We start from the raw sequence: 144,179 nt of genomic DNA, 5'->3' as shown, positions 1-144,179 counted from the left end.
ATTGTATTATTTATTTAATTAGTATTAAAAGATAAGCTAATTATAATGAATTCAGTTCCTTAGCATGTGTCTACACTTCAGCCCGCTGCCCAGTGTAAATACGAGCCAGCTTGCCTGCCAAGAACAGCCTGTCTGCTGCAACCAAGAAGTGGGGCAAACAAGCTCTGCTGGTACAGATAGGCACTTTCCAGTCTCCAACCTGGCTTGCTTACAACAACTTCACATTTTACTATATCGCACTGTTGCTGGCACTGTTGACATACCCTCATTTTAATAACTCTAAAGACAGCGAGAAGCCATGAGCAAAACACACTGTGGTTCTCAAAAACAGCTTCAGAGCTGCGAGCTGCTGGTGAATAGCAGTCTCTGTGAGAGCAGCACAATTTATAATCGGCATACAGAGCCCCCATGATTAATATTCATGCTACATTTCCCAGAATAAATAGGAGATGCCAGTCTGATCCAAAGCCCTCTGAAATTGATGGAAATGTTTCCATTGACTGCAATGAGCTCTGGGTCAAGCCCCAAGCATCCAAGTGTGTTTATACCTTTTAAAAAAGAAGGAATTCACTCTCCATATGTTTCAGTCCCTCACATTTATTGTCAGAAAACCTCTGGCAAAAGAATGCCTTTCTCTGCAATGGGACTCTCCCTGAAGCCAGTAGGAGTAATATATACAGAGACTGAGGACATAACCTCAATGGAAAACAAATAACAAACTGGAAAGAAACTTGGTTTTGAAACCACACAAGACAAAATGTAGTAAGAAAGCAAATCTTTCTTTGTAAGAAGTACAAAATAACTCAGGTTTTGTATTCTTGCTGGTTAAGAAGGAAATTTTCAATGAGGCACATTGAACCTTTGTAATGTAGATTAAAAAAACATTCATGTAAATCTAATACCATTACAACGATCTTCCTTAAACACTGTAATTATAGCCTCCAAGGGTAAGTACATAAATGGTAAATTAAATACAGCCATTCAAATTATTTTATGCAAAGCAAAGACTTTTTTACTTATTAAAGGAATTTAATACTACTTATAGGTGTCCTTGTTAAATGCAGATTGACAATGAAGTTAAAGAATAAAATATGTGACTTTAGAAATTTTCTGAAGTCCAAGTCCTCTCACAATAGCATACAGTAATTGGATTAAAACTACCTTCAAATACTTTCCATCACATCTTTTACATTAAACACCTTGCAAAACCCACAATGTCTATATAATCATTTTACAGTGATTATCAAAAAAATATTATGGAATTAAATAAAAGTGGATTGATATGGATTCTCCTCCCCAAACAATAAAATCCCAGCACCATACAAAATATAATTGTTTAAAACTGAGCACTGGCTCTCCTTCTTTCTCTTTCACTTCAATAACCAAACAAATTATTTTCCAAAGCACGACTGTTAATATGCAGATAGGTTTCCAGAGCAGTTTTCAAAAACCATTTTTTCTTGCATTTTGCTTCAAGAAGAAAAATATGAAATTTAAAAAAAAAAAAAGGAAAAAGGTAAAAAGGTACAGGAAATAAAGTCATAAGGTCAATTAACAGTGAGTCCCCACAGAGGCAAAAGTGGACATTTCACGACGGATGGTACTGAAAGGCGAGAGCTCCAGTTCTGTGGTGTACTCATTGTCATTGTCATCACTTGTCACTGTTGAAGACTTCTGGATGCATTCATCACAGCAGCAACAGCAACACTCCATAAAGGCCCGGCTGAAAGGTTTACAGAGACAGAAAAGGAGAACTGGGGTAACACAGGACTTAAAGAACAAAAGGAACTGACTAATGAGATGGAGGAGGTCCATAGTCTGCCGAGAGACCCCTGTGGACATGTAGGCAGTCACAATGTTGCAAATGTTTTCAGGAATGATGCAAAACCCATATAAAATGGTCAAAGCCACCACTGTGCAATTCATCTGACTTTCCAGCTGAATTTGTCGCTTGTTCCCCCTTGTGCAAGCCTTTTCAGCTCTCCTGATTTTCCTCGCTGTCACCAAGGAGCAGGTAATAGTGAAAAGGGTAGGCAAACAAAAATAGCAGCCAAAGTACCACCAGAGTCTTGCCCCGTCGTAGGTGAGAGCTAGCACGTAGATGGTGTCGGGCAGGGAGGTGGATATCTTCACCACGCACCGCTCGCCCGGGGGGCTGCCGCTGTACTGGGGCTCCTCCTGGGCCAGCTGGCGCAGCACCACCTCCGGCAGGGCCAGCAGCAGCGCGCCCACCCAGATGACGGCCAGCTTGGCCGTCGTCGAGGTGCAGTTTTCGATCATCTCGTAGTACATCTGCACATTGGTGGCAGCACGGAATCGGTCGATGCAGAGGGCGCACAGTGTGAATGTGGTGACTCCAAGAGAGGCCACCTGGGAAGGAGAAAGGAGAATGCAAGTTAAGACAGGTGCTGTCTGAGGAAAGGGGAAAAAAAAAAAAAAAAAAAGGCAGCTACAAGGCTAACAAGGGTACAGTCCATTATTCAGTGGAGACTGGGAAAACGTCTCCTTCAAAAGTCCCCTCCTCCCCTGTTGATGGCAGTCTTCTCAGAGAGAGCAGATGAAGGCCTGAACTTACTCAGGCTGAAGAGGGAATTACTTTATTGTACACTGGATGAAAGCTTTTACCATTGAGCTGTTCTCTGGAAGAGGTTTGTACTCTTTCATAGTTAGTGAGAGCTCGATTTGTCCTCTGAAATACTAGTCAAGTCCAGCCCCTCAACTGATAAAGGCAAAGGAACATGTACTTTGCAGGCAAAGGTATAGGGAGACAATTAAGCACCATGGTGCTGAGCACCATCAAAAGAAGCATCACAGTGTTTGCTGAACTACCACCCAGGATGCATCCCAAAAGAGTATGCCATTCTGTTTTTCTGCCTAGAAATATTTATTTCAGCTTGGTGTCATCCTCTCCTGGAGGCCTACGCAAGCATCTATGCAACACTGAGTGGAAAAAAATTGGAGAACTGACCAATATGCACAACTAAACACCTTCCTCCTCCCCATTTTTCTAAGGGGTGCTTTTCAGAAAGATCAGTTCCATCACACAAGTTGGAATTTAATTCAAAAGGGAGAGTTTTACTTGAGGAGAATTATGAACCTATGCCCACATCACATGCTCATCAAGGATGCAGGGATCATAACATCAAAACCTTCCATATTTACAAAATTTAGGAACCTTGCGGATTAGGGATCTACCGAATGCATGTTTTTGTGAACTTAGGCTTTCAAGTGAAATTTCGATGTGATGTAGGCACATAAAGTCATCCTGTACTGTGAGTTCAAAGAGACTGTATCTGAAATCTTCAGATTTCCAGAGCCTGTGCAAAATCAGCCTTGACTGTAAGAGTTAGGCTTTAATAATCTATATCTTCAACTTTTCGTTTAGAAAAAAAATCACAGAAAAATCTAGGCTTAATTTCATAGGAAACATCCTGTGGGAGAGTGTACTGCAGGCCAGGACAAATGGCAGAAGTTTTTTTATTGAAATGATTCAAAGATGGATTGGACAGAGCTCTCAATTATATAATGTAAGGAGCAAGTACAGAGCAATGCTTATGTTCTCTAGCCTTAATAACCATCATTCTATGCATGAATAGAAATCTTGTACTGCATGGAACATAATTTCCTATCATTTTATCCTGTTTATAATTAAATTTCCTAAAAAGAAATTTGCAAGAAGACTATATACATTTTGGCCTAATCCTATTTCCAATAAATTCAGCTTCAGTTCAAATTCAAAGCAGAACTAACATTAACTTCAATTGGAGAAAGATTAGGTACCCTGTTGTGTTCTAATTCATTTTTTTTCTTGGGTTTGCATGCTTGTGTTATGCTGAAAATGTGTTGATACAAAAGAAACCGTTAAATAATGTTCCTGATAAATGCAAAGAATCCTTATTTTTTATCATGAATAAGCCACATATCTGTGCAAAAAACTGCAAAATCTAGGGTAATATTAGGCAGTTCACTATAATTTTGCTCACCTAAATTTGATGTGTGATGACATATTTAAAATTCATATAGGTAGATTTTTAAAAATGCTTTTTGATTTACACAACAATTTTGAAATTTTCCTGTTTATGCACGTCCTGTAAAAAGTTCTGCAAAGATAGTACAATGATGCACAATTATATATATGTATCATTAATTTTGGCCTTCAATATTTAATGGCCGTATCAGATTGCTAAAATTGAATATCACTGGAAAATATTAGGCACTTGGGATTAGAACTGTCAGGCATTGGCTCACTTGGGGAATTCTTTGAAGCAGCTTCCTAAAAGATGGGATGAGTAAGATGCAGTCTCTTACTAATTAACTTGCAGGAATCTTTAATGATGACAAAGCAGTGCCGTAAACATTTTTAATAGGCAAAGTTATTGATTTAGGAAGTTAAACTGTCTGACAAGATTCAAGAAAGCTTGGTAAATATAGCCACAATTAAAGAAAAATTACAGTTACAAGGAAATCTTAATGAACAGTGATAAACATAGCTAATGAAAGATAATTTTCATGTATCACACTTTAAGAGTCAGATTTTTAAATTCAAGACTGGTGACTTTGTTTCCACAACATTTAAATGTGTGTGCAATCTTCAGATGCCTTAGAGTGACGGCAAAACCTTTAGCCAGAACATCCAACACGAATAAGAAAAGGGTCAGGACTCAGATCTCTACAATTGCAGGAGACAGGGAAATAACTGAGACTCAGGAATGAATAGGGATTCAAATAACTATCAGCAGAAGAGAAGAAAATCTGAAAGTTTTGTATATTAACATTTTCCCTCTCAGCTATTACGTGAGCTTCCCCTGCCCCCAACGCACATGCTTTTACATTCCACAGCAAACAGGCGGTTATACAGTGGCTAAGACATTAAAACTCTGCAGCTGTTAAGGTTGGACTAATGGAAGAAGACATGTCTACCACGAACAAACGTAACCTACGGGGTTCCTGTCACATTAATTGACCAACAGCTTGGAGGTTTAAGACAGTGAAACGAAGCAAGAGGAAACAACTAAGAACAGTGGAAGTCGGTTTTGAAAACTCTCCTGTGGATTTACTGACAAAATAAGCCAAACGAAGCACGTGTTTCTCTGGAGCAGGCAATGGTTTCCTATTTTCTGTAGATTAACTGAGTCAGTGATGCCATGGCAAAGCTTGCAAAAAAACAAACACTCTCAAGCAGATGAACAAGAATTCACTCCAGCTGACTTGCTTAAAGGCACTATAGCAATTTAAGGGTCTTACCCCACATTGCAGACTGAGCAACAGCCAGCAAAATCAATGGGTGCTGCTAACAACCTATGTGGGCAAGAACTGGGACGTGCATTCTGCATGTTCACACAATTTCAGTTTAGGGGTGTTTCTTCATACCAGTCATACTAATAATTAAGGTTAAGCTGAAAATATGAAAGAAGCCAGAGAAGTTTCCTTTTTAATCAGTTACATTGCCCTGAAATAACCACAGAATGAAGAAAATTAATTTGTTGGGGAGTAGCTAAAGGACAAACTAACAAATCCTAAAGTGGTGTGAGTGTGGAGTTTAATGGTGCTGCTTTTGTGGTAACAGCTGAGTTTCTGACATGCTGATATGCTGTTGCAGTCTTAATTCCAACAACCTGGCTGGAAATGAGGCAAAGCAAGTGCAAGTCAGGCTCAGTAGTTTTCGATCGTCACTTCTAGTTGTCTGATTTATTTCCATATGGTCCCTATGAAGATTCTCCTTCAGGATGACAGTAGTTTATGTCTTTCTCTTACTAGATGGTATCAGAAAGGTCCCCAAGGTTCTAACTGAATGAGCACTGATCTGCTTTGAGGAGGTGGTGAAGTGACCTCTGCTTTGAGCAGGGCAGAACGCCGCTGTTGAAGAAGTTACCAGCTACAGCTACACACACAAAAGAAGACAATATTGTTACAAGAGAGTCTCCCTTCATACTGTTGCTCCTTTAAAAGCATTGACAGGCAGGGATGTTAGCGGGCACCGTGATGCTCCTTTGAGACACTGCATAAATCTTCGGTCATTAACTCACCAGCTGTTAGTCAACTGTGTCAAAACTCATTTGGGGAACTGAGGCCAGAGAGAACAACAGCACACTAATGAAATGCTCAGCCTAATTGCATCAGGTCTCCTCTTCGTCCCTCCAACATACCCATTCCCTTTCACGAACTTTAACAATTACTGAAATGTTCCCAGGCCTTCCCCTGGCCTGTCCTACTTCTTCTTCTGGCTGTGGTCCCACAGCTCTTGGCCCTGGCCTCTGGAAGCAGAGCCTCTGCCTGACCAGGGAAGCAGTGCAGATGAGGTACAGTGAGCAATGCCAGTAGAAATAACACTCTGAATTCTCTCTCACTAATATCTGCTTGACTAGATAATGGTAATGAAAACAAAACCATAAACGAGATCAGAAAAGGTGATTTGGGTGAAAAGGTCAACGAAGACTAAATTCTATGAATTTATATAAAAGAGATCGGGTCACTCAATCCAGTAAGATGAAGACCAAGAAGCTATATTGCTGGCATATATAAATAAGTCTACCTTGAGATACAAAGGTTACTTAAGCCAAAGGACAGTGAATATAACGGAATGGGAATCAACCAGCCATGAGCAACTCGAGGCTGGAAACAAGAGGGACCATTAATCATCTCAGGCATTATGTTCTCGAGCATGCCTTCTGATGGAGAAGTGAGATGAAACAACGTAGACTGAGTTTATATGGAACAAAATAAAATAAAAGATTTATAAGAAGTGCCTGCTTCTATCAGCTGAAGCTGGATTTTCTAAGACAGATTATATTTTATGTTGATAACACAGTTTTTTATACTATATGGCACTCTTCCTTCCTTTGTGACCAGGCAGAATAAGTATTTAAAACATTTTCCTGTTTTAATAGTAAAGCTGAACTAGAGAAAAGGTTGATGACAACTAGCCAAACCATCTCTGAGCTCTCAGTGACACTCTGTAGACTCTTTATTTCCATTCCTGTTATATCATATACATGACTGATTTTTTCCCCCAAGCCCTTATAGTCTATCGTCTTATTATGGCTATTCTATATCCACATCAAACTTCATAGCTGTAGAGAATGTTAATGCAACATACCATAGTGGCTTTTGCAGACTTGTGAGTTTTGCCTAAGATAAATAAACAAAGGTAGTACAGACCAAAATAATTTTTTGTGCTACTCTATACTTACAGTAGAGAATCTAGTAATATGACCGAACTACTGCAAAATAAAAGATCACCCCGTTGCAAACAATTATATAATTAAGTTTATCTAGATTTCTGGTTTCTGTTCTTTCAATTAAAAAACCAAAACCAAACAAAAACTAAAACCCAGAACAACAGTCATTACTATAAAAGAACAAAAACAACTAAGGAGTATTGGGGCCAAGGTATCCCTCTGATGTTAGCAATTAGCTTAAGCATCCTGGATGAAAATCTATGCCACATTAATTATCTCAAAGACAAGATGGTGATTCTGGAAACTACTGCCATGGAGATGTCTTACACACATGGAACAACAGGTACAATAGGTTTGTTTCCTTTGTAGTACTATCAGCATCCATATCAGGGAGAAATGAGCACATATACTTTGTGTGTTTCTTATCCTTCTGTATACCCTGAGAGTAATAGTATTCAGAATCAGAATCCACTTCGAAGAGCTTCTTTTGAATTCTGTCGGAAGCAAAAGCCAACCAGACCGTCAGGGCACTGGAAATACTTGTTAGTACACCACCTGCTTATCCAGAGGGTTGGAAAAGTTGCAAAACATGAAAGGATTTAATTTGTGTTCATTTTCCTGTTTGCAATCTTCCAGGCTACCATACAAGTTAAGTTTAATTTACCTTTTTTTTTTTTTTTTTTTTTTTTAAAAAGTGTCATTCTCCACTGAGGATCGAATTCTCATCACGCTACGCAAGTGACTCCTATACTAATTCTTAATATTAACAAAATGGAATGGAACTGCTGCTAAAAATCTCCCCCTTCCTCCTTTTCAGGAAAAATGCTGTCATATGGAGAAATGACACCCCAGTGCTCAGACTAGAGTCAATGGTGCTGGCATAGCAGATGTTGCCTTTTTCTCTCTACACATATGTAACTTAAATATTACTGACCCAATTTTAAACCTCTTCTGACACAAATCCATTTCCATGCTGAAATGTCACATGCAAAGTTTAAGCTAAAAGCAAATTTTTATGGACAACTTATAAGCCCCTAAGGACAGGGTTTCCAGAGGAAAGATTGACAGAACAGTCAACATGGCAGCTACTATCATCATGCCATTAATACCTAAAAGGCAGAGATATACTAACACTTCTGTTTTAAATAATTATTTATTGCGTGATAAGTGCTGAAGATATTCTGCTCAATAAAAGACACATGTAGCCATTGCCCTACAAAATTCTCTGTACGAAGCTTTGAGACTGCAAAGCTCTCCATGGATCTTTGTTGTCAACCCAGAGGACCTACAGGAGATTCAGGAGCCGAGCTCTGACTACAGTCAGAGAAGAGACACAAAGAAGATGCCACAAAACAAAAGACACAGAAAAGACAAATAATTCACAGCTTTTATAAACTCCCATAAAAAATGTATGTGCTTCCCTAAAGGGAAACTTAAAATAAGGATTTCTTCTGACAGCTTTGGAATAGGCAGAGAATAGTCACTTTCTTTGTGCCTCTCGCTTGCCTCTACCAGGTAAAAGAGAGAAAGGGGAAAAAGCCTCACCTCAAATTGCCCTGGAAGGTCATCTCCAGGGAAAGGGACTAATTCGTATTCCAGTCCAAAACAATCCTCCTGCTTTCCACTAAAAATACTAATCGTGATAGCTTTCCTGAGCTGGAAGTTACCTACCAGAAACTGGAGTGATGCCACAAATTGATTGCCAAAAGCACACACAGAGACTGGACATCAGATTTCAGAGGCTTTCACTGTCAGCCTGCTCCAGAGTCAAGCCAGTCTCGTATGCATGATATGGTCCAGATGAGGACACCACAAACTTTTGTCCTTCTCTTATTTGTGGGGCATATGAGAAAGACTCATGTTTATTAGCACTGAGTGCAGGGCTGAGTAATTATCACTGGTACCAACCTCTTGTGCTGTGCTGGACTGCACAGGATGGTAAATCAGCCTCTGCAAATCCCCATTCTAGACCGTTCCCCAATTCTAAATCCTTACTCCACTATAAGTAGCTTGTCTCAATCTGCTGGCATAGAAAGTGATCCCTATTTCCACAACCCCCCTCAAATTCATCCAGGTTCTAGCCTAACCTCAAAGAACAAAATGCACACAACGCAAGCAAGGTTTTAAAGCCCGAAAGATAGTTTCTAGTTGTAGTTGACACAATCCATTTGTCATCTTGAGCAAGCTGCTCAGGGCTTTAAACAACTTAACCGCTTCACTATCGGCTTCCAGTATTAAAATAAAAAATAAAAATGTTACTTCACAAGGGTGTTATATTTAACAGCTGTGAAATATTTAGAGGCACAGTATAAATACTGATTTTGTCTACATCCACACTTCTTTGTATTAAGGTCTGGCACAAATCTGTAAGTAGGGGAACTTGAACTATATTGTTCTGCACTTCTTTCCCAGCCCCCCTCCCCTGCCACAGTCCTTTTGTTGAAAAGACTGGGTGTGCTAAAACAAAAAGAAAAGGGTTCCACATTGGCAGGGCTTGTGGAACAGGAATTAGCCAAAGCTGTGGTCTTTGTTTTGTTATTCACCCTATATGTCCTGATTCTGGGCAATACTGAGAAAAGTATCTGGAAGAAAACATAAAGACAGTGTGCAGGTAAACCCTTCAGATATGCTTGCCAAAAGCTAGACTTCTGAACTATCTGCAGAAAAGTGGTAAAATTTTAAGAACTGTTGAGCAGAGGATTAAAACTGCAAAAGAGAAGCACATCTCTATACATTCTTATAGGCAGAGTAGCTGCTATGGTTTTTCTAATTACCTTCTCAATTCTCTCTCAGTGCATTCAAAACTGCTCCTCCAGGACAGTGCCATCATCGGGGTCAAGTGAAGATCTTGGTGGAGATAATTTCATCCACTTCTACTAACCATCTGTCTTTCTAGCTTTGTTCTCTAGTAGTTTTACTCTCATTACCCAAAGACCTCGTGAGAAGCACAGGATAGCTAATTTACTCAGTCTTTTCCTCAGTCATGTGCACAGCATTCCTTATGCAAGCATAGCCATGAGACAGTTTTAAATAAAAGTGACCAAACTGTGATACAATATATGGCTGAAAAGACCGCTCAATGTACTTGATCACAGCAGATCTTTATTAGGTATGGGAAAACTGCCTTTTAAATTAAATTAAACACTGTGGAGACCTTCCACTGCTGGGAACTCAACATTTGCCTATACAATTGTGCTTGAAGATTCATAAAACATCTTCCCCAGACTGTGTGCATATGTATTATCACTGGCAACAGATACTTTGTTGAAATTCTGGGCAATAGCCATTAAACAGCACAAATAAAAAAACATTTGCCACAAGAGGCTAAACTAAGAAAACTCAAGGTTCCTCACTGGGATAATGTGAAACCTTCAAACACAATACAAAGCATGCTTGAGTTATGTTAAAATGTTGTGATCACCATATCATTTGCTTTGGATAATTAGACATCCCCTGTTCCCTAGTTCTGAAAGTACAAGCTGGTATGACAGAGGGCTCAGTCCAGTAAGGGTCTTCGATGCTTGAAAGAGAGATACTTCTGAATCTACAACTCTAGGTGAGACATGTAGCTCCCTAAGCAGCATATGAGGAGAACTGGCATGCAAAAAAAGAGATGCAAAACATGGAACGAAGAGACACTTAAAAGAACAAAACTATGGGCTAACTTATGGAAAACACAGACAACAGCTCTAAATTTGTCTGTCTTCAGGATAATGCTTCTATTTGTATTCCGTGAAGGTCTGGAAAGCTCTCCTGAAGACAGCTGTCTACAACTTTCCTCTCAAGGAGTTGGGAAGACTTCATCCTTCTCCCATTGTACAAGAAGGGGATGAGCCTACCCAGGCAAGTTACAACGAGGGAGAAGACAGTGTTGTTCAGCTGTCAGATGAGAGCGCTGCAGTGATCAATCCCTGACAGAGCACAGAGCAGCAGGTTTCATTGCATACTCCACATCTGCATTGCTCCTGGTGGTGTCAGAGCCACTGAACAACACCTGTGAGGTTTGAACAACACTTGGAAAGTGGCAAAACTACTCTAATTCTCTTAAACTCAGCAGAGTCAAATCCTGATTTCCAGAACAGTGTCCCCCTCACCAAGCTTGAGACAAGCAGTGGAGAGGCACAATCCACTCGTGGTGTTCAGTATCCACCACTCACGGCTACAAAGGAGGGGGAAACCAGCCTTTCCTTTACTGCTCCCAGGGTGATGAATACACTTTGCATACATAAGTATTATATTTAATGGCTGCTGAATGAAAAATGTACAATTCTGGGAGGAATACAGGATCCCAAGGCTATATCTTTTTAGATTTGTACCTTAGATGTAAATCAATTAAATTTCCTCAGGGACAAGGAGAATGTTTCACTTGTAGACCCCAGTAACAATTAAGCCTAAGACAGGCACCGTGCTACTGATCCATCACAACTGGATTTGTGCCAGTTCTCAACTTTAGAGATCTACAGAACTTTAAAGTGGAAGAATAAGGTGTCACTAAAGCATAAGGGGTGGATAGCAGTAGCTGAATGTTTTTCAGGATTACAGGTTTTAATTCTGGCAACTACATTTCAGATAAACTACTTTCTGTTTGACAGACTCTTTAGTGCCCAAAGTGGCACAGCACAAGCAACTAATTTTGAAGAACAGTGTGGCCATGCACGTAATTTCAATTACTGATCTTTGATTAGAATCAGCATTACAAAGAAACATTTCTATTTTGTATGTGGATGCACCAAAAAAAAGTTAGGAAGCCTAAAATGTCACTATAGGAAAGTCCTGAAAACTCTTGAACTACAGTACTTCAAGCGAAATGGGTACACTTTAACTGAAGCAGTACCACTTAATTTTTTATTAACACAGTAGCCCCAGAACTTAAATTCAGAAATTTTAAAAGCTCCTAGTACTATCAGTTTCTCAACAAATACATATTTACCCCTTCATGTCTTCTTAATGCAAATCAGTTACATGTACTTGGAGTTTTTCAAATGCAGTGGTATACTACCGGCCTTTAATTCATCTAAGTGTAGCACAGCTCCACCCTTTGTCCAATACCACCAGTAATAAAGTGTATCACATACAATGGATACAATGGCAATTTAGTGGCTACACACACCATACATGTTTATAAACACTTTCTTAAAAATATTCTCGCAGGTTAATTATGTGTTACTGTGTACCAATGTGCTGTAGAAACTGATACTCTGTGCATTAATAACAAGATTTTTGCCTTTTTTTTCTTTCCTTAATATCTCATTCTTAGGACAAGAGAATCAACAGTTATTTCCTCAGCTTTCAGTTACAGAAAAATGTTGAACATAAGGTTTTGGGAATACAGTAAAGCCAGCCAGAACTAGGGGCTACCACCTTACCAACAAGCCTCAGCGTTCAGTTCCAGTAAATAAATACAGTGGACAACCTGAATGTTGCTGGCAGGACTCTGGCCAGATGGCTGACAGCTTCTTTGACAGCCTCTGAACATCTGCCAAGAAGCTGCAATTTAAATGGAGCTGGGGTCATTTTTTTATATAAAGATAAGACAAATAAAAAAGTGTGAGATTTGAACGCTGAAGTATAAATTAAGAGCATATACATCGCATTGATAGTCCTTTTTACAATCACCTTCTTGCAGCTTATCCCCAGCCACCCCCTCCTTTAATTTTCCTGAATTACTTCACTTCAGGAAAACAAACAAACAAACAAACAAAACCAACAACAACAAAAAAGGCAACTTGAAGTCTAATTCTGAAAGGATTCTTCGCCTTGCAGGACGACAAAGAGCCAGGAAAGTTTGGCAGAACTCATGTGAGTGGAAGAGCTCGACGCGCTCCGTCCGAGGCTACAAGAAATCCCGATGCTGCTGGACCGCATGCAGCCAGAGCCTCCTCCTGTCACTGCAGGGCCGGGCCAGGGCCCCGCTCTGCCTCAGGAGTGCCCGGGACACCCAGACCACCCCGCACCCGGACGTCCCCGGGCCGGCAGAATGAACGCGGGCAGCGCCGGCCCCGCACGTAGTAGCGGGCGGCAGAGGAGCGACCGGAGGGGTGCCCGGGAGCGCGGCAGGGCTGCCCGGGGCTGCGCGGAGGCGCACGGACCCGGGTATCCCTACCCACCGCCATTACCTCAATGTACGGGACAATTTTGCAGGAGAAGTCTTCTAGAAGCCACTTCTTGGTGAGCTCCTGGAAGATGACCAGAGGCAGACAGAAGAAGACGATGAGGAAGTCCCAGAAGGCCAGGTTGGCCAGCAGTGAGTTAGAGATGCTCCGCATGTAGTAGTTGTGGCAGACGATGCACATCACTGCCATGTTGCCCATGATGCCGATGCCGAAGATCACCACGGAGAGGCACATGACGGCGTAGGCGCCGTACGACTCCTCGGTCAGCGGATAGAAGGGGTTGCGGAGGCGGGCACGGCGCCCCGTGGCGTTGCCGCGGCCCCCGGCGCTGCCCTCACCACCGGCCGAGCCGTTCAGGGGCAGCCAGCGGGGTCCGCCCGCCGCGCCCCTCCCCGCCGCCGCGCCGGCTCCGCGCTCGCTGCTCCGCGCCCGCCGCCGCCCGGCCCCCGCCGCCCCGCGGGGCGCGCAGCTGCTGCCCAGTCCCTCCGCTCCACCGGACGCAACGTCGGCCCCGCGAAGGAGGGCTCCGCGGCCGGGGAGAGCCGCGGCCGCCCGCCGGCCAGGACTAAGGGGCGTCGGGGCTGCCGGCGAGCAGGCGCGCTGCGGGGGCGCTGGCAGCCCGGCGGCCGCGGCGGGGGCCAGGGCACAGGCAACCCAGGCGCCCAGCACCTGGCAGAGCACGGCGAGGGGAGCGCGTAGGGGCTGCATGGCCAGGAGGCAGCGGGGCTCACCCGCTCCCCTTCAGAGGCGGCGGCCGCCCCGTTCGGCGGGGCTGGGAGCGGGAGACATGCTCGGCCGGCTCCCGGGGACAGCCTGCCTCGCCGGGGAGGGGTTGACGGTGCTGCCGCTGGAGAGCGGCTCCTGCTGCCGCCGGGGTCCGCCGCGGTAAGCGGCCGGTGCTGGGGGCGCGGCAAGCGGAAAGTGGGGAGGCTCTTCTTGCCGCCTCCCGGGACAGACCCGGAAAGTTGTGTCGCCGTCTCCGACGCGCCGAGTTAATGTAGCAAGTGCAGCGCCGGTAGCACCCCCCCTTCGGCGCTCCGCCCTTTCCCGGGACCGCTGCCTCTTCGCCAGCAGCAGGACCGGCGTCGTGCTGCCTATTTACATCCTCCCGCCGCCGCGGGCAGTTGGTGGCTTTTTTGGTGAGGAAAGGTTCCTTGCGGAAAACACCACCCCTCTCCGGATAATCGCAAGCACTAATTCCTCCTCTTCAGCAGCCTCGGAGAAAACAGGTTGCTGCGCGCGGCTTAAGGTGTTTAAGAGCTTTGCAAAACTCTTCCCGGCATTAATCACCGCGCCGCCTAAGCGCTCGCACCGCGGCGGAGCGCGGCGCGCACAGCCAGGGCGGCAAAGTTGCTGGCGGCGCCGGGCGGGCGGAGCCGCGGGACCGACCCCTCGGGGCTGCTGCTGCCTCCCCGAGTCGTGCGGGCAGCGGCAGCCGTCCAGGCAGGCAGAGGCTGGGCCAGGCGGGGAGCAGGGAGGCGGTCTGCGGCAGGCTCCGCTCCTGCTCCCGGCTCCCCGCGGCTCCGGCCCCGCTCGCCCCGCTCCGGCTCCGCCGCGGCTGCCGGGGACGCGCCGGGGAGGGGGGCGAGCATCGCGGCGGCCCCGCAGTGCGCAAGCGCCGCCCGGCGGCGCCGCGGGGCCGATCCGCCTGCCGGCCGAGGCGCCGCCCGTCCGCCGGGGGAGCCGAGCGGCGGGGCCCGGGGCGGGTGCGGGGCCGGGCGAGCCCAGCCCTCCCCAGCTCCCTCCCCACCGCCCTCCGCAGCCTCTGCGTGCGGGGAGGTGCGGCAGAAGCCGTTTGCCCGCTGCCGGCACCTTCGCAGCCCGGGGCCCGCGCCCTCCCCGCGCTGCTGCCGGCGCCCCGTTCCCTGGGGCTGCCTCGGCCCGCAGGTGTCAGCGCGGCCCTAGGAGCGAAGCCAAGCGCCTCGCTCCTGTACGGAGAATCTCGCACCCCGGCACGAATCCCGGGCGACGGGAATAGAGGGTGACAGGTGATGGGGGAGCTGTCGGCTCTGGGTGGAAGAAGAACTTTTACCAGCCCCTGAGAGCACCTTGCTTTAGGGGGAGAAGGGCTGGGGTTAGAAAGGAGTTGCTCCTAATATGAGAGCGCAAAATGAAGCACAAAGGTGCCGTTGATGGAGATGGTGTTCAAAACATCACCCCCGCAGCTCAACAGCGTCAGAAGTGTCTCCAGATATTTTTGATTTTCAGTGCTTGGAGGGAGGTCTACATTTCATTCCTGGTTTGAACATTTACCTGTGTGGTTTGTTTTGTTTTGTTTTTTTCTTGCCTTTGCAGGGACAGATAAAGTTCACAGCTCTTTCTCCTTCCCTTTTTTTTTTTTGGTTTGGTTTTGGGTTTGGTTTGGTTTGGTTTTCTTTTAATTCGGGTGACTTCTTAGCTTACCGAAGTTGCATACAATAAACATTTCACTGTAAGTAGCCTTAAGGATCCTCTATCACCCTTGTTTCCATTTTTAAGAGTTTTAGGGTAGCTTATTCCCAACAGTTTTTAAAGTTTTAAAGCTTTTCCATAAAGCAGTTTGAGAAGCATTCTTCCTCCCACTCTCCTCAACCCATTTGAAGTAAAGATCAGAAATCTAGACAAAGCTACCAGAGCTCCCCATTTTAGAGACCGAAATCAGGACTATGGAGCTAATAGTTCTGTAAACTCTTTTCTTGTGGGTCAGTTTTTAAAGTCTTGAGATACCAAGTATGTGGCATATGATTGCAGGTTGGGACTCCTTTTTTTTTTTTTTTTTTGTATTAATGATCAACAAATAAAACCATGTAAATCTACAGCAACAGAAAATACATGTTGCATGCACACAAAACCAAAAACCAATGAACCAACCCAAAAAAACCCCCGCAACCAAACCCCCTAATCTATCAGATGTGATAAGAGAGACAAGATTACTACCACTTTTTCTCAAAGGGGGTTGAATCAAGCTGTAGTGTTGAAAGGATTCTTTCATATGAATTGTTAGCTATTGTTTATTTGTAAAAACACGGTTGCATGAGTTCAGTAGCTGGCACAAAGGTAGACCTTACCTGAAGGTACTCACTAGGCTGACCTTGCTGTCAACAGAGAGAGAAAAGAGCCTTCCTGAGGTCATTTATCTGGTATTAATGTCCAAAGCGTGTTGTCTAAATTGCTGTCTGGAGGTGTCACTTGCACACCATCTACCCTGGAAGGAGCTTAGAAAATTACTTTTGGATGAAAAATGTGACCTTTCAATGGCTAAAATTAGTGAGTCCCGTCCCATTCAAATCTTGATGTAGTGCCATTCCCCTGGCCATGATGATTACCCAGAAAACACACAAACAGGACAAACAAAAAGCTTTTCCTTTTCCTGAAACCGTTCTCTCCCACATGTAGGTGAGGTGTGATTGTGGGAACCTTGAGGCGTTTCTAAGCTTATGAGAACAAGTGTAATCAGCTGGGCACTGCTGGGTGCAATGTCCCTTATTATAGATAGAGCCATTTAATTCCTCTTCTTCCTTAGCAGTGTGTCATCTCATGGAGTTAAACGATCAAGCTAATTTTAAGACTTCCTAATAAATAAGATGTTTTACCTAATAAAGGTATCTATTAATAAAACAAACAAAAAACCTACCAGGAAGAGAATAGAAGGGAATGGTAAATATATTTTACTTTTTTTTCCCTTATATTTTTATCCCATTTGTTTCTACTTGTTTCTTCTGAGCTCAGCTGGTTTCTAAAAGGAGTTAATGATGATAATGAGCTTACATTTACTGTGCCTTTCTTCCTGAAGAGTCCCAAAGGGCATTACAAACAGATATGATAAATTCACTACTTGTTCTTAAAGGATACTGAGGAATATTGCTTCTGGCTTTTATATGGAAGGAGCAGAGAGAAGTTAGCAGACATATTGCCCTTCTGCATACTTCTACAAGAAATATGGATCATGAAGGAAAAGGTTAAGCTGTATTTGGTTTACGTCACTGATCCTTTAAGGGTGAGATAAGAACCGAGTCGTGCATAGGTTTTCCAGTGTCAGCATTCCACTTGCTTTATAATAGAGAAAATTAATTTCTAACCACAAGAAGTCTTGTAAATTATTATTCTCTGCTTACATTTTGTCAAATTTATCTTACTTCATTAATTATTTGGCTTGTTACAAAGAACAGCACATGCAAAAAAATTGGATTTTGTAGCTTGTAGCCACATAACCACCCTGCCTGGAATGGAGAAGCTTGTTGTATTTATATAGGCATGATGGAAGTGTTCTTCTGGGATTTTGTCTTGTTGAAACATTTACATCAAAGGGAATCAGAGGAATTATATTTCCTAGAGGTTTCTTCTCCAAGTGAGATGTAGTTTTTTGCAGTGTTAGGTGTGTCTGCACCTCACTATAATTACCTAATTCTGCCAGTCCAAGAAGGTCTTTTGCTGGCTTTAAAAGCAGTTAATTTGTTGCTACAATAGTCCCTATTTACTATTGCTGCCCTGTTCTGTACTGAAAGTCAATGTCTGAAGGTTGCGTTTTCCCACTTTCTTTGGTCTCAAATATTTAATTGAAATTTTGCTGCAGTCCATAAAATTTATGAGTGGATTTTTTTGGGAGAAAAGGGGGTTGTTTGGGTTTTTTTGGTGGAGAAGAGGGTGGTGGTGCGTATGTCCTGCGTCTTTCAAATAATATTGGTACTTCTTATGATAAGATCTTCCTTTAGGATAAAGGTTCTACTCTCTCATATTCTGATACAGCCTCCAGTTCAGTCAGACTTTCACAACTCATTGTGTGCTTCTCTTCTAAAGGAGTCATACATGTTTTGACAGTCTTCCTACTTCATGCATCAGCCTAGAAATAATCTCACAAACCACAAACATTTATATTTATAATACATTGAAAAAAAAGGCACAGTTTTCTCTGTTAGATGAGGGAATTAAAATTTAGAGATGTTTTTTGCAGCCAAAATTTAGAAAAGGAAAACCAATAAACGTGTTCCTACATGAAAATAAAAATGGAATTTGAAAGGTTTCCAAATACATTTGTTCTTTTTTGTTGGTGTTCTATGACATTTTGACTATGATAAAGAAATCAATAGGCTTTCAATGCCTGCAATGTTTTTTTCTGACATCTCCAATATTCATTAGCTGAATAAGTGATACCCTTAGTCTGAACATGTTGCTGTGTTGCAGCAAGAAAGGATTACTGCTGTCTTTTTTACCTCTGCTTAGGGTTCATGTTCAGCAGTTTTTCAATGGAGAAGAAAAAGAATATATTTCCCAAAATAACTTCTGTTATTTTTTGGTTTTAAACTATGGTGCGCTCAGCTACCTTACACTCCACTCTCCTTCCTCATATAGGCAAATGTAATAGGACAACTTTTTTCCTATAGAAAAAAGACTTATTTCTTTACTCTGTTTTCTTACATCTCCCTGGGTTTTGATGTGTATTACCTTGTCATAAAAATCTGAGTTCAGAGAGAACGCAGTTTCTGTGATATGGTATCATTGGCGTTTTTATTCCAGATGGACCAAAAATCCCTAATCAATGGAAGTACACAGGCTCTGTAATAACAAATAAATGTTGAAAAGTTTGAAATTGAAATTTGAAAAGGAATTAAAAGTTTAATGGTAACATTGGGAAATTCTTGTAATTACTATTCTGATTCTGCATTTATTGACACCCGTTAGGAAAGCAGATGATGATTCCTGAGTATAGATCGCTATTCCTGTCTAGTTTCACATTTTAAATTATAATACTTTTCCTTTTAACCTTTCTCTTTTGCTGAAGTTTGAGTTCTATTTTAAAGGGTAAGCATCAATTCTCTTATCACATAGTCCAAATAGATTTGTTGTTTAAGTTATCTTTGTTATCAAAGATAAGTACCAGCAACCCTTCTATTACTGTTAGTAATAAAAAGACAAACGATCTACATTACATGAAACACTAAAATGTGCTTGATACTTGCATTGCTGCTTTTCTGTCCTATTTTATCCAAAAGGCAGAACAATATATAGACTATGTAACAGCATCGATTGATGGAGAGAGAAGTCATCAGTACATTTTTAAGGTGAATTTATTGGGGAATAAGTTATATTTATATAATGTGGAGCTGTAGGAAAGAGTTTTGTTAGTGAGTACCCTTGATAGACCGTAGATTAAGACAATGAGGGTGAAGCCACATGAGCCATGTCCATCCACATCAAATCATTCTATTTCAGTCTCATGTTAGCATCTTCCCTTTTACTTGTGATCATCTTCACAAGTTTCTATGCAGAAAACACTTAGATAAAAGGTCTCAGTAGTCTACAATACTAGAGGTGACATACAAAGACTTTTATTTTTCTTTGCCTGTCTATGAAATTCAGATCAGGAAAAACAATAATAAAAGCTTTCATTTTTAAAAGTTTATCCAAGATTTTCACTCTGTAATCAGTAAGAAATGTAGAAGGGCAATAAGAGTCTTATGGTCACAGGTTAAACTTTTACAGACTTTTAAAATGGTAGCTGGTGTTGACTTTCAATCTAGCAGTGATTTTTCAAAAGTGTCCACCATGCTGAAATTCTTTTGATCATTGTATTTCAGATAATTCTTAGACTTTTTTTTTTTGGTCGGTTGGTTTTTTGGTTGGTTTTGTTTTGATGTCTGGTTTATACAAAATATTTGTTCCTATATTTACCAGCGTCCTTTTACTTTGCCCATGCAGAAATATGGCCATGGCCCTTCTCACTTTCTTGATGTCCAAGTTTGACTATTTCAACTAATTTGGCTTGGAGCTATAAACCCTAAAAAGCACAAACTAGTCTCAGAGTTTCAAGTCCATCTCCCTTGCAATACAGATAATCACCAGGAATATTGCTCCTGTTAGTCACTACTTGCCCTAGTTTGTTATTTAACGAAAAACTGAAGTTCAAGGGAAATTAAGACCTGTACTCAGGTGAATTCTAAGTTGTGGTCCATGAACAAAGGAAGATCTGTGAGGCCATAGCAAAGATGTCACAGCTGGTGTGGAGAACCTGATGAAAGAATGAAAGCTCCCACTATTTCCAGTTGTAACTGTGGTGAGAAATTCCAAAGAACTGGTAGTAGTTCATAGATTCAAAAGGTTTTGGAAGCACTGCTGTCCTTGGGAAGGCCCAGATTGCTCAGCATAGCAGCACCTCCTCCAACCCCGTCTGCAGTCCAGCCCAGACTGGGCAATGATGTATGTCTCAGAGCGGCAGGGGCAGCCGAATGACGTCTCAGTTGTTGGTTTTAAGCAGCCGGTGCAGCTACAAAGACAAATGAAGAAAATGAGGGAGAGGGGAGCTGAGAAAGACTCTGTGAAGGACAAAGAGGGAGAGAAGTCAAGAAGACTGACAGAAAAAAGAAAAAAAAAGTCACGAGTGAAGGAGAAGGGATTCTCTCGAGAGAATATGAGGAAAAGAAGAACAACTTAAGGAATAAAATGGAGAGGGAGAGCCTACGCTGTAGAGGTTGCCTCATCCCTTGAAAGTATGGACCAGAAAACTTGAGATTATTTGTCGCTAGTCCCTGTTGTTATCTCCCAGTGTTGTGGTCTCCATCTCTCCCTCTTGTGTGCACATCAAATTTTTCTCTACTTTGGAATGCTAAAATGTATTTAATTGTAAACACTTTACGTTTCCTCCATGCACAGAGGATTTTCTCCCTTCCTGTGCCACATTAAACTACTAAATATGCAGCCCAAACATACATTAGCTTTTCTGTCCAATGAAGTTCACACCAAACCCCCATATGTATTCTGCCCTTCGTTCCTAAGGGTAAGTGTTGGCCATTACTTTGCCTATACAAGATGTTTTTTCTGCTGTGGGTTGTCTCTTCAATGCAGTAGCTTGCTGCGGTCTTTTTACTTTTTTTTTTTTTTAAGTTAGACCTTTGTTTTTTTCTGCCACTTTAACATTACTCCAACTGTAGTTTCTTTTGCAGAGCTCATTTACATGCTGTTTACCTTTCCTTCTAGCTTATTAATGAAGTTATTAAAACAAGAAACAACTTTATACCTTGCAGTAGACCCACTGCATACTTCCCCACGACTTAGTGCTATCTGCTGCCATTACTCATCAGCCAGTGTTTGTGATCCTCCAACCTGTTTTCAATTTACATGACAGTGCTTAAGTCCAAAGCAATTTGAATTCATTTTGGGAGATTTAGTGAGACACTTGTATTAAATCCTTTATTAAAATCATGCTGTGTATCTTTCATCCAGGATTTCTGCAGTTCTATCAAAAAAGCAATCACGTTTCCTTGGCATGACATGTTCTTTATGAGCCCATGCTGCTTATTGCTTATCATTCCATTATCCTTTGAATGTTTAGATGAGTGTTTTGGGGTTGGTTTTTCTTTTTTTTTTTTTTTCCTGTTTATTTTAATTTTCCCCTCAGCAATTGTTCTGTTCCTTCACATTACAGAATATGCTTGAAATTAGACTCCTTGTTTAATAAACCACTCTTCTTCCCTTTATTGATGTTTGAGGCTATACTTGCTATGCTATATGACTTTTCAGAAATAATTTTTGAGGGCTTAGTATTTTCAGTGTGTACTCAGGGATGCCTTTAACCTGGACTAATTGTCTGGAAACATCTGTTGTTCTTACTTGTGTGCTATCAATAGCAATTTTTAATTCTTGTTTTCTGTCAAATGTTCTGCTTTCAATAAGAATGAATAATAAATACATGTATCTGGGAATCATGAGTTTTGCCTACCTCTGTCCTACCAAAGTAGCCGTACTTTTAGACTATGTTTGCATTTATCTTATATCTTTTAACAATTCCCTTTGGTATCATTAACTTGTTCTTGGCTTTCTCCTGAAAGCCATTGAGCACTGCAACTGTGTTCTAATGAAACTGTACGAATATATTTACTTTTTGTCGCTGAAGTCATGATAGTGCTTTTTTTTGGAATATTCATGCATTCAGGTTAAGCACAAGATTTTATGCTTTGCTTTTGCTTATACAAGTCACCTTCTATTGTTCATCTTTTCCCTGAATACTAGCCTACTCTGTATATTTTGTTTGCTTTCTTCTTCATAAGTAAATACATCACCCTGGGGAGAAGAGTTATTTAAAACTACATGATGTATTTCATACAGATTCCTCTTTTCATATAATCTTTGTTCTCAGTTAAGCACAGAGTGTGTTCAAGTTGATGAGAATATTCCAATTCACTGCAATGAATTTGGATCACACTCTTAGTTGTCAAATCTCATATTTTGTTTTACTTTGGGCTCTTCTTTTCTATTTTTTGTTTTGCTTTTTTCTTTTATTATTTTTCCTCTCTCCCGTTTCTATATCCCATGATAAATTGATAGCTTCTCAAGGTTAGCAATGAATAGGGAGATCTATTAACTGCATCTCAGCAGCTGAAGCATTATTTTTTGTGCATTTTCATGTTATGCCCTCGTAAGGGACATATCTGTTACCTCTTTTAGATGTAGCTTGATTTTTCCATATAGGCATAATTTTCCATATTTGTTTAAAGATTGAAATTCTTGCCTTCTATAGCATTGTTCAAATTTGCCAGCATCTCTTAATGAGGACACAGTGTAAAGTCACTTGACATGTCAGCAGGTCATTGAGGAGAGGAGGCAGTGAGGGATGCCAGCTCTTCTGTCACTGGTCTTCTGAATTACTGATGTCCTGGACCACATGAGGCTTCTGAAGGCATTGATAAAAGCTGCTTGTGGTCATGTTGTATTAGGCTGTGCTTTTTCTACCTAAATAGCATCAGTACTCATGTCTGTTTAGGTGGAAACCTCAGCTTGCTGCATGAGCTAGTACATTTTTCCCTTAAAACCATCGGTGAATGCCCTAATTAAGCAAGCACTGTTGTTACCAGAATGTCTCTGTCACATGAAATATCATCAGGAGGCACTTGTTAGCTGTGGCCATTAATAAATTCCAGGATGCTTTTTACAAGACTGAGGATATCTTGACATTGAAAGTGTGGTCATTTCCCATACCAGAAGTGTCTTCACTTGAGTGGTGCGTGAATGACTTAAACAGTGCGAAAAATTTTTGGCTGTGTCTGTTTTTTGCTAATCAGGCCAGCAAAGATACAGGGGCAGATTTACAAGTAAATTGCCTTTTAGCTACTTGGATTCTGAAGCTTCTAAAAACCGCTTTGGGGTTCAGGGATGCTCACAGAAATAGTGCTCTGGACAGTTATCTGCAGCCTTCTTTCCTCCTGAAGAGTGTCACGGAGCCAGCCTAGATGGCGTTTGACAACCAGCAATTTTCTTAAATCAGGAAAGTCTCACTTGCTTTGTTTTAGCTGCTTTTTATTATGCATACTTCATAACATAAAGAGACAAGAAAAAAAAAAGGCCAAGGATCCAGTTTGGTCTCTGTAAAAGAACTTTAGGAATGCATTATTGACCTCTGAAAGAACTGAATTCTATAGGAACCTGAAAAACAGAGAAAGCTACATATTTTCCAGAGGGAAAATATATTCCTGGCTGGAAGAGATGTTTAATATTATTTTTAAAAATAATAATTCAAAATCCACTAAATAATCTATGATCTCTTTTTAAATAACTACTATTTGAAAGAAAGCTAATGACATTTATTTTTCTGTTTCTGTTTATACTTGCGGGCTGTAAGTTAAGAATTATTATAGTCTAATTCCTGAAATTAATGTTATCCGTTTATCTGTTTTGATATGCTTTTTTTTTTTTTTCTCTTTTTTCTTAGCAGCCACTGTCAAACTGTATTTCATTTGGATGCTGGAAAAATGTTAGCTTACTGTAGAGTGACACATATGCATTTTATGTGAAACACACATGCATCATGAGCCCGGCTGAATTGTACCTCACTGTGAGCTACCGTTTCTGTCACATCCCTTCCAACATTACAAAGGTAAGGGACAGCAGGAGTGATTTATGTGAAGAAGTTTAAAAATATATTTAATTACTATTTTAATAGGAAAAGGCTGTGATTTTATGTGTGTGAAGATGCTTTGTTCTGCTTTTGAGACTGAGCCTCTCTGAAAAGCACTCATAGTTTTGCCCGGATCACCCACTTGAGCATTGCTTAAAACGAGGGGCTGCTCTGTCTAACCACTTGCAGGAAAGGTGCTGGCTGGAGCTGGGAAGCAGAGCACAAGCCAAGCTGCCAGCTTGTTAGTGCGAGAATCCCGTCTTCATTGAAGCCTTTGGATTAATGACTTCAGACAGACAGATGTAAGACTCGGAGGCCATGTGTGGGGGAAGGGGTTTCTCGTTGGAGGGCCCTGGAGTGTTCTCGGTGGTGAGAGTATCTTTATTCCCTAAAAAATACAGGGTGGTGACCGAGCAACTGTGAGGGAAGGCTGGCAAAATGGAAGGAAAAATATAAATATAGTAGGTATTTTTGTGCTGGGAAGTAATGCACAGCAGCTGCTCTGAATCCATCCAAGAAAACCCTGTGCTTTCTTTATGTTCACTGTATAAATCTTAAACTGAGTTCCCAACATCTGAATGCAGTAATAATACCAATGCATCGTTGCTAATGGAAGTGATCTGAGTTTCCCATGAGCCATCACTGCAGCAGAACTGAATTCTTTGGGGTAGAAGATTTTATAAAACACTAGATCTGTCATAGCAAATCCATCAAGGTTATCCCCTGCACACTAGCTTTTCTGCTATGCTATCAAAAATAAATAATATTAAATAAAATCTCAACATCTTCGTCAAACACTTGTAAATTAGGGAATACTCTCTGAGGCACAAGTCACCGTATGTGCATTTTACAATAAAATATTTACATATTCTGTGATGTCTGTATAGTACAAGAGAGTATAATCTTGAACTGCATTTAGAATGCAATTGTGCACATAGAAGAGCAAATAGAAATGTTACACACGATTTCATAGAGTGCTTCTAAAATTATTATGGGAATATAAAAATGTATAACTAATATCCTGAAATCCGTGTAATAGATTTTTTGTACAGATCACATAGTCCAATTTAATATTAATTACATTTTTATGATGCCGTATGTTGCAAATGCATATGTACAGTTCCACACAAACACAAGCACTGTCATACACTTGCTAAAGTGTATGTGTCACACTTTCTATTTTGTGTTGTATGTTAATGTTAAAACCAAGAAGGTAGAGGCATATTTTCAGTCAAAATTCATAACACTGGGAATGGATAAATGGGAACAGATGTGATGTAGAAGAAATTTTATTCTGGAGGGCTGTCAGAATTGAACTATCCAGCTGACTTCATATTTAATGGTAGAAACTTTCAACAGTGGGTGGTGTATGAGCACAGAGGCACACCATTTTAGAGCTCAGTAAGTATTCTTAAATACAGCCAAAGTAAAGCCTGGTGAAAGATTTAGAAATAATAGGCAGCAGCTGATGCAAAAAAAATTCCTGGGTGGACATAATGTGTCACAATAACCCACCACATTGAGATAATGTACAGCTGGAATGATGTCAACTGCCCTATCAAGAGTCCTGTGATGGGCTCTTGGAATAATGCAACTGAAGAAAAATAATAAAACAGGCTCTGTTAGCACATGCAGTGTGGTGATAGGCCGGGGACTTTTGAGTACCCTCTTGAGGTGTGTGACCCCTGCCATGAACACAGATCTTCTCAGATTTGGGAATGAATAACTCCTGATGCATTCAGTTAACAGTATCTTTCAAAATTTCCCATGGCACGGGCCCTGCAGCTACAGGGCCAGAAAAATGTATCTTGCATCATCAGCATAACGGTAATATTCTGTCCTCTGTTTAGTAGTGATCTCACCAAGAGGCTTCATATTTACAGCACGGGAAATGGGAAAGGAAGAGAGCCTTGAAGGGTGCCACATTTCAAATTCCTTTACTCTGACACATAATTACTCAGCAGAGCCAGTTATCTCCCATTTTTTAGACAGCTGGAAAAGGAAGGATGCTGTTATGGGTAAGACCTTGGGAGATACAAGCTCAGTACCAGGCTCTGAAGAGCTCTTTTAGTGAAATGCTTCAACTGGCCACTATTTGGTACCACTTATTTACAAGAGGATCACTATTTCTGATCTTCTAATTGTCTTGATATTTCTAGGCCCGTGGGGACGTGACTAGGTTCCAGCAAAATACCTATAAAGTGTCAAACACACAACATTCCAATGCTATTTGGACCTGTGTGCACTGCCAAGCTGCAACTGATGAACAGTGAAAAAGACTACTGGGGAACAGCTTCAGAAACACCAGACATTTCCCCTGGTTCCTAGAATGAAACATTGTGGATTAGAAATATTATTTATTTAAAAATTCCAGGAAACTCTAAACAATACTAAACTTTTGAATGGACAGAAGAGGTAATGACACCTATAATTAATGCTGCCCTTTGATTTAATTCCAGAGTTTTTCCATTTGCCTAGAAACTGGCAAGACAGAGTAGGGTTATTTGCTTCGGGCTGAATTTTTATGCTATTTTCTTGGAAAGTGTCTGTGTAGAGTAATAAAGAAACAACCTATTGTTTTGATGACTATGAAATGCTGACACCTGTTTCCTTTGGAAGCTTCAAGCAGAAGCTTGAAATGCCTTGCAGAAGAGCAAAGAAAGAGGACGTTCCCTTTCCTTATTTCCCCGAAATGTTATTCTGCTTCAGCTGTTTTTTCTCTCTGCAAGATGCCTGGTGCACATCCTGTTTTCACTGCAGATGCTCCAGCTCTCTGACCGAGCCTACACATGCCAGCACCAGTGTCTGTGCACTGAACATTCACCATCCCAAGGGAATAGTACCAAATCTGACTTGGTAATTGCTCATCCCAATTGCTGGTGCTATGGAGATGTATCTGGCTGCAGACGCACTGAGTGAAAGGAAGGAAATTCCTTCTTCTAGCATTCAATGTTCTTACTAATCTCCCTGCTCTAACCAGAGATCAGAAAAGGATCTCAGCATCAGAAAAGGATCTCAACATCAGAAAAGAAAGGAAGACAGGAGTTTGCAGGGGAGGCACCTGGTGGGGGGAATCAAATGGAAGGGGATGAGATCGAGCGAATGACAACTCAGAGTATGGAAAACGGGGAAATGGGGCAGGAAACTGGGAGCTGATAGATGAAAGAGGAGCTGGAGAAGGCCTGGATGCAGTGGGAAGTAGCTAGGCAAAGAACTCTAGAATCTGCAGCTGAGTTCAGGAATCCCAAATTTCAGCAGCCCTTTGCTGTCCAAAGTATCGCTTTTAATGGAAAGCTTTATGGAGGATAAGGGCCTTCTCTTACGGCCACCCACCCATCAAAGGCCAGAGAGCTGTGCTGGGAACATGGGAACATAGTTATCTCCCATCAAAGGTCTGTCAGGGGAACCTCCCTCTCTACTCCAAGCATTTTTCTGTCTTAAAAACAGTGCGGCCAGTATTCAGGGAATTTGTAAGTTGCATGCTCAGAAAATATTTGAATGAAAGCTACTTCCCCATTCTTAACCACCAACTGCCTGTGCATTATTGGGCTGCTTAATGTATTTACAGAATGGGGAGAAAAACTAACCTGGATTATTTTGTCAGGAGCCTTCCACATTTCTCAAACTCTTTGACCTAGAGATTTGTAAAGACTCTTTCTAAATTGAATGTATGGTTAAATGTGCACTTCCAGAAACTGCAAACTACCCAAACGATGACTGCCCATCCACGGGTCTACCTAGTGGTAGGTTGCTTCTGAAGCTCAGAAGAACCTTTCTAGAGGAGACACATTTTGGATATGAAGCTAGTTTATAGTACTCACATAGTCTTGCTCAAACTTACAAACATTTGCCTGGCGGCAGCCACACATATTCATGTATTTCAGACTTTTGAAGCAACATTGTCTTTTAAGGATGAGCAAGATGGAGCTGAGTTTAGCCTACCTAGCTTCAGCCACATTTCAGTCAGGCAAGGGCAAAATTTCTGATCAGGAAATGATGGGACTGTAATTTTTCAGGCTTGCTTGAATCAAAATCTGTTCAATAGATTTTGCTTCAGTTTTCCAGGCTTTCTCATGGAGGCAGACCATGCAGTTCTGAAATGCCAAGGGAGCTTGAGATAAAACTCTGAGCAATGCAAGAAACAAGCTTGAACGAAAGCCAGATGTCATTGTTAACAACAAGAATTGTTACAACACACACAGTGTGGTGTAGCACAAATGCAAAGTGTAGTGGAGAAGCAAACACACCCATGCCGAACGGGAATAGGTTCAAAAGAAACGTATGGAGGTGTCATTCATCATTTGCCACTCACAGACAAGCAAACCATGAGAAGATGGCAAAGAAGTGGGGCTAAGGCACCACTTTCAGTCACCAACATAGGAAAAGGGAGCTGGGACAACAAGTGTAGAGGAGAAGTACAAACATAAAAGACAAATCTGCTGCCATCTCATGCAAAACTTATACCAAACCACAGGGGACAAATAGGAGCTCCTAAGTCTAAACCCATCGTGTGCCTCTGCGACAACTCTGCACCCTCACTCTCTATTCAGGCCTCTGAATTGCTCAAGAATGGCACAACTATTTATGTTAAAAAGGTTCACAGAGAAAATGCTCCACTTAGAAATTATTCCAGCCAAAAATATCAGTTGCAGCCCTCCACAGATGCAGAAGTATTCCAGAGGCAAATCTCCTCTTGTTTCAGATTATTTACTGTCAGTGTGTCAGTGGCAAGAGCCTGGTCTGGGCTTCTACTGCACAAGACAGAAGAGAGGAGCAGGAGGAGTTCTTGTCCCATGAGCTCGTGGGCCATGAATACCTGCTGCATGCAGACAGTGACAGGCCCCCAGAAGTGACTGGCAGCTGTCTCAGGGGATCTCGGCAGTGCTGGGGTGTGTGCACACCCTGCAGAGGCAGCCTGGGCTCTTCTCTCTTGCTGGTTTAAGGGTGGGACCTTCAGGCACTGTAGACTCAAGGCAGGGCTGCATTTGCAGTCCTTCCTTCTCTCACACACACACAGGGACACATGCTGCCTTGGGTATCCTGCCCCTGACATACCCTGTCAGGAAATTGCTCTGCGTGTCTGCTGGTAACAATCGCAAAAAGTATCAGTCACCAAAGACAGGGGAGGAGGGGATGCAGGGAGCACTGCAGCAGTGGTAGCGGGGGGCTGTTCTGTGTACCCAGCTGAAACCGTGAAGGTTCAATTAGCAGCTTCCCCCAGAGGACTGGCAGCTCTTCTAACCCCATACCTGCTGCATACGGTGAATGCACACTGAAATGGCTTGCAGGATGTGTGAAACACAAGATATTGCCCCTTCTGAGCAAAATGCCTCTCCATCTTAGCCATATATGCTACTAAAGATATTTTTCTTGAGTCTCTGTGATTCATATTCACAAAATGAAAGAGAGGGGAATGGTCTTGACTGCCAGCATGAAGGAGAAGCAGCAGGACCCTGGCTGTGGCAAGAGATATTTAGAAATCTGAATGCTAACACCTCCTATGGCACTTCCCTGAAACAATACACTTGATAAAATAATGGGATCCCTGCTGGTATTTTACAGACCAGCCTGTTAAATGAGTGACCAGCCTATCAATCTAATATATTATTTGTGTTTGAGTACCACTTTTTGATATATTTCTATCCACTTGTTCTAAAGTACCTTTTATATCAGACTGACAGGGACTAATAGCTTGGTAGACTAGCAGAGCAAGCAGACAACAATTGAGAAAATTATTCATGTTTATTAATATGAGAATACTAACTATTATGCTAATTGTGTATTCACAAAGGAGCCGAGGGCAAATATTCAGTACTTTCACATAACTGTTTCAGCTGATGTTCTAACTGATTAAATTTGAATTAATACTTTTCAGAACACTTGTGCTTTTTTACTTTTGTGCTTGACAGCAAATTTCTAAAAATATATTTGTGATGCATCCTGATACCAACTGTGCAGGGTCTGCAGTAATTTGTTATCCTAGAAAGTCATTGTCAAGTTGGACAACCCAGCTCAGTGTGGCAGGACTTTTAGGAATGGTAACGTCATTTCATTAACACGTGCCCTAGTGCTTTGTTTTTTAAAGACACTGCTGACCACAAACAAATACATGCACACACTTACAAATGCTGCATTACCCCTATAGAAATGTATCTATCATATTTCTTCTGTGACATTTTGTGCCACTCATGCCTGGTACATGCCTCTGTATAACTGAGACATCAAATTCCTAGTTTTTCTTGCTGGTTTCCCCTGTCACATATAATCACAAGAAGTGGAGGAGCAGCCATTTTTCTCTCCTGTTACTAGAATATTACTATTTCTGACATCTTAGCATCTAGATATTGTAAGGAAGGACTAGACAATCAGCTGCCATGGTGGGATACCAGTACAGCATCTTCTTCTCTAGAGTCTGAATCAGCTGTGTCGTAACTGAACTCCCAACCAGTATCTGAATTTGTGTTTTATAAAGTTGTTGGATTGCTGAATGATTTTGGATAAATCCTGTTTCTAGTTGATTCTCCACTAAACAATTCTGGTTAGAATATAGTCTGTTTTGAGCTTCTCACCTGCCCGAATTGATTTTTGGGGTTCTTCCATGACACACATTCTTCTTTTTCACTGGGATCACAGTAATTAATTCACAAGAGCTTTTTAAATCCTACAGCAGCTTAGTCAGAATGAGAGTGAAAGTTTTTAGCCATTTCTGCTGCGATGTGCTCTATAAAAATAAATTATGTTTCATGGGATACTTTGACAGTTCTAAAAAAATACACTCACCTCGTTGTAAGACTGATGAAGTTTGAGTACCATTAGCAACAAGCATCTCTGAATATCTTCTAAGGATGCTACTGTTGTTACCATTGAAAACTCAGCAATCTTGCTGTAACAGCATAAAAAATTAAACTGATTAAACTGATGAGCTGCAACTTAAGTATTTAACAATAAGATATCAAGCAAACTATTAAAATATGCTGCAACTTAGCAATTCATAGCTGTAACTAACGGAGAATGCAAGAACTATTAGAGACATTAGTGAGAAGCATGCAGTGTGAATGCTGGGGAGGACATAATGAATGGCAGAAGAAATGAAGCAGCAAAGATAGATAATTACTGAAGGGACAAGAGATTTTAGTCACTCTGAAGTTGACAGGTAGTAAAGCATTAAATGTCTGATCCAAACTGATTGAAGTTGATGACACTGTAGTAGTAGCAGCCAATTTTTCTGTTATATTCTAATGGTTAAGGTGCTTGGCCAGGAAGATAACTGTTTTCAGACCAGTACGCCTTTTCTCTTCCTTTATGTAGTCAGGAATGTAGGAATTACAGGAACAAAAAGGAAGGAAGAAAGAGTGGCCCCAGAAATGAGGGCTTAGACACTCATCTTTTGCATAACAGGTTAGTGACTAATACCATCCATAGGGAAATAGCAGCCTATGTTCAGTTCCCTCCTTTGAGTCTCTCAGACATGAATCTCCTGCCCACCTTATGTCCTAGGGCTAGGACTTTCCTGGGAAGCAGACAAACACATCCCCCACCTCTGCTCCTCAGGGCATTTCCGCACGTTACATTACCCACTCCCTGAGAAGCAATCCTGAGCAGCCAGGTGAAAACCTGTGTGTAGAAGTCTACCGGTGACTGAGCAGTATCACAGCAGCTTGCTGACCATCCATCCACCAGCAAGAGGAAGTGTTTCTTGAGCTCTGCTGGCAACAGAAATCTTAACGTGGACAGAAAATGAATATTATTTGGGATGGAGTGTGTGAGATACTTTGTCAGCTGCACTCCCAAATGGGGAGCTGCAAGTCTGGCAGGCCAGAAACACTAAGCGTGATGGAGCTCTGCTGAGCTCCTGGTGTTCTCCTGAGGACCTGAAGGCTCCATTCAAAGATTCAGGTACTTGTTTCTGGCTTGAGCTCAGGGCAGTACCGCTTCACTGTAAATGGGCATTTCTCAGAGCCAGGAGAACACACAAAAACAAGAAAAGGATTTGACTGATTAGACTCTTGATCTGACACTTCTTTGTTGTTGGAATGATTTTCCATTGCCTCCAGGCTATTTTTCCTGTTTTCACTCAGGCAAATAACCATGAGTGAAATCAGAGTCAAGCTGTTCAAATTTAGCCAAAAGGATGGGTTTTTGCAATCATATTTAATTATTTATCCAGCTTGTGGAACACCAAAACTGATGTATGCATATGATTATCATATTGCTGTAATTGCTTTGACTGACAGGAGGGAATAAATAGAACTTCATACTAAAATCAAATAAAAAGTGTCGAGACATATGCATCAGATGGCTTTGAAGCTCCTTTTTTTGAGCCAGTAAAAATTACAATACAAAAGTAAAATGCAGAGGAGTTTTGTTACAGTATATTTGTCATAAAACTGACTGAATTACAGCAATACTTGCACAAAAATACTGTACCAAGAATGGCACATAAATATCACTTTTAAAATGCAAATATTTATCATGAATCTGTCTTATAAAGCTATAACACTTTTAAAAAAATCACTCAGTAAAGGCCTTAAAATGTGAGGATACTTAAAAATTATTTGTGTATAGGTAATAAATAGAATTAAGTGGTGAACAACGTTAGGTTCCAAGACAGAAGCAAGGGATGGCTATTTCTGTAGCCTGAAGAACCTCTCTGTGTAATAATGAGCAAAATTTTCATGTTTTTCTTCAACATCAATCTGTTCAATATAGACTCAAACTGATTTTTGCAGGCAATTTTTACTAGTGTTAGTAGCTGTTTTTGCAGGAGAAGAATTTGCACAGAAATAAAAACTCTATTAACATCTACAAGTACAGTTGCCCAAGAGAGAAAATGATAGAGGAGGACGCCATTCAAAATTATGACAATCACTGTAAAAATTGTTTTTTCTTTATGTTCCATAACAACCATCAGTCAATATTAAAGTGATTCTGTTCTTTATGACAATACTTTTCCTCCAATTTGTGTCTAGCTGACTTGCTGAGACTGACTCTGGCACTTATGTTTCCCCTTTGGAAGCTAAAAAAAAAAATCATTAAAAAAAAGAATTTTAAATTCATGTTAACATTACAGAGCAAAAATGAAAACAGAGGAATTTACATTTCAGCCGCACCAGTTTCATCATTATCTCCCTAATTTAAAATTGCAGTAGTTTATGAACTTGAGCCACGCTTGGTTTTTTGCTTGACCTTTTGTACAGAGAGGCAGATGTGAGGGAATATTCAGTCCCTTGTGAACATGTTTTACTAATGAATACAATCTTAGGAAGGGAAGCCTGGGTGCAGGGGATGCTATAAACCCTAGGAAGTTATTTTCCATTCCCTTGCCTCCTATCCAGAGGGTGTTCAGCGCTTTTCAGAAAGTGTTTAGCCAATACAATTTATCCTATTGAGATTTTCAATTTACGGTGCAAGTGAATGACTGATTTTGCTAGTTAATATAGTGAATATGTTTCTGTATATTTTTCATCTGTGTGGTTTAGGCTCTGTGGAAATCACATCAATTTACAGTGTTAACTGTTATGCAGCATAAACAGGGCCTGCATGAAAATTTGAATTGGGAACTAAATGAAAGGAGGCAGAGATAATTCCAGCTGTCACTATCAATATTTCTAAATGTTGGTGTGTGGGCTGGTTTTTTTTTTTAATTTTAATGCATACTTCTCCCATTTTAAATACTAGTTTGTGGCTACATATGGATAAGACAATTAACCATTTTTGACTCAGATTTTGCCCCCCCAGGTACCACACAGGTGGATGAACTGATGTACACACACACACACACAGAGCACAGCGAGCATTGCCCACATTCTGACTTGCACAGGATCCACTTGCTGTCTGCCCTGCAAGAACCACCCGCAATGTGCCCAAAGAGTTGTGTGCTACTGATACTACAGATAAAGACATTTTTGTGACTTTCCAACTCACAGTTTAAGGGCCCTTAGTGCAGCCTCCCTGTTGGGACTGACCAGCTTGAGAGGGCACAAAGCTGGGATGGAAGTTTTTCACCAGATGCCAACAAATAGCCAGGATTTGGTAGAAGAATTATATTTATTTTAACATTATATTTAATTTGTATTGAAAAAATAAAAGATTGTCGTCTTAACGATATTGAATGTGTGTAAACACATTTACCTATGAACAGACCAGAAGATTCAGCTAAATATTCCTTCCTCCCTAGATGAGGTGTGGACATAGAGGCAAAGCAAGTGGCGGGAACATGCTGCTAGGCTGAAGATCTGTAAGAAAGAGTATTTCTTCTGTTCTTAAAATCTCTATTTCTCTTTTTTAATCTTGGAGACAGAATAAAACAATGTATCTTTCACAGACATTCCTAGCCTATCCTGCATAGCTGCACTTGCTGTGTGTTTCTCTTTAGCACACTGAATGATTTGATACATCCACATCCTAAAATATGTAGGGAATAGCTCCCTCCCCTGCAAAACAGCAGGCATTGCTGCAAGCCATGGAGGGCCAATCTTGTTCCTGTTCCTGAAGTGTTAAAGGGAAAATCAGCCTGTCTAATTGGATTCCAGTGGTAAACTGCACTTGCTGATCCATTTGTACAGTATTTCCTATGTGTAGACTATGCAATTTGTGAATTATAGTCAGACATCTAGGTTGTAAATTCATTTGCAAATATAATAAGAATCTTTAAGGAACACAATAGAAACAGCTCATTAAGGAAATTCTTCCCTAAAAATAAACAAACTTTGCATCTCTTAGACTTCTCCGGTTGGAGGGCTAATTTGTTCTTCCAATAAAAAGAAGATAAAAGAAGCATCTGTTACATAGTCAGCATAACAGTGTAAGAATACAAATACTACAAGAACTGCAGACGCTGTGTCTGTCCATCTCTCATAATATCTTGTCTTAAGAAGTATTTGATGTCAAATGCTTTGAGAAAAAGTAAGACTAGCATATACAGAGAGCAATCTGTTCCTTTAAAAAAAAAAAAAAAGCTCCCCCCAAAAACCACTTTATTGTAGGGTCAGGGTTTGGTGCTTTACAGTTCAGTTTCATGAATCCTAACACACCATGTGTTTGCAAGTAAATGTATGAAGTAGTTCAACAGATTATGCACCCTCTGGAAGAGGTATAGGCTAAGAAGTAAATTAATGGGTTTACTAAAGACGAAAAATATTTTAGATAATATTTTCTGTGTGCATTTGCTTAACTGGTGTTTGGAAATATCCATACTATGTGAGAACCCTGGGTGCAACAGCAATACAAATAATAAATATAATGTGAGCATTGATCAAAGTCCCCCTCTTCCCCTAGTGCTAAAATTAGAAGTATGAAATTACAAGAAACACTAGAATGGATTTTAAAAAAATATTATCTACAATAATAAACTTCTATATTGTTATCCATCAAATTTGTAGAGGTATTTTAACGCTCAATAAAATGTGCCAAGGCAGATTCAGACCAGCAGTTGAGAGGAGGCTGTTTCCAGAGGTTTGCCAGTCAGAATCTGGCAATTCTTTTTCTATCTGTCCCTTAAGTCACAATATATTTCCACATCTCTGTTTTTTCAGGTGCATCTTATCTTGAACTGCTGCTGATGCTAGTAAACAGAGCATTAAGAGTCCATTTCTCCTCCTGCATGTATTGATTACACTATAAGTAGCCCACAGCTAAATTCAGGTCCCCAGCATGCGGGCTGGGCTAGCAAAGAAAGAGTTTGTAAGGTACTAACAACCTGCTTACCTAAACCTATTCTAGTTCAGTTGTATTCTTGATCCAGTCTTTGCCCCTCATATCAGAGACCTTCTCAGAATTAGGAAATTAAATGAGAAGACTATAATCTTGAACATACTCTGCTGATACCTAGGAAAGTTTTGCCATTAGCTTCAGATAATACCAGCATTAAGATCATAAACAGCCAGAGCCCTGGTGTAAATGGGCAGGTCTGATTGTGTGCATGAACCTCTGCTCACCCCAGAATCGAAGTGGTCCCCTTCTGGTGTAGAGTGCGTGGAAAGAGCAAGACACTTGGATTTTGAAACTGAACTAAGAAGTTTATATGTTGACCTTCATTAGAAATTAATGTAAGTTTGCCAGATCCTATGTATTTCTGCAGGCCCACAGTGACAGAACCAACTATTAACCTTCCTATATAACACCTATTAAAGAGTCCATTATTTTTGCTCCCACTAACATGTTTCTTTTGATTCTGAAAGTATGGCTGTAAAGAAGCATTTCTTTACCTTAGAAATATAAACTCTGACTCTCAAAACATCCTCCTCAGAGTTACACAAGTGGGAATTGAGTCCACTTTAGTGAAAAGAGTTAATAAATGCCAATTTCAGACTCTTTTGCGTGATTTTCTGAAGAGAATCTTCACAGCGTTTATACACATCATTCTCAACATATGCTTAATAACTAAAAATGAGCAACTCACTAGTACTAAAAAAGTAGATCCAGACATATGCTATTTTAATACGAAGCCATTAAAACTGTTTGTCAAATATGAATGTCAATGATTTTCCACCATCTGATCTGCAAAATACCAAGGCATGTTTATAGCAAAAGCAAAATGCTAAGTTTCCTGGTTTTGACCATGATATATGGCACAAGAGTCCTTGTGAAATCCTCACTCTTGCATTTGATAAAACACAGACATTTATGGAGAAGTTGGCAAAAGGAAGCTGACTATTTTAAGAACAATAAAAAGATGGTAATCAGCTAACAGGTTTCGTCTCTATTCTCATTTCCACGAGAACAGGCCACTAGGCAGGGTTCAGGATATAAAGCACTTCATGTCTCCACCTGTCACTGCTGACACGTAACAGTCTCTGAATTTTCTTTGATTCCTGACAAGTCTTCCCAGATGACAAAGATGCAATAGGAATTAAGATCTGATCATAGTCATTACAGATTTATTACTGACAGAACTAGTAACATGGAGTTCTTGATGCACTTTTCTTTGTTCCCTTTTCTTTTTTTTTCATCCAGCAAATATTTTAAAACCCACAATTACTTTCTGGAGTTGTTGGTGCTTTGGAGTTTGGTGGGCTGCGCATCGTATTTCTGGAGTGTAACTTTTCAGACACAATAAATGGCATAACCTTAATGAGATTGACTGTGCTGTCCCAATTTCTTTCAAATGACACACTGGCCCACAGCTGAGAGCAATATGTAAATATATAAATATACATATAGCTTCCAGTGCGGCATATCTGATCTTTCAAAGATATCCCTTTAGCAAAGAAAAAATGATGAGAACAGTTACTGATGCAAAAAGCCAAACCCATTTTATAATACAAAGGAAGGCTTTTTTAAGAAGATTGAATAGATGGACAGCCATCTAGTTTATCAACTGTTGAACAAATACACTATAGTCCTGTAAAAACAAAAAAGACAGTGTTGTCTCATTAAGAATAGTATCTTTTGCATTATCAGACCCACTGGTAAAGTAGAATGGAATATACTGAGACTTACAAGGAGCAGCTGAGGTTGCTTGTCTTGCTCACCTTAGAGAAGACTGAGGGGTGACCTCATGGCAGTGTACATCTTCTTCAACAGGGGCAACAGAAAGGGAGGTGCTGATCTCCTCTCTCTGGTGATCAGCAACAGGACCTGAGGAAACGGAATGAAGCTACATCAGAGGAAGTTCAGATTGGACATTAGGAAAAGGTTCTTTACTGAGAGAGTGGTTGGTCACTGGAACAGGCTCATGAGGGAAGTGGTCACAGCACCAAGCCTGATGTAGTTCAAGGAGCATCTGGATGATGCTTTAAGTCATACAGTTTAGTTTTAGGTAGTCCTGTGAGGAGCAGAGAGTTGGACTCAATGATCCTTATGGATCCCTTCCAACTTGAGATATTCTATGATTGTACACAATGTGAGCTAAAGGAACAGTTGGTACACCCATCACAAAGTTACAAGGGGAATTATAAACTCTCAAACATTTTCAGTTTTCCTCCAGGTGTATTTGCAAGACAATTTCAAGTCAATTAACTGTAAAAATCTGATAAGATATAGCCCCGCCTATCCCATCTGACAAGAGATGAGGAAGAGTATAAGAAATAGCACTGATGGCTATTGTCATTTGATGTGCCTTAGTGGTTTAGGGATGTCCTGTGCCAGGGAGTTCATATTTCTAACTAGTCAAGAATAGCCTGGAATTAGGAACTGCTAAGCAATTAACTGTGGGCATAAATCCCATCAGGAATTAAGCACAGGCAAGCTTTTGGTGAAATCCAGCCCTTCCTGAAATTGAAAGCAAAACACACCTATTGATTTCAGCAGCATCAGCAACATATTGACTGCATCATTTACCAGTTCATGAGCCACTTTGTCCTTGATCTGTTTGCTTTTCTCATCCTAAATGCATGCAATGTGAAATCCAGCTCTCATTTCATGCTAGAAAAGTGGCCTGACCAGTGGCTTTCTCAATTCACAAGAGCAAAATGTTGAGAGTTTCAAATGACGCCCTAAAACCACGGCTGAATTCATCAAGTGTCTCCTGCAGTGAGGTCGTGTGGTTGCAGTGGGGTAACACCAGCCTTGGCTGTGAAGCAATCTTCATTGCTTGTGGCCTTCGGAACTGAAAAAAGTTAAAACCAAAAGGAACACAGCGAAGTTAAGAACAATGTCACCTTTGATGCATTGCCTGAGAAATCATTCCTTGTGATACTTCATAGACTAAGGACCTGGTGCTAGGAATAAAAGGACTGGTGGGCTTGTGTCATGACTGCATTCAACTAAAAGTTGTTGTCTTCTAGTTGTTTTGTTGATGGTAACATATAGAAACTCCCTAAATGTTTAAATGAAAAGTGAAATGTGTTACAGATTTTTCACAGTCTTTACACTAGGAAGGGTTATGTGCAACATTAAGCTTAAATTGATTTTCAATGTTTGAGTACTAGACTGGACAATGGGTCTAATTAGTATCTGCAGTTATTTAAATAACAGTATTGAATGTGTGGGTTGCAACGGTTCCCATCTCGGTTTAGAATTATGTTTCATTCTGGAAACTCTTCTTGTGCTCAAGTTTTAACAGCAAATACAATTTGCTTTTGTTATTTAATCTGTGATAGTTTTGGTGAGTACTCAACTTAGAAATAAGCAATGAAAACAGAAGCTGCGCCACAGAAAAACCTGGTTGCCAAAACCAACATCTCCTGAGAACCATAATTCTATATTTATAAAAGGCTTAAATTTGTCATGATCCTTTGTTAATAAACTTGGTCTTTGGATGTCTTTTCCAGTAGCCTTGTTCAAAGCAGACAGAAAACTGGCCTGAGTGGTACCTGGGGATCATCAAGAAATGCAAATTCACTATAGTCTAAATCACAACTCCTTTCTCCATCCTCTGTAAAGAAGGTATTTGGGATGAAAAAAAATCTGCTAAGACGGAGCCTGGGAGGGCCGTGGGTCTCTACTTTCTGTTCATCCAAGAAAACAGTCCCACAGGAACTGACACGTGTTAAATGAACCAGTTGAATGAGAGAAGCAAGACACCTGTCTCCCTCTGTGTTGCACTCCTTAGCCACGACATAGGTTTAGAAAAAAATTGTGCCTGGTTATTACATGCTTATTTCCTTTCAGAGTGAGAAAACAGGGCAGATTTATAACTAAATACATATGACAGATTTCTCACCTAATTCCTCAGCTTCTGAGTACCCTCAGTTCCCACTGAGGGCATGTGAAATACAGGAGGAAATACAAGGAAACACCTTGCAAACACATATAAGAAAGATTATTCAGGGGTTGCAAGTCCAATAGAATCAGTATCAGAGCTTCAGTACAGGGGTGGCACCAGGGATGTTACATATTTTCTTTGTGTTGTGATTACATTTACTTTCTGAAAGAGCCATATTTAGATTTTTTTTTTCCTCTCCACAAATCATTACGGAATTATAATGGTAGAAAAGTGTAATTTCAGCTTCTATACTTTGAGTGATGTTCCTCTAATTTGCAATCACTTAATTAAGGTCTGCCATGGCTCAGCTAATCTTTACACTTATAGTGGTTGGCCATCTGGGCTTCGCTAATAAATAAGCACTTTAATGGCTGAACCGCTTAATAAACTTTCAGTTAGAGAAGAGGGAAATTAAGTCAATTCTTTCATTATGAAAATATGCTGTGCCACCTAATTGTTCAAAAGCAGATGTCACTCAAATTCAATTATGCTGTTTAATGACCTGCGTGCTTATTACTCACTCGACTGAAGGTTTGACACAGTTAAGGTAAATACAAATGGCTGGTAAGATTTTAGCTTCTCACATTTCTGCTTTTTGCTACTTCGCCAAAATACCCAGTTCAATCTGTGTTTTTTTCTTATGATACATGACAAACTTGCACTGTCTGCTCTGAAATCAGGCTTTATGCAAGTATTTTTCTTATTTTCACTTCCAAATATGTAGTTTTGGTCTTATAAAGAATGTGTCAAATGATTCAAATGTGGTGCAATCATGAATGTTGTTGGTTAGATAGCAAAGCTCCCAAAGCAAGATCTTTGTTTAGTGGTTTAGCTTTTTTGTTGTTGTTGTTAGTGACAGATTGGGTGAGATCTTAAGGCTGCATTTTCTCTGTAAACAATTTCTCATAACATGCCAAGTTTTAGAACATGTTAATGAAATCTATATATAAGTTTCTCCTGAATTATTAAGAAAACGACATGCAATATTCACTGATTGTTCAAATGTTATTCAGCACTTCAGTTTTATAATGTGCTTCTATTTTCCTTGTTTCCCTCACCCTGCTGACTTTTTTATTTAGCTAGTTATTGCTTAGTACTTATTACTTACACAAAATTCAGAATGGATTCTCTCCATTACAAGCTTAAATCCATGTTGCAGATTTTGTGGTCACATGTGCATTGTGAGGTGGCTCACCCAGTCTTTCGAGTCGGAAATATGAAGTTGTGTTGATTCGATGTAGGTCATCCTGGCTGTGCAGTGAAATAGACTTAAGAAAATCCTGCAAATTCTGTGTCTCACACAATGACATGTAGATGCTCATTCTTGCTGTGCTGCATCACTTAACCTCACAGTATTCCCTGTCCAACTCCTTTTCTTGACTGTGTCATGGCTAGTAAGGTCAGTTGCAGCTGGTCAAAGCAAACATCCATAGGAAAGGTCCAGGCACAGCTATCGTGCCTGGAGGTGGGAGAAGGACTAGATGGCCTTTTAAAATCTGATTTTCCATTGGAACCTATGCAAATATGTATTTATGATAAGCAATTCAATTTTTTTCAGGTATGCTAATAATTCCAGAACGGTGACTTAAAACCAAAAAGCAATACCGAAGTAAACCCTAATGCTGATTCTGTGGATGGATGCCATCCTGCTAAGGACTGAGAAGACTGTACTCCACACATTCAGCTCAAGTCAAGGCTCTAGTCATTTCCAGACTCCATGATGGGAAGCAAATAACCTGGGAGATCTGGAGGCCCAGAGCCATTCACATGGTCATGCAGCCCTAAAGCAATAAACCCTGAAAAACAAGGTTCTTTAGCATCTGGTGCTGCCAGGCAGCTGGCAAGCCTCCAGCTAAGCATTGTCTATGTTCCAGGAGAAGAGTCTGAATGGGATGGATTTTAGTAATGTATTTGTGTTAAGACTTAGTTGGCATTTGCAGTTTTACTAAGCAATTTTTAGCCTACTTTTGCCATATCACATCTCATATTTGTGTTGAGTCAACGGCCCACAGCAGCACTTCTTCTGTCCATTTCTCTGCCCTTGTGGGAATATGGAGCTACCTAGAAAGCACTGCTCCACCTTCTAATGCTTAAATGTGTCCATATGTTTCGGAAAATAGCCAAAGGTACTCTTCGGAAAATAGCCAAAGGTACTCTTTGCATAAAGGCTTTACCACATGGACTTTGAGGCCACTGCAATTGTGTTTGTTTGTTTGTTTCTCTGAACTGGCTGTCAACTGTTTAGACTGGAACTCTCCTCATTTGTGCATTTCCCATCTTCACAAGTCATCCGTCTCTGTTAGGAAGTGGGTACGTTTATTTCCCTATCAATGTACTAAAAACAAACTTGTAATTGTGAGGACTTTACAGTTCAGACATGGCTAGAACTTGTGGTGTGGAAAATGTTTTAAGTTGTTTTGGAGGAAAATACAGATATTTTAATTCAGAAAGATGAAAACTCACTTGACAATCAAGTACCAGAGATTTGCTAGAAACCCTTCTGAACAGCTAGAAAATGCAACTAAAATCAAGAGCAACAAATCTAGCCACTCCATCATTGTGTAACATTTTCCTTCACTTTTTCACCTCTGTGTCTACAGTAATTGGCTGCAATTCACAAGGTTTTTTTGGAAAGTGTATCACAAGCACGTAAAATTTAATGTTGTCTTTTCCTCCATCTCCTCTATTTTCTCTATTTTGTACAGTTTATACTTCAGTGAGCTCCTCTGAAGTTTAGCCAATAAGATCCTCCTGCATTATTCTAGGACACAGATGGTCTTTAAGAAAGTTGCTTTTCTTTCCTTGGTTATGTTCTCCTTATGTGGACTCATCTGGGTGTAATCTCACTCTGCCTGCTTCAGAGTTCAATGCAACAAGACTCTTTTCCTAGGGCAAGGCTACCCAAATCTTAAAAAAGACAATGCTCTCTGTACTAAGTGCTGTAATTATTTGGCAGAGGAATCAGTCTTTCACATGGGGTATTTTGCAGGAAAAGGTAAATGTGTCCTGCCACTACTCTGAGCTGAATGAAATCCATGTTGGTGTGGTTAGCACAGTTTTGAGCTTGGTCTCATCATTCACTGTCCTAGCATATTCCTGTGGCTTTTGGCCAGCTCAGAGTGAGGGTGATGTATAGCCTGCAAAGCAGCATAAAACACTGTGTTGTTCAGTCTGAAGAGAAGGGTTGATATTATCCAGGAATATTATTTTTGAAAACCACTCTGAAATTAACAGAGACAATTTTGAAACTTGAAAAAAAATCTCCAAATGTCCTCCAGTACAACAGATTTTAAGGCCTAACAAGGAGTAAAACCAGATAGTACAGATACTTTGCGGTACACTAGCCAAGGCTTGCCGTATCCCTTTGGTCTTTCTAGCTTACATTTCACTTTACTCTCATAAGCAAATCCAGTTTAGGAAGTTAGCTCCACCATTTCTGTCACTTATTCCCACTGGCAAGTGGGACTGTTCCCACAGCTGCACTTGTGAAATAACATAGACTAAAGACTTTTTAAGCCAAGCCATTTAAAAATTGTTTGAAGAGTTGCCATGCTCAAATCCAGAGGAGACAATAAACTTTTGGAGAGTGGATATAGGAGAACACAGCTGAGTACAAATATAAATCTAGAAGTGGATTTGCTGCCACTGAAATAGAAGCTTGTGTGGAGAGAAAGCTGCTTCCCCCTAGCTGGTAATTCACTGTAATTTAAAAATTGAAACCTCTCAGTTAAGCTCTCTTTTTATCAGGTTTTGATGGGGAAATTCTCAAAATTCACAAAGAATTTGCAGAACAGGACAGTAAGGAAGAGCCGCCAGGCTCTTAAAGGTCCATGGAAGTAAAAAATAATCCAGCAGGTTGTGCTGATGAATGAACCCAAATTAAAGATGAAACCTCTTTCTCTGCATATTGTCAGGACAACCCTACTAAGTGAGAGTACCCCAGGGAAAAAAAATTCACATTTTCTATTCATTAGTAAAGGAAAGTGCACGGATCTTCTACAAGCTATTTTGCCCTTCGCTGTGCAGCAAAGGAGAGAAGAGGAAGAGGTAGAAAGAAGATACAATATGAAGAAGCTAGAAATCAGAGGCTAATGATTAGGCTCAACAAAGAACTTCAGCCCCCTAAGATTAGCCCTGCATAAACAGTCGCATTCCTGCAATCTTAACTCAAAATGACTCATGGAGGGGTGCAGCGCTTGGAGCCAGCTGATGAGAATGGGGTTATATGTGACATCCTGCTCTTCTACTGCAGGACCAGGAGGGTCCTAATCTCTGCTCTTTGGATGGATTCTGTTTTTTATGTAGTAGTCGTTAGATATATATGCACGCATAGTACTAAACTCCTTATTGAACTTAGCTGTAAAATATTTGTGTTCCTGTCTGTAGGTCAACATCTGAATACACGTTTTCTCTGAGATTCAGTATTGGGCTGTTGAGTCACTCTCTAACACAGCTTTGCTTTTGGCCTGCAAGAGGACTCTTTTTGTATTGACCATATTGTCTCTTTATGTTGGTGGTAATTTTGGGAATGCTGTTCTTAAGGTATATTGCATGTATCTTATGACATTGTAGAAAGTAATTCAGCAATTTCAGTACTGAATCTCTTGTGAACATCTGTCATATTCAGAAGAAACACCTTAGCTGATTACGATGTCATGAATAAGCAGCTGGGATGGTAGTAAAAGGTTTGCTGTAGGCTAAAACATACTTTGATTTTGAAAAGTGACTGTAAAAGTGGAATCTTGAAGCTGTGTTTGTACTGGGAGGGGACTTTAGGAGCTCAGATGGCTTTGTAGGTAGCTGCTAAAGTCATGGCAGGACACAGAGTTACTGTGCAATAACAAGGACATGCAAACAGTATCATCCTGCCTATAATCCTCAAAAATGTACATTCTTCTCCATACTCCCCAAATTAAGTAGATGGATAAATAGACAGATAATAAAGAAAATAAAATATCTAAACTCTGTAGTTGGGAAGTGAAAGCAAGACGAATATAAAGCAGCATAGGAATTACTCCCTCAGTCCGCAGGGAGACAACCTGAGATAACAGTCCTGGAACATGTAAGCTGCTCTCATCTTGTCTATGACAAGTTAATGAGAGCAATTTATGGTCATATGCTTAATGACGTTACTGTTGATCAAATCACACTAAAAGGAGAAATCATGTTGCAAAGATTTGCACAGTCCACTGTGAATGGAAAATCTTTCCAGCAGCAAGAAAAGGCAAATCTGAGCTTTTCCCAGGAGCTCTGGAGAGCCAACTACTAGGATTACTTCTTTTATAATGGCCTCTGACTGGACACAGTTCCACAAGTTTCTTAATTGCTTAAGTCCTAAGACAGTAACGCTGCTGAAATGAATGGTTGGTCCCTGCATCTACATCTTTTCCCTCCTTTTCTCTCTCCCTGAAAAGATTAGATTTGGGCTACATCAGGGAGCTTATGAGCCAGATCATGCAACCTTACTACTACCAGCATGAAGGAGGGCTTGGGAACTTATGACCAGAGACAAATGCAGGACACATCTTTCTGGTGGCATAATGGATTTGCTGGGGCTTAAGTAATTTATGAAGTTGCATCTTCAGGAGGAATTGTGTCTACGCAAAGCCTGCTGACACACAGGGCCTTCCATGGAGATGTTCGAGGCAGTAGCAGTTGTTTTCAGGATCCAGTGGTGATGTTTCAGGATATTAGTGGTGGTGCGTGAGAGCAAAGCCGCAAGCTGGATTCACAGAACCCAGATGTAATTCAGAGGACCTACCATTTAACATTAAGTCTCGCTATCTGTGTGGGATCCTTGAAACAGCACTGTCCTTCCCAGACCAGGAAGTGACTGCTACACTTCCTGAAAAACAGTTCTCAGAGCAGGACAGCGTTTCAGAATGCAGTCAGGTGAATCAGACACAGAGGCAGCTCCACAGAGCTTGGTATCAAGCCGGGACTGGCTGACAGGGCCGTCAGCTCCTCTTGCATGCAGGTGCATCAGTTCCACCAGTGTTCTTTGTTACAGATGAAGTAATTTTAAATGAATTTCTGCAGGTGCCCAAAACCTTTTAAATATATACACACAAGCTCCTTTTTCTCAAAAATGTAGAATGTAAGGGATAGCTTATCTGTTAAAACGATAAATCTGTTAGAGGAATTCTTTTCTGTGTACCTAGCCAACATATAATGAACTAGAGGGTTTGAGATACAATAATTGCTTTCCATGTTGGAAAGAATTGAGCTCTAGCTTTTTGCCAAGGAAATGAGTTTCAAAGTTCTATTGCCTGTACTGGTATAATAACTATACTTATTTTCCCACGATGGTTTTTGTAACGGTGCCACTCTAACAAGATTAATGATCATAATCATGAAAGCTTTTCTGTGTGTTCACAGAAAGTTTTGTTTTTAAGGCCAAATGTCTAATTAGCAATCAGCTGGAGCAGTCTGAAGCCAACAGTAAATCTTTGCTATAAAGTGCAATACGTTTAGGTCTTCATTACATTATCTAGAAATAGCCGCACATTGAGGAATTGGATTCACATGAGTGGTCCAACCTATCTGTAATGTAACCGCTTTGAAATTGCCATAATTACACAATGGATGAATAAGGCTCATTGAGTTTAAGGAAGCAACAAGAAGACTCATCTCCATATTTCCAAAGATAAAATGTTAAAGATAGTGATCACTTATCCACATTCAAAGAAGGGCTATGCCAATCTCAACTCAAATTCTAAGACTGCTGGCATAAAAAGATGTTTAACCTTGCTTGAAAATGAAAGCCAGCACTGGATACATTGGGCAAACATTCAAAAATTGATTCCTGTCTCACTTGAATGTGCACAAAAATGACCATGAAGTTGTAAAGATCCAGTTCTTAGCTATTTTTCACACCCACACAGCATTATGCAGTGTCAAGACTCTGGTGTATAATCCCAAACAGTAGGAGCTTTTTCTATTTCTTTTAATCAAACTTGTTTTTCTCCATATACACTAGTTTTTCTGTGATATTTTAAACACAGAGGAAAGGTCTATTTCATACTTTGTGCATGATGCCCTGTTGCTTTGAGTCTGTTTCCTCAGGAAAAGGAATAATTCACTAGTGTTTCAGAGCTCTGAATGAAAGCTTCTAACAAAGTTCTTGGGCTAAGTTCTTGCCAGCTTTTCAAAAGACAAGCTGAACTTCTCTCAAAAAAGTGCTTTTGAAAACCTAGTTACGTTCTCAAGTGGGAGAGGCAACCAGCTTGTGACGTGGTGAGTATCACCCACACTGTGCTGCAGCGGCAGGTGGAGCAGCTCGTGCAGTAGGGCGCAGAGACTATCACTCCTCGCTTGTTAGACCCTCTCACCTACTGCCAGTGTCCCTGACTGTTGCCAAACATGGTCTCCTCCAGGAAGAGGGCTTGCTTAAAGAAGACTGTGTCGACTCAGACGGAGCTACTGCCTCGAACCGTGGCTGTCCAGGTGTCCGGCTGCAGGGAGTGCCAGAGCCTGCTGCTGCCGGGGGAGGGAGATGAGCATTCAGCCTGTGTAAGGTGCGAGCAGGTGCAAGATCTGCTCGTCATGGTTGCAAAGCTTAAGGAGGAGATCGAGACACTGAGGTCCATCAGGGAGTGTGAAAGGGAGATTGACTGGTGGAGTAACTCCCTGGCGTGCCAGGCAGAAAGGCCCCAAGGAGGAACCCCCCAAAAGGTGATGGACCCCCTGCCCTGTCGGGCAGAGAGGGAGGATTTGAGAGAGTCCCTGCCCTGTCGCTGTCGGGCAGAAGTAGGGGGCCAAACAGCTGAGGAGGGTTGGAAGCGAGTTCCAGTTAGGCGTCGCGGGCAACCCCCCTCCCTACCTGCTTTGCTTCCCCGGGTGCCCCTCCGTAATAGGTTTGAGGCCCTGGATATTGAGGAAGATGTAGGTGGGGATGTGGTGCAAGGGCCACCTACGAAGTCACATAGGAAGAGGCGATCGACTCCACGCCTCAAGACTGCCTCCGATAAAAAAGAAAGAAGGGTAATTGTGGTAGGCAATTCCCTTCTGAGAGGGACGGAGGGCCCGATATGCAGAGCTGACCCTCAGCATCGGGAAGTTTGTAGCCTACCTGGAGCTCGGATCAGGGACATCGCCAGAGCCCTCCCCAAACTGGTGCGCCCAACGGACTATTACCCCCTACTGATCTTTCAGACAGATGAGGAGGAAGCGGCATCCCGTAGTCTGAGGGGAATGAAGAGAGACTTCAAGGCCTTGGGACAAATGGTGAAAGAGTCTGGGGCTCAAGTTATCTTCTCTTCCCTCCTTCCATTTTCGGATGATGATGTGGGACGGAATAGAAAAATTGAGTCCGTAAATGATTGGCTTCGGGACTGGTGCTACAGGCAGGGCTTTGGGTTCTTTGATAACGGCTGGTTTTATAAGACACCAGTCCGGTCAGTGATATGTGGGAAAGGTTTATCGCACAGGGGTAAAAAGATGCTGGGACATGAATTAGCAGGGCTCATTTGCAGGGCTTTAAACTAGATTTGAAGGGGGATGGGGTTGTAGCTGGGCTTGCATCAGTGGGGCAGCACACTGGAATCAATAAAGACCGGGAGGCCCCCCAGGCCCCTAGGGTGAAATCGGTGTACTCGGCTCGCTCCCTGAAATGCCTGTACACCAATGCGCGCAGCATGGGGAATAAGCAGGAGGAGTTAGAAACCTGCGTTCGGTCAGGAGATTATGATCTGGTGGCAATTACAGAGACATGGTGGGACAGCTCACATGACTGGAATGTGGTCATGGATGGCTATGCCCTTTTCAGGAAAGACAGGCCAGCCAAGCGTGGTGGTGGAGTTGCTCTTTATGTGAGAGAGCAACTGCAATGTATAGAGTACTGTCCAGGTGCGGTTGAGGAGCAAGTTGAGAGTCTGTGGGTGAGAATTAAGGGGCAGGCTGGCAGGGGTGACACTGTTGTGGGAGTCTATTACAGGCCACCAGATCAGGGTGAGGAAGTTGATGAGGCCTTCTACGGGCAGCTGAGCGTGGCCTCACAGTCACAGGCTCTGGTTGTTATGGGGGATTTTAACTACCCTGATGTTTGCTGGAAGGACTACTCAGCCAGTCAGCCTCAGTCTAGGAGGTTCCTCCAGTGCATTGACGATAACTTTCTGATGCAAATGGTGGAGGAGCCGACTAGGAGAGGTGCGCTGCTGGATCTCGTCCTCGCTAACAAGGAGGGTCTGGTCGAAGCAGTAAAGGTGGGGGGCTGCCTTGGTTGCAGTGACCATGAGATGGTGGAGTTCAGAATCTCCTGTGGTGGGAGCAGAATACCGAGCAGAATTGCAACCCTGGACTTCAGCAGGGCCGACTTTGGCCTTTTCAAACAGTTGCTGGAGGAAATCCCGTGGGCAAGGCTGCTTGAGGGTAAAGGCGCCCAAGATAGTTGGTTAACTTTCAGGGACTGCTTCTACCAAGCTCAAGATCAGTGCATCCCGACGCGCAGGAAGTCAAGGAAGGGAGCCAGGAGACCTGCGTGGTTAAACAGGGAACTGCTGGGCAAACTCAAGTGGAAGAGGAGGGTTTACAAATCATGGAAGGAGGGGCTGGCCACTTGGGAAGAATATAAGGCTGTTGTCAGAGGATGTAGGGAGGCAACTAGGAAAGCTAAGGCCTCCTTAGAGTTAAACCTGGCGAGAGGGGTCAAGGACAACAGGAAGAGCTTCTTCAAATACATGGCAGATAAAACTAACACCAGAGGCAATGTAGGCCCACTGATGAACGGGGTGGGTGCCCTGGTGACAGAAGATACAGAGAAGGCAGAATTACTGAATGCCTTCTTTGTCTCTGTCTACTCTGCCGGAGGCTGTCCTGAGGAGCCCCGTACCCCTGAGGCCCCAGAGGAAGGCAGGGCAATGGAGGAGTCTGCCTCAGTTGATGAGGCCTGGGTTAGGGAGCAATTAAGCAATCTGGACATCCATAAATCCATGGGTCCAGATGGGATGCACCCGAGGGTGCTGAGGGAGCTGGCTGAAGTCATTGCTGGACCGCTCTCCATCATCTTTGCCAAGTCTTGGGAAACGGGAGAGGTGCCTGAGGACTGGAGGAAAGCAAATATCACTCCGGTCTTCAAAAAGGGCAAGAAGGAGGACCCGGGCAACTATAGACCGGTCAGCCTCACCTCCATCCCTGGGAAAGTGATGGAACACCTTATCCTTGGTGCCATCTTAAGACATATCAAGGATAAGAGGGTCATCAGGGACAGTCAACATGGCTTCACCAAGGGGAAGTCGTGTTTGACCAACCTCATAGCCTTTTATGAAGACGTAACAAGGTGGATTGACGATGGCAGAGCAGTGGATGTGGTCTACCTTGACTTCAGCAAAGCATTTGACACCGTCTCCCACAGCATCCTCACGGCAAAACTGAGGAAGTGTGGACTGGATGATCGGGTAGTGAGGTGGACTGCAAACTGGCTGAAGGAGAGAAGCCAGAGAGTTGTGATCAATGGGGCGGAGTCTGGTTGGAGGCCTGTATCTAGTGGAGTGCCTCAAGGGTCAGTTCTGGGACCAATACTGTTCAATATATTCATCAATGACTTGGATGAGGGAATTGAGTGTACTATCAGCAAGTTTGCTGATGACACCAAGCTGGGAGGAGTGGCTGACACGCCAGAGGGCTGTGCTGCCATCCAGCGAGACCTGGACAGGCTAGAGAGTTGGGCGGGGAAAAATTTAATGAAATATAACAAGGGGAAATGTAGAGTCTTGCATCTGGGCAGGAACAACCCCAGGTTCCAGTACAGGTTGGGGAATGACCTATTAGAGAGCAGTGTAGGGGAAAGAGACCTGGGGGTCCTGGTGGACAGCAGGATGACCATGAGCCAGCACTGTGCCCTTGTGGCCAAGAAGGCCAATGGCATCCTGGGGTGTATTAGAAGGGGGGTGGTTAGTAGGTCCAGAGAGGTTCTCCTTCCCCTCTACTCTGCCCTGGTGAGACCTCATCTGGAATATTGTGTCCAGTTCTGGGCCCCTCAGTTCCAGAAGGACAGGGAACTGCTGGAGAGAGTCCAGCGCAGGGCCACAAAGATGATTAAGGGAGTGGAGCATCTCCCTTATGAGGAAAGGCTGAGGGAGCTGGGTCTCTTTAGCTTAGAGAAGAGGAGACTGAGGGGTGACCTCATTAATGTTTATAAATATATAAAGGGTGGGTGTCACGAGGATGGAGCTAGGCTCTTCTCGGTGACAACCAACAGTAAGACAAGGGGTAATGGGTCCAAGCTGGAACACAAGAGGTTCCACTTAAATGTGAGAAGAAACTTCTTCTCAGTGAGGGTGACAGAACACTGGAACAGGCTGCCCAGGGGGGTTGTGGATTCTCCTTCTCTGGAGACATTCAAGACCCGCCTGGACGCCTTCCTGTGTAACCTCACCTAAGTTTTCCTGCTCTGGCAGGGGGATTGGACTAGATGATCTTTTGAGGTCCCTTCCAATCCCTAACATTCTGTGATTCTGTGATTCTGTGAGATGAGCACTATTTGAAACCTTGACCTGTAGCGAAGCCAAGAAAGAAAACTAAATCTCTTGTACTCAGTGCGTTTGAGATGGAATGACTCCCCTCCCATTAAATCAGACACAAGGAGCTGGCCTGTAGCTGCTATGCAAGTTTCTTAGTTATACTGTTATCCTGTCATCCTTTCTTTCACATGCCCCCCGTTCATCTGTTTCATTTATGTGTTGTATTTGATCACAAACATGCACAGTCTACAAGGGCTGTCTCCATATGCCTGTCTGTGAGGGGCATAACACACACGATTCCCACCTCTGGCTGTGGTCCCTGGCTTGACTGGCTTCAAAATAATATGTATTAGTCAGATGCTTTATGTCCATGGAGATCAAATAGCAAATACTTCAGAAGCTCTTCTAACAAGATAACATGATTGCTCAGGCTGAGGTCTTACTCTTTTAAGTAAATTACAATGAAATATGGCTGCTATTGTGATTGTCTGAAGGCAATTGTTCTGACTAAGTCTCCTTCCCTTTCAGCTCATTCTATCAGATTTTTTTTTAATGTGTTTTCTGTGATTGAATCTCACTGGATGTGCTCAGCTAAGTTTGAAGTGTGACCATGATGAATCAGAATACTTCTCTATCACTATGCTGATTCTGGTAAAACAAACATACAAGGCAAGTGAGGATCTTATTTCCCAAGTAATATTATATCTAACACATTTTTCAACCAGAGCTGTTATTATTTACTTCAGATATTAGCAATTTCTTTAGATAATGAGGAACAGTTTCACCTGACTGCTTGATTTAGTCATCTATCCTGAATGAATATCTGAATTTACTCGTATACCTTGAAGCTTCTTTTTCAGGTTCACAAAACTATTTTTATCTCAAGTGGCTGCAAAAGATAATAGCTGAATAAATGGGTTGGACTGCCCAGATGATAGTCACTGGCTTAAGAAATACCGCACAGGTTTTGTCTTTGGATTTTACATAACATGGCTAGCCAAATGAGTAAGCCTATGACAAAACTTTAAAAAAAAAAAAAATCATGGTCTTGTTGGACAGTACTGCAGACGGACTCACAAAAGACTTATTGGAATTGTATCTAAGCTTCTTGCTTCTCTAGAGCCAACTTTCTGACATCATCCTCAATTCGTGTATATTCAAAGTGGGTTTCCCTTTGAAAGCATCTTGATGCAACCAGAACAATAAGGGTAAACAGCAAAAGCTTAAACAACCTCCACATACATTCCAAAGAGATTCCCATTACAGAAAAAGGGGAAGAGTAAAAGGCTCACACTAGAGGGCTTGTCATGAAAATCTTATTTACATGAAAAGCACTTATTATACGTTATCTGCAAATAATAATAAAATCCAGATTAAGAGAAATCTGTGGAGAATTTCCCAGTTCCTTCTCTTACACATTTATAGATGAAACAACATTTTGTTTCAGTGGGTACACATACCTTTCGGGCTGCAGTACTTGCAGTACCATTAAAAGAAGAGATGTGATAATCACTTGAAGCTGTTTCCTTCCACTTGTGTGTTGCTCAGTACTGGGTGAGTTAATGGATAATAGTACCACTGGCTGAAGTACAGCTGTGTAGAAGTGGCAACAGATTGTCTAATTTCTAAAGGGTTGATTTAGCCTTAAAAATATCACTCTGGTTCTGTACTTTACAAGACAGATGGGTTATTTGTACAATTAGGCCTTAAGTGTTAAGTTCTTCACTTGATTAAAACACCCAAGCGCACTATTGCCAACTATCATTGAAGTTGTGTACATTTAGTCCAGGGAAGAATATACACTTAAGTGTTTAATAATGTGGCGTTTAGATAGCCAGGGAAAGAAGGACAGAACACTGCACATTTCTGTCCCACATGATTTCTGCTCTGAATTTGGGAAATTGAGCTATTTATAGATCATAAAAAAACACATTTGCGTTTACCAAAACCTCACATCTCATCAGGAGCCTGGCTCTGTTCCATCAGTGAACAGGCTAGAATTTTTGGATTAACAACTTTCCACATCATTTATTATGCTGTCAACTTCCACGCTGTTCTCTTTAACTATAAAACCAGGGCATCTCAGGCACCAACGGAGAGACCTCAGTGCCTCAGTGTGTGTGAGCCTGCTCCTGCGCCTGGAGTCAGACACTGCGCCAGGGTCCGTGCCCAGGCCCAGGCCGCGGGGGCTGCGGGGCCTCTGTGAGGAGAGGCCGGGGCTGCCCCGTGCTGGACACAGACGGTTCCAGCCGCTCCAACCACCCACCGCAGGGCACGGCTGAGCCCCGCAGCCACCCCGGGGGTGCAAAGTTAAGAAAGGGCAAAATGCTGTGCAGCAGTGAGGAGTGAGAGGAAAAAAGTGTGAGAAACAGCCCTGTGACACGGAGGTGAGAGGAGCTGGAGGGCAGGAGGTGCTCCAAGCACTGGAGCAGAGACTCCTCTGCAGCCTGAGGAGAGACCTTGGAGGAGCAGATCAGCCACGCCACAGCCTGCGGTGGAGCCCGCACCGCAACAGATGGATGTTTCCTGAAGGAACTGTGGCCCGTGGAGAGCCCACAGTGGAGCAGGCTCCTGACCGCAACTGCAGCCCAGGGGAAGGACCTACACTGGAGCGGCTTTTTCCCAGAGGATTGCGGTCACACTGGAGCAGGAGGAAGCGTGAGCAGGAGGGAGCAGCAGCAGAGGAGCTGTTATGGACTGACCACAGCCCCATTCCCCACTCCCTCTGCCATGCAGGAGGGAGGATGTTGAGGAGCCAGGCGTGAATGAGTGAAGTTGAGCTTGAGAAGAAGAGGGTGGGGTGAAGATGTTTTAGTTCTTATCTTTGTTTCTCACCATCCAACTCAGTTTTTGATTGCCAATAAATTAAATTAATTTTCCGTAATTCAAGTCTGTTTTGCCCACGATGAGTGATCTCCCTGTCTTCATCACGTGCCATGAGCTTTTCCATATTTTTTTTTTCCTCCCCTGTCCTGCTGGAGAGGGGGAGTGAGAGAGCAGCTGGGTGGGCGTCCAACAGCCAGCCCGAGTCAGCCCACTGCGGCTAGGCAGGGAACCGAGGTCTGCCCTCCCATCCCACTGACACGTCAGCACAGGTGTAAAGGTGTGGAAATTCCTACAGATGCAGATTTAGGTACTCTGTATGCAAAGGTGAATAAACCTCTCCCTAATTTGGTTTAAAAAGAAAAAAAAAAAAAGCCTGATGTCTTCAGAGCAGGGAGACTGAGCCACCAGGAAGTCCTCTCTGATAAAATGTCACTGTCTAAATCAAATAAGTCTGTCATTTTCATTTGTCTCTCCAGTCTCCGTTGGGTACCAGTCAGCAAGCTGTACCGTGTTCAGGAGCCTTTGCATTTGCTGTCACTACCACACCTCCATGCCTTCTATACATCCACATCCACCACTGCAACTACAAGAAGACTGAGAAAGTTTGATAGTGTTTTTTTAGTTTAGTTGTGGTTTTGGGGGGGGTTGTGGGGGTTTTTTTGTTGGTGTTGGTTTGGTTTTTAGTTTGTCTTGTTGTTTGTGGGTTTTTTTATTTATCTATTTTTATTTTAACTAAAAAGGGTAACTACAGTATAGTGTGAAAGATTGGGGAAGCACTTGTTCTTTCAGCCAGGGCATTGCTGTGGGAGACAGGACACACTGTCCTCTCCTGGCTTGACATAAATTTAAAAAATAGAACTAAGTCATAACATCGTTAGACCTAAGTTTCGCTTGTCTGCAGTGAGAATGCTGCACAAAGCCCATCTCTCCAATGCAGTATGCAATGAAATATGGTGGGATACTGGGTAGGGTTACAGAAAATATATCTGTTACCACTGATCCCATCTGCTATGGCTCTTAATTCTCTACAGTCTTCTAATAAAAATAAGCTTATCGAGACTCAAGCACTACTAATTAGCAATTGTTTTCCTCTGCTCCCTATGCAAAGACTGGAAATGCAATTTTTAAACCAAGAATAAATTCATTTTACAACAAAATAAACCCTGAAAGTAAGCACAAATCAAACAGGAGGAATTAAGGGACTATATTACCACAGTACCACCTGGCATTTCACACGCTCATCCATACGTGTTTTGCAACTGTGCAGACACAGCTATTGTAAACTGTGATTTAATCTGCTGCTGCTATTTTGAACCTGTCAGTATTTTCCCTTTGATGAAGACCAACAGTTGTATTTTTTAATATTCAACATTTGTGAATGAATTTGAAGAAAAAGAAGGGAGTACTGGTATGTTCTATGAAAAAAAATGGTGTTTTGCACAGAGGAGGTGCCAATTCTTTCGAGTTGTCAGTAAGGAAGGCACTAACACTCAAAGCTGGTTAGATGATTTATTAAGAATGGAAATTATAGAAAAGGTGACAGCGATCTTACATCCCTGTTGAAGCTGGGAAGCGCAGCTGTTGCAGAATCAGCCGGGTGTCTCCTTGTGGGTCACAGCACACTACACGCTGTTCTGGTTGGTGGTGGGGCTCACAGCTCTGTGTTCACTGGCACTCAGTACAGACTCACCAGTTACTGACAGCTGTCAAGTTTGGAATCTGGACTCAGCTTTGACGAGTCTCTTGGACAGTGTGCTCCTATATTCTTATCTCAATAAAGGTATGGTTCCCAAAGAGGTGCATATATTATCTGAAGTGCACAAGATTAGGCACTATATATATGATGAATACATATTGAATAAGTGTAAATTGGTTACTTATGCATTTATTAGGTATACTTTGATTAATTATGCTACTGTATAAAGCAGTTGCATGGTATCCAAGGTACAGAGGCATACACATGAGTAATCATGGATTACTCTGTTTGTAAGCACTCCCGTGCTATTCAGAGTGTACCTGTGCACGTGAGAAGGCAGCAAGCACACAGCGCTCCGGCTCTTCTTACAGTAGTCTTCCAGCTGCCTCACTACAGATAGGAAAGACTTCATGGAGGTGTTGTTAATTAATATTAATGACATTTCTCATCACCTGATATGTGCGGGATAGCCTCCTAGATCCCGAAGCAATGACAGTTTCAAAGAGATGGTGATTTTATGCTGACATAGATGACTCGACTTCAGTTCCAGCAAAATAAACTGGAAAATCCAAGGGTTGGTTGGAATGGATTTAGAACTGAAATACTGACTGTGGGGAGAAATGCCTAAAGAATGAAACACTCGAGGAATACAAGTTGATCTTCAATTAGAAAAGAAGTGCTTCTCGATACATTGTCTCTACTGAGGTCTCTGCTCTATTTGAGCGGGTAGTTTCATTATGTTTTTCATCAGATTAAGTTTTTATTTATTATTTGGTTTAAGTTTCTGTCCTGGTTCTGGCTGGCATAGAGTTAATTTTCTTCCTAGTAACTGGTATAGTGCTGCGTTTTGGATTTCGTATGAGAAGAATGCTGATAATACACTGATGTTTTGGTTGTTGCCAAGCAAGGTTTATACCAAGTCAAGAAGTTTTCAGTGAGAAAGCTGGAGAGGCACAAGAAGCTGGGAGGGGGTGGTCAGGACAGCTGATCCCACCCGGCCAAAGGGATATTTCACACCATGTGATATCATGCCCAGCATAAACTAGGAAAAAAAGTTAGCTGGGTGATTGCTGCTCGGGGATGGGCATTGATTAGGGGGTAGCAAGGAATTGTGCTCTGTATCACTCATTTTGTATATTCAGTTATTATTATTGTTGTTATTTTCTCTTTCTTTGCTGTACTATTGAACTGTCTTTATCTCAACTCATGAGGGTTTTGTTTTTCTTTTTTTTCGCGTGTGGTTTTTTTGTTGTTTTGTTTGTGGGTTTTTTGTTTTGTTTTCTCCTCCCCATCCCGGTGGAGAGAAAGGCGGAATGAGCAAGCAACTGCATGGTGTGTAGTTGCCGGCTAGGCTTAAACCACGAGAGTTTCAGACCAAAATTCTTTACCAAAGATGAATTACCAAAAGCAGAATATTTTACTGCCACATTTTTCCTTGTGTCGGTTTCAATTGGAATTGATTTCCAATTCTGATTTCCTTTGCTGCATGTGCTCTTGACAGGAGTGTTTGGTACAGCTCTGTGCTTTCTTGACACATATTAGCCAATGACCTCAATATTTAAATGAGGCTTGAGTACTTTTGCCATAGCCACTAAGAAATGAGTTAAGAATTCCCTGCTCCGTCACATCAGATCAGCCACCTCTTTACCCAGATTGAAAAGTAAGCCAGACATTCACATTTTTCTGGGCCTTACAGAAGAGCTAAATGAGCTTTGAAAACTACTGCTATTTTTATTATATAATGCCTTGGTAAGCTTACTGTGAAAAGGTACAATTACGAGGATTCATTATGTGACATAGTCCTCGCCAGAAAGAATGATCTGATGTGAGCAGGCCCGGGCACTTGGTGAAGTGCAAGAATCAGTCTAGCTAATTATGAATATTGTAATTTTGCCAAGGTTTGTTTTTTCGTTTCACACATTCAGTTTTAAAAGGAATAACAAGCTGACTACTCTCAGTTCAGATAGCAACGATTTCCAGTAACTAGATCCAGAGGAATTTGTTTAGAACTTGTTTAGAAACATAATTGTGAATTAATAGTCTAGTTAATCAGTTACAGGTTGGAATAATATTCAAAAGGTTATTCATTTTTAAATCATACAGATCATGGCAGTCAACAAATTTGCATCACAATTTTCAAGTTACAATATCTCATTTTGAGTAGCACATGCTTAGATATTTAAGGGGCACCCCTCATTCCTAACTGTCCTTTCATGTCTAACTTCTGACCTTTCCCATCCCTTCAAACTAAGCTTTGCAGGCTTCCTTTTCTGGTTCTTTTTTTCTGCAAGAAGGACCCAAGCAGCAGCACCTCACTAGCAAATGCATTAACTGACCTGTAGGAGAAAAGCCTGTCACTATATGTACCAGGGTACCTATGCATAAGAGACCAAAGGGCAGTCCCTCTTTATACTGTGGGTTTATGTCAAACTCAATCACTGCAACTGCTTCATTTTTATGCGATTTTGCACGTTTTGCCCGTAAATGGTCATAGGAAAAGACCATCCTTCAAGATGGAGTATCGTAAGAATTTATGCCAGAATAATTGCATTAAACCCTGCTGCAAGCTCGTTACCCACCCCCCTGTTAAAAACAGTAAAAACCCCCTGGTAATAAACATCTTGCCTGTGACTGATCATATGTGTCGTTTGAAACATTGCTTCAGAGGGGCTTTGCGTTGCTTAAAGGGTCATTTGTAGAGAGAAGAAGAAAGTCTGTACTTAGATCAGTCTGATCAGCAGATTTCAGTGTTCCGTTTTGCCGCTCTATTAGCCACAAAATTCAAGCAGCATTTCTAAACTGCTGTCATTCAGAGAACTGCTTTCAGTGAAGTTACACTTCCATAATTCAAACTTTTAAGTTACAGTTAAATATGGACTGAATTACAAAGGTGTAGCTTGTACTGAACCAAACTGCATTTTTTTTAACAGTGGTAGCCCACAGGCTGTACACACAGAGAAGGTATAGAACAACTTTATGCTTAAAGCTTTGAGTGTAATAAACAGTTATGAGACAAAAAAAAAAAAAAAAAATCTTTACCTGTCTGGCGCGTATTTCCACATTAACCATATTTCCTCCTAGATTACTTGCAAAAATTCAAATTAATAAAAAGTATCTACTAAATTTAGATTTATTCCTACACTTTCAATGTGCTGGATTTATGCAGACAGATTGTAACATTGCAGCACTTTTATGGAGGTACCTCCATATTCATGTATTGGAGTTATAGCAGAAAACAAGAAGGAAAACACATTGTAGCACTGTTCTGGGGTGAAGTCCAGCCACAGCTGAACTCATTAATAATAATTCTGCTCTACTTTTTCCAAGCACTGTGAATCCGGTAACCCTTCATCAGATGGATATTTCCACAAACCACAGAGCTTACTGAGAAATTAATGTATAGGAGATGCTGTGAACAGGAGCTGCAGCAAACTGTCTCACAGAGACTTTACTATCACTTCTTGCCTTTGCTACTGTCCTCTGAAAATGTTCTTCTCTATCTTCTGTTGAATTTCCTTGTCTCCAATTTTTAGTATTCGCTGTTCAGTACACTTGGAATAATGCTTATTTGAAGTAAATTCTTGATTTTTTTTTTCCTCTCCTCCACTGAAAAAAAAAAAAACCAAACTGCAGTGCTCCCATTCCACGTGAACAACTTGAACACACGTTTGCTTATTTTTTCCCCAACTCCACTTCAATATTTGGCCTTGCCCATTATTGCAGTGTACCAGTTCCTGCCAGTTTCACTTATTAATGCAAGGGGTTTGGACAAAAAGTGGCCTAATGTGAATAAATCCTTGTGACGCAAAACACTGTGGTATTGAAGAGCTGAGCACTCATCCCTGTTAACACAATAAACACTCTTCCTTCTGTTGCACATCTCAGCCTGCAGGCTCTGCTGTCTTTTTTGCAATCCCACTTCTGCTGCTCAGCAGCCAAAAGGATAAATATTCAGCAAAGCATTTCAAATTCTTGTCTGTAAATCTCTAGATCCCATAACAGCAAAAGCTGATGAGAAAGTTCAGTCACCACTGAACAGCAGGTCACCCATCAGGAATGCCTCGTTCCTGCAATATATGTTATTTATTTACATTCTGTCTTTCCAGTTGGAGTTTCAAGAGTGTGAGGCACCCAAGAGCTTAAATTCAACTGACTTGGGAAAGACTTCCAATCTTAAGTTTTTAAACTCCCCTAAAAACAAGGACTTCAAGGAGCCAAATCATACAGGTACCCCCGAAAATACTATTCCGCATTTATTTTGTTTTATTTTTTTTTTCTTTTTGATTACGATTTTACCACTTTTATGCACTTACCTGTACAATTGGAGTGGGGAATGGGTTCATGTTCCTTTATTGTTATTTTACAGTTTTGCCTTCCCTCACAGCTCCTCCCTCCTTTACAATCACGTATTCTTTGACCCTGCCTGTGGTGATGTTGCTGTGTGCTATATACTTCACATTGTGTATCTGCCATTTTGCCATTTAGCCCACATTTCCAGTAAGAAGCTGATGTTTTGAAGCAGTTGCCCTGTATGCTGGGATCTATGTGCGTGGAGGAAGAAGAAGAACCACCAGGAAGACATTTCTCGAGTTTTCATTGATCTGAGTGTACCGATGTTCACCCCAGCTACTATCGGTTCAACTTTTGAGTGTCTTTAAATACATTATAATCTATTTCAGTAATTTATTTCAGTATTTTTTAACTATTAAAATAGAAATTTGCCCTTTTATTAATGTTTTAGAAACTTAAATCACATACTTGGTTAAGAAACTGGCCAAGGGAAACTGTGAATTGTATTATATTTAGAAAGGGAGTTAAACATGCACATTTCAATCCAACAAACTATACAAACATTCATTTGGAGCATTTTGTTGGATAAAGACTACTGATGGCAAAGTTTTCACAGTCTTATGAACTTGGAACTAAAAGTCAAGTACAAGAAAAACTCAATATTTGGAAAAATCTTTATTAGACATTTTTATTACAATATTCAAAAGTAAAAAAATCAGGTGATGCATACACAGCTTTCTGGCAGGGATCTCAGACAGGAGATGTGGTGAAATAGATTCAGTTTACACTGAAGTTCAAAACTTATTCTTATTACTTTACAAAGACTTATTTAGAACAAATGTACAATAGCAATATGTCATAGTTGCTAACAAAAATCTAAAAATAAAAACATTTCCTTCCAATGTTTTCATACACTATGTACACGCAAAGCAAAAAAGATTGCCTTCAATTTAACCCCTAGCTTCTCAAATAATTTTGATATGGCCAGTGTCTAAAGTTTCATAATATTAAATGAATAACTTGTCATAACTATTTTTTGTTTATGCATTTATTTACTATTCAGGTAAGCTTTCAGAAGCTAGTACAGTACTTTGGTAAACTGCTTGTTCAATTCCAAAATTGTTTGTTGTTGTTGTTTTCCCCATACTTTTTAGAGGAAATATTCACTAACCACTTTTATTATTGATTCTCCCTATACACCAATCAATAAAGAGATATTTTTTAGAGTACCAGAAAATTATTAGAAGATATTTAGATGGAATTTTAAATGACAAATTGCATAATCTATTAAACAGCCCTGAAAAAATGCAAAAAAACCCCATCATCTACTATCAGAATGATGATCTACTTAAAAGTATTCCATCCTGCTTCTGAACTTCCCTAAGAAACAGCTGTTGTAAATACAAAGTAATTTTGCTCTGATAGAAAGCATTTGATTTGACAGGGATTTCTACATTAATTATCCTTGGAGAAACATGTCCCGAATGTCTTACAGACTTCTGAACCTAAAGTAAAACCACTAAGTAATTTTTCTAGTCCAGCAGTATTTACAATCCATGATATCACTGTTCTGTATCTCTAAATTTAGTCATACAATCTGATTATGTAAGGCAGAAAAGGCAGATCTGGGCAGTGTAATCTGATAGTATATTTAGCCAGACATGTGAGAGCCTTTAAAACTCAGACCCAGCTAATAAGCATGCTGACAACTGTGGTACCCAATACAGTCACCCTAAAAAGCATTACCATCTAGCGAATGTCAATATTCGTTTTGCAATTTTACACTACTTACTTTTCATGGCTTGACTTAAATTCTAGTGATAATCATTACACGGTGACATTCATAATTCTGTTGGAATCTACAGTAAGTGGTACACGTAGCAGTTACCCTAGTATGATTAAGAGGAAGAGTTCTCTCTAAACGTACATATCAGTGCAAAACCGAAAAAGTCTCTGAAAACAGACAACCTCCCCCTCAAACTTGCTAACTGAGAACAGTAATATATCCTTGCACAAAGTAGTCTGAGAGAAAGTTTACTGAAGAGCTCCTTTGCCCTATCTCTGCTGACACTGTTTATTTTAATACAGAAAAGAACAAAGCAGCGTAATTCTGACTATATTTTCTGAGTAAAACTCACCAGTTTAGAGTAACCTCATCACTGCCTTTTTGAAGGACAGATGGGTACTAGATTGCTTCCATCAGCCTGAGACAAGCAGCCTCCCATGAAAGGCTTAGCACCTCCGCTTGCACTCAGACCACAAGGCTGTATGCCAGGGAAGTAGTAAATACATCAAAGCATAACTCCCATTCACATTAATATACAAACTAAAACTTCATACAGGTTGAAAGGCACAAAGATTCTTTTATACAGTCTCTGATCCCAAAAACCCGCAAAATTGAATTCTTCTGGATTACTTCCTACTAGCGACACATCACTATACAACATCTTCAGCAATTGTAGTGTCAAAAATTTGGTAACAAACTTGATGTTTTGTCGCATCTCTGACATTATAGGACTTGATGAAGCATTCCAGCCATGGCAAGTCATCTACAAACAAAACCCAAATTACTGTTTAGTACTCATTTCTAACTTTCATAGGAGAGAAGTATAACTTGAGCAGGATCTTAACTAGGATATCTAAATGTATACAACAGTTAATAGGAATAAACATGAATTACTAATTTTGAAATTTCAATTTGTATCTTAAAATTTCCTGCACTATCTGAAATGGTGTTCAGTGACAACCTTCCAAGCCTCACCCTCTCTGCCCCAGTGCCCCCCTAAAACACTTGGTACCAGTGGTTGTACTACAGTACAGCTCATATAAAGACTTCCCAATAATAAAAACTTCTCTCCATGTGTCCCAATGAGACAATTTCCTTGCTCTCGAAAGGAACATTCTTTACATGCTTTTTGTAAGTATGGCAAAGACTCCAGCATAGTCATGGTGGTCACTGACAGCCATGTACTGAGAGGGGTACGCTCCAGAGGTCGGAGCTGCAGCAGAGACACACAGCGAGCTTGGACACGGGTAGGTTAAGCACAACAGAAACAGTGCACAAGAACTTCCATGACTGGATTTGGATTAAGTATTTGCTCAGTTTCCATGTTTGTTTGCTGTAGCAAGGGATGCTCTAGCTCAGCATGCGCTTCAAGAGCCGAATCTCATGCAAAGCATGTGCCGAACTTCCTTTCCGTTTTCCCTACCATGCTGCAGCATTCAGTATAAGCGTGTTCTGGTTAACTGCTATCTGAACAGAAATATTAGTGCCTGTATTCACACATCACTGCATGCTACATGAGAATTTACTGAACCATTAGTTTTCTTCCTCAAAGGGGAGTTCTGCTATTAAATAAATCAAAACGAATTAATTGGAACTCTTCTTACAGACTCCTGCATTTCTCTGTTCGGAGTTTTGCTTGTGCATAAATTGAATTCTAAGACTTTGCATATGCAATAGCAGACTGAAAGACTTTTTCATTTCCCATCCTCCTGTAAAAATAATGTCAAACTGACCTAATTTTCTTCCTGGAGGGCAAAGCATATTCATTGTCATCTGCATCTTTTGCTGAAGAAAATTATTAGTTAAGATTTCGGAGGCAGGAATTTGGAAAAACTTTTCCTGGAAGAGAACACAAAAATATGAGGTGTTGGAAGAGGGGTAAGAAATCATTAGCCAGAACCCTGACTGCATGTTCTCTTATAATTTAAGGAACTTAAAATTATGCAGATCGGTTACACAACAGAATATTATTTCTATAACCATTCAGATACAAAAAAATCCCCAAACTTTCTGAAAAAAAATCTGTATTTCAGTATACCTTACTATTCAGGGACTACAGCCACCCAGAAAGCACACATGTAGATCTGTATATTTAAACTGGCAGATATTCCTCATAAACCTCCATAATGTTATAGCCAGAGGGGATGGTCAGTCCTCTGCAGTCCCTGACTGGAGTGAGCAGAACATTTTGAGGGGAACAAAGTCACTTGAAAGCAAGGGGGCACTGCAACTTGGCTTCGCACAAGCGGAACTCCCTTAGTTTAAGTTTCATGTTTTGACAGGTTTAGAAACTATGGAGAAAGGCTTATGCTGTGGGATACATTTCTGAATGGAGGAGTGAAATAAAGAATGGAACACTTAAATGTTAAAGGCACCTTTTCTGTGTATTTTTAAGCCATATACAGTAAGCATGACTGACAAAACTCCCATTTTATTCCTCTCAAGTTTGTTACCTGATTTTGTATCTCTAAAGACTCATCATCTTATACTTTCTCAAAGTGAGCTAAGGTTTTTGATGGCAATTTCTCCTTTTTGTTAAAAGATACAAATACGGAATAATCTGTCTTCCTATAATTTTTGTATGACATGTTTAATGGAAGTGATCACAAGTTAGCAAATAATCCAGCAGAAAAATGGACCCATTACTTTTTCCTCTCACTTTTCCATTTCTTCTTCTGGCTATAAAACTCTTCAATTTTTTCCTTCAATTATTTTTCCTATAAAGAGGAGAGGAAGAAAAGACTGAGAGCATTCCTACAAACGTGTGACTGGAAGCTAGTGCAGAGTTGTGCTTCAAAGTAGCCCAGTTCCTTCTCAGGTGGTGCTGAAGGACCCAAGTTTAGGCGTGGAAGGTGTTGGCTTGTGTTTGAAGTACCACCAGCAGGAATGCTAGTAGCTGGCACTTCACAAGAAATTGAGGTGTTTTCTTTTTCCTGCAGCTAAGCTGTAGTACTGAGTAGCATCCGATAACAATCTGAGCTACCCTGAAGTAGAGACTTTTGGAACTCTGCAGAGGGCTCTTCTACCTCATGGTCATATGAAATAAAAATCAAGAATTAATGAACGGAGTTAAAAAAAGAAGAAGTAATGAGATTTTGAACTAATCCAGAAGTTATCTGCATAAATCCCGAAACACTCCCATCATTCACACAGTGTTAAGGCTGCATAATTTAACATTGCCAATAAAAGTGAAATTCAGTGATAGAAATGTATAAAAGTTTAAGGAAATACCAAATGATCTACCTACAAGCTTCACTTTTATCTTTTTGCTTTAATATTCTATACTCTGATATCTTACTGAGAAATTACTAAAAATTCCATTCTCTATACGTTAACTGATGGACACTATTAATAACATTACAGCACTTGTAACTGTCTCCACAAAACACTGCAGGTAACGTGGAATGAATATTTTTGTACAGACATTTGCTATTTTAAAAACAAATAAAATCCAAACCCACATAATCTGTATAGTCTACCTTTACCTAGATTTACTTACATAATCAAAAAGGTATGCATTTAGTGCTCCTGTTCCATCAACCAGTGTAAACTTCATAATAAAAACATACTGGAGCAGCTCAATACCTAAAACTGAAGAAAAACACATTGATCTGTTTCTGAAAGCGACTATGTGAGACAAATCATAACAACTCAAGTTGACAATATCCCTCTTTTAATAGTAACTGACGAATACTGTATAATTGAAAGTACCAACTGACAGGCCAAAAACTAGAGGCTCATGTTTTGAGAGTGCAATTTGCCTAGAAACACTTTAATAGATGTGCCTATAAATTGCAGAGATTTTTATACTCATCCTAGTAAAAGAAATGCTAATATTTGCTTAGATCTTAGGTTCTACCTTGGTATGATACTCCTGTTCTTTTGCCCACCGTAGATTAAAGGGGACTTGCTCTCAATTCAGTGATAGCTAAATGACTACGGTCATTCTCTCACTGGCAGCAGTAACTGTTATGCTGCAAATATAAAATATCTTAACACACAAAGTTACTGCAACTCTGCATCAGTCTTTTCTGGGTACATTTACTTATATTGGCTAGTCATTTTATTTTCAACTGATCCGATATACTTGCAGGTTATCATTTAGTCTGAAAATATAAAACAATAACATACATAAAATAACTTAAAAGCCAGAAAGCATTTAATGAATATTCCTGTCATTTTGAGAATTAAATGTCAGTCACAGATGCTGTAACACTGCCAGTTATATACTACTTTACATCTATTTAATAGAATATAATTATGACAGTTTAAGAGAACTAACTGTATTGCTCAAATAGTTATTTCTTTTATAAAGTCTTTACCAAGCGTAGATACTGCTAGGTATTCCAACTTAATATATTAGAACATTAATTGATAAACACAAAAATATTGTTTTCCTTAATGTGTTGTAAAGTTTAAAGCTCCATTTTACCCCCAGCATTTGAATGTGTTGACTATTTAAAGTAACACAAGAAATACACAAAGCATGGAACACACATATATGTTATGGTATAATTACTTTCATTTGAATATTATTTCTTGCAGACTCTCTGGAATATGCTTAGCATTGATAAGGCTTAGAGAAGATAAAAGTATAACTTTTACTTCTCATTAAACAAAACTCTCTTTAATTCAGGTCAGAAAAACTGTATCTTCAAGAGGAAAAGCAAGACTAACTTCTAGGACTGCAAGCATGTACACAGTTTAAAAATGACACCTGCAACCAAAAATTCCTATCTGTACTATGATAGATGTTATTAGTGACACCTACAGTAGAAGACGCTATTCAACATATAAAGTCCCTTAATGCATACTGTAACGGTTTCAAAAGTAAATATGTTATTTCAGCTGGTAAAAGGTGAATACATTTTACAGCTTTATACTCAAGCATAACCATAAATTACATGCTTTCTGTACAAAACTGCAACCCAGAAACAAAACTCTTTCATTTAAACACTTCACTGTCAAGGCAGAAAAATATTTCAGGAGGGTATCACGTCAGCTCACCTTGTGCTATTTCAGCCGGTTCCCATGATGGTTGTTGTTCTGTCGCAAGGGAACTCAGACTCTTGATAGGCTTTGGAGTTGAACACTGCTTGCACCTAGCATTTAAAACAAGATACTGAGACTAACCAAACACTGATTTATTGATACTAGAAGCTTTCTGCACAGAAAAAAAAAAAAATTCCCATTTCCTTACCCAGTGGGAGTACAGAAGTATTTCTATTGCTGTTTAAAGTAACTATTTTAGCAGATACACAAGCTTTAGACCACATCTAAACCCTTAATGCTGCTTTTGAATTATCCCGGAGAAGAAATAAATCATTTTGGTCTGGAAAAGACCACCTCAGTGAATAGAAAAGAGGAAAACTATACATCAAGGCTGAAAGAGTTGCAGTTGTTCAGCGTGGAGAAAAGGAGGGTCTGGAAAGACCTTATTGCAGCCTTTCAGTATTTAAAGGGGGCTCATAAGAAAGATGGAAACTTTTTAACAAGGCCCATACTGACAGTACAAGGGGCAATGGTTTTAAACTGAAAGAGGGGAGATTTATCTTAGATATAAGGAAGACATTCTTCCCCATGAGGGTGGTGAGGCACTGGAACAGGCTGCCCAGACAAGCTGTGGATTCCCCATTCCTGGAAGTGTTCAAGGCCAGGTTGGATGGGGTTTGAGCAACCTGGTTTAGTGGAAGGTGTCCCTGCCCATGGCAGGGGGGTTGGGCTAGATGATCTTTAAAGGTCCCTTCCAACTCAAATCATTCTAAGATCACCACATTGCTAAACATATATTCACATGTCACTACTTTCAATCAAAACCGCATCACACTTTGTAAAAGCAGGAATGAATCTGAACTTGTAGCACACAGGGTTAGCACAACAGGGTTAGAGGTGAAATTTGGCTTTACCCACATTAAAAAAATATTAACTATGAGTTATTAAAAAAATCTCTTACATGTGACATAGTAAGCAAATGTAAGTGGACGACAATACTGAATAACAGTTTTCAAAATTGTTCTCATTTGGCTGAAGAAATAAAATTACAGAACTATTTTTTCCAAATTAAGCTTCTGTGCTAGTATATTACAATTAGAACTTAAAATAGTTATTATCTTTTAGAATTACATACAAAGTGTCAAAAAATTAATACTAGTTCTGCTCAAGTGATATAAAGCCAAGTTCAAAGAAGTTCTTTTTTCCTTTAAAAAACACTCAAACTCCAATAAAGTGACTTAGCTGTGAATTCTGGTTTTTGTATGCAAGTGTGTGTGTATTTATATATATATCTATCTACATTAATATACATGCATATGCGCACATGCAAATATTTATATGGGTATTCAAGCTCATTCCTAGAGCAAAAATAACTTTGCTTTTCATTCTACTACACAGAATCTTTTTTAGACTTTGCTAAGTATATGCTACTGATAAAAAAGAACAGGGAACACAGCTCTGAAATGTCAACATCCTTGTGAAGTTCCTTCAAAAATATCCTATAAACAATCACTGAATATCTTATAGAGCATTGGCTTTTACAATACAGTAATTTAAACACAGAACTATGTCTGAAGGCCAGTTGTGCATAGCTGGGGAAATATATGGATTATGAAAGTGCAAGGGGAAATACTCTGTACTCCCAGCAGGAATACCCACATATTGCCTTTATTTAAAAAAGCTGTGGACAGACATATTTTGAAAGGTCAAAACAATATATGACAGAGAGAAATAATTATCTGTATTCGCTGTATCAGTCCCTTATGGGAAGCTTTAGGGTTCACGTGAAACAGGCAATATTTCTGCACAGAAATCTTCTAACTGCCCACAGGACTGAAGTAGTGCAACACAGCGCTCTGCTTGAACTTGCTGGGGCTGCTGTGGGAGGACTCGATAGCTGCATGAGGAAGACTGGTATTTCTGAGCTGGGAGAATGCACAGCTGCGAGCTCCCGCTGAGCAGGAACATGGTGTTGCAGGGCACAGCACCGGTATCACACCTAGATGTGGGCACCGTGTTCTGCAGCTCTGCAACTGTGGAATCCAGAAACCTACTGAAGTTGTCCCTACAGCGACTGACGTCTATGAATAGGTAAGGCACTTTGCAGTGTTGTGGATCTAAAGAAATGGCACACAGTGAGGAAAGACTGTTCCAAATCCCGTGTTTCTTCCAAAGTCCAAGCATTTGCAACATTAGGAATGAGAAAGAATGACACAGGGATTGACAGCCTGAAATTATTTTCCAGGTCTCTAAATATGATCTGTGGACAAAAAAAATCAGCTTACGCTTTTAAAGCAACATGTTTTGACCTTAGTCTAAGTAGTAAGACCAGAAAATAGAAGAGCTTGACTAAAATAGGAAGATTTAGGCATTTTGCAGCCTGAAGAGACTCACCTGTGCATTTCTGTCTCTGTGGTACACTGCCCTAACCACGCGCCACAGGTAAGACTGAACCCGGGGTGCTGTGTAATTAAGGGCTTAAGATTTATAGCTGAAGATGAAGTGCAAGTGCAGTTGAGTCCTTTGATATGTGGTAGCAGTATGGCATTTCATCCCTGAGCTCAGTACTACTGATCATGTTACCTAAATTTTTTTATGCAAAATCTGTAAGTTTTCCCTTGATAATGTTCTCTATTACTGCAACTACTGAAATATCAACAAGTACTTTTAACCTACCCATAATATTTTATGTTCCCTTGTAAAAGAAAAGGAGCTGAAAGATCTAATAATTCAAGATCGTCTTCTGTGGATCTCACAGGAATAACACATTTGAATCTTTTTGTAAGCTTCCAGACTTCTTTTAGTGTACCACCTGTTCAAAACAGAAAAACATGGTTTTTTAAACATGTTTTTTTAAACTGCAATCAAGAATAAATTGAACAACTTGCATTTCTTGGCTAATTAGATGTTGATTCCAGGACCTTCAATAAGAATTGAGACCCACCATAGAAAACTGAACAAAAAGGTCCATAACATTCTCATTCTTTTTCAACAACAGACTCAATAAAGAATCAAAGATGAACATTTATCAGAGCAGATGCCTAAATATCTTTCTCATAGTTATTACTGTAACCATTAAGTTGCATTTAGTTAGCATCACTTTCATGTAATTTCTGCTATGATTTTACTAGCAATTTTCTTGAAGGGAGAAGAATAAACTGACTTCTTGCGATTGCTCCTAAGTAACTGTTTTATTAGATTTTAGGTGGTTAAATTCTATTAATTGTTAACCAGCAGTTTATGAAAAAGTAGCTGTTCAACTGTGTCAAAATTGACATGTGGTGGAAAATGCAGAAGCACCAAATTTGATGCTAATTTGAATGCTACTTTAATTGGGGCCATGCTAGGAACACAGCAGAAATTTAATATATTACAGCTGGAACCCTGAGATTTTCCAATTCCAGTGACAGGAAAAAGTTCTTTCAAATTTATTTTAAATCACATGAAAAGATGTCTTCCGTGTCTGTAGTATGGATTGCAGAACTAATTATTGAATCTTTCTGACATATCACCAATTCAGTGGAAATGTGGGATATTTATTAAATTAACACACAGAGAACAGTTATGTGGAAACAGTTCGATAAAAAGATATTAGTTAATCAGCTTCTAGTAAAAAAAAAATCAACTTCTAGTAAAAAAAAAGGCACAGATATTTGAAATGGCTTCCCAAAAGGTTAGAAAACAAAGGTCCTCCAAGTACAGTGACACAGATAAAGTCCCTCATATGTTAAAATATAAAATTCAAGGTGATTTTAACTGATATTGCCCAAAGCGCTCCAGAATTTCAACTTTGCTGTAATACTAAATTACATTGAGCAAATGTATTCTGGCTTCTAGAGACTGGCATAAAACACAGAGAATTACCAGTGGTTGGCAATGATATGAATCACAGTGATTTCATGTACAAATAATGAGGATATGCGAGGAGCATTAGTCTACTTGTTAGCTGTAACATTTCACTCTTCAGTTCAACTAATCTGTAGCAATGGTTATGGATTCGCCTCACTCCAGGGTCACATAAAATTCTGTCCATTATTCAACTTTTTCCTCAGTTCCAGCCCAATAGATGCCAAACACTGAAAACGAAGTCCTTGCCTCAGTATAATGATTATGGCGATGAAGAGAGTATTGTGTTGTAGGAGAGCAAATTACTTGTGTTTAACAAGCAAGCAGAATCTAGAGCATGTCTGTCTAATAAATGTCATGATGTGTTTGGCTTTTCATGGTGGTCTGTATCTGGAAAAGTGCCCAGAATATTTCTAGGGAGACTTCAAAAACTCCACCTGCAAAAACTTAAATATAAAAATCGGAATAGCATGTAGCTTTGGCAAGGTTCATGAACAATGTTCTGGGAAGAAAAGTGCTAAAACACTCATTATGCCTTTTCCTTGTGCTCCAATGTGATGCACAGATAACCACGTACACACATACCTAGTTGCTGGCATTTTAATATCTGAAGAAGATTTACCAAGTTATATCATTCAGTTATTTTAGGAAACTAGAGTAGAAGTAGATGCTTTTATATTTTGTTTTCACAAAGATAAGGTTAGATTGGAAAAAAAAAAAAAGTCCATTTAGAACATGCTAGAAATAAAGCAGATATCAGAACTAGTTGAATATAAAACAAAACAGAAGGGGTTTTGTCATTGACCCTTGTGCAAAGGACCACCCGGCTTACATTTGCTAATTCACAACTCTAGTTGAGCACAACTGAAAACTTTGTTTTGAACTTGGAATGGTACTATATGCAACTATTTATTACTTTTATTCTATTCAAAGCATTCGTTATTAGTATTCTTGCTGAATTATTTTGTTTAAAGTTCATCAGCTAAAGTTCTTCCCTGAGAAAATCTGATAAAAACCAAACCAACCTCATGCTGCGAGAAGCTTTATTAACCTGAAACAACACTGACATCCACAGGCTGACTAAGTTCATCGTAGGCTTGTATTATAAGAAGCCTCTCAAAACTTTTCTGCACCAGGACTAAAAATATGGGTTTTTTTAGAGGACTCAGCAAGTTTTCAAATCAGAACTGAAACATCAGTTAAGCACAGTTTCTCATGGTAATTTTAGCAGAATCAACAATAAACTTATTGGCATAGTTTTAAAATAGACAGAAGCACCTTGCAAGACCTTCACAGATGATTTTTTTTCCTGTTTGCACAATAGAAACTTGAAGTTCCAGCAGAGCTTTTCTATCAAAATGCCTTTATGATTATCACTAGTTACACTGAATATAACTTCAACGTATCTTAACTTTGTAGATACTCTGAGTGGAAACTGTACCGTAAGTGGCAATTTGTCTTACCTTCTATCATAAGCAAAGTATCTTCAGGCTGTTGAAGCATTTCATCATGCTTTACAAAATGGATAACTATTTTCCTTTGTTTCTGGTCTTGTGTAGTCCACATTACAGAATCATACCACGATGTATTGTGTAATTCTGGGTTTGGGGCAGTAAGTGCAGAGCCTTGTAAAATTAAGTCAAAGTCACGTCCATCTGGAACTTCTTGCCTAAACCAATTCCAAAATGAATAAGTAAATTCTAGCAGCTTCTCCTTAAGCAATCTGGCAACAAGGAAGGTAGTACTCAAAATAAATGTTAAAATATAGTCATGAGAGTTAAGTATATACAGGAAAAATCACTTGGTTGTTATATCAGTTTAAACATTTAGAGTTGTATAGCAAATTATGACAAGATAATTAATTTTCCTGTTAGTAAATATGTTACATAATCTAATCTTACCTAAGAGTGGAGATAGCCTAGTGGCTTCATCCACACACATGTAAATCCAAAGAAAAACAAGTATATCAGCTTGATGTGATTTCACTTGGGCCTTAAAAGGGCCACACAACTGTACACCACTTCAGAAGCATGAAATGACCATATAAGCTCATATAATTTCAAGTTTTATGTTCTAGCGTATTTTGGGGGGCAGGGGAAGGAAAAAGGGCAGGAACAGATGATCTTCCCATGTGTACTGTAAAGAGAAAAATCTGCAGCTCTGCATGACACAGTTTCTTTCCTGTCCTGCTAGAGTGCACCACTCATGCATTTCCAGTTGTCACCCACAGAGAAGCAATGCAGGCCATTCAAATTTTACCAGTATTACCAAAGACAGGCAAAAAGCCAGTAGTTGGCACACAAAGAAAAAAAGCATTAGAATGATTTCTTGTAAGCAAGACAGACCTGCTGGCTTTAAGTGGAATATGAACCGAGACAAAAAGGACAATGTATTAAAAAAAAAAAAAAAAAAAAAAGGCAAAAGCTTGGGCTCTCATAAAACACTGAAAGAAAGTAGGTACCAGGCTTCTGAGTGGAGTTAAAACAAAAATAGCATCAACTCCTGCAGATAATTCTGACAATTTCATTTTTAAACCAAAGAGCAGCTGCTTCCACCACTGAATAGAAAAATTCTTGTCTGTGAAACCAAAGTTTGATATTCTTCTTCTATGACTGTAAAACTGGCACACAAGAGGTCCTCCTGAGCCTCTGAACCTGAACTTTCATTCCATGAACACAGTGCTGCTCACATGAGCTCTTTCCGCCTTTGTTCCTGGATTACTATTTTAAATGCAAAAGCAATGAACCTAACATAGCAGGTCATTTTTCCAGACATACTCATTAAACTCTTCTAACCTCTACAGCCTGCCTGTAGATTTCCCACAGAGGCAGGAATAGAATTAATTGGGGTTGAACTAAACATGAGGATTTAAACTTCTGTAATAATGTGGATACATGAATAATACTAGATCCACGTATATCGATATTTTGCTACTTACAGAGAAGCTTTCAGTCAAAGTCTAAAAACGAAAAAGAGATCTCTTACAAGGATTTTATATCCCAAGTATTATATACATCTTACTGCATAAAGTGTCACACGATCAAACTTGCATTGAGTGTTGTTCAGCCAGGCTCTTCAGCATTTGCAAACAACTTCAGATATAGTAGGGAAAGATGCCCCTAAATCACGTTTCCTTCCTGGGCCACTTAGCTCACCCAAAAGAGAAGCTAAATTTCTGGAAAATCACTGCAATCAGTCCCATCATTGCAGTAGGATAGTGGTAGTAGTAGTAGGAAATATACTAAATGAAGCCTCATAAATCTATCTGGTTAAAAGCTTGCCCTAATTCTGTGCCAAAGAGAAAGCAGCGATACGTGAAACATGAGGAAACTCAAATAGAAATGAAGACACTAACAAGTCAAGAATCTATAAAAAGGCTATAGTAACCATGGAAAATTGTGGGATAAGGATAAAGTTCATAAGAAACAAACAAAATTCTATCAGTTGTATCTGCTCATTACTACAGGGAGTTGGTAAATACATCAGAAAAGTGACAAAAGTGGCAGAGATAGTTGGTAATTATCTCCTTTTTATACTTGGCAATAAAGACCATGTACTTGTCTGCTGTGAAGATGACGAAGTGCTTCCTCTTTCATCAGCAACTAAGAGAATGTTTTAACATCATCTGATAAGGACCAATATTGTTCAAGCTGCAAGCATGCTACCTTGCATCCAAAAGCTGTAAGAGAGGACAGTAGGGGCATTTTCATGTCTCAGTGATATTTGTATCTAATAAATCTTGATTGCACAAAAAATTTCAAAAGGCTAAGAGAATGTTAATGTGCCATCATTTAAGGAGGGCAACGGTTTACACCAGTAACAATAAAACTGTTTGCTTGGGACTGATGATAGGCTAAGTCAGGCAAATAAAAAGTGATATAGGATTCAGATGATCATGAATAGCACTGTGATGTATGTCACTGAGTATTTTAACTGGAAATAGGACATTTCGAACAAACTTCCTTTCATTTTTAGATGAATATACAGCAGAAATGGCATATGATTATTTGACTGAACACTATTTCATACAATGACAAATGGCATTAAAGGGGAAATAATAAAGATAAAATGGCAGTGAATTGACTCAGGTCAGAAAAAAAGAGAAAAATACCAAGATGAATGGTGTTTCCCTGAAATTTTTGGATCAAGAAAAGATTACTTCTTTGGAAGATACACTTTACCCAAAGATATTTTATTCATTCACTTTGAGACTACCACACATTTTTGCATATACCTATTTTAAAACCTCAAAACAGAAACAGGTACTTAAACACAACTTCAGTATGGGAAAACTACACTGCCAAATTTGAAAATAAAGAAAAAATACTGTTTTGAAACCACTCAAAAAAGTCTGTAACTAGAACTCATCTGATGATTTAAAATTTTCCTACCTGTTATCACCAAATTTCAAGTCTTCACTCAAAATACGAAATACACTTACATTCAGCTCATTTTACACAAAAAAGATAATGAAAATACATGGAAAATCTAGGCATCCCAAAGCATACAGAACAATTCCTAATTACCTCTGTTGTGTGAAACACTTACAAAGAGTTGCATTTGGAACAATGAAGTTTAATAGACTGATGGAGCTTCTGGGGTTTGTAAGTTCTCAGCTTTGCTCTAATGCGATACTGTTGAGGAGCTGTGCTGTTCAGAATGGTTTTCAGTTCTGTGTTATTAAAATCCTGATGATCTGTTAATACTGCAAAATAACAAGACAAAAAAAAGAACCACGCATACCTTTTAAGCATCATATTTGGAATATGGAAAATGGCCTCTGCAGGTACATATCTCCCCTTAATTCCCACCTTCTCTTCTCTCCCCAGCTGCAGCCTCAGTTTTATCAAGACAACATGCTACCACAGCCTTTAAGATAAATCACAATAGGTTGTGGGAGCATGGTGTACTTCAGGGTACAGAAATTCAACATGTAGAAAAAAAAACAAATGAAAGTACAATATATAAATGTGTCGTATTTCTTTAAAAGCAGAATAAAACCAATGTAACATTCACAAATTTGCACTCTTAGAATAGCTGTTACTATAATAAGTAAAAGATATTATTTCAACATTTGAGCTGAGGTCTCAAAAATATTTCTGCTCTTTAGTAAAAATAAAATTAATCTTGAGGTCAAAATGCTTCCTACCTGTAACAGATAACTGCTGACATCTCTGTAGGTGTGATTCAAGATCTAAAAATCAAGAAGAATTTCCTAATTATTTTCCTTTTTATCTTCTTTATCATGTGGACACAAAAACAGATAGATAGGCAGATATACAGAACAAAAAGCTGAACAAAGGAAAGTGGAAATCCTAATATTCTATGCAAACTATGTAGCAAAAGGAAAAAGGAAAACAAACAGCAGACAAACATCAGATATCAAGAGTTAATATACTTGAGGAGGAAGTAATGCATATATTAAATTGCAATGCCCATCAAAATGAATACTTTTCAAATGTATACTGTGAATGATCACGCTGACATAAACTGCATTCATAACTCTGTAATCTTTCTGGAACAGAGCATACATAAATGATTCTAAAAAAACCTATGGACTGTCTGGTCCCTCCTCTGCACAACTCTTACTACACATACACTGTGCAGTAAACGTGAGCACTGTTTTGGTCTAGACATGAAGTATTTATTAATTCTTGACTTTTGCATCCTTTTACAAATATCCTGTCACAGTATGTTGCTAATGGCTAAGTAAGGGAGGATTTTAAAAGCTACAAGCAAAGATGCAGACTATGTCCAACTAACTCCAGAGCTTAACTAACTTTTAGTTATTTTTATTCTGGACTAAAACAACGACGACAACAAACATCATTAAAATAATAATATTTGATCTGTGGAACTGTCTATATGATACTACTTTTCCAACCAATTGATTTAGAAGGGCTCTTTAGCAAAGAGCTGTTTAATAGTGTTTCCAGTGCCTGTCTCTGAGGAATCCCTGTTTAGAGGGAAGGAGTTACATCCCTCTCCTTTATGATCTAGTGCACTATAATGAAGAACGCCATCTGTGTTTAATAATTTATTCACTACTGCCTATTAAAGTATTTTTCCTGTATATGAAAGGCCTCTGCTGTGAGACAGGATACATCAACTTCCAATCTAACAATCCAAAAGAATTCTCTAAAGCTTTGTATGTGAAAGTCACATTACCCACTTAGAAAAGCAATAACTGTGACCTTACCTTGACTATATGTATGTTAAAAGAAAGAGCAAATCAGCTTTCAATTGCTCTTACCTGTAATATTGGTAAAAGTGCCATCTAATTCCAATGAAGACATGCTTTCCATATTCTGACTCTCTGCCAGATCCACAGATTCTAAGAATCTAAAAATAAATGGTTAAATATTTTATAACCTAGAAAAGTCTTTCACACATATATATGACTAGACATACATTTAACCTACTGTTTACCAATAGACAGTTAAAACATTCAGACATGAATTTTCAAGCAGAAACGTAAAATTCAATTGAGCCAGAAGCTAAAGGAGTGTATATTAATGATGCAGATGAGACATTTTTCCAAACCTCTTCTGGAATTTTAAACACAATATAGTGCCAAAATAAATCTGTACTACTGGAAACAGAATTCCTGATAAAGGAATGTAGACTTTGGTTACTTAGCCTTTCCTTATGTATATAACACATTTCAGTAAAGCATTTATATTATATGCTTCATTTTTAACATCTTTTAAGTCTCATCATTTCAAAGTAAAACATACGTACATGCTTAAAACATGCTCAACTCATTTGCTTAACCATAGCATTTATCTTTAAAAGATTCCATTTCACTATGAAACTAAGTATGTTAATGTGGCCAGGCCTTATTATTACAGCACTATAAAACAGAAATCTTAATCCCTGCTGTATTTTTAATTTGAGAAATGAGGCTTTATTTATCTATCCCCTCAAATGCTTACTCTTCATCTTAGCAGTGCTAAAGACATACTCTGTTCCACAGTTTCTGGTTCTTACATACATTTACAATTCTAAACTGTAAAGTTTTTACATTAGCCTAGAGTTTTCCAGAATCACCTAGGGAAAAAAAAATACATATATATATATATAACTTACGTTTTGAGTTCCTTAACATCTGGGTTACTGTCTGGTAAGACTCCTATTCCTCGACCGTAACAGGTGCCACCATGAAGATGAAATTCTATACATGAGACATCATTGTCAGCATTTGCTTGTTTCGTATGAATACTGTAAATTCTCAGAAAACTTCCAATCTTAAAAAAAAAAAACAAAACACCACAAAGTTAGCTATTTACTTGGAAAATTCTATGCCTCATGAAGCTCTTTCTGTGTTTTCACTGAATCACGGAAGAGCTGAAGTTGTCAGGGGCCTCTGGAGATTGTCTAGGCCAACTCCTGTGCCCAAAGCAGAGTCACCCAGAGCAGGTTTCCCTGGGCTGTCTCCAGCTGGGTTTTGAATAACTTCAAAGATGGAGACACAAAATCCTCTCTGGGTGACCTGTTTGTTTTGCTTTATCAGACAACACTACTGGCAGAAAGGCTGATTCAGAATCAGAACACGCCTTCTTACTAAATCTGATTCTCAAGCAGACTTCAGAAGACAGATCAAATGAGTCAATATATTCCTTTCCTGAGGGCATAATTTGTCTTCTATATTCACAACATAGCCCTCCAGAGACTGACATGCTGTGATTTGTCCATGTATGATCGCACTCAGCAATTGACCTCATGTCCATCATCACGCATAGCATGTTCTCTGTTTACGTATACAAGCAAACACATCCTCTTACCCAGATTCCTTTATCATATTTTACAGATAACCTTCTTTCAGCAGCAGGACAAAAGGCAACACGTGCTAGAAATTCAAAGATTTTGGCACTGCTCCTAACTCTGTTAGATTTTCTCCTCAGGTACATGGGGAATATACTTCTTGTTTTGCTTAGAGTTATTTTGTGTTCTCTGAAACAATTTGATCAAGTTACAAACATGGACTTAGGCTAACTTATACAAGTACCTATTAAGAAAGAAGTTATGGAGTGCTGAACATTGAAAGTATCTTCATAATTCTGCTTTTATTTCAAAATACCAATCCTATTATCACCCCTTCCAACAAAAAAAAATAAAAAACCCCTCAAAACAACAACAAAACAAAAACACAAAGCAAAACCAAAGTTCTAAGGGTAGATAATCTAGAGACTTAATTATACAGTTAATTTCCCTTTGATGTGTTTGAAAGGCCGTTGAATCAATTAACTAGCAATCAATTTTTTTTTAATATAACCTAAGATCCAGCTCATAGCTGGCAAGCTACACACACTCAATAACTTGGACTTATATTCACTCTAAATATCTTTTAAATAGCCCTATATAAATGATACATTATTTTAAATTGACTTTAATTAACATTAATATTACAGCAGCCAGTCTGTTAATTCTTATTTCAGCTTCAGCTCCTGCTTTAATCAGTAGAAACCTAAAAAGTATTCCTATTAGATGGGATTGGGCAGGCCTTAGTATGACACTTATAAATGTATGCATATACGCATAAAAGCACACAGAGCAGCATCCTGATACTGGAATCCTTCTCTGTATCAAGGAGCAGACTATGACCATATAACGCTGGTATCAAACTGCTCTTTTAAACAATAATCACACATGAAAAAGGCAGCATATTTTCAAAGTCAGGCACCAGGGACATTAAAAGTGCACTTCAGTCTGCACCTACTTTGCTTCTGGTATGAAGCTCTTACCAAACTTTTAATTGATCTGCATCATTAGGGTGCTGCTCATTTTGTTCATTCAAATCATATCAACAGGTCAGCTTGTGCATTTGGATAACAGACAAGAGGCTCATCTGGAGGCTTCTTTTTTCTTTCCACATGATAAATTTCACTTAATTATGTTTATTATCCAAAAATACAAGAGGCAGTCATATTATAAAACCAATTTGATGACTATGACAAATGCTTTTTGAGAAAGTTTTTAAAAAATTCTTAGCTAAGTTCTGTTTATCAAATAACCTTATGTCAATACAATAGTGCCAAACTACTTAGTTTTTCTTCAAGAGTAACTTGTATATAAGCAGCAAAAAGTTGATTATAATTAGAAGAATTTATTTCTTTAAAAAAACCCACACTGTATGAAAAAACTAAATATTAACTGTAAGTACAAATATAAAACATTTAACATGGGAAAAGAGAGCCCAGAAGCCAAGAATACAAAACATTGGTTTTGCCTTCTAAACTCCTGTGCTGAAATTTACACAGAAGTCAAGCAAATTGCATGTTTCAGTGCAACAATCAACTTCCCAAGATTTATGATCACTATCAAAATGTATCTTCCTACATATGCATTTCATTAGATCCCTTTTACGAAAATGTTATTATTTTATATATTTTAATATCACTCAGAACTATACTAAAAAGATGCATTATAATCAGCATTGCCAAATATTGAAAGGTGACGAATTGAAAGGTGATGAATTTCAGCACAAACCCCCAGATCTGACTGTGCAAGTTGAAGTGCAGTTTCTGGGAATTCCTTTCAGAGGCAGCATTGCTTACTGTTAGCATTGGTGAGCAAATGTTGGTGCTGCGGCTAAAGATGTTCCTGAATTTCTGTTGTTTATAGAATGCCTGTAGTCCAAGTACACTTTATAATTTCTTTTCAGTCAAGTATGTAATATATATTGAAGTGAACAGCATGATTTACAGAGCCATCATTAAATGTAGTACAAAACCAACTCCTTGCTTGAATTTACAGCAGTTCTGTTTATGAAGTACCTACCTCATTTAGAGAAAGTTCATTTAAACTTAAAGCAACAAGAACACATTTCTTGCAGGAATATAAAATATACTAATACCGTATTTGCAGTCTAATTAAAACATGACTATTTAAAAAAAAGAATTAAAATGAAGAAATGACATACGCAGTTTTCTCTAACTAGCCAACTAAACCAACTTTTTAGCATAGCAAATTCTCATAATTATTTCAAAGCATATTGGGTTGTGTTCACATTTAAGACACTGAGAATTCGGAAAAGTCATTTATCACGGCAGTTAAATGTTCAGGTTTGGCCAGAAAGACACTCATGACAAGACGCTGTCTTTATCTATAGGATAACAAAATCATCTGTACTAATTTTTATGCCTATTTTATGGCTGATGATATTCAATGAGATTTCTTTGTCATCATTTTATCATATCAAGTCTAATTTTACTCACTAAATAGTACACAACTGTTTGCAAATGAAAGCAAGAATACACACAGCATTTGGGTGTGGTCCTTTGCAATAAAAACTACCAACTTAGTTCCATTAAAGGGTTTGGAGGACTTGGGGGTGGGATGAGGGGGTGTTGTGGTTTGGTTTTTTTCCCCTTTTAATGAGTACAAAGACAGAAGTGGTGAAAATACCACTGACAGGTCAAAGGAATGCTACCCAGGCCTGAAAAATATGAAGCTAGATAACAACGGCCATGTAACTCATTTAAGTTGCAGGTTGGACATGTGACTTGGATACTAGAAAAGCAAGCAAGACTTCTTAGTCTGAACTACTATCAAAAATGACATGCCATTGTACACAGTGGGAGGAACAGCTGAAAACACTCAAATTCTGCACATACATAGCATCAAACAACTACTGTGAAACAATGGAGTAGGACTTGTAGGTATGCTCAAGGCTAATTGTTTTAACTGAACTATCCAGAAAACGCATGGCAACACAAAACTGATGGTATCAAGCCATAAGAGAACCACAGTCCCACGTATTCAATGAATGACAGTCCATAAGGAAATCTCCAACCTGCTGTGGACAGCTAGACCCCTCCTGCGCACTGCCTGACCACTGATGCTCACTCACCTTGATGCTTAACCATCTATTAGCAGCAAAATGCCCTAGATGGAGAAACCCACATCACAGACCTATTCCCAAGTTCTGTGGTAAGGTCTGAGTGAATCCTGAGAACCTCTGGAAAAACTGGAGTAAGAAAGGCTGAAGAATAACAAACTACAGCCTATGAGGAGCAACTGTACTTCAGAGAGTCAGCTGCAGGCTGGGGTTCCTAGAGTAACGAGAAAACCTCGTGCACCCCAGAGGAAGAGGGATTCAGGAAATTCAGGAATTCAGGAAAATTCAGGAATTCAGGAAAAAGTGGTAAACACCATTGTCTTTGCTTAGTTGTAGCTCATGCTTGTGTCTTTATGCCCCAGGAAATAATCTACTTCTGAGATGAGATTTCTGAAAATTCTGTTTATGCTCTGCTAAGGCAGCAAATGCTGAAAAGTCACAATCTCATCCATCAGGAAAGGAAGGGCAGAAAATATAGGTGACAAAAGGTCTACTTACAGTACCAACTGTAGCGTACCTTCAACTTTACTAAAGTTCTCTCAGTCGAAAATTGTAAATATTATTTGACCAACTCAGAAAATGGGATAAAATGGTCGTATCTTCAGTGTTCTCTGGACAGACAATCCAAACAAGTAGCTTTTAACAAATTCTTGCAGAAATATCCCTGACACTCTGCCCCAGGATTTGCTAAAAATTCACTGTACTACATTACCCACTTTCTCTAGACTGTAGCGCTTACTCAGAGCTTCCTTGTTGGAACATGTGCCTACAGATACTATTTTAAAATGAGAACATTTTTTTTTTCTTCCTTCAATCTGCCCTTCCGGTTTCAAGGATGCGTAAAACAGATTGTTCCTATGTAAAACATAATTTCAGAGCTGTAACTGTTGCTGCAAATGGTACACAACAACACGGGATAGTGTAACCTAACAATTCCTATCAATTTACATTAAAAAATGCAATTCTAAGCTACTGTCGAATGTGGAAGAGATGGATGAAAAATAGTGCACTTCTATTGTTTCTGAAACCATAAACTGGCAAAAGATCTAGTACAGTTTCTATCCATGCTGTTCTCACGTTCACTCCCGGGGAGCTGCACATGCATACGCTAAACTCTCCAGTTTTATACTTCTACATAAACCATATAAAAAAAAAATCTTCGCATAACAAGACCCTGAACTAAATAAAATATAATACAGATTAATATAGAATATTTCAATTATACTTTCTTACAATATGAAACAATTTCCACTAGTATTTAAAACAAAACAAACCCTTTTATTAAATCTTCCATTTTAGGAAGAGTTCTCCAAAATTTTATCATCTCTAGATTATTCTGTGAAATAAAATCAGCTGCACATATTGAAACCTTTTTCTTCAATAACTTGACTAAGACAATCCACTACAAAGCAGTGTTCAAAAACAATCCAACTTAAAACTTCCACAGCTTATGTGAGTGAAACTACTGAACTTTGGACATCCCCAGAAAGAGGGAAACAGCCCGTGTTGCTCAGTAGGCCAAACCAGGTTTCTTAACAGTTTCCTTTGACATTAGAGGTTCTGCTACATAGTGCGGTATCCAGCAAAGGCACAGATGCTTTAGAGATAAGAAAGGCCTCATAGGAAGGAAAAAATTTGAGAGAGCTGATGAAGACATCCCACGTATTCAATAGGAATTCCTGAATACAAATGGGAGAGGGTAATACTGGGAGTATCATCAGCTACTCAAGAAAATATGTTTTATTACTATTAAAATATTTTTCCATTAATTTTCCAAACATATTGCTTCACTGCAACATCAGCAGTTATTTGTATCAATAGATTACACCAGTTAGCATGAGAAAAACTCTGAAATACTTCTGTAAGTTTTGTTATGAATTCTTACACAAAGGCAAGTTATTTTGCTATATGTCATTTACTTATAAATGGGCATTAATATATCAAATTGAATTCACGTCTGTTGATAGCCCCAGACTAACAAATGGCTATCACTTATCTTTTATTTTGCGGTAAACACTTTCTTGAAAACAATGTTTGGGTATAGGTGGCAAGGCATAAAATGAAAGATGTATTCTTTGCTAATTTACTGTATTCTGAAGCAAGATGGCAGTATTGCTGAAGATCAAATGTTTAATTATGTTGTTGTCTTCTCTCAGCATAATCAACATTACTGACCCACTAAATGAAGACTGCACTGCAAATTGCCGAAGTTTATAGAACAGAAAATCTTTTATTGACTTCAGAATTACGGGCCTTTAATGGGACTGCAAGTTAAACCCCACTTTATATAATTTAAAAAAATCATTCTAAAGCACAGAATACATTTTCTGAGTGCATTATTTTCACAGGATTATATATGGTATTACAATGTCTGGCAAGAACTGCTTAATTGGAAGAAGTTTTTCATGGCAATTTTAGGGTAATGAGGCTGTTTTACACATGTTGAAGGAGTTTTGCATTCAAATAAACGGTATGGGAAATATTGTGAAAGATAAAGAGGAACATTTGAAACTAATTAACAACAGAATTGAATTGATGCATTTTCTGAAGTGAGTTCAAAGCAGGAAATAGGCCACAAAACAAGAGTTAGAAATACCAAACTGTGCATTACCTTCAGTGATTTTGCCAGCTGTACATGGTTATCATAGACTAGAATGTCCACCGTTAGATTTCGCAAATGATGAAGAAGAACTTTTTCTCCTTCCAGGTCATTTGTTTCCACAGGCACCTTCCATGTTGGGTAGGGACATTTTGTGCCATCCCACACCTGCAATGCAAAGGAACTATTTCAATATGCTCAGAATACTTTAAATTGAGATTTTAAATAGCTTTTTTAAAATTGTTGTTTGATTAAAAATCGATAATAATTGATTAATAAGAAATCTTAACTGGAGTCTCAAAGTCCTTAAATTAGATTTTATGCTTGTTGTTGTTGCTGCTTTTATTTTTATTATTCCCGAGTATAGAACAACCTCTATAGAGAATATGACGAAGTGTTAAGATCTGAGATTTATTTCTATTAAAAAAACAAATCAAAACAAAACAGCACTAGCAAAACCTCAACTCTTCATCCAGCAATTACAACTATTAGAATTCACTATATGCAGAACTGTCTATATTTAATGTTTTAACTCTGCTATAGGTTTTTTAAACCTGAGTACACAGCCTATACTCCCTCAATTACTGATGATCACCTATATGAGTATACACTGCTAGTTATCCAGAATGTACTAGAAAAACATCAGTATTTAATACATAATAAAGAAGATTTTTAAAATTGTTTGCCCAAAACTAAATTCTTAAGACACATATTAAAATGTCAATAGAGCTATTTTGGAGCTATCAAAGTTACTGTGAAAAAGTAAGATTACCAGCAGACTTAGCACTTTGGAATCCAAATCTTACCAGTTAAATCAAACTCTAACGTTTTAGTGATAGCTCCTTACAATCTATTCTGTAAACTATGGTTTCCTGAGTTCCTGAAGATACACTCTTTTCAAAGACAGGAACGATTGGTCTGAAGTATTAGCATAGAAAAACCTGGAGGCATGAGGACTGTAAGACTGAAATGCTGCATTTCATAGGATTTCATGCATATAGGTTCAACAGAAGCTAATTTTCAGACAGTTTGTGATATCAAGGCATTTTGTCCCATGAGTGAGGCACTGTAGAGGGTGAGAAAAAAAGACACCACAGCTTAATTTTTAAAGCGTTTCTACCCCTTATGCTTAACTGCTATGGATCAAAGGACCCACAGGAAAAGATCTAAGAATCAGCAAAGCCATGTGTAAATACATCAAGAATAACTCATGGTTGAAACTCTCATCCTAAATCGAGAGATAAAAGGGAAAACTGTTCACAGTGAAAATGACCCATAACGTCAAATTAACGTTCCCAAATGAGAGTGTACTCTGAAGGACTCAGATAATGAGGTGGTAAACACTGCCACAGATTTAAAAAAAAAAGCCTATTATCTTCTGATTCTGTACCATGAAATACTTAAAACTGTCTTTGAAAGAGAGGTTGCCCATTGCTTGAATTATCAAACCTTTTCCAGAAGTGAGCTTGAGAAACATAGATTTAGTGCATATATATTATGAATTTAGTCACTGTGACAAAATAAAGAACTTCCAGTTTGTCAAGTTTCCCCTTATTTTTCAACTGGGTTTACTTGGGACACTTTGGTAGCTCTACCGTAAAGAGATGGATCCAGCAAATCGATCGAAATAACCTGAATATTCCCTGTCAGATACAAGCATGACTACTTAGCTTTAGTATGTTCTTCACTAGAGGACCTAATGGGGCTAGCATTGGGCCCCCTTTTGGAGGAATTTGTAAGCCAGTAAACTTTCTTTATAAGAAAAAAAAAAAAATCCTTAGAAAGGTAGTTGGTTTTATTTTTTACTTGCACAAATACGAAAACATATCAAGTGCTCTACCTTGGGAGCTTGCCAGCTTCACTTTACTCAAATAATGGGTGAAAATACAGAAGTTCTAATTTCAAAAACTAACACTGATCTAAAAACCAACACAGATTAAATTAATTCTGGATAAGAAACAGCAAACAGTTCCATTAGTAGTCACGAACAATCTGGAGCTAAGGAACAGTGAGTGACAACCTTTGATCACCATGGTCAGCAAAACACTGAAATGGGAGAGACACAATGAAACCTGTTTCTCCCTTCAGCAGAGTATGGGAATTGTGTGACACAGCTTAACGTACACAATTTAACTGGCAGACAGAATGAAAGGAAAGAATAATAGTAAAACTCTTATGAAAGGCATAAATGACAGAATAATTTCTAGCGTGAGGTTTTTAGTCTGCAGCAGTTTGAATAAGAGAATTCTCAGAAAAAGGTGACCACTAACAAGTTAGCGACACCGTCTTTATGCCATGTCAGTCTCAGGTGCTGTACAGATCCAAATTAATTTATCAAGGGTAATATTAAGAGTTATGCTCTGGTTGATGCACAAAATCACTTAATTTCATTTTAGTTGTCTTTGAAGCAATCCTCACTAGTTACATGAGCTCAATGCTTGAAATAATCATTATATTTTATAGTATAATCAACTGTTAACATAACTGACATACTTGGAATGACATGATAAATTTAAATTATTATTATAAAACATATAACCAAAATAACAATAATAATATTTAATGATCACTCCATCTGATTTTTTTTTGCTTAGTGAAGAAACAAAATAGTCATGAGATCTGTCTACAATATTTTAAAAAGGCTTTGCTTCTATCATGACCAACATTTGATACATGAAAGGGATTTTGCCCTTCTTGAAAAATAGAGGAAATTAGCAACAGCATACCAATGATGATCTACCATTTTTAAGCTTGTCTGATGTATCCATACAGATTTAATTATTTAATATTTTATACTATTAAAAATATATACTGTCAAAGGAATTACATATCAGAAAAAATGATCTACTGTTATTTGATTTCAAACTTTTACCTTCCTAAGTCTATCTTACATTTTCGCCCCCCAAGTCATTATCTTTGCTACACAAAACTGACAAAATCAACTTCAGATCTTTCAACACAGAAAAGAGTGTAAATAACTATTAATAATTTAAGAAAGCACTTTTATCTGGCCTTGCAAGGTGTCCTTCAATGCTGAACATGTACTTATTAATGAACAAAATTACAGTCCACAAAGTTCTGAAATTTTACTGGGTCTCATCTGACATCTATTTCACAAGGAATAATGGAAATATTTGTAACAGCTGCAAAGCATATTATAGGATGACACTTACGGTTTGTTTCTGCGTAGTGCACGCATTGTTCTGTATAAGAAAAATCTTTGCTGCTTTAATGAAGGAATAATACAGTGCACCATTTCTAAAAACGTTGTAACAATACAGCTTAATAAAGCAGAACCAATAAATAATTTTATTAAGTCATCAAATGGAAAAATAACAGGTTGTTCATCTCTTACATTTTAACAACCAACTTATAAAAGAAACAAAAGGAAATACAAAGGACTTCCAGAATAACACCAGACTGATATATTTGGAAAATTATGCAGATCTCCTTTTTAATTGAGCTGATTTTAAGGGCCACTCTTGGCAAGTGCCCTCCTGCTGTGTGGCACTTTGCATTTTGTACTTTCAGTGAGCACTGATGGCCAAACTACACATGTATAACTAAAAGAAGTTACCTAAAATCTTTCAAGATAGATAACATAATCCATTCATTCATTCGTTTTCCAGATAGTGCTACTTACTGCATTAATTATACCTAGTAGATCTAGAAAAAAAAGCAATAACTGCTAACTAAAAAAATAAGGTTAAAATTTAAAACTAATTTTTCAACTTTAAGAAATCTTGAAATATTTATCTATAAATGTTTGTGAAACAATGATCCGTACCAATCCCATCTTACAAAATTTCTCTAAAGAAATTAATCAGATGAACAACTTTAAAGAGAGCTGGGATTTCTGTTTTCATAGAAATAAAATGGTCAAGGATCATAAATTTGCTTAACCTCAAAATATTTATCTACATAACATTATTTAAATCAATGAATAGGTCTGTTTCATTGAAAACTGAATCACAATGTCTTAATAAATAAATCTAACAAATTATTTTTAATAAATAAATTTACCTTCAGAAGAAAAGAAGATCCATCCACTTTTGCTTTTCCTACCAGCTGGCAAGTGAGATCAAAGAACATCATTGGCTGAACACCAGACAACTTTGTGGCTGGTCCAGAGATGGTAAGATTACTGGCTGCCCAAACACGTAATTCTTCTATTGTTTTCTGTTCTTCATCCATGAAAGTGTACACTTTGCTAGAGGTTCGAGGAAGTACTGGTGCTCCTACAGTTCCATCAAATGTCAAGGATGCAAATCCTGAACTGGTAATTCCCTGCATCTGTCCATTGTATTCCCTGATCTGTAATAAAATATGAAGAAAAAAAATAAATGGTTGCAGTGCACTGAAATACACGTTTCTCTTTTATCATGTGCATGAAGAATGGACCACTGATGATTTTTGTTCCTGGTGCTATTAGAAGAGAGTCAAAATAAAAACAAAACAAAAAAAGGAAATTAACAAGAAAACAAAATGAATAAGCAGAAAATATAATCTAACACCAAACATTTTTTTAAGAAGCAGACTAATACCTACCTGTACATATAGAGCATCAGTACAGAGTATTTTATCCACAAATCTCAAAATGTCTGTATGTGGAACACATCAAGTTTGCTTTTAGAGATGGGGAAACTGAGGCACGAGAGAAATTAATTTTTAGGGGTCACACAACAGAGTGACAGCAGAACAAAGCTATTATGGATTCCTGTTTTCTGCCTCTAACAATAGCCTTGTTTCCTGATATTATGGAACTGAAAATGAAAGTATCAGTTCCAGGAGTTATTTTTTTATATATAAAGCAAACAGTGACTGTCTCTCATCCCTTGAATAATGAACACTGCTTTCACAATTACTCCTATGTCTACTGCCCTGCACATGGCAGCTCCCCTGTATCCTGCTGATTTAGCTGTGTATCTGCTACCATATAAAGCACAGTGTTCAAAGTCTGAAGCATTCCTTCAAGGATCTAGTCTACTCTTACTGTTCCCTGCACTTTTTATATATATCAAAGCACTGCATGACTCGTTATCCAAAAATCGTAAAGCGTTTGTTTTGATCCATCCCTTTTTAATTAAAATTTGCTTACAAAAAAAGCAACAAGACTTCTAAGTATAGCATTTGTGAGGCAATCTAGTTTAGGATTCCCAGTGCACCATTTTCAAATGGTTGAAAATCCTACTTATTTAGAAGTACAGAATCAGAAAGATGTGACAGAAGGTCTAAACAGCAACATTTTTTACCAAAACATTGCCAGTGATTTATGCCTATATTTCATAAACACGCTAAAGTGTAAAAAGCACACAAATTCCTTGGAAATTAATAAAAAAAGCAGCTCAATCTTGGTGACAGGAACTCCTTTAATTCATGCCACTTGGACATAACACATAAATGCATTACAGATCATCTCCGGGATAAACTTTCTTCCCTAAGCATTCTTCAGACCTGACCAATGGAGTACATCAATTCATTATGGAGTTTTTCTTCACTGTAACACTGAAAAGCTTTAGTCTTTTAGCCTTCACATTTAAATATTGAAAATACAAGAAAATCCAATGGACAAATCAGGAAAATACATAGGTACGTAATCAATTTGTGCTTATTACCCATGATCTGGAAAAAAATGTTCCACTATAACACTAAGACTTTCTCTAACATAAATACACAGATTTACTTTAGGGCCACGAGGATGATTAAGGGAGTGGAGCATCTCCATTATGAGGAAAGGCTGAGGGAGCTGGGTCTCTTGAGCTTGGAGAAGAGGAGACTGAGGGGTGACCTCATTAATGTTTATAAATATATAAAGGGTGAGTGTCAGGAGGATGGAGCCAGGCTCTTCTCGGTGACAACCAACAGTAAGACAAGGGGTAATGGGTTCAAGCTGGAACACAAGAGGTTCCACTTAAATTTGAGAAGAAACTTCTTCTCAGTGAGGGTGACAGAACACTGGAACAGGCTGCCCAGGGAGGTTGTGGAGTCTCCTTCTCTGGAGACATTCAAAACCCGCCTGGACGCCTTCCTGTGTAACCTCACCTAGGTGTTCCTGCTCTGGCAGGGGGATTGGACTAGATGATCTTTCGAGGTCCCTTCCAATCCCTAACATTCTGTGATTCTGTGACTTTAGTTCCTGCCACTGGCCTTATATTTCATAGCTCCTCAAAATACGTAACATTCAGAGGGGAGTAAAACTCTCTTTCATCACTTTTACTCACTCATCCTCTACCAAAAGATACTTCAAGCGTATTTTTAAGTATCTTGTCTGACATGTCAAGTATTTCTCAAAGTGTTTTAATTTGCAATTTACCTACTTATTTATTTCTTCACTAATTCTTTTAAATTATTATCAAAATACCTTCTTACTAAAAATTCTGTCCTAGATCTTTAGACTAATTATGAGGGCTCTAAACCTTCCAGGAAACCAGTTCAAGAAACTACTTTGTCTCCCTGGGCTTCCACTAATATTTCACAATAGACTATTTTCTCCATTTCCCAAATCCTCTATGTCATGTTTTGAGCATTCATGAGGCTGTGCTTGGACATACTGAACTTCTGACATCTCCTAGTACCCTCATTTAGTGTATTTGAAGTCAGCCTTAATGTAGGAAAAGGCAGTAATAAAATAACAAAAGTAATAAGATATGTAAGAAGGTAAACCTGAAGTGTCATGATGAGAAAATTACCAATGATCTTGAAGTAAAACCAAATGTCCTTAGGCATCAGCATATGAAGAAGCCACTGAGTCGTCTCAAAGGTAAACAGCACTCAACATTATTATTTAGTGAACAACTCTATCCCAAACAGGAAAAGTAAACGTAGAATGGGTTACAGAACAAAATATTTCATAGCTGGAAAATTACTTATGTCAGACACACAGAACAGATGATGGTCAACAGAAATTCTCTGGCCTTATCCTTTAAAAACAAATCATTGCTAAAGTGACAAGAAATCACTGGAGTGTAAAATAAATTAAATCCATGGGCAAATGTTGTTTCATTATGGCACTCTAAGTAGATCTCAAATCATTTTAAGCTGTGGTACTGTAAACTAGTTATATTTTCCACACACAAACAATTTCGAAATTAATCTTAGGGAAAAGAGCTAATCTGGGACTTTTGTATATGACGATAATTCTCCCTCAGTAGGTTTTTGTCATTTCTAGAGGTCGTGGGGTTTTGGGTTTTTTACAAAATTGGGTTGTGGGAGAAGAACAGGGAAGGTGGTCAGATGCCTATGAGTTTAAAAATTCCCTGAGAATTTTAGATAAATTCAATAAATAATGGTTGCTAGGCAAAAATATCTTCTGGGACAAAAATGGAGCAGATACAATGTATTTGGCTTGTTCTAAGCAGGCAAATAAATTCCAATACATATTGCAAGAGTCTTTGGTGTACTTTATATAAACTAAAGAACAAAAGGTGAAATGTCACCTAAACAGACTGCGGGGACAATAAAATCTAGGGATTTCTATAGGGTACAACTCTATCCTCAATATGCCTACTGAAAATAAGCTTATCTTGAAACATTTATAAATAAGATTTACAGCAACCTAAACCACCTGATTTTTTTTTTTAACTGAAGCTGGTGTTATTCACCTCCTTCAATAGAAAAGTATGATAGTAACTAGTGTATAAAGCTGGAATAATAGCATCTCCAAGGTAGTTTTCCATCAAAACTGATTGTTAAATTGCAGAAGCAAAGGACTATTACAAAACCACTTCAGTCACAGATAATCTCAGAATATCAATAAAATGCCTTGTAAAACAACATATACTAAGCTATTGTACATGTTCTTATACTAAGTAGGAAGATTTTCTAAAATAAATTTAACTATTGATATGTGGAAGGATCAGGAATTCAAGATAATATTTTGAAACATGAGTCCATTAAGCTTAAAACTTGATTATTGTTTGTACATATAAAATTATTTCAAGACATCAAGCTGTGTTGTTGTTTTTAGGGTTTTTTTTGTTTTTTGGCGTTTTTTTAATTTGAATTATTGCACCTTCTATTCCAATTTAAGTAAATATTCAGCTGAAGACCTAATTGTAAGGTATCTTTTACCTAATCAGACGTCAAAAACATTTGATCCCTGTGATTCATGGTTGACAACAAAATAATAGAAGATCCATGTTCACATGCTGCTACCCAGTCTTCCCTTAACTGCAGAATAGTTTATGTGGGATGCTAGTGAAAAGGAAAGAGTGCGAAATTGTTTATAGGCAATGTATCTGCAAGAATTATAGTTACTGTGGTGAGCAATGTATTCCCCTCAGTTAAACACATGTATATATGCACACACATCCACAAACAGGGTTCAGTGTACACAGAAGCAATATCTTATGCAAATAAGCAGTGAAAAAAAAAATCCCCTCCTTCTCAAACACAGAATCTGATCACAAGCCTCCAGGAGCAAAAAAATTTATGAAGGTATTGACTGGGTTACAAATGGCTATAAGGAAAAGGGATATTGTCCAGGTACTGGAAGGCTATGGCCCAGTCACAGGACCACAGGAATTTTGGTTGGCAGGGACCTCAGGAGATGAAGTCCCACCTCTTCCTCAGGTCAGGGCTGTTGTCAGCTCTGTGTCACACCAGGCTGTGGCTAGTTGAGCCTTGAAAACTTCCAAGGATAGAGATTCCAGAACCTCCTCAAGTAACCTCTTTCAATAATGTACTACTCTCTCAGTCCACAACCATCCTTGGAAACTCCCCCTTTGCCATACTAGGCTTTATCATCTCTAGATCCATAAGGTTCCCCAGCACTGATTATTAAATATTTAGATTTTATTGAATGTTTAAAAAAATCTGTAGGAATCTGGGGGAAAGTACATACACATGGATTATATTTCAAGTGAAACCCCATCCAAAAACCTAGACAGGAATGTGGGATAGTGCAAAGAAAAGAACACAATATACTAGGTGCCACACTCTTCTAATTTGTTGTTATAAGTGATGGCTATGAAAAATAATTTCTTTCTAGAATACAGAATTAAAAAAATTAGGGGATGGGGGTTACCAGTCAAAAAGGGATGCCCTTCAATTCTCCCCATTCACTCGGCATCTTAAACAAAGTTTTAGTGACAGATCACTGCACTTGAACTTGAAAAAAGGTCTAGAATGACTGGAGCAGACACTTGATGGAAAAACACAAACAAATAAAACATAGGTTCTCCATTGTGTCAAGACAAAAAAAATAGTTCACTTAGGTATTTAGCTTATTTCCTTGGGTTCTTTTCTATTTTTGGCTGCACAGGTAGCCAACATAGAATGGAATGGCATCTAAGAGCCACTGGTCCAAGGCAGCCTGGGTTTCAGACCTGTCTGAACTGAACCCCAGAGCTTTTAAAAGTTGGAAACGTCCCATAGGTATTGCTTGCCATTTGGGCAGTGACAAGTTATAAACAAAGATTGCTTTCTCCTGTTAAATGCTATTACTTGATCAGTGGTTCTGACATTTTAAATAAGAAACAAAGCAGAAGCAGGTTGAGAAAGTGTCTTGTTAAGAAATTATGTTTACATGCCTCAAACTAGCTGAAAAAAATCCCCAAACAATTGTCCTGAAATCCTTTAGGATATGAATCGCCTCAACAATTTCATTCCTAAATGACCTTTCTGTTAAATGGGAGTTGCTCCTTGGTGTTATGCACTTCTTAGAGAAAAATCGAAGTCCTGGATTTATGATGATTTGTCCATCTTGGAGACTGTAGCCACTCAATACAATACACTGTATGTTCAGCATCACCTACAAGGATATTAATAACTAATCCCCTTAGTTTGTCGCTGTTCCACTGCTGCTGAAACACTTGAGCTTTATTAGGAATTGCCCAGGGCTAAGGAGAGGCCAAAAGTTAGAGTAAGACCTTTGGAGATGTTTCTTACTAGCCCTCTCCAGACCTGGCAACATGAGAACAACTTCAGTCTTACATTTCTAAAACTGATGTGGAAACAGTAAAGGCTTGCCTTCCATTCTGAGTGCCATGCAGTGCACAGGGGTGAGTAGGATGGGATGGGATGCAAGGCTAAAAAAACCCCATCACGAACACTGAAGACAAACTTCCAAGCTAAAAAAAAGTTTCAGATCAAGCATTTGAATGATATGCACATTCCATAACAGAACATGCAAACAGACAAATACTCCAATATCCCCCAAAATGACTATGATCTGTTAAAATAGTTACTAATTTAATAACTTATTGCTCAAAAATACACTACACAACTGAACCTGAGCCTTAACACCATATCAGATCCAGAGATTAACTTCTTTGTAGCAGTCTGATGATTGTCACTGATGCTGTTTATATGAAAAAAAGTTTTCTGTCAAAAACAACACCTGAATGCATTTGGTAAATTTTCTTATATTTTGTAAGTGTTTTCTCACATTAAGTGAATCACAGTCTAAACAAGTTTGGATAATATGGTATGCTGATCATACTTTCTTCTATTTTCATAATGTGAACCTCCAGCTCTATGAACAGAGATGTAATAATGAAATAGGGAAGCAATTTGAAGTAACTTAGTAAATAATCTCTGTCCTTTTACAAATTAAACCATTTTGAACATGTTTGAATATAACAGCAAGAAGACCGAACTACAAGAACTACCTGCAGACATCTTCCAAATGAAAGTTAACACGGCTAGTCATACGGAAATAAAATTCATTTTTACAAAGACATGAAAAATACACTTAGATATTAGGGCCATAAATAACAGCTTGTCCTCTACTATTCCTGAGAATTGCTGTCTGCAAAATAAGCTTATCAGAAACGTCTGCAGCAATAGAAATCCAAATTAAAGAAAAAAATGAATAATATTGTGTACATTTCATTTATCAGTTCACCTGAATATATCAGAACTATCTTGTCAGAAAAAGTTGCATGCAAAAAGTATATACACTTAAACCAGCTGAAATAATTTGTTTCGATAATAATTTAACAAAACAGCAAGCACTGCTTTAGAAATATTCCTCAGAGAAAGTGGCACAGTATATTTGAGAAAATTGTAGTAAAATAAAAAATTACTATTTTGGAATATTCCCTGCATATTTAAGATGTGATCAGGTAACTTGACCAAAAGTATTCAGATGAAAATTTAATAAAACATATGTGCAAAATTCTAAATCTTCAAATTTTGGAGAAATTCTATCACTCCACAGGGTTGCAGTCTTGCAGACAACATGTTCTTTGAGATCCTTTTTAGCAAAAAGTCTCAAACCTAACCTTGGCCAAGTTTATATATTTGGACCACATTTACTCAAGAGGACACTAAGCATCTGGCAGCTAAATTCTGCAAAGTGTAACATACACCCAATATGTTCTACACCTAAGCTCCAGACTTTCCCCTCCCATCCTTATCAACCTGACAGCTACAGTCAGAGCTGCCCAGAAATAAGAAGTGAGTAGATACTTCTCCTGTGTGTCTGTCTCAATGCCTTCTATATTGCATCAAGGAGAAAGAAAGAGAAGGAACCAACTTGCATGGAACAAACTGGATTAAACTAAAGGAGGGAGTACACACAGACAAGGCGAATCATGTCTTTGGTGCTATTCTGCACCTCCTTAAGCCTGTGTGATCCAGCATTACAAGACTTTCATTCAGTTTCTGTACTGTGGCTCCTCTTCTTTACGGAGTTGCAGAAGGCATATGAAAAACACCCAGCAGAAGCAGTACCAAAGCTATAAGCACTGTTTCCTTCGTGGCCTTTGATACAGACAAATACGGGGTAAGGCTGGAAAAACACCAAAGAAGCCGTTAGAGCATATTGCACAAACAACATATAGATTACATTTACTTGAGTAACTCTCCAGATGATCTAAAGTGCTCCACAAAAGAAGCTCTAAAGCAATCCCTCAAGTCTATTAGTTTGAAGAGGGATAAAATGTGCACATTTATGTCAGTTAATTTCTGTTCATCTAGAAGTATTACCATGTGATTTTTGTCAACTAGTTCAACAATATTAAGAAAAAAAAATGCTGTTCTTGAGATGTCATAACCATATCTATCACTTTTTTAAACAGAGATATCAGTTTAGTGCTCTGTTGTTGTTTAAAAAAATTGAGCTTATTTCCAGTTGTGGTCCATGTAATAAGCATAGCTGTTTTATCAATCAGTTGCTTTATCCAATGTCTGCATGTGTTGATTTCAGCACACAATGAATTAAATTACTCTCAGGGTCCTCTCATTGCAAAAAAACCAAGCACATAAACCCCCCAACATCCTAGTACATACCTTTATCCTATGAAATCGAACAATATCTCCAACTTTGTAAATTTTTGGTAGGGAATCTAGATTTCCATTAAAAAGAGTGCATGTTAACTTCACATTTGATGGATCCACAAGTGTTACAACTGAGCAATAATCTGTAAAATATGAAAGTGTTTCAATGAATAACAGGCATTACGGAGTTATTACTATACAGATATTAGACATGGGATGAACAACCATATGGCATATTTTTTTCTGCTGTGATCTGTGTAACTCATCCGCAGTCAATTTAGTTACAGTAGCATAACAACTGAAGTGTGGCCTATCTCGCCAATAATTAGCCCAAATAACTGAAAATTAAATGGGTGTTTTAGCACAGGTCTGTGAGCCAGGAACACACAAAACTTTTTATTCCATCTGCAACAGGCACACTATTTTTTCGTGTTTCAATTACTTCCTCTATAAAATGGGGAGTACGTGTACAATCTTGTACAATCCTTTCCTAAGATTTATTTTTGCACTGTCTTCTGAAGAGGTAATGAGTTCTACAAGTTCTAAAAGCAAATTAAAGCATAAATTGCTTATCTTTCACTTCAACAAAACATGCCAGATATATACTTCAAGGATACAGTCACACAGTGGTCGTCAGAAAGTATAGTAAGACTCTGAAACGTGCTCTTTTGAAATTAAACTTCATTAATAGAATTTCACTTCTATTAAGGACCTAAAAAGCAAACTCAAAACAAGATACAAATATGACAGGAAAACAGCTGAGAATAGAACAGTATTTGCAGATGACATAAATGACATCTGTATTTTCCATTTCAGCTTACAGAAGCATGTGTGCTCAGATATCTCACTAATGTAAAATGGAGAGTACACTTGCTGTTTCACAGCGGGGCAGCTGGTTAACCTGCCTGAGAACATTTCAAATACCAAATATCTACTTGGCTGTATGTTCAGAACTTCAAACATCCGCATTTCTTGTCCTACTTGCTTTTAATCAAGAAGAACGAGTGCTTTGGTTTTGGATACTTATTATGCTAGCATTTACTGAAACTTACAGTTTAGGGCTGCATTGCAACCTTTTCAGCACATCAGCAGAGCAATGACATCACAACCTATTATTTTTACCTTGATACATTTATGTACACAAAAATTTGGCTTTTAGAAAGAGTTAGCAAGATCTTCAAGCAAAACGCACAATTTTTAGGTGTTAAATTAACAGTACTTAATGATTTACAATGTAAAATTTCTAAAGTTTGAATGCTTGCCATGGTGAATTCTCTACTGGTTTTCCATTTGAGCACACCTTTCTTAAATCTCAGAATGAGAAAGCAAAAAAACAGCATTAGTAAGACTGACGAAAACTTCTGAAACAAAAAATTTTGTACTTTTCCACATTGGTATAACACTGATTTACTATTTATCTTAGCATTTTTCTGTACTCTGAAGAGAGTGGATATATCTAAACTGTATGCAGTGCACATAGTGCTTTCAGATCAGAATCATTAAATGAAATTATTTTGCTATTATTCATTCTGACTGAAAAAAAAAAAATCTAAATCACTAGATCTGAATTACCCCAAATGCTTAGGCAACTCTCCAATTTTCTAATGCCATCTACTTTAACTCACATTTTTGCTTTCACAATCCTATTTTAAGAACATAAGTTTTTCTTGTAAAAGTTACTTATGCATACTGCTGACCTGCATATAAAATGCAGACATACCATCTAGAAGCAGGAACAGTTCCCCTATGTACAGAACCCATTTAGTCCTGCTATAATCCTACTGTTGTGAACCCCCATTTAAACTAAAAGTTCTTCACCAATTTTTATGTTGCATTCTGGTAACAGCCAACAACGGAATCTCAACACTGTAAAAAAGAAAGTAGTTGTAACTCTTAGAAACCAATTTGCATGAAGAGTTACACACATTCTCCTGAGGTACCAAGAATGGGAACACTGTTCAAGATATAAAACTCTCTAAACAAAGTAACACAGAGACATTATTGTAATTCAGCAGGCATCAAGTCAATAGTAAAGAAGCAAAATTAACAAACAATAAATAAACCTCTTTATGAATTCTATTGCTGATATTTAAACAAACTATAGAAACTGACTATATAAAACTCAAATTTGAAACAACTGACCAGAAGCTTCCTGTTTCTCAACTTCTATAAGGGTGAAATTAAAACACCAGAAGACTATAAATGAAGCTCAAAGTCGAAGTGGCCACTACTTGTGGGTACATCCACGCCACAGCAGATACACCCACAAAAGAACTGAGGCCCATGGAGGAACCCCCATCAAAGCAGAGGACACCACTAAGAAGGAAGGTACAATGGGGAGGGGTGTGGGGGGGAAGGCAAGGAACAAGTAGCAGCAGAAACTACCACATACCAACCCCAGTCTGTCCCACCCTTTGCTCGCCTAAGAAACACTGTGTGTCCCGTAACACTGACAGGGAGTGAGACAGGAGGGGGAAGGAGAGGTGTCTGCAGTGATGCTGAGCCTGGGAAAGGTGGAGGAAAGGTGTTTTCCCCAGGGCATTTAAATGCTTCTCTTCTTTGTTTCTCAATAGCTGAATCAGGTAGTACATGTTTATTTTGACTAGCAATGAATTAAATTCCCTAAGTCAAATCTGTTTTTCCCATAACAGACATGTTTATGACTCCCCGAAATAAAACGCCAAACAAAATCCAAACAAATAAAAAAACCCAGCTCTAATTATACAAGGGAGCTATTGATAATGACACTAAACCACAGTTTACATATCTGGGAACTGTACAAAGGTGTCATAGCACTAAAAAAAAAAAGTCAATAAAATCTCCATCATGCATTTTATGAAGATACAGACACATAAATTGTTGCTAGATAGCTCTGAAAGAGAACATTTTCAGTCTACTAAAACTGACACATTTGCCTTATATAAAAACTATAGGAAAGCAGTCAAAAGATTACAATTGTCATATGTAAACTCTGTGAACAGATTCCCCAAACTTGTAGATGTGTTACACTGGATTAAAATACCTGCTTGTATGTTCACTGCCGATGCCTTCAAAATAAATATTCCACCACCTCCAGCAAATGCATCCTTACATTTTACTATCATTTAACCTTAAAAGTTTAAGTTTTCTAATGATTTGAGGGACTGAAGTGTTGAAGGAAGAAATCCAGTGAAGGCTTACCAAGAAAAATAAGACTACTTTTCCTACAGATATATTCTATTCTTCCTCCCCAAGATTTTTACACAGACTCAATAATGATCCTTTCTCATCTACTGCATTCAGAATTTGCTAAGCCTCATTCTTTTGCACACTCCCACCAAAGGCACAAGATCAAGTGTCACATAGCACCTATTCTGGCATTCTACACTAGGATAAACAGACACTAATATAGTCCAGTCAGTGGCTGACAAAACTCCAGTATTTACTACTGTAACCCAACAAGTGATTGTTGTGTTTCTCCAAGTATGAATTCTAGATGTTAACTTAACAGGTCAGCTGCAAAACAATATGAGCAAAATGAGCAATTAAGAAAAAAACCCCATATAGTTCACAGATTTACAGTCCTTTGAGGATACAGGATAACATGCTACAGTGCACTGATACAATCCAACCCAGGAATAAAAGTGAAATAACAAAAACATTCCACATTAGGACTGTGGTTACTCTCTGATGCTGTGATTATACAATCAGGTCAGCTTCATACATGTGCAGCTGCCTATTTAAGAGGGGAAAAGTTAACACACTCCCTCCATTTTCTGTGCAATTAGCATACTCAAATGACTAATAACCATCCTACTCAAAGTATAAAATATTATACTTGCTGTATATAGCCTGAGGAACACCTTCTATATAATATAGGTTCTCTGTGATTTTAGACTTCCATTCTTAACTATCACCTCAAAACGTCGCTTCTACAATAAACCTAATTAAAACAGAGCTCTTTAAGAACAAAGCAAAAAGACTGACTTTCCTGCAAATAAATCCTCATCCAGCAAGTCCTTTCGCAAGGTTAAAAATACAAAAACAGCTGTCTTTCCTTCTCCAGCTAGAATGTGAAAACTGCTTTTGGCTTTCCATAGCAGCATTATAGTTCAGCAACTGAATTCACTTTTCTTCAAACTCTAAATAGAATTGCTGAATTTAAATAGTGTTCCAGTGTTATAGGAAATGATATACTAAATGTCATTGCTCATACATTTGATTTTCACAATACACTTTCCAATGAAGCAAAATGTCTCCGTTACCAAGCTAAAACAAAAGAACAAAAACCAAACATAAATCCTCACAAAAACCAAACAACAACAACAACAACAAACCTTAATGCCTAAACGGAAGTTTATATATTGGAGTCAATTCTCCTTCACTAGATAAACTTACTTTTCTTAAAGAAGGGAAATTTTACCACTGGCAATTTTTATTTGTAATAATCTGCCTTAAAATATGACACAATGGATGCACAGTTCAGCAGATTTATATACTATAAATATATACTATAAAATAAGTTTTTCCTTTTGTACTAGACTGACTCAGTAAAAGCATTGATTTTAGGCTGATACTACACAGAACTCCAAACTGCATCTATTTTTTTTTAATATACTTAATTATTATGAAAAGGTATAACCACTCAGGTTTAACATCATGTGAGGGACCACCAGCAATGCACAGCTATCTGTAAGGATGCTTCTAACACCTCAGAACTGGTGTTTATGAAAACAACAAGGAGAATGATGTTTGGTTCAAATGGAAGTACAGAGTGATGCATCTGTCTGATATGCTTCTTATATCCTTACAGACTAGTCCTTCCTATTCTTAAAAAAATACAATTACTTTAACTTGTTCCTTAGTTTTTTATTTCATTTCATAAAATCCCACAAGTATGTGGTGAAGCAGCTATACAGAAAATAAATTTATGCAACAAAAGGAACTCATTATTATTGCAAGTACTATCTTGAAATCAATATAATTCCAAGTCAAGATCAGTAGAAGGTTACATTAACTACATGGAGAATGGTGATCTCCAAGCCTCCAGGTCTTGACTTCAAATAGTTGGAAATAGGAATATTTTGTAGCCCTGTAACAGGCACTGTAAAGGTAAGTTTTCCTCCACTGTGATGATGGTTTAGGTTCATTCTTCAGGCCATAGCTTTCCTTCTATAAATGCCATAGTTTTTGCACTCTTTTATAGACTGTTATGTCAGTAATCAGCATGCTCAGAAAGTCACCATCTCTGCACACCATACAGATATGTAAAAAAATGCAACAAAAACCCCCAAACCCACAGCTTCACTTACAAATTATTTTTCAGTCATCTTCAGGAAACCAGAATTGCTACAAAAGCTTTCCAGATTAGTGGTTCCTGATGTTGTAGGAAGGCATTTGGTACTTACTGATTAAACATTTATTTTACTTTTATTGAGGACTTCAGCAGTTCCTAACAAATGCGCTGGCATAAATTTTTCGATCTAATTACAAATCCCCTTTTGCACAATCACATATGTATTCCTGACTAAAACTTAAGTGGAAAAGCCACTATCCTGAATCAGTAACCTCCCCCTGCAAAGAGATAAAAAGATATTGGGCAATGCTGTTGGCAATGAGGGACTCTAATTAGAGATTGCCTTCTGTTTCTTGCATTTCAGTACATACAAAAGGAGAGTCATTATTGTAGCAGATTACTCTCTCTTCAGGACTACACCAAACATTAGTACTGTTTTGAAGAATTACTGAGGCCATTCAATACACAAGTGTCTTTGTACTAAAACCAAGCAGTTGAACCAGCCAACTTACCATGTTCAACGAAACACAGAAGAAAAATAGTACGAATGTACACACACACAGTGTGTGTGTGTATACATAGGTACATACACAAACAGATATTGCAGAAGCCCCAAACAAAATGTTATTTCTAACATGGCCATACACTTAAGAGATACAAACATTCAGTAACTACCAGAAGCATCTGGCTAAACAGATGCTTTAATGCTATCATTTGTAAATTGTAGATCAAAGTAACTGTCCTGAGGTTTCTTTCTATTAACTATTTATTCAACTGTTTAATTGTTAATTTCCTTTTTAAAACTTTTTCAACTTTATCTTCAATATTAGATGATAGGAAACACTGATCATTTAGAAAAGAAACACACACAAGCCACTGTGAAGGGAAGAGAATACTACTCTCATCTTTAGGCTCCAGAAATGAAAACACTAGTTTTACCTCTGCAACAGTTTTTATTCTGTTCTGCAGACTTTAAATACATCCTTGATGTTTTGATCTGGAAAAAAACAAACTGGAACACAATACTTGAAAGAACAAAACCACTGCAGATTTAACTCTGACTCTGTTTCCTCACAAACAGACCATCAGGTACCACAACAGTCTGTGACTGGTTTGTTTTGTACTCTAACGTTGGTTTGCTATTATTTACTAAAAAAATTACTATTTTGATTGAAGTTGCCCACATGCTATAGTTTAAAATAACATTTTTTCAGCTACATAGATTTAAATCAATTCTGGACTAAGAACATTGATGAACTTCGCTCAAGATCAGGTAAAAATTGAAAATAAAATGTATGGCTTCAAAATACCTTTAAGAATCTGATTTACATTTCTTAAGTTGTATTTTGGGCCTGTAGAACTGCCGACCTGGAACTGTTCAAGGTTTTTAGAAGTATAATTTCTAGAAAATGCTATCCTTTATTGATTAGATTTTTACAAATATTTGTAAAAAATAAAATAGTTACTATCCACATGCATATCTAGGTAGGCTAAAACAAGGTTTTAATTCAACATGACATATGAACATACTGCATATATCTAAGAGAACAAGCAGAGTGGAGGTTTCCCCAAGAAAACGGGACATCACTCTTACGACGTTATTAAACAGCAGCAAGGATTCTTCTTGCCATAATACTTCCCTGCATTATGGAAAACACTGGCTAATATCTGCAGGAAAAAAATCAGAAAGAGTTGCAGAAGCACTGGTGTCACATTGTAATGTCACAAAAGTTTCATGGTCAAGCACATCATCTCTGTAATTGGACACTACAAAGACAGAGGCTCTTTTTCTTTTATATTTACTGGTTTTACTCATGCTGAATACTTGAGATGTGCTTGGGCTTAAGGTAGGAAAGAGAACAGAGAATCACCTTCATTAAAAAATTTAAGATATCTAAGACTCAAACTATTCAGGAAGGAAAGCTAGAATATAATTTTGAACAATTCCAACAGACCTTCCAGCAGACAGAAACCATCTGTCTGTTGTACCAAGCAGGACTTGAGGTACCTCATTGGATGGTTTTCAGAACACATACAATTCTCACATACAGACATTTCAAACTACACGCTCTGAGCTGAAGCTTGCTCAGTCAAAACAGCTTTTCTGGAATACATAATTATTTGTTATCATATTGAAAACTCATTTCACTCAGTGTTTTAACATTTATCTAATGAAATAATGGTAATCGAAACGATGAACATTTAATTACAGATTATATACACTGACAAGGTTAATTTAGGTACCACTCACTTTCAGTGGGAAAACAGTAGAAAGCTTCAGCCTTAAGATTTAAAATACATAAGAAGGAGCAATATCTCATATCTAGGGCATATCTATACACTGAATAAAGACTCATATGGATTAAGTACAGTGGCTTGACTGCCCATGCTTCTAGCAAGTACCAGCTGAAAGCTGCACGATGCTATTAACACAGTGTCAGAAAGAGAATGTATTAGTGCAGAATTGTGCCAGATATAATGCAGCTACAGAATTTTCTGAAAAGAACCGTTTCATGCCCTGGCAATTCAGAGCAACCATTAAGCATTTTGCACCCTCTCAAACAGACATAACTTCGGATAGTGTAAAAAAAAAAACAAACAAAGAAAAAACCAAAACACCAAAAGAAACAAACAGACAAACCCAACACTGAAATATTTAACATAGTGAATATTTTTATACTAAAACCCAAATAAATTAAAATTTTTGTAGAGATTTCAGTGATAAAGTAGCAAGTGAACAACAGCTATTATCACAAATAAGAAACTTCAAATCGCATCCCTGATCTCCCCCGATATTATGGAGGTTTTTTTAATATTACCAACTGAAAATATATAGGGAAGATACATTAGGAAGTTATTAATGACATCTAGACAAAGACTAGTTCTTAAGTAAATCATAATTTTCCCTATTAAATTTCTACTACTTATGAAACCAAAGTGATTAACTTGTCAAATAAATATTAATAGTACAGATTTTTGCAATTGAGTTGTTTCAGAGACATATTACCTTGAAAGCCAGTGCATTTAACTGTATTGTTTTTGCATATCTGGAAAGAATGGCTGTCTTAATTTCCAGTACTTGTCTAAGTAAGATGTTCAAAGTCCTCAGGTCCCTAAAGTTTTGTTAAAGCAGCTGCACGAATGACAAATCTACACTATGTGATCCTTCAAGAACTGCCCTTCCATGACTTAGTCAAAGACTAAAAGTAGTACTTTCTACATTTTAATCATCTTCTTCTTACCCTTTTTATTGTCAGCAATGTGAACAAAGGAAACAAAACCTTTAAAAGATTTGTGGGGGTTCTTTTGTTTGCTTCTTTGCTTTTAAGCCTGAGTTTTAAACCTACAATATTTTTCAAGAGGAAAGCACATCCCATTTACCACTGGCAATATCCTGAATTATTAGATAAAGCTAATATTTCCAGTTTTATAAACTCAGCTAAGAAATCTATTACAATTGCAGGCTGAGAACACCAGTGAGAGTCCAACTTTTAAAAAATATATATGTATTCTATGTATCTAGATAGATATTCTAAGAATAATAGCATTTAAACAGGTCTATAGCATAAGCAAGCAATCACCAGATACCACCACAAAATGAAGATTTTGAGAAGTTCACTAAAGTGACAAACAGATGTTGCTTGGCAGTCTGTGCAGAAAAGATCAGAGTAAATGAATACTGAAATAATTAATCAGTTTTACATTAAAAACAAAATACTATTCTCTGCCCTATACAGGTCTACATTATACTTGCACCTTTACAATGAAGTCTTTTACAGTCAAGCAGGAAACAGTATCAGTGATATCTCCCACACAAAGGAGGTATTTCGTAAACTTCTAAATTGGTCCTTCCATTTGAGAAAGCATAAAAACTATGTGCTGTTATTGTTCTCCTTTTTAAACAAGAGAGATTTTTCTTTCCCCTGAGATTCTTAACTTGAAAGGGAAGTTCTTTCTCAAGATCCCTTCTCCAGGGTTATCCTCATTTTATTATAAGCCAAAGAACAGGAAAGTCTGAAAAACCCAGAGAGTCCCAGCATGTGTGCTGGGTTGACCTTGTCTGGCTGCCAGGCACCCACCCACCCAGCCACTCCCTCACTTTCCCTCTTCAACAGGACAGGGGAGAAACTAAGGCAGAAAAAAGCTCACGGACTGAGATAAAGACAGGGAGATCACTTACCAGTTACCATCATGGGCAAAACAGACTCAACTTGGGGAAGATGAATTTATTGCCAATAAAACTGGGTCAGATGGTGAGAAATAAAGACTAAAGCACCTCCGCCCCACTCCTTTTTCCCAGGCCTAACTTCACTGCTTCATTCCCAACATTTCTACCATCCCTCTTCTTCCCTCCAGAGGCAACAGGGGAATGGGGAGTTGTGGTCAGTCCAGAACAGCTCTTCTTTCCTGCTCCTTCCTTCTCTTACTTTTTTCCTACTCCAAAACAGGTCCTCCCGTGGGCTGCAGTCCTTTGGGATAACACTGCTCAAGTGATAGTCCTCCAACCTTTGGAGAGCTCCCTCTGGAGTCTTTCTTTGAGTTAATACTTTTGAAATATTATTATTTAAGTATTAACTGTAGCTAAATCACAAGACAGTTCCGTAAGTATTCAGCTCTAGGGGCAGAATATTTTTTATTACTATTACTTCTAAGACAGCAGCATAACTTGGTTTGCTATACAAACAAACATGCACACACTTAATTTAGTATAATATTTTATGGATGTTTGCATTTCTAATTAGATGCCAGAACACTTTTTTTTTTCCCAATCTAAATGCATTGAGTTCCTGCAGATACTTTCATTTAACCATTATTCCTCATTTACATCTAGAAATATCTGTTGTGTCGTAACATTCATGACGTAAAACAATTGACATTTGCAGTTCTCCAATTCTACTGGTCTACAGTAGTATCAAAACCCAATTATTTTCTGAAAAAAACAGTGACATTCAACTTTTCTACAGCTTTCTCTAACAACTACTATTTGCTTTTTCCTAGATACAACAAAACAATATTTTATCTTAAAGATTCGCAATTTATTGTTTAGCAAAATCACTTTAGTTTATCAATGACTATGTAGAATATGATAATATTCATTTTAATTTAGTCTCAAGATGAAAAAAACCAAACATGCACTATATTTGCTATAAAAACAGATGGACCATTACTGGCTTAGTTCCCAACTCAATGACTACATTTATTTTAAAATGTGAACATTTAAATTCGATTATCCCATATTTTTCAGACTTGTTTTTTGTTTATGTTTCAGAGCTATTTTGGGGAACACCACTGTCTTCTCATCATCTTCGACAGCTAACTGTATGGGAAGCACAGACCTGCTCTTCTGCAGACACCAGGGCACTGAGCCCTAGTGCTGCAGGTACAGGGTTTCTTCTGTTGACATGGTCAACAGTATATGAAAATGCTGTTGAATTTCCAGAAGCTATCAATCAGATTGTGGACCCAGCTAATCTAATATATCCTTGAAAAATTCTGTGCTGCTCTGCGCGACGTAGCTGTGCCTTCTAGTACAGCTGACACTCAAGTGTATGAGAGCCCACAGAGCAGCACCTGCATGTTCTGTCTTTTCTGTGGCATGCGATAGACCACGCTTTAGCGACAAGTAGAGTGAAGCAACGCTTTAACTACAAGTGAGGGAAAATATTTCCTGTCAATAGGGTATTTCATACATAGCAGTATATCTGTTTATCTAGAATACTACATGCACCAAATGGAAGTAATTAGGCATACCCACACCCACACGAGATTATCTCGATATAGTTCAGCTGAACACACCATAGCCAGCATACACACTTCTGCACAGACCTCCCAGATGTTCCACTCACTCATACACTCTAAACTGATTCAAACAAAGGCTGAAGATTGCTTTGTCTTCAAAAAGTGAAGCCACTGGTCAAACCTTAGTTGGACTTGGCACTTTTTTGGGTGTGTCACCACGTTTGCACAGCTTTCAGCTATTGTGCTTATGTTTCAAGTCACCTAACTGTAAGCAAACCTCATTTTGGAAGCCATGGTACCGCAGGTATAGCGCTGTGCTCTTACAAGGATATTCACTGACTTATGTTGAGTGTATCACCTTCAGGCTGCTGCTGGGAGTTCCTGAGCAAGCAAGATCACACGAATCTGTTTGCAAAAGGTTTTGTAGACAAGCCACTAACTCTTGGTTGTGATTTAATGCTCACTTAAATTCCTGTTTTTAGAAGCCAAATTCATGGCTCTTGACATTATTCAACAAATGTGCATGCATAATTAGGGCCATAAAAGTCAGTCACCATCATAGTATCCCCTTCTTCATTCGATTAGAAATATATTTAGAAGGGAAAAAACCCCACCAAACTTTTAAATGCACAGTAAATTTATATTAATAAGAAAATACTTTAATTCTGAATCAAATAAGAAATTCTTCTGCTTAATCAAATTCGGCAGGGATATCACCTAGGTGTGTACGTGCTGAGCACCTAGTAAAATGACACAATCTTCCAGCAAAACTAGCACAATCAGGAGGTGTTCACCTCACAGAGAGAAAAAACGATTCATTTGTTGCACAGCTTCTACAAGTAACAAATATGCTGGCAGCTCATTTATAGCATATCATAACACTTATTGTCAAAATCTCACAGAAGAATTATACGTATTTACATAACAATCCTCTCCCACAAGGACAGAGTGCAGGGCTTTCGTACTTTTTTTTTTTTTTTGCTACAGGTCCCTTTCCCTGTTTTGTATGGATAGTATTAACTTGATAAATACTTTTTTCAGTTGCTATCTCCACCAGTCTGTCTAAGCCAAGTCCGATATCCCTTACCTATAAAGTGTTTTGTTTTCTTGATGTTAGCTGAGAATCACGGTCAAAAGATCACCTGAATTTATTGTTCTGGTGGTTTTTTAACAAACATGGCAGGAACAGTTCTCCTTGGAGGAGGAGATTTTAAATCTCTTGAATATAGTACATACCAGTTCCTTTGCTTACATATGGAGGCTTGAAGAACTTCACAACGCCATACAAGTTCACTACGGTTCCGTGTTTAAGGTGATTCAGAGGAGTATACACATATTTTGGTGCAACAGACTGGAAAGGCACAATAAAATTGGGAAAGAGAAGAAAAAATTATTCATACATTCACCCAGAATGTCTTTTTAACACCATCCAACCACAGATATACTTTATTTCATCTTAATATATAGATTATCTGTTTCTTTTTATCTTAGTCACTTTAGACTCTATAAAATTAAATATGTATACATATATTCACAGGCAATAAAGCACACGACTTATTTCCATTTTTTTTGTGAAGGCATCTTCCTTACAATGAACTAACTAGTCAGTTCAAGGAAGTTTCAATACAAGAAAGAGGTGAATAAAAGTCATTATAATAAAGAACGATGGAATGTAATTTTTTACTAATTGATTTTAACATGTCCATCCAAAGGGCTTTTTAAAGCACATCCATAAATAATTTTGGAATTCTTATTGCCAGTGTCACCGCACAGAATCAGTGTCTTGGGTGGGGTTTACGTCTCACAGCCATTGTGAAAGTCCTCCTATTAAAATAGCACACTTCTTGGTGGATTAAATAAATTAAGGACTATCTTCTACTATGTTAGGACTACTCTCCTCTCATCTTAAGGTTACATTATATGCTAATTAGTCTCTATTAAAGAATACAAGTTCTGCCAAACTGACTGAAAACTGTGGTTTTCCAATACTATATTGGGGGGAAAAAATGAAACTCTCTATAAAATTAACACAAAGTTAAGCTGTATCATCTTCAGTACTAAATCTTTAACCTTATGATAAACAACAATAAAATTTCATACACCAATTTCTATGCCTTTAATATAGTATTTCCTGCAGGATTTTAGTTTAGGCTTGTTCCAAACAATAATCAAAGAAATGATAAGACTAGTACATGAAGTCTGATTTTAAATCAAAGGAGGATTCTTATTTCCATATTTTTTAAAGCAGAAGCCTATGATCTTTAGAATGGAAGTTACCGTTACAGTTCATATTTCCCAAGCCACCATGCAGCCTATTTTGAGATCAAGATGGGAACTGTACTGCAAGTATAGAAAAAGTACTACATTGTCACATTTTATTCTGTTTTCTAGGCATATTATTTGCAAAATTAAAAGCTAAACGAATGGCTGCTAGGATGAGAGTATGGAACTAATATAAGCAGGAAAGAAAAAGAACTCCACAAATTCTTATTTATATGCAGTTAGTCTCACATGGTTTAAAAACATTCCAAATATAAACTCACCACTGATGCGGTTTCTGAAGCAGCACGTTTTTTTGGTGTAGTATAAATCTGAAGAGAAAAAAAATAACAAACACAAAACCAAAAACAAAAACCAAAGGAAACTGATTACGAAACTGAAGGCATTGCAAATATAACAAGATTTGATAACACTAAAGCAAATATAACACTATAAGCAAATACAAAACAGCACTACAGGCACTTCCGCTATGTGAATCACCTCTGAAACTAGTAAACTTTTATCCTACAGAAAAAAGAAAATAATATTAACTCCAATTACACTCAGACAAAAGCTACTTTAAATAACACAGGCATTTTGTAAAGTAGAAATGCACTCGGTTGAATGAGTCAGGTCACATTAGTAGCATCAGCATTTGAAAGTTGTAGGCCACGAATTTAAAACTGTACTTTCTAATAGTGACTTGTTGAACAGAGAACCTAAATGGACTTAGGTTTTGTACATGACAATGCTTAAAGCAGGTCTACTCTCAGTGACTCGTTATTCTCCCTTGCAAAAAAAAAAAAAAAAAGTCCAGGAAAATTCACCAGAATGGGATAATTTCTATTTAAAGGCAGCTCCTAAGCTTTTAGAGCCATGCTTATAAGCCAGACTTCTCTTCAGTATAAGGTCTTTTATAGAACTAATTGTGGTGACTTGACATAACACCAACACATACCCACCTTATCAAGAGAAACATGGGGCTCAGCTGCCATCCTGACACGACACCTCAGCCTGTCTGACAGACACACAGTCCCATAGCAGAGCTGCACATTGCCTGCAGACTCCTGTGAGGGGTCTCGTTTTGCTCTCTACCCTCAACTGCATCCCTAAAGCTAGTTTTACTTACATTTATTTATTTTAAATAGTTGGGGGAACAGCATAAATGAGGAAGTGAAGCACACAAAAAATTCAGATAAGTTTTCAGATTAGTTTTAAGTGTTCAATGAGTGTGTCAGGAAATTAACTGCCACAAGCTCCATTCTGTGGTCAATGACGAGACAGACACCTTCTCAGCACAACCTACATGTTCAGTGAGCTGCATATCTTCCTTGGGATTTGACTGCATGTCATGAGGTCCTGCCAAAACTCAACTGTGTGCCTCATGCAGTGCCTATAATTTAGGTACATTTAGTTTAGACACATTCACCGAGACTCAGGGCACAGTTTTGCTATCTATTCTCTTCAATGAAACATACTTTTTCTACTTATATATCATTGTTATCAACAAATGAAGTCATGAACCCGTCTGTACTACAATTTTAATTCATTTTGTTTTTCATTGCACTGAATGCCAAGCTATAGTTATCTACAGAAGTCAACTCTGGAAGAAAATAGCTTTCTAAAATAAAATGGCATATTTTCTTAAATTTAAAATTATTGCCAGATAACAATTATACAGATCATTTGGGTCTTGCATGGATGAGGGTATTATAAAATCGTATACACACACAAATATGTTCTGATTGTTTCCTGATAGACAAGCTAACTAACGTAATTTGTACTACTTCGGATTCTAATGGATTATATTGGTTTTTCTGCTGTAAAACATGGTATTAATGTAGGTGTTCAGGGAAAAAAAAAAAAAAGATTAAAAAAGTTGGGTACCCACGTACATAAATGGCTGATCCAGCTTCTTCAGACACCTCCAGGTGGCAACTATGTCTACCATCCTCTCTTGCTGTAGGCGATTTTGCCAACTTAAATCCTGCAACTACAAAGGTGTCCTATGGGGACAGAGTGATAAACAGATGATTACACAGGACTGAATCACGTACTCTATTTTAAGAGTATGTGATGTGACCTTTTACCCTAAAGCCTCAAGACATTCAAGAAACAGAAATCCAGAACAAATTCTGAACACTGCCTTTAAGTTTCTCTGTTTAGCTCTTCTACCCGCAGAATTCATATTTCCAAACAATGCCAGCAAGAATTTTTTTTTCAAATTTTCAAATCCTGCTAACATTTTCACACTCTTGAAGCTACCGTGACAAAAGCTAGGTTTCTGGTAGCAAGAGACATTACAAACTTCTCTGGCGTCACCCCTGAGATTATGGCACAGGAAACAATTTTATTTGCAGCTGCACTTTTACTTTGGAACAAAGTTCCTCAGACACCACAAAGTGAAGAAAAGGATGATTTAAGGGGTAGATGATTTAAGTTCCTGAAATAGCTCTTCTTTTTAGTAGCAACTTTTCCAAATACCAAACCAAACCAAACCACCAGGAGAAGATAGAAAATAAATTTAGGATATAGAGATAATGCTGGGAACTATGATACAATGTAAAGCTCCTTTACAGTCAGCTCCTTTGGCACCAGGACTGTATAGCAGGGCTGTACCTCTGTGATCCATTCTAATAGACATGTTAGACTTGGAACCCTATTTCTATTTGACCTTCTACCAAAAGCACTTCCATAAGCTTTTACTGAATGACTTTTGCTCATGTGTTTATTTGATTATAACAAATAAAAAGAGTTTTCTGATCGAAGTTGACAGTTTTAGCCAAACGTTGCACTATGATAGCTCTTTTTTGCTATTTCAGCAATCTGACAATACTGCTCGAAATTATTTCTGATCTGAAACCTTAGTGGCTTGTGCAAGAAAGGCTGCTAGCTTAAGTGACAGTGAGATATTTAGTTATTAAGAGTTTTGCCCTAAAAAACTACTGCAGAAAGCATGAGTTTGATCAGACAGTTTAATAAACAATGAAACTACTTAGGGCACAGTGATTTTCAGGTAGTGTCACAAATAGGAATACAATTTACATTTTGAGTAAAAGATACTAGGTAAGTCCCTTGAGTCTAAGCCATACTCAGAGCTAAGTAAGCTAAAATGGGTCAAAACTACTAGACAACTCAATATTCCTTGCACCTGGAACACACCACCCTGCTAACATACATTAAAGTTGTTTCATTCTTTCCAGATACAAACACAAGCTTCAGAAAACTCCGCTATTCTGCAGAAACTAGGTTTTAGCATGAGTCTTCCCTTTTGCTGTTGCCGATGCTCCTTCATGGTGTTCCTTCAACAGTGAAAACAAACTTCATTTAAAAAGCTATGCCCTGCTATACTTTATTTCTTTTTCAGCATTTTGTTAGATTGCGGGCTGCACAAGATTCTGGAACTTGGTTGCTGAGTCAGGACTGGAGCTCTGTACAGCTGACTTGACTTGTCTCGTTTTCCAGTGTCAGAAGGAACTTTAGAATTACACAGACTCAAGCCTTTACACAGGTTGACAATAAATGGAAACTTTTTTTGTGAATAATATTAGATGACTGGTTTTTACTCATGCAATATGCAATGCTTAACGTGACATCCAAAAAACACCGGTGAAAGGACTGCAACCTAATAAGATGCTGAAAAGTCCCTTCCAACCCAAACCACTCTATTTAGTGTGAATTTAAATCACAAATGAAAAAGCCCTAAAATGACTTCATGATGTATTATACACTAATTTTAATTTGATATCTGGCTAATATTGAAATGTCAGCAAAGTGATGGGCAAGCTAAGAAACAGTATTAAGTCGAAGTAATTGTTTTCAGCTTGTTTTCCTTCTTTAGTTGCAACACTGTCTCACAAACCCACAGGCTGACTCGCTAATGTCCTTTATCCTGGAGCTAATCAAACCAAGCTTGTATATTTGACAAAGAAAGATGCCAGCACTCAGCTAATAAAGAAAACAGTGTGCATAGTTTTGAATTTTTTTTAAAGCTTTTAGTTTAACTGTCTTTTAAATCAATTTAATTCTAAAATCTATCTCATCAAATGACAATAGAAATTCAAATTATGAACATAAATGGCTGACTTCTTATCATCCATATTCATGATCCTTTACTTGCTAGGTAAACGGCACTGACAACAAGAATTGCTTTATTTCAATATTGTTGTTAAAAGGAAATACTTTTTTTTTTCTAGTTCATATTTATAGAATTGGACTGAATAGACTATTCCTAATTTTGGTGATGATAGTTATACAAAGACAGTATATGAAGTCAACATACACCTGTGGAATAAAATAAGAAATATATATGTATATATGTTACCCCATTGTGTATAACTTTTGCACAGTTCTCTGCCATTTTTCCATATATTAAAATATTGATGCTGTTGATCCGTGATAAGTTATCCAAATCTAGAGAAAAAAGCAGAAGCAATTTCATTTACCATATCTTCTCCAAAACAAAACAGCAATGATTTTCCAAAATAAATTAACCTACAGAGTCTAATACTTTTCATTCCAATTAATCTACAAACAGAAAATCCTTCCAAAGGCTTATACAACTGCTTTTGTGTGCTGGCTATAGGTATATCAAGAATATTCTTCATAAAAGGACCATTTAAAATGTGCACACATTGTATATCAGTGTACATTAAACAGGAATGACAAGAAATTCCACTTGGACAATTCAGTGCATAGTGTTAAATAGGAAATATTATCCAGTCACATTCGATTTTTTACACTAGCACAGATCATATGGTAGAACTATATAAACTGGAGTTACTCCAGGATGTAGGCATATCAACAAACAGCCTTCAAGGAGGACTGAAGCAGAAATTATGTTGTTATTTTAAAATATTTTTCTACCTGTTACTGTTTCAGAAACAATGGTAATGACTTAGATGCACAAAGTTGTTTTTTGAGGCTGTGGATAATGTGCAGAAACTCTCAGTCCCCCTGAACAGCCACGTGAAATTAGAAAGACTCAAGGAAGCTTTGCGTCCCTCTTTGGGAACCCTGAAACCAGCAGGGGCATTGATTCAGGTCACATCTGCTGGCACCGTCACAAGCCCTATCAGCAGGTAGGACCTGCACCCCCCAGCCTGCTCTTTGGTCACAGTTACAGAATTTGTAGGCTCAGAGGGAGCAAGTGATGATTCTCCAGCCAGTGTAAAGAAGGAGCTGAGAAGGAAATGGAAAGAAATGGAAAGTTCCTTGAATCCAGCATAAACCCCTGACTAAGGACACCCTTCTCCTTCCTGGTTGGGGGTGGTGATGAGCTTTGGACTTAAAAGGGACATAGTATTTTTTAGTGCCATTTACTTATTACATGATGAACAACTTAAGTCTTTCAGTATGCTGAAGTGTCTACTGATACTTGAATACCTGAGTAATCAGCAGAAATTCCATTTTACTGGTTAGATTACAACAGAATGAAATACAAATATTTTGCTGCCAATCAACTTACTGAGCTATATTAAATGTGCAATTACATAGTAGATACTATCTGTATTATATGGTAACTACTAAGTGTGTATTTTTCTATAGTACTTATTTATGATAAGCAGGTTAAAAATACACTATTAAAGCTGTGCATATACCTAATGCCCTTTCAGGACAGTATTTTAAAGATTCTGCAACAAGAAGTCTACTGAAATATAAAGACTGTATTGTTTCCATTAACTTACCTGGCATAGGTTTAAAATAATCTACTTCTGTAGAGAACAAACACTTTTAGAGAGTATTTTAAACATAACGTTTTACTGAACACTGAAAAAAAAAGTAGGTACTGGTGATGTAAAAACATGAAGTTAAAAAAAGTGTCAAGAAGTTCAATAAAATAAATTTAATATGTATACTTAAATGTAATACCTTGAAGAACAACCTTGAAAAATTCTGTCCCATCTCCAAGTTTTGTTAGTGGGTAGGAAAGAATAACTACTCCCTAAAAAGTAAAAAAAAAAAAAAAAAAAAGTGAACTAAGACTATACATCTCTAAGTTACTGTAACACTGAAAACAGCTGAAACATCTATAAGCTAAAAAAAGATAGAATTTAAGTGCTAAGTGCAAATTTTCCATCTGAATTCTTAAAAAACAAAACCAAAAACAAACAAAAAAACTGCAAAAGACAGGACTGAAGAGCAATGTTTTTGGCATGTAACGAATGAAATATTACAGGTCAATGCTACTTAGATGCTACTGCCTAGATGATATGCTTAGTCTAAACAATTAAATAGTAGCTACAGAATCACCTTTTACTAGTAACAGTAATGGCTAGAGTTTTAGCACAAAACCTAAAAGGCAGTTAAAAAGGTAGAGTGATCAAAATACAGCAGTTTCTCAGAAAATATTCACACTCTGGATTTACATAATTTTTTTTCTTACTAAAGAAATCTCAATCTGTACCAGCACGGTGTTTAAAAGCAGAATACAGTGATGAGATATAGACTGCTTTCTGACCAGTTTTACTTTTTATTTTTCCTTTTACACCCTGGTATTTTCCAATGCATTTTCAAATTCTGGGACCACATTCTTTGCTGTAATAATCTGCCCCCACTACTTCCCTTTGTATCTCAAACACATACAGTGTAGTTCTCTTCCTCAGCAGAAATACTGGCACTGCTTTCTCAACATGCCTGAAACTACTGGGGTCCAAACTTCAACAAAACCTGCCTTAGCAAAACCTGCTCACATTCACTCTTCCCCCACAAATCCTGCACTGTTTATAGAGCCCATAGACAAAAAGTCTTTCCCGTTCCATATGCCACTAGACTCACTATCAAACTACGTGCAATTCCTCTAGTGAATCTGTCTCCTTCCTTGCTGCAGCCTTGTTCCTCAGTCTGGTCCAGCAGCTGATTTGGCAGCTGATTTTCATTTTTGGTTCAGCTTTGCCACAGTAAAATCCAGAGGATGATGAATTAATGGGAGGAGGCACCAGGTTCAGTTAGGGGACATCACAACTGCAGATTTATGGATATTCCTTCTGCTATGTTCCCACAAATTTAAATTAAAATTTGTATTATTCAAAAGGATGCCAGAAAGCAAAAAAGTTTCAGAAGAATGAAAAGACTGAGGCACACAAGCCAGACAGAAGCACCCTGGATGGTTTTGTGGTTTTTTTTTTGCTTCTTTCCAGAACACACTTCATAAAAATCATCCTTGTCCCTTCCTCTCTCTTCAAAGCAGGACCTGGTCCCTATTTTGGCAGGTCTAGAGCCACAGTGTGCTGTGCCACTGCTAAGATAACCTAACATCAGTGCATTCTAAGGTTCACTTTGAGCTCAGCCTGCAGAACTGCATTTTCCCACATATTTAATGGTGCATTAGCACCAGCTTCATCAGCTCTTCAGTTGCACTGTTTTGATGACAAGCTGTTTTAGTCACTTACTGATCCCTGTCAGTAGCAGCATTAAGTTTTCTTAACATAAGGCAGAAGTCTGAGAAAGGGATTCTATGCATTTTCAGCAACCAGCATGTATGCTTTAAATGATAGCCTGGTAATAATTGTTCTGCTTTCCTAATGGAAACATTTATTTTGGCAAAAAACATTTTCTAATTGATAATCAGTCTCTGACTGCTTCAACGCTTCCTTTGTGAACAAGAATTGCTGTCCTTCAGTGTCAGGGGGGCCTGCAGACATGGCTTCTAGAAGCAGGAAAGCCTATATGCCCTGCAGGTGAGTGGGGACAGAAAACTACACCCTGAGGAATAAAAATCCTGCTTACCAGCAGCACTGGTTATTGATGTTTCCATTTATTCCTTTACAAGACCTAAAGGAGGCTGGATCATTCTCAATCAAATCACCTCCTATTTCACTTTACTGTGGACTGCTTCCAAAAAGGGCAGTTTTGTTCCTTTGGTTTACCTAATTGAGCTACTCCTGGTATCTCTGTGATACCATTATGAACCAATCCAGAGAGCGAGAGCAGCAGAAAACTACCACCTGTCCCTCAATATGCATAGTATTCTGCCAGTTTATTTCTCATGAATGGACTCATCACAGGGTCAGATAAGCATTAGAGCTGGTACTGGGAATATACAGCTGGGGAAACAAACATGCTTTTGGGATACAGAAAATTATTAGGCCAGTTCAGCTCGTATTTTTGAAATATTTGTGCCATTTTTTAAGGAATAAAGCCACCTAAGGTTTTCTACAGAATTAGTTGCATTTTTTCCCCCTCCCCATTATTTTTGGTAATAGGGTGAAGGCAAGCCTAGGATGATGTTGATTTCCTACCACTTAAGCATCAGGATGATTAAAAGGATTTTCAGAACTGCTCACACACGCAAAAAAAAAGTTAAACCAGTTAAAGAAGAAAACCCTCAAGAACTGACACTGCATTTTACAGAGTATACTTGTTCTAGGGATGAAAGAAAACATTTCTGCATTTCACTAGTACACTAGCATTCGGACTTCCAGTCTGAAATATATTTGGGACTACTGTAAAATATAAATGCACACTTGATAATGACAAAAAAACCTAATTGTATCCTGATGCTGGTAGTTGCTACAGAGTCCTCTTTTCATAAAACTGAATACTGCATTGCTTCATACAAAAAAAAAAAAAAAGAAAACTCATTCAGAAGTCATTACTCTGAAATCTGATCTTTATCAGGATGGCAATGTTTATTACCATTTTTTAAAAACACCACTTAACCTTCCCCAATCCCTCCATTTTCAGCATAGCCTTCTGCATATTAACATGTTTTTAAATAGGCCTAGAGTTTAAAAATTAAGAAAATAAAGCCTCTTATAAAATTTAAGTCTGACAATGTAAGAGAAAGGGGCAGAATTGTCAATCAATGCAGTCAATAGCAACAATGTCACAAAGCTCAACAGGGTCATAATTTTGCCTCGCTTAAAGATACACAACCGATGCACACAGAGACCCACAGCTGCATCAAGTCACCACCTAAGCCGGAATATGGAGGTCCCATATAAATATATCAGGAGGTATTTCAAAGTAAGCCAAAATTCTTTTATTAGTAAGTTACCTGAATGTATTTATTGGTATGATCAAAGCCTTCTTGCAAATTTTTCAAGTCCTCCTTCTGCAAATGGCTTGGCAGTAGAGTCTCAGATTTTCCTTTAATGATCTTCAGCAATTGAACAGGCATGGCTGCTTTATCTAAAAAAAAAGATAAACAGACTCCTGAAGCAACTCATCTTGTTCAAATTAAAAGTTACTAGAATTTGCAATTTACTCAGAAGGGAAATATTAACGTATCTATTTAATAATAAGAACATGTAATTATGGAAGACTAAAAATTTTCAGAGGGATTTGCCTCATCTCTTAGTACCATGAATAGCAGGAAGACAGAAAATAACAGTCCTTTGGCAATAGACAGCCATTAAAAATACTTTTGCAAACATTCCAAAACACAGCAAATGGCAAAATATATTACTTTATATATGAATGCAAAGGGTAATACACACAATGTGAATATTTTATGTACAGAAATGCACATCAAAAAAACAGAGACTTTGAATGACTCCTTCCCCAGCACAGGTCATGGATAATAGTCTCTATATTCATCTGTTCCCCTATAAGACGTTTTGAATGCATCAAAGTAAAATGACTGCCATTTTAACTGAAAATGAACAAAAAATGCTTATGTACAGATTAAAAAAAAAATTGATCTATGTATGAAGAAAAAATAATAAAGAAAATGAGATGGTCATCTACAAATGCTAAAAACTAAATGCACTGGAAAAAAACCTAAGTAATGTATGTCTGCATTGCCTATTGTTTGTTCTCACTGTGCTAAAGTCAATGAAATAAATTCTTGGTGATATCATTGTTATAACAATGAGAATGGGGAGAGGAAGAGTAGTCTATTATAGTGAAGTTACACACATGAGAAATATAAGAAAGTGATCTAGGCATAAGTAGTTATTGTTGTATTTTCTCATTACATGGTAATGTCATTCTTCTCAGGGTATCCATTTTTTTTCTGTACAATTTTTATTTGAAGTGGGTATCTACAGAAAATTCACAGCATTATCAATCTTCTGTTTTCAGTATGTTTTAATAAACTACGCAAAAAATGCTTTCTATTTTCTAAAACATCAGCTGGCAGTACTATAGACACAGTTCTAATCTCAGAGTTTTAGTAATCCTTATATGACAGTGAAGTACAAATATATATATATATATATATTTCCTATACTTTAGGATGGACACAAAAACTTGGTATTCTACTAAATAAAACTTAAAGTATGCTTTCACTTCACTTCAGAAGTGCTTTCCAGTGCTAGACAGACTGAATTCTTATAAAATATTCACTTACAATTAAATGGAAATGGGAAGCCATTGCCAAATGGAAAGACCACTGGATCATAAGTTACAAACATAAATCAATGCATATAAGTGCAGACACTCAGCAATACACAGACATTCTTTAAAAAAAAAAAAATACCAGTTTATTCAGATAAATCAAAATCCCATCTTATTGTCACTCCAGTATCCAAAAATATCAGACTTCACTTATTGCTCATGACTATTTCTCTAGTTCTGAATGACTCCTCCTTTTCTCCTTCCCCATTTTCCAGGAAACTCCCCATCTCTGTTATTCTTGACTAACAGATAACATCAAGCATTCACATTCACTAATGAGAATTCTATAAAATAAAACACTTTTGTTCAAGTGCATCTCAGCCAAAATGACTATAGGCAAAATGAGGGTATTTTTCTCTTAGCTTCCAATTTGTATACTTCTCTCTTGTTGCTTGTCCCATACTGCAGCTCTTACTTTGTCATATAGAGAAGCAAGTGAAATGTTTGCCATAATATACACTAATTTTAAACCTGCAGTTCTTACAAGAGTTAACCTTTCACTAGCAAAATCAGCTTTTTTTCCTAACATCTAAGAGTTGAAAAAGCAGTAATAGCAAGAGAACCTCTGGTTTCTTAAGCTATTGTATCTAGGCAATAAAGTATGCATCTAAAAGCAAAACACATTCTAGCAAGTCTGGTAAATACCGTATCTCAAACCTAAAAAACATTTGTGCTTAACTTGAGCATCTTATTTTAAATTGTAGCTTAGACTTTGAAAACCAGTCCTCATCTACTCCAAAATACTAAGCAGCCCCAGCACTCAGGAGACTCGGTAAGAGGAGTGCAACAAGGCTGCACTGCCATGTATCTTCCCTGCTTACAATATATATTCTCCTACTTTACAACGTAAGTCAACAAGCAACTTGTTTCTCTGTAAGTTCCTCCCCAGTGCGCATGAAATAAGGGGGCCTTAAAACCTTCAGAAGACACAGAAGCTCCAGGAGGCACCATTACTCAAAACGCCACACATTTTGAACAATAGACATAGCTTATAAAATACTGATAAATAAATTTAAGAACTTGACTACTAGGAAGAGACTATTCAAAAAGTTTATTACCTGGGATACAAGCAGAAATAATTTATATAGGGACAGGTAATGGACAAGGATTAGTTACAGTCACAAATTATCAGTCTTCACCTCAGTTATTATTTGTGTACAGTGTTAACCTGTCCCAACCACAAAGTAGAACGTTAGCTTACACCCCAAACAAGCAAGCAACAAATTTAAGCCTAATTACTTAAGATTTTGAGTCTTTTGCCTCATAGTGAATTTTACTCTTCTGAAAGGAACCCAGAAGACAAGAACAATGATCAACTACCTGGAATGGACAGCAAGGTGGGGAGCTTCAGCTCATAATAAAATGGCAACAAAATCTCCCTCTTTTGCTGGGGTAAAACTGAAGTATTATCAAATGTCAGTTACTTAACATGAAACACTAGATACTAAATTCTTACAAGGGTTCACAAATCTCTAATTGGAATCTTGATACCCTTTTCCTTCATAATACCCAATGGCCAAAGAGCTAGAAAGACATACCAACAAACCTCACCAGTAATGGTGTTGTTGACCCATTTTGGTTTCAGCGCTGGTGCTTTTTTTTTTGGAGGGGTGGGAGAAGGGGGCAGAGAGGGAGGGGCCACAACACATTAATCAAAGGTCAACATGCATGACACGTTTTTCAGTCCTGCCGTAACCTCACTAGTGAGCTGTAGGAAGCGCTGGACACGAATTCTACCTTCTGACTGTCTGTGCTATTGTGGTGGATTGCCCAGCCCATAGGCACCCACAGAGGCACGCATCTCCCCACAGTGGGACACGGCAGAGAATAGGAATATTAAAAGTGAAAAAACTCATGGGTCAAGATAAAGACAGTTTAAGTGAAAGAAAGAGAAGGAAAAAAACCCCACACCCTCCCAGAAAACAAAAAACAAGTGATGCCATGGCAACCACTCAATTTGGTGCTGTGCAAGCACTGTTCACCCACAGCTGAAGTATTGTGTGTTATCAACAATGGTTTAGTTGCAAATCTAAAAGACAACACCATGCATGCTGCTATAAAGACAGTTAACTACAATCCAGACAGATCCAACATATATCTCTAAAACATATCCAATAGGATACAGTGACACTCTGTGGAAGGCACCCACGCTGGAGCAGTTCATGAAGAACTGCAGCCTGTGGGAGGAACCCATGTCAGAGAAGTTTACGAAGGACCATCTCTTGTGAGTGAGGCCCCATACTGGAGCAGGGGATGAGAAGGAAGAAGTGGCAGAGATGAAGTGTAATGAAATGACCAGAACCTCCACTCTCCATCCTTCTGTGCTGCTTGGGGGAGAAGGTAGAGAAGTCGGGAGTGAAGAGGAGCTCGGAAGATCGGAGGGGTGGGGGGAAAGTGCTTTTAGATTTGTTCTTATTTCTCATTATCCTACTCTGTTTTGAACAGCCATAAATTAAATTAATTTCCCCAAGTCTGAGTCTCTTTTACCCATGATGGTAACTGATGAGTGATCTCCCTGCTCTTATCTCAACTCATGAGATTTTCATTGTATTTTCCCTCCCTGTTCCATTAAGGAGGGGGAATGAGGAGCTTAGTGGGCACCTGGGGGCCAGCCAAGATCAACCTGCCACAGCACAGAGCTGGGAGGTACAACAACAGACAAGTTTCAATTTCTACACTGCTTTAACTAGTGAACTATTAGGAGTTACAAATTCTATAAAATACCACTAACTGGTGCTAAAAATTATACCTTTATCTGCATGTTTTCAAACATGAACCAGGATAGCATTGTCATTAGCTTACTAGCATTTCAAGCCTCTGGTAAAAAGAGCAACCAGAAGTCTTACAAAGCTCTCAGTTGAAAGTATCTACTTCGCTCTGTATTCCAGTAGGCTGAGAAGCTGATCTATTTCACCCAGAAACACTTAACTTCAAAGTTAATTGGCAATATTGATCTCCATCCAGCAATGCTATAATGACCTAGGGAGATGTACAACATAATGGATTAACACTTTTTTTTTTTTTTGGTACATTTATTTCTGTTATGGTACTTGAGCAATTAAATAGACTTTCCTGGTTCCACTCCCACTTCCCCTGCAAAGATATCTAACAACAACATGCATTTTGTTACAATTCAAATATCAATGTTAAAGCAAAACAAAGAATGGTACTGAGGTTTAATAACTCATCCTAGATTGGATATTACAAAAAATTTCTTCACGGAAAGGGTTGTCAGGCATTGGAACACACAGCCCAGGGAAGTGCTTGAGTCACTATTCCTGGAGATATTTAAGACGTGTAAATGAAGTTCTTAGGGACATGGCTCAGAGGTGGTCTTGGCAGTGTTAGGGTAGCGGTTGGACTCAACAATCTTAAAGGTTTTTTCCGACCAAAATGACTCTATAATTCTATCTCTCTCTGAATGACTACCCTCAAATTCTGCAGCTCCCTTGCTTTCATTTAAAGAGTCCTAGCCATTTATTTCAATGGGACAAATATTCTACACGTGCCTTCAAGGTTACAAAGGAAAACTTCTAAAAAGGAGCCATACGTAAGCTGATACAGTGGGACCTGCCCATATCATTTATTAAGCGCGAAGTCCTGCACATGGGCCAGGGCAATCCCCAGCACAAATACATGCTGGATGAAAAAGGGATTGAGACCAGTCCTGAGGAGAAGGACTTGGGGGTGTTGGTTAACGAGAAGCTCAACTTGAACTGGCAATGTGTGCTTGCAGCTCAGAAAGGCAATCATATCCTCGGCTGCATCCAGCTCTGGGGCCCTCAACATAGGAAGGACATGGACCTGTTGAAGCAAGTCCAGAGGAGGGACACAAAAATGATCAGAGGGCTGGAGCACCGCTCCTGTGAAGACAGGCTGCGACAGCTGGGTTTGTTCAGCCTGCAGAAGAGAAGGCTCCAGGGAGACCTCACAGCAGCCTCCCAGTACCTAAAGGCGACCTACAAGAAAGCTGGAGAGGGACTTTTTACACAGGCATGCAGTGACAGAACAAAGGGTAATGGCTGTAAACTGAAAGAGGGCAGATTTAGGTTACATATAAGGAAGAAATTCTTCCCCATGAGGGTGGTGAGGCACTGGAACAGGCTGCCCAGAGAAGCTGTGGATGCCCCATCCCTGGAAGTGTTCAAGGCCAGGCTGAATGGGGCTTTGAGCAGCCTGGTCTAGCAGGAGGTGTCCCTGCCCATGGCAGGGGAGTCAGATCTAGATGATCTTTAAGGTCTCTCCCGACCCAAGCCATTCTATGATTCTGTTTACTTACTGTATACTCCTACGATTTAGGACATTTATGTAAATAGCTTTCAAACAGAAAACATTTTTTTTTCAGATCTTAAACTTCTGCATATAAAAAACTAAGGTCCTGCATTTTAACTGCTAACCACTGAAGATCCCAGACTCTTGCTCTCTGCAACTAAAAACGTATCCAGCTCTAAGAGCTATGAAAATAAATTTTCAAAACCAAACTGCTACAGCACTAGCTTCACACATCTACATGAGGATGTCTTTAGTTCCTGGTGCTCACGGCTCTCCTGAATAGCAACTAAGTGAAAATAAGTCTGTCAAGTACCTCTGTTATTCTCAAAGGGCTGACTGCATAACAATAACAAGAATCATTCCAACTTGAGTCTGCTGCTCAAGAAGTCTGTAAGTGGGGTAAACAGAGCAATTCATAAGGATGGGTGGTTAAAAAAACCAAACCAAACCAAACCAAAAACAAAGAGGCTGCAAGAAAGGTAGACAACATCACGGGACACTCCTGCAATAGAAAGGATGCACAACACACACACACAGTAGAAAGAAGAAAGCAGTGAACTACAAACTGCCATTTGCTTTCCAATAGCTGAAAGTGACAAAAATATGGAAAGGGAGTGACCAAAACAATTTTGACAAGCAAAGAATTATAATAAAGGACATACACTGTATGAGAAGCCAAAAGTAACACCCTGGAAGAGAAAGAGACATATATCACTTGCTTAAGCAAGTGAAATATAACACTGAGGATGGCTATGGGCTGAAATGTCATGTGCTGCTCTGCCCTATCCTTGATTTTTTACATCTTAAGCTTCTGACAATGAAACAATCTACTACAACCCACTAGTTCTGCCTTAATTGCGTACAGAATATTAATGTGTATTCCAAAAGCATAAAAGCCATCTTAAGCCACAGTACACCAGAAAACAATTGCCTAGTAGAAATGGCCTAGAGCAAGGGTTAACCTTCAACAGAAATAAGCAGTCATTAAATAAGCAGTCATTTTACATTTTTTTCTTCTGGAACAAGGACATTATTCCATAAAAATACTGCAGTCACAGAATGCCTCTAAGTCCAGAAGCAAGAGAAAAATTCCTATAACATATCTGAAGGACTTCATCTCATCCTTCTCCCTTGCAGCTTGACAGTTTAAACATCCACAGACCTGAAGGAGGCAGCTAGGTATGGTCTGGGGTGTATGCACAAGAAACAAGAGCAACTTTCAGGCTCACGGTCTTCAGTTCACACAGAAAGCAAAATAATTAGCATTTCCTTTTAGGTGTAGCACACCCCAGGTACAAGCTCTGAGAGCCTGGTAACTTCAGTGCTTAAGACAAAGTATACATCTAAATGCTTATGGAGAGATAGAATCAGACAGTGTCCCTACAAGCGATTTAAAGACTATAATTTTTGAGCTTTGCACTCCAAAATAGGGTGGTAGGAAAAACCTGACTATTTAAGTATTTTTATGAAAGCCTTACATATTTTTTCTCTAGGCTTTTTAAACTCTCATTATATTTTTAATCTTAAATTATGTTTTCAAAACCGCCAGAATTTAAACTCTCAGATTAGTTATACCACCCTTCAGTGCACACTGAAAATCATTAAGAAACCACAAGCTGCAGTTGCAAATGAAGTTAACACCACACAGCCACAAACAATACAGAACTACTGACATGAACACCAGCACAACACAACTGAAAGACAGGAACAAAAGAAAAATAAGCCACATAGGAAAGGCAAATTTGTTCTTATTAAGACAATTCATCACTGTTCCTCCCTTTCCTCCATGCTTCTCTAAGGAACACGAAACAGCCAAATTTGTATGGCAATTAACATAGTAAGGCAGTACACAGTTTCTAACAGATTTAAGTAGAAAAAGCAGTAGGTAGCAAGCTTTGTATACAAAAGGGTTCTCATACACTTTAAATGTTAAACTAAAGGTACCAACATGCCTTATAATAGTCCAAAGTCCCAGAGAACATTTTAGCATATTAATATTCTCCATCTTGACTCCAGAATTAACTTCATGGAGGAGTAGCCAAAGTTGCATCCGTTCTTCTGTTATGGTTTATCACCATAGTACATCAATTCAGTGTACAGGGTAGCAAGTAATTACACTTCTTTGCCTGGATTACTCGGATCCACCCAACATTTAAGCCTTTGCTTAAGCCAAAGATACATACTGGCTCCTGACTCTAGCTGTGACTACAACAAATGGACTATTCCTCTGCAGCCTCTTTTCTTCAAGAACTAATGAGAGATCAGCTCTGGAGCAGAAAGGAAGGAAAAACCAACCAAACAAAAAAAGCCCACCAGCAACAAACCACCACAAGATGCAAGAAGTAATTTGGAAAGATTACTCCCTTCTCTACAATCAAGAAATACTTTAGTGATTCACGAAAATTACTTAAAGAGGATTAATGTCATTTTGGCAAAAGGAAGCTGAAACAGAGGTATGAGGAGATTCCTTATCTATCAAAGCAGATGCTACTTACAAAGAGACATGTAAACTCACTCTCCAGATCAGAGAATAAAATACACGATTGTGTGAGCCTCTGGAGGAAACCCAAACAAAGTTTCATAAAGAATGAAGGAACAGTCAAGAGTATCACCATCTTATTGATGTGGTCAGTCAAAATGGAAGATTTCTGAAGCCCTTGTAAACACAAACACTAGTCAGCACAATTGGGCTAATTGTGCAAAAGCCAAACCAATTATTAAACAGGTAATGTGTCACTTTAAATGTGCAGACATACATAGACATAGTCATACGCTTGTTATACAGTTTCCGTGAAATTTTCTCGTAAAAATGAACATGAACACCATGGAACAAAGCATATTGTACAGAACTACTATTAACTCACCCTGCAATCAGTCACAAGAGAAATCTTTCATCATACATCAGTTTTAATGAAATCAGGACCATTCATGAAGAACAACGTCTGTTGTCTGGAATTTTTGTAACAGTCTAATCTTGTAACTTGCAATTTCCTTGAGAATTCTCGGAAGAAAACACCATGTCAGCTAACTAAAACAGAAGGAAAAAACAAGTTAGCCGTGTGACATGTCTTATTCCCTTAGTTGCAAGGCTTTAGCTTGCTGCTGCTACAGATCTTCAGGCACTTTATACTCTGGAAATAAGTCCTAGACCATTCTTACTCTTAATAACATAGCTGGTACTTACTTTCACAATAATACAACTGGAATTCTTAACAACAAAAACCCAACTCCTTTATTAATTTCAGATTAAAATGTACTAATCTGATATTGTGCAAAAGAGGCCACAATAAAATGCTACCGGAGGAAAATGAATTCTTACACTGTCATTTATCTCAACAGTAGTACCTCAGCTGCAGAAACCTATTGCACAACAAAGAGAGCTCAGGAAGACAGGGCTAGAAAGCAGATCCTTTCAGGATGTGAACTGTAATCACTTCAGAGTCAATTCAGCAATTGCAAGAAGCTGGGATCTTTAAAACCAAAAGCTTACATGTATGAGCACAGGCGTACTAACAACAAAATCTAATCTTCAGTACACTTAGTGCCTATAAAAAAGAAGAACAGAACTAATCTGCAAAGCGCTGTGTTTGTCAGAGCAGGGACTCAGGCAGGTTGGCTCAGGGAGGGAAGGCCGGCGCAGGGTAACTGCAGGTCTGGCAGAGGAAAGCCAGGCCTGGCAAAGCGCCAGGGCCCCACAAGCGAGGGCAGGGGCTCTGCCCACCCGGGGCGCCGGCGGCCCCGAGGCCAAGTCGGGGCGGGCTCCGAGAGACCCCTCTTTCACAGCCGAGCCGCCCGCCCGCTACCTGCAGCGCTACGGAGGGGGCAGCGCATCCCGCCACGCCTCTCTCCGGCACCACGCACCGTCGGGCGGGTGCAGGCAGCCCGCAGGCCCCGGTACCTGTGTCCGAGCGCGGGGCGGGAAGCGCCCGCTGAGGAAACCGGAAACCGCCAGCCCCACTTCCGCCCGCTCCGCGCGCCTGCCGCCCACCGAGCATGCCCGGGCGGGCTGCGCATGCGCACCAGCCGCATCAGCCGCACCGCCCGCCCTCCGGGCCCGTGGCCCCGCCAGAGGGCGGTGCGAGCAGGCGCTGCGGGGCTGCGGGTGGTGCCCGGTGCGCGCACCGGTTGCGCGGGCAGGGGCCGGCAGGGGCCGGGCAGGGGCGGGGAGAGGCGGGGCCGGCTGGTGGCAGCAGAGGGAACAGTGGGGGATATAAAGTGTCCCCGCGGTCTGGACCCGTGACACGGCGAGGCCACCAGCGGCCATGGTGGCGCGGCCCCACTGGCGGGGGCTGTGCCGGCCCCGAGGGCGGCCTGTTCCCGGCCTTTCCTCAGCGCTGCTCGGGCTGCCGCCGGGTCAGGGGAGGCCCGAGGCAGCGCCGCCTCCCAGCCCTCAAGGAAGGGGCTGTGCAGTGCACACAGGGACCGGCCCAAAGGTTGGTGGCCGGTAAAACGTGGATGCCGCGACCCGGTTCAGACGCAGCTGCAGAGGGTTAAATGACGGGTAAAAAACCCCGCTGCTTGCTGCTGGTGGTGTTTAAATGGCAGGAGGCATCAGGCCGAGCTTTGAAAAGCTGAATTCGTCATTGTCAGAGACACAGGGTCCCTCGGGCTTGCCGATGTTTGGCTGCTGCAAGTTGACACATGCCAAGGTCTCATTTGCATTGCTTAACAATACAAAGCTACAGCATACATGGCTCAACATTGCAACAGCAAGGCTTTTTCCTTTAGAGACTTGAGCTTGCTTTCTCCTGTACCTCAGAGATCTGTCTTCTGGCAGCCTGTGCGCCCGCTCTCTCTTATCTGTGCAGTCCTGGATATCTGGGACAGCTTTCCTTTTCTTGTTTCTCATCACTTAGTGACTTGAAAAAAGTCCCACTGGAAATCATGTTCTGCTTTTTTTTTTTTTTTTTTTTTTAACCTTTAAATCTTTTCCCTCACAACTGTCCCCCTGTTCTGTAACTGTTTTAGTTAAGTCTCTAAGTGTTCTAGCTACAATTTGAAGACAAATTCGATTCAAAAGTTGGAACTTAAATCCATCCGTGTTCAGGAAGCCTGTGGGAAGGGTTCAGTGACATGTTTTGTACTCGTTTTCATTGTCGACAGCCTTTTCTGGAACGGGTTTCTTTTCTTTGATCATGACCGTTTTCAATACATTTTAAACCTATACCTTCTATTGGGCATTAATGTAGCATGCTTGGTTATAAGCATAAATATTACTAAGACCTTGTCATACAGGCTTGATAAAGATAACTGACAGAGCTGAGATGGAACTGGGAATTTAAGCACATCTGATTACCTGGAAGACTAATTTGGCCATCTGAAGAGCCAACTACAACAGAGCAGATAGGCTGAGAAGATCAGTGTCACTTCCCCACATTCCTTTTTTCCATCAAAAGTTCTGGAGAAATCAACCTTATTTTCAGACTATTAAGTTCTGTCAAGTGAGCATTTCTGGTGGAATATTGTCTGTCCTCTCTTATGACCTCGTATTTTTAAATCCACATTTGGAAAACAACAGTTTTTATCACAATTAAAAATTTATCAGCAAAAATAGTTGATAAAGCAGTGAAAGACACAGGCAGGAATGAAACATTTTTAGAGTCCCTTATCATTGAGTCAAAAAAACTCTGGAAAATTCGAAAGAGTGAAAAGTGGGAGAATTCTGCTTTAACCCGCTGATGTGCTTCTCTTTTCTGTTCTGTGTCTTTTTTCATGTCCATACAAGATCTGCTTAGCAATTTCAATTATGGTGAAGTGAAATCATGGAAAGCTTATTCATTATAGATGAATTAAATTAAAATCATTTGGAAACAGCAAGCTGCACTCCTGAGTAATTTAAATGGTTACTTGATCTTCTCATTGCACTTCTCTCGTCTTCTGCTGCTTTTGTTCCCAGCTACCTTTTCTAAATTTACTATAGAATTCTTTTATAGTCACCTCAAACCTAAGGGACTTTGAGTTTTGTATGTGCTGTTCTGTGTACAATCAAAGGAAAAAAATGAAGGAGAAGCTGTATATAAGCAGAATTTTGATAAAAAGGATAGATCCCAGATTTATGTGTCAACAGAAAAGTTGTTGGGTCTGTCATAAATTTAGACTGAAATCTGGTTTTCTTTAATTTCTAATACTGTTTTTTAAATGATAGTCATCTTCATCTTCAGTTATTCATTTTTCTTCAAGAAATTATCCAGTTTCTGCCAGCAGAATATTACAGTCAATATGAGAAGTTAGATGAACAATATATTGAATTACATTACATCAGAAAGTGATTTTTAATGTTTCATTAACTATGTACTGTATGTCCTCTGCAGAGGAAAAAAACAACAAACAAACAAAAAACACACAAAACCACAAACCCAGCAACATGGTAGCCTTATTTCTTGAACATGTGTTCTGAAATGGGGAAGTTGCAACGAGAGTCCACAGGTAACTGATGCCTGTGCGCCTAAATGGTTTAGGATTTCTTGAAAGCCCCAAATACAACTGAAATTTTCACCTCACTGAAAATAGTGAAAACTTTCCATTCACTTCAGCAAGACCAGAAGTTCCCCCCTGTGTGCTGAAATTATCTGTAACATAAGACATTGCATCAAGCTTTCAGAAATACAAGCCTTATGCATTAAATCAACACCTGCTCACAGAAGCTCCTGAAGACTGCCTGTTCGTGAGGCAGGACACTAAAAGGGGTTTGGGAAACTAGCCTCAAGCTCTTTTTTTTTTCTTTTTTTTCCAAGTTTTTTGGGCTATTTGAAAATACTGGGCAAGATTTTCAAATATATTTTGAAAAACACACATACCAATCACAGTCAAGTCCATAAGCAACATTGAAAGTCTAGATGTTGGACCTCACTTTCCTCTGATATCTTAGTAAACAACAGCAAGAGAATTGGTCTGTAGGAATATGGTCCATCTCCATTAGCAGCTGTCCTGGTATAATGTTTTCCAAGTTCAGCATGAGATATTTCATGGGCTGCTGCTACAATGTGAAATTTGAAGGATAGATATGCTCAGATTCTAAACAGTGCAGCTCTCAAAAAGGGTCAGCTTTCATTTCATTTGAGAGCTATTGTAAAACTATTTCCAAATACCTCCACAGCTAGAAGGCAGCCCCTTTCTGTTCCTTCAACTTTGCTTTTGTGACAGCACTTGATTTTTTGGTAGACTTTTACAGATACAGGACAAATTCAGTCAGTTATGGGACAGAGAACCTTTGCAGTACATCTGAAATGATGTGTTGCTTGTAAATAGAAGCTAATAGAAGATAAAATTCCAGATTTATTAAAATTACTGGCATGATGACAGTATAAATGTTTAATAATTTCTAGATGGTTTCCAAGAATGCATATTGACTACTTGCATCTTTATAAATATAGCTCATGTGCAATGAATCAATAAGAAAACATGATTATAGCATGTTTCTTACTACAGAGTGCTGTGCTTAAATGATTTTTTTTCTGTGAAGGACTGGCAGATCCATGAATTTTTGTTATCACTGTCTTTTGAAATAAGTATATATGAAGTATTAAAATAAGTAATTCTTCATCATTTGTACTATATTAGTGTTCTATGTAATTGAAGCTCACATATATACACAGCTTATGTGAATACATAAGTAAATACAACATACATTGAATGGGTTTTTAGTGGGTACATTTAGAAGCAAGATTTGCGGGGAGGATAAACCCTTTATTAGAACAAATTGTATAGGTACTGTAGGTATAGGTTACAGATGTAGCAGAACACTTCCACAGACTATTGCTGGCATTTCAGTAGCTCATTCACAGAACAGATTCATGACTGGCTCCCTGATCAGAGGAAGCCAGCTTTGAAGAGCTCACTGATGGAGTGGTGAGTGAAGACAGGATCATTCTGGGCAGGAGACAATTTTCTCCTATATTTAGGAGATAAGGAAAAGAAATGGGAGAGGATCCAGAGAAAAGCAAGAGACCGAATGTAGGCAAGGGTGTGAAAAAGGTCTCCACTGTTGTGATTCTGGAGGCAGCTCTGCTCTTGCCAATTTAGTGATTCAGCAACTCAGAAATATGCCTGAAAATCTCCAAGTTTTCTTATAAAATAAGACAGTAAATTATACATGGAGACTCTCACAAAGGAATAGTTCTTGTGCCTAATGGCTACTTGAAAACTTACTGTGTTTTTGAGCATTAATAAGATGGATGTTGACAGAACATAAAGAGTTATTACAGTCAGCGTAAATTTTGGAACCTGACCCAAAGCTGTTTGAAGTCAATGTTAGTCTTTCCACTGGTTTCAAGGATTTCTTATTCATCAAATCATTACAGATACTGCAGGTTACATTTTTATTTGCCAGTATTAAGTCTGCTTCTTTTCTTAAAATGACACATTTTTATTTTCTAAATTTAATACACTCATTAAGTATGCTTACTCTAGGATTGTGTTCTTAGCTAATTTGCTTAGCAATAGGATTTTGTTTTCTAATGAGGCAACTACCCAAAAGCTTTCTATAGAAATGAACAATAATGGATATTTGTTATGTCTTTGCGTAGCATTTGTCCTATATTTTAAATGAAATATTCCCTACCTCTAAGAATGTTGAAATATTGTTCTTTGTTCTAAAACCTCATATGTCTGACTAGATATAGTAGTTTGTGCTTCCTTCAGTGATGCTTATAAGTTTATACTGGCTAAGAAGATTACTGCAAAAATAAATACAATTTATATAATTTCCCAAGGAGTTTGATGTATTAGTGATACATATCCTGGGAGTAAGATAATGAAAAGAAACCCCAGCACTTCAGAAGCACTGGATCTTTTGTTGCAAATAGAGGAATGAAACCAGAGATATCTTAAGACATTTCTGCAAGAAAAGTACAACATTCATAGGTACAAGGTAATTAAAAATAAAATTGTATCACTGAGATATTTAATCTTTTAAGTGCTTGTACCAACTGTTGGAGCATTTGTTTGTATGTCCATTCACTACATGTGAATTTTGGGAAGTGTGCTTCAGTTGTAGACAACAGTGGACAGGAACCTAGGCATATATTTTCAAGGAAGTCGTTAAAAGAGCTTATTAAAGGATACAGTTGTGTGAGCACAGATAAATAGAACTATTTCTGTAAGAGCTATTTAAGTATTACTTGTAAAATAGTAAAGTGTTTCTTGCTCTGTTATTTTCATTAACTGGAGCAATTGCTTTTCTATGATATATACTAAAGTCTGAGTTTGTTTTTTTTTTCCACATTTTGTTTTAAATAGAATTCTTTATGAACCAGTTTACTTGGAAAATTCAATTTCTTCAGTTTCAGGAATGAAAGTCTAACTGTGTTTATTATCACAGGCCTCATTGTCCTCCCTGTGGAAATGTGTAGATGCCATCATGAACTGGAATCCTTTTGTGTTTAACAATGCAATGGCAGACAAAAAAAATCAGTCTCCACCCCACTAGCTTTACAGTCAAAATACAATGAGACAATTAGAACTGCACTTAATTGATACTTACTTTGAAACCAACAAAATATATCAGGAAGCAACAGGAGACTTGTGAAGAGATGTTACTGGGAAGCCTATTCCTATTCAGTTCCTGAGCTTTCACTAGTGTGGTAATGGTGGCAGTTTTCTAGACATAGTTGCATTCTCCAGCCTGGAGAAAACTTCAATACATGAAATGAATTGGAATTTAAGAAAACCCACACGTTTTAGTATATACTAAATACCTAAAAAAGCAGTTGTTATTTTTCTTGAAAAATCTTTAGCTCTTAGGGTTTATTTCTGGTAATTCTATCTTCATGGGCTGTAGTGGGATTATTCTTTTTATATATATATATATCCCTGTTTGGTTTGTTTGGTTTGTGTGTGTATTGGTTTTTTTTCCTTACCTTTTTATGTTTAATTCTCACTTTGGCTTTGCATCAGTGTATTTTTTTAGTTATATATTTCTTTTGACTTTCAGTAAGATAAAAGTAAAAAATAAAATTAAATGAAAATCAAAACTAAGTAAATAAAGGAGGGAAAAGAGCTGAGGCTTAAACAGAATTTTATCACTAGTCATGTTTACCTCCTGTCCTGAGATATCCTGAATGTTTTCAAAGATGTCCTTAATTCAGGTTTCCACTCAAAGGGTCTTAAGTGGTTTTGGGTACCCTGAAGCTAAGGCATCAGGCATCCAGTGCTCTTAACCTCTTTAGCTTCAGTGTTCTGTGAAAAACTGAAAAGAAGTTGTTCTACCATGAATGACAGACAACCTTATTTTAAAACTTTTATAACTTTGAAGATGTTTGTCTTTAAAATGTTTTCATCTGTTTATTTTCTTAGGCTAGATGATTGGTTTTTGAAGCTTCTGTGTTACAGGGAAACAGAAACAGCTTTTTCCAGAACATGGTAAACATAGACATCTTCTTCATATGAAAACAGCCAAAATGTTCAAACCGAGCCAAAATACACCATTTGTTTCTTGACCATGACTGAAATGAAAAAGTATGCCTCAGCAACTGAATAAGGGGGAAGGAAAAGGAAAACTTCTGACCCGTGTGACAGCATCTAATGTAACAGTTTAGTGATGATGGTGCACTCATCATTACTTCTAGAGTTTGCTTAACTCAAAAGTGCTTGTGATTTCATCCATTAGTGACCATTTTTTCTTTTGAGTGCACCTATGTGGGACTTGACGTCTTATGTGCTTGTGGACTTCAATGGGACTTACAGCCACGTGGAATTTTGCAGAAATAAGGATTCTTCAGTTGTGATAAGACCTTATTTAACAGACTACTGAGCTCTTGAGAGGTACTGCATGAGCTTAATTTCCATAAAAGTGTCAGAACAGATATTCAGGACCTTCAGAATTATGTGCTCTTACAGCCTTGGCAATGGAGTTGTTGCCATGGTCTCTAAAATACAGCATGCCTAGGAAGCATGGTATCTGAAGACTCTTAAATAGTATAATATACTGAGGATGTTGATTCTTTGTTGCACTACAAAAGCATTTTGTCAAATTGAAAAAAAAATTGTTTTAAAAAATAAGATGCAGTCAACAGGGAGAAGCAAAAGATACTGCACTTAAGCAAAAATAGTCAACTGCATAAATATATGAGGGTAAACAATGGGCTAACTGGCAGTTCTTAGGAAAAAAGGCATGAATCACAAGCTGATTGTGAGTCGGCCATGTCATTCTGTTCTGAAAAAGAACAAATTACATAAATAACATGCAAGATACATTTACATAAAATGACCTTTCTGCTCAAGAGCTCTGATAAACTGAAGTAATGTGTTCAGTTAACTTAAAAAAATCTTAAAAACCATAGGTCAGTTGGAGAGGTTCTGGAGGACATCAGCAAGAATGATGAAAGACTTAGGAAACATGATCTCCAAAAACAGCTGGAAAGACCTGGGGTTATTTAGCCTGAAGTAAAGAGTATGTTTTTCTCATGTGGAGTCATGTGGTGTATAAAAAATAGAAACAAAGAAGAAATAATTGCTTCTGTGTGTCCATGGTACATAAATGAATTAATAAGCTTAAATTCCGAAATCAATTATTCATATTACACAACAGGACAGACTTTCTGAGAAAAAAAAAAAAAGTAGAGGCATGGAATAATTTTCCTGAAATCTGTGTTGCTGAATCGATATTTTTGGACCAGGTTAATAAAGTATAAAAGTTTAAATAGCTGATCTGTCTCAGAGTAGATGGATGGATAAGATACCTTCTAAAGGTCATTTCAACTCTATTTTTCTGTGGTTCTACAAGATTTGGTTTGAAACTTTTACTTACTTTAACTTTATGCACTTCTTAAAGCTGTATTTTTATCAGACAGCAGTATTCTAAGCTGTTTACATGAACCCAAAGCAATTGCTAGCCAAAGATGGAAGTCTGCTCATATGCAGACTGTGAAATAAATATTTACGATATGTTGCTTTTTTGTGGCTTAGTATATGTTCATTGCATTTGATTGGATGTAGTTAATACATGCTTAAAAGCTGTCATTTAGTCTGTGCTACACAATCTTGCATGATTGTTCATTGCCACATTTTCATGCTGCATTAGTTCTTTGTTCTTTTTTGTATGTTGACAGTGTCATTCAGTTTCCTGGTTTGTGTGTTTTAATGTTATTGGTTTGATTGTCATCTTTTAAATAACTCATAAAAATCTAAGAAGTGCTAAGTGGTTTCAAAAATAAATTCTAAATTTTAATTGATAATTTGATTACTGGCAAAAATGAGTAAACATTGTAAACAGTGTTTTCCTATATATCATAATTACACATGCATTCAACTGAATTGGCTAAAACTAGATGCTCAACCAAGCATCTAATTATTTTGAAAAATTGCAGTTGGATGCTGCATTTACACTGAATGTGGACAAGGGCTCCTCATACTGATTTCTGCATCTTTAACAAAGCAGTCAAGCCTGAAGGAGCATAATAGCACACCAAGTTTTGGGCTTGCAACCTAGCTAATACAAATAGTCTTTTCTTAGAGGAGAAGATCAATTTATTTGCATATGATTATTAATGTTGATATAATTCATACCCGTAGAGAGGATTTCCAAGAAGACATTTTCCAAGAAAGCAGGACATTTCTCCAAGAAGACGTATTAGGAATAGTCATGTATGTCATGTTTATCTCAGTCTCAGTGAATAGCAGTATTTCTTTGGTAGTTTCATGTAAATGATTTTGTGATTCAGTTTGCAGGACAACACTACAGTTGATTAAACACTATATGTCTGAATATGTCTTCTCAGATGTGAAGCTATCTCAGGTACTTAGAGCAGTGAGGATTGCAGGAGTTTTAGCTTCTCTGTGGTTTAGACAAGTGGATTCTTCTACACCAGGTTAATTTATTTTTAAGAGTACAGACTACTGAAGAGGTCAGCAACATTACTGAAGAGATAATTACCAGAAAGCCTATGGTGGGTTGGCCCTGGCTAGCAGCCAAGCCCCCACCCAGCTGCTCACTCACTTTCTCCACCCTAAGCATAATGGGGAGAAAATAGAATAGGAGCAAGACAGCTTGTGGGTCGAGATAAAGACACTTACCAATTACTGTGGTAGGCAGAACAGACTTGACTTGGGGACATTAATTTATTGCAAATTAATATAAATATTCAGTTGCTTTTTTGGGTATTAAGAAACAAAAAACAGAACAAGAAAAAGCATTACAACATTTAGCAAAAACACACTCGTTTTTACCAGGCTCACTTCATCAGACACCTCTCCTGCCCCGTTGGCATCTCTGCGGGTTACGCTCGGTGCCTTCAGTGGAACAAGGAACGGCAATGGTGGAGAGTTGCTGGTGTTTGCAGTCAAGGCATAGTGGTTTCTGTTTGTTGCTTCTTCTTTGCCCTTTTCCTCTTTTCCTCCACAGGTATTCCATGGGTTCTGTCCTGTCAGGAATATCCACTCTGCCATGGTGCACCTCCTGCCCCTCTGACCTCACTCTTCTCGTGCTGTTTCCCTCTGATTCCCTCCTCCTCTCTCTGTTCCCTCGTTCTCTCCATGTTCCCCCCTCCTTTCTCTGGCATATTCTATCCTTTCCTAAATATGTTTTTAGAGAGAAAACACCCACTCAAAGCTCAGCTTTGGCTTGCAATGGGTCCAGAGCTATCTGGAACTGGCTTTGTCCAGCATAGGACAGGCCAGGCCCTGACCATGTTTCACACAGTCCCCCCCTACAACTCTCCACTACCAAAACCTTGCCACACCAACACTGAAACTTTTATCCGCGTTGCCTTTTCAGACAGAAAATCCATATCCCATCATCGCTCCTTAAGAACTGAATAGAATCATCAGAAATTTGAAGTTCTGCATGCTCTCATCAGCTTTCTTCATTCCTGTCTTCTCAGCCTGCCTCGTGGTTTTTAATTTAAATAAATAATATATAAACCGTGTATTTTACAGCTATTAGTATGACATATGTGATATTCAACGGACACTGTTGTGCTTTGACAAAGATAATATATCATTTGTATTGACATCCAGCTCTAAATTTTTCTCAAGGTGAGCACATTTTATTCTTTTTCATTAGGTTTATTACTGTAGCAAGGAGCAGCTGTATCAGGAACTAACACCAAATTGTCCTGAAGAGAACAACAGCCACTGACAGTGCTTTCAACCACTAGAAGGCAAGAGAAGACCAGTGAGGTAATAAGGTCAGCCTGAGAGGTAGTTTTAGCACAGCAGCAAAGTAAGTGTTGCCCAGGTCACAGTCCAATTCTTAGTGAGTCATCTGTCCATTTTTCTGTTGATCTGACAGAAGCCAGTCTCCACATGGAAGAAAAAGTCAGGAGGGAAAGAAAGCCAGAAGGCATGAGCTGTGGTAGACAAGATTAAAAAAAAAAAAGGATAATAATGAACAGTGTAGGTTATTACCTTCACTGGAGAAACATCCAATAACCACTCCAGAGGATTCAAATATCCCACGGCTAATGTATTTGGCCAAATGATAGTAAAAATCACAACGATAATTAAAAAAAGAGGCAAAAATACAGACAGCAGTAGCGATTAAAGATAATTACTTTGTACATCTCTTAAATTCTGAAGATGCCATCACTACCTGTTAACTGCTTTTTTCTCACCTATCCTTCTTTATAGTCATTTTATGAAACTCTTGGGATCAGAAGAAGAAAACAAGGAGATGACAGTTTCTGTGTTCTGTGGGCCAGCGCCTCTGACCTCTATAGAGGGGGCTTTCTACAGAGTTTTCTTAGGATAGTGGTGCTGCCTTTTGGCACATCTCACAAGTCAGAAAATGCAGAGATGACAATCATGAAGTTCATAAGCTAGATAATAATATGGCATTGATTGGTAGTATGTTTACTAGCATAATCTCACTCTAAACTTAATAATCACCAAAATACAGAGTGATTTTCCATATGATGTGCTTGCAAAACAAAGTATCATAGAATCATAGAATAACAGGTTGGAAGGAACCACAAGGATCATCTGGTCCTGCAGTTCTTGGCAAAGCACAGCATAGACAAGATGGCCCAGCACCCTGTGCAGCTGGATCTTAAAAGTGTCCACACTGTTCAGAATATTAAAAGTCTTCTTTTCTTATATACATGGCAGGAATCAGATTGTTCTGGAAGTGTTTATCAGGTGGTACTGGTAAAATGAAAATTTTATCAGCACTGCCTCAAATGATAACATATGACAGAGCGTAGGTTTCACAGATATCAACAGGTGTTACATGTAACCATATCAGAATTGATGTGGACTCCCTATATAGAATGACATTCCAGAAATTAATGACTATTTATGGAATATCATGAACAATCCTTATATGAATTATTTAACTGTCATAGGTATACCTACATAGAAAACCAGAGAAAGGTGATATGAAGAAATGAAATGGAAAACAAGATAGAAAAGGAACAGGAGAATAAAAAAGAAGGCTATAAAAAAGATAAAAGATAAATTTAACATTTTACTATTGGTCTAGACATCTATAACTTACTGTAAATCTATACCATCTCCTTTAGGGCATAAACTAGAATGATTAAGAACTCTAAAAAATGGGAGACTAACAATTAGTTCTTAGGTTTATTGATAACTAAGGAGAAGTATCCCTACAGTAGACTTTAACATTTTATAAGGCTTTTACAAAAACCAAAGGATGTAAGCAATTGATAGGTCTTGTGAAACATCAGAGCTCATCAGGTGGGGATATGAGTCTGATGTAACGCTTTTCCTTTAAATCAATGCAGTTATAATTATATTATTTTTAAATACTGCTAAAAGTTGTTCACGATTTTCCACAAAAAGGGGAAATATCCTCAGAAAGTAAGGATCAGTAACTACAATTGGCTTGTTCTAACTGTAAGAACAGGAAAACAGTCTGGAAAAATAAAAAATGGCCTGAGAGAACAGAAAAAATAATCATCTGTTCGCTGTTCTAGGTGAAAAAAAAAATTGCACTGCTGCTCTAAGTGGTGGTGTCCTACTGTCACCTTAGGTCTCTATGATATAAGAAAGAGTTTACGTTTACGCAAAGTGGAGCCTCTCTCTGAGAACTTCCCATGCTGCACATACTTTTGCATTCCTAAACCAGCTGAATTTTCTGCACAAACTCTCTACAAGATCTCTCACTGGCGATGCCTGACTGACTCCAGGTTCCATGACATGGATCAACTTTGCAGTGAGACTCTGTCATTCTGTTGGTCCCCCTCTAGGCCCACGCTCCTCAGTTGGTTCAGTTTGTCCTCCCACCTCTGGGATGGTTGTTTCCCTCTCTGGGGTGGTTTGGTTGATATGGGTATTATAGATCCATATAAGAAATCTTTCATAAGTATATGAACATGAATGTTTGCTTCACTAATGGTGTTTTTAGTAACCTGTATATACCTCCTTGGCTGTTGCTGTTATTGCTTGTTGCTCTTATATTGGTTGCTGCTATTCTGCTGATTGTTGCTATACATTTAATTGTTGCTATACTGTTGATTACTGCTATTATTGATTGCTACTGTTATTGATTGGTGCCATACCATTGATTGATACTGTATTAGTGATTTGTGATAATAATTTGTAATAGCTTAATATCTGTATTTTTTTCTTTATTAATCATGGTTATACTAGCTAGTGGTGATTTTTGTGGTACTTGTGGTAATCTGTAATAAAGTAGAGAAGTTTAGAGGATAAAGCCTCCATGTCCTTGTCTATTATGGAATTCTGAGAAGCCACACTCATGATCCCTGCACACCTGCAGACTGGGTAACCCTTTAGGTTGCGACAGATTACTGGCTTGGCAGATGAGAGGAGATCAGTTTATCTCAACTTTAGTAAGGCTCTATTTCTTGGCTTGTCTCTGAGGACAAGCTGATTAAGTACAGGATAAGTGGATAAGGGGGTAGTGAAGTAGACTAAAGACTGGCTGGAGACCTAGGCTCAAAGGGTTGCAATCATCAGAACAAAGTCCTTCTGGAAGACAGTTGCTAGTGGTGTGCCCCAGGAGCTGATACTAGGGCCAGTACATCATTGATAGCCTGGACAACAGAACAGAGTACACCCTCAGTGGGTTTGAATATAATGCGATACTGGAAGGAGCAGCCAACGGTTGTGCTACCTACCCTTCAGAGAGACCTCGACAGGCTAGAAAAGAGGGCTGTCAGGAACCCAGCAGACAAGCAATTTTTGAGTGATTTCATGGAAAGAGCCTCATCTGTGGTCTCTGAAGGACTCTGTGGAGGAGCCTGTCTCTCACCACTGGCTGAGAAAGGAGAAACCTGCATAGTTTAGGCTCTTGTGCCTGAAGTTACGCTTTATGAATGTGCACCTCTTAAGCAACCAGCTTGTAGAGTCCTAGCACATAGAGTCAATGTGACAGGAAGGATATTTTCCATCATATGACAACTGATTCTCAAGAAGTGGAATACAAAGCTGAAATGACATGAGTTTCCTCACCATTGTCACTGTTTCACTCCTGAGTAGTGCTACCTGGTGCTTGTCCAACCAGTGTCCTGACAGGTTGTCAAAAGGCTCCTTGGAAATAGCTTTCATATGATTTACTGCATCAAACAACCTGTCTTTACATTCCAGTTCAGGCTTGATAAATTTGTCAGTTTCTCCAATCTTTTCACAGTTCATAGAGTCAACATTTCTGTGAAGCAACCAGTTCTGAGAGACCTGCAAGGAAACCCCTGGCGATTGATTCAAGTGTGACTAATTTAGAAAAAAGTGTAAGATATTTTTAAATCTCAACAAAAGAAAAGAGCTCGGAAGGTAGCAGGAGGGCCTCATTAAAAATTATCTAACAACATCTGAGAGTTTGCCATGCAGCAAAGATTTATTTCAGAAAAATCTCAATGGTCTAGGAAAACTCAGTGCTTCCCTTGAGGAAATATTTGGGTCATATCTATAAGCTCTCATAATGTGTGTTATAAAAATGATGAGGATACAACATGCAAGCACTTGGACGAGCAAAAAAATCCCCTCATTTTGCTGGCTGGGTAAGCAACTTGAGTCCTTCATTCCTTCCATATTTTTATCAATTTGAAGTTTTATGCCTACTAGTTTTTGCTATTTTTATTTCCCTATTGCAGAGAAGATCAGAGTATTAAGTTGTTACTATACATATGGCAGGAAAGAAAAAAAGGTAGGTTATATCTTAATAGTTCTCTTCTGTTTCCTTTTCACACATGTTGCTTTAGTGAAATTGATTTTTGCCATGTTTTAACAGATTCCACAAGTTAAAAGAAGCAAAACTATCTAAATTACTAGGGGGAAACAGAGTTAAGACGAAAAATAAAAATACGAACTTATGAAACGATTCTGGCTGTATGGAGTTCTAACCTGGAATTAAGTTTCCTTCATATCGTTGCCTTTCACCAAATGATATAGCCTATTCACAGTAGCATTGCATGATGCGATGTAAAACTTTTGAGGGATTCAATTATTTACTGTTTTGTGTACTGATTTAATCTCTTGCATGAAGTGGAGAGAGTAGTTCAGCTCTTTGAAAACTGCAGTGGCTTTTTCTGAATAACAGCAGCAGGTTCTGAACAAAGCCAAAGCAGATTTGTTGCTTAGCAGAACAACATATATGGCATTGCTTCAGAGGACAAGAAGTGGTCTTTTGTTGCTGGCCAAAGCAGCAGGACTCTTTCAGTTGTTGGCAGAGGTATGAGCTCGAGATTACTTGACTGCGTGGGCAGAGATGTGTAATTGATATTCACAAAATCACGAAAGTCCTTGGAGGATTTATGTCACAAACAGGACTAGAAATGTGACTTCCAATGTTTTATACAATTGCTCTGTCTCACAGTCTCAGCACTAAACAGCGTGCTTGGCTCTGCTGTGGCAGTTACGTGTCAGAAATCCCAGGGTAAGAACAAAACCTTTTTGTTCTTGCTACATGCATGCAAACATTACTTGAGGTAATTTGATTTGTGCTGCCACACCTGACATTTTCTCTGCCAGCAGAGAGAACTACCAAATTTGACAAATAGAACCACTCTTGCTCAAAACATTTTTCTGGAAACCAATTTGACTGTTTCACCTGGCAAGTCTGTAAATTCCCAAAAGCTGATGTTCTGTCCTTGAGATGAAAAATGCTTCACGATACGAGGATGTTTTTTGACTTTCTTTGACTCCAAGACATTTGTCCTAGCCTGCAATTTGTGAAGCAGTTTGTTCACAAAGCCTTCAAAAATTTCTTGTGCTTTGAGACAGTGTTCACTCAAAAAGTGAAATCATCTTAAAAAAAGCCACAGGAGATGATCGTGGCCAGTTATGGCCAACGAGAGCCACAGTGTTCTCCTCTTTATTTTCTGTTACCAATAAGAAGTGTTTGGTAGTCTCCTGCAATAAGGTTCCTCAGCTTGAGGTCATGATCTGTGCACTCAAAATACCTTCCAGAGGCTGGGCATAATAGAACAGGTCTGCATGGTTGAAACTGCATGGGGACGATTTTGTCTAGTCCAGCTGTGCTCCTTGCATACATTTTTTTTTGCTATCTTTACACCAACAGAGTGTCCCTAGACAGGAGAAATTCCCTGTTACTGTATGTTATCACAGCTTAGTTACTGTGGAGCCTGTTAATAGCTACGGGTCGTCAGCTCCATATATTCCAGCCTTGCCCATGTAAGGTGCTGTTTTACTGAATGGTGGAAGGCTCAGCTGAACCAATTTGAGAGTGCTCTGTGATCATGACATAGTGAGTTAGGATTTTCTTGAAGAATGGCAGAGCTATAAGCAATGTCAGAAAATATGTGACAAAAGGAATGGTTGCACTTCAGACATTTTGTGTTTCACTTCTGTGCTGTGTTCTGTAGGTTTTTGCAGAGAAAATGCAACAGATTCCCTTGCCAGGGCACTGTTAGCTGTAACTCGAGGCAGAAGAGCAATGTGTGAGATCAGTAATGAATATGTAAATGTAGCATTAGATTAATCCAATATAAGGACATGATGTAAAATTGAATCAGTATGAACCTGTCTCTAGAGAGCAGAGACAGTGTTTGAGACTGTA

At 38.7% G+C, this 144,179-nt stretch overlaps 2 protein-coding genes across 6 annotated transcripts; both read right to left on the bottom strand.

Moving 5' to 3' along the window:
* Positions 1-1,551: 1,551 nt before the first annotated feature.
* Positions 1,552-13,999, bottom strand: GPR37 (G protein-coupled receptor 37). The gene is made up of 2 exons (XM_065658440.1): positions 13,295-13,999; positions 1,552-2,370 (listed from the first exon to the last, which is right to left on the bottom strand). The coding sequence occupies exons 1-2, from the start codon at positions 13,997-13,999 to the stop codon at positions 1,552-1,554; spliced, it is 1,524 nt and encodes a 507-aa protein (XP_065514512.1).
* Positions 14,000-60,751: 46,752 nt separating this feature from the next.
* On the bottom strand, positions 60,752-128,222 carry POT1 (protection of telomeres 1). 5 transcript variants are annotated; one of them, XM_065636751.1, is made up of 22 exons: positions 128,047-128,082; positions 127,734-127,788; positions 127,108-127,271; positions 118,629-118,762; positions 115,502-115,574; positions 113,955-114,043; positions 111,526-111,636; positions 109,915-109,962; positions 108,608-108,722; positions 96,370-96,500; positions 88,159-88,449; positions 84,148-84,303; positions 77,786-77,943; positions 76,950-77,038; positions 75,846-75,890; positions 75,245-75,401; positions 72,160-72,365; positions 69,527-69,662; positions 66,866-66,960; positions 65,358-65,449; positions 63,592-63,697; positions 60,752-62,621 (listed from the first exon to the last, which is right to left on the bottom strand). In XM_065636751.1, exons 4-22 carry the CDS (start codon positions 118,749-118,751, stop codon positions 62,509-62,511), a joined length of 2,334 nt encoding a protein of 777 aa, XP_065492823.1. In that variant the 5' UTR covers positions 118,752-118,762; positions 127,108-127,271; positions 127,734-127,788; positions 128,047-128,082; the 3' UTR covers positions 60,752-62,508. The 5 variants fall into 5 exon arrangements, with proteins under 5 accessions (XP_065492823.1, XP_065492806.1, XP_065492815.1 ...); XM_065636734.1 differs by lacking the exons at positions 127,734-127,788; positions 128,047-128,082 and adding an exon at positions 128,142-128,222; XM_065636743.1 differs by lacking the exons at positions 127,734-127,788; positions 128,047-128,082 and adding an exon at positions 128,105-128,193.
* Positions 128,223-144,179: the final 15,957 nt, after the last annotated feature.

This window comes from Caloenas nicobarica, chromosome 1, assembly GCF_036013445.1.
Source record: "Caloenas nicobarica isolate bCalNic1 chromosome 1, bCalNic1.hap1, whole genome shotgun sequence".
Taxonomy (NCBI): Eukaryota; Metazoa; Chordata; class Aves; order Columbiformes; family Columbidae; genus Caloenas; species Caloenas nicobarica.
Note: the sequence above shows the minus strand (reverse complement) of the source record. Positions and strands in the feature narration are given on the sequence as shown.

Bases quoted from the DNA above. Each gene is read 5' to 3' on its own strand.
- GPR37 (XM_065658440.1), bottom strand. From the start codon at position 13,999: ATGCAGCCCCTACGCGCTCCCCTCGCCGTGCTCTGCCAGGTGCTGGGC. The intron at 2,371-13,294 runs GTAATGGCGGTG...TCTCCTTCCCAG, and splicing joins AAATTGTCCCGTACATTGAG to GTGGCCTCTCTTGGAGTCAC.
- POT1 (XM_065636734.1), bottom strand. From the start codon at position 118,751: ATGCCTGTTCAATTGCTGAAGATCATTAAAGGAAAATCTGAGACTCTA. The intron at 84,304-88,158 runs GTAAATTTATTT...TTTGCATTGCAG, and splicing joins GATCTTCTTTTCTTCTGAAG to GTGTGGGATGGCACAAAATG. The intron at 75,402-75,845 runs GTAGGAAGCATT...GTTATTTTGCAG, and splicing joins TCAGCAGTTATCTGTTACAG to TATTAACAGATCATCAGGAT.